At 38.4% G+C, this 144179-nt stretch overlaps 8 protein-coding genes, 1 long non-coding RNA gene and 1 other non-coding gene across 18 annotated transcripts; 3 read left to right on the top strand and 7 right to left on the bottom strand.

Moving 5' to 3' along the window:
• Positions 1-19558: 19558 nt before the first annotated feature.
• On the bottom strand, positions 19559-20642 carry LOC114824297 (uncharacterized). Its single transcript, XR_003772453.2, has 3 exons — positions 20340-20642; positions 20159-20256; positions 19559-19983 (listed from the first exon to the last, which is right to left on the bottom strand). It is a non-coding gene; the product is annotated as an uncharacterized lncRNA (long non-coding RNA).
• An 11474-nt stretch (positions 20643-32116) lies between these two features.
• Positions 32117-45307, bottom strand: LOC103448180 (protein transport protein SEC24 C-like). 2 transcript variants are annotated; one of them, XM_029091860.2, is made up of 25 exons: positions 44879-45307; positions 43799-44715; positions 42915-43112; positions 42613-42687; positions 42367-42465; positions 41397-41508; positions 40848-40975; positions 40606-40725; positions 39752-39832; positions 39366-39443; positions 39136-39228; positions 37745-37799; positions 37081-37157; positions 36124-36195; positions 35896-35979; positions 35498-35617; positions 35322-35390; positions 34910-34987; positions 34573-34711; positions 34086-34250; positions 33404-33552; positions 33149-33328; positions 32716-32804; positions 32590-32621; positions 32117-32496 (listed from the first exon to the last, which is right to left on the bottom strand). In XM_029091860.2, exons 2-25 carry the CDS (start codon positions 44699-44701, stop codon positions 32387-32389), a joined length of 3306 nt encoding a protein of 1101 aa, XP_028947693.1. In that variant the 5' UTR covers positions 44702-44715; positions 44879-45307; the 3' UTR covers positions 32117-32386. The 2 variants fall into 2 exon arrangements, with proteins under 2 accessions (XP_028947693.1, XP_028947689.1); XM_029091856.2 differs by having other exon boundaries at positions 42915-43148; positions 44879-45240.
• A 7953-nt stretch (positions 45308-53260) lies between these two features.
• Positions 53261-58716, top strand: LOC114820687 (uncharacterized). Its single transcript, XM_029091854.2, has 3 exons — positions 53261-53489; positions 54247-56071; positions 56571-58716. Exons 1-3 carry the CDS (start codon positions 53428-53430, stop codon positions 58680-58682), a joined length of 3999 nt encoding a protein of 1332 aa, XP_028947687.1. The 5' UTR covers positions 53261-53427; the 3' UTR covers positions 58683-58716.
• Positions 58717-86457: 27741 nt separating this feature from the next.
• LOC103402872 (uncharacterized) lies at positions 86458-90487 on the top strand. Its single transcript, XM_008341654.4, has 10 exons — positions 86458-86875; positions 87385-87492; positions 87609-87725; positions 87866-88402; positions 88483-88844; positions 88936-89035; positions 89202-89261; positions 89444-89527; positions 89670-89786; positions 89891-90487. Exons 1-10 carry the CDS (start codon positions 86804-86806, stop codon positions 90194-90196), a joined length of 1863 nt encoding a protein of 620 aa, XP_008339876.2. The 5' UTR covers positions 86458-86803; the 3' UTR covers positions 90197-90487.
• Positions 90488-92192: 1705 nt separating this feature from the next.
• Positions 92193-105606, bottom strand: LOC103402866 (uncharacterized). 2 transcript variants are annotated; one of them, XM_029091848.2, is made up of 25 exons: positions 105442-105606; positions 105143-105288; positions 104643-104752; positions 103529-103694; positions 103256-103356; positions 103044-103116; positions 102768-102903; positions 101970-102130; positions 101561-101685; positions 101376-101475; positions 100250-100346; positions 99524-99575; positions 99169-99270; positions 98944-99090; positions 98647-98809; positions 98321-98548; positions 98074-98228; positions 97388-97516; positions 97151-97268; positions 96866-97061; positions 96568-96679; positions 96336-96490; positions 93573-95010; positions 93287-93481; positions 92193-93032 (listed from the first exon to the last, which is right to left on the bottom strand). In XM_029091848.2, exons 2-25 carry the CDS (start codon positions 105273-105275, stop codon positions 92556-92558), a joined length of 4869 nt encoding a protein of 1622 aa, XP_028947681.1. In that variant the 5' UTR covers positions 105276-105288; positions 105442-105606; the 3' UTR covers positions 92193-92555. The 2 variants fall into 2 exon arrangements, with proteins under 2 accessions (XP_028947681.1, XP_008339863.3); XM_008341641.4 differs by having other exon boundaries at positions 105451-105602.
• A 3987-nt stretch (positions 105607-109593) lies between these two features.
• Positions 109594-109792, bottom strand: LOC114823795 (U2 spliceosomal RNA). The gene has a single exon (XR_003771742.1). It is a non-coding gene; the product is annotated as a U2 spliceosomal RNA (small nuclear RNA).
• Positions 109793-113784: 3992 nt separating this feature from the next.
• Positions 113785-115686, top strand: LOC139187449 (uncharacterized). The gene is made up of 3 exons (XM_070815776.1): positions 113785-114370; positions 114747-114840; positions 114956-115686. Exons 1-3 carry the CDS (start codon positions 113972-113974, stop codon positions 115252-115254), a joined length of 792 nt encoding a protein of 263 aa, XP_070671877.1. The 5' UTR covers positions 113785-113971; the 3' UTR covers positions 115255-115686.
• A 5718-nt stretch (positions 115687-121404) lies between these two features.
• Positions 121405-125868, bottom strand: LOC114820677 (zinc finger CCCH domain-containing protein 62-like). 6 transcript variants are annotated; one of them, XR_003768118.2, is made up of 10 exons: positions 125043-125868; positions 124705-124822; positions 124475-124536; positions 124335-124386; positions 124128-124233; positions 123799-123897; positions 123593-123707; positions 122889-123444; positions 122731-122807; positions 121405-121985 (listed from the first exon to the last, which is right to left on the bottom strand). XR_003768118.2 is itself a non-coding variant. In XM_029091834.2 (9 exons), the coding sequence occupies exons 1-9, from the start codon at positions 125338-125340 to the stop codon at positions 122792-122794; spliced, it is 1422 nt and encodes a 473-aa protein (XP_028947667.1). In that variant the 5' UTR covers positions 125341-125868; the 3' UTR covers positions 122560-122791. The 6 variants fall into 6 exon arrangements, 1 of the variants encoding a protein (XP_028947667.1); XR_003768119.2 differs by having other exon boundaries at positions 121735-122286; XR_003768121.2 differs by having other exon boundaries at positions 121735-121988.
• Positions 125869-126221: 353 nt separating this feature from the next.
• On the bottom strand, positions 126222-130515 carry LOC114820671 (CDPK-related kinase 5-like). Its single transcript, XM_029091822.2, has 11 exons — positions 129574-130515; positions 128966-129096; positions 128840-128881; positions 128609-128717; positions 128271-128349; positions 127869-128165; positions 127678-127790; positions 127387-127494; positions 127244-127306; positions 126981-127148; positions 126222-126777 (listed from the first exon to the last, which is right to left on the bottom strand). Exons 1-11 carry the CDS (start codon positions 130129-130131, stop codon positions 126637-126639), a joined length of 1809 nt encoding a protein of 602 aa, XP_028947655.2. The 5' UTR covers positions 130132-130515; the 3' UTR covers positions 126222-126636.
• An 8576-nt stretch (positions 130516-139091) lies between these two features.
• LOC103418345 (phosphoglycerate mutase-like protein 4) lies at positions 139092-142805 on the bottom strand. Of its 2 annotated transcripts, none has more exons than XM_008356473.4 (7): positions 142455-142805; positions 142307-142385; positions 141263-141313; positions 141043-141153; positions 140551-140682; positions 139863-139938; positions 139092-139505 (listed from the first exon to the last, which is right to left on the bottom strand). In XM_008356473.4, exons 1-7 carry the CDS (start codon positions 142577-142579, stop codon positions 139282-139284), a joined length of 798 nt encoding a protein of 265 aa, XP_008354695.2. In that variant the 5' UTR covers positions 142580-142805; the 3' UTR covers positions 139092-139281. The 2 variants fall into 2 exon arrangements, with proteins under 2 accessions (XP_008354695.2, XP_008354696.2); XM_008356474.4 differs by having other exon boundaries at positions 142560-142793.
• Positions 142806-144179: the final 1374 nt, after the last annotated feature.

Raw genomic sequence — 144179 nt, 5'->3', positions numbered from 1 at the left:
AAGGCAAAAGGAAAGATTTCCATCCTCACCAGTCCCATTTTAGTAAAAGGAGAAAGAGACAATATCGCAATAACCAAGGGTATCGCCACGATAATGCCCGTCCCCAAGCAGTCAACACAGTGGGCCAAGCACGTGTCAGGATAGGCCCTACCCCGAGGTATGAGACATACACGCCTTTGAACGCCACATGCGTGGCCATTTACCCCAACATAGCACACTTGATACTGAAGCCAATGCCGAGGTAGTCGGGTTATAAGCCCACGAAGAACACGGACACATTTTGCTGCTACCACGAGCATAACGACTACGATGGCGAGAAATGTATCACCCTTCGTGATCATATTGAAGCTTTGGCGCGTGAAGGAAAAATTGATCGATTCCTCCTTTACCCTTCAAGGGATAACCGTAACCAATGCCAAGTGAATGTGATATATTCCATAAGTAGCGGCACACCCATATCTGAATCTTCTAATAGGGCCATGAAAAACAGCGAACGAGCTTTAATGCCCAACCACCAAATGTTTCACGTGGAAGACATCAGGGGAGGCAAGTATCAAAAGCCTAACTGGGATCTAATATGTTTCTACCCTAGGGAAGAAAGAGGTATCATCTACCCTCACAATGACCCACTGATCATTGAGGCTCACATAGCCAACTTTAAAGTACGACGAATCCTGGTAGACACGGGGGCTTCGGTCAATATCATGTTTGCTGAAGCTTTCAGGGCACTTAATGTAGCTGAACACTTGCTCGATCGCTCGATTTCTCCTCTAATAAGCTTCTCTGGTGATATCGTGCAACCTATAGGGAGCATACATTTACCTTTCACCATTGGTACATGCTCTTACACAACTACTATTACCCCTAACTTCCTGGTAGTTGATTGCCCAACGGCATACAATGTCATCTTTGGAAGCACAGGCATCAATGATCTCAAGACCATGGTATCCACACGTATGTTGTTGATGAAATTTCCAACCCCCTACGGCAATGGTTACATCAAAGGAGATCAACTTAGTGCACGGTCATGTTACAACACTTCGATCAAGCAACAACACCTGCCTATACCCAAGGAAACCTTTTCTATACATAACCATGTCGTAAAGACCAACCCGGACGAAGCCAACTTAGATCTTCATGGTGGCAACAGTCAACCCGACGATCATCGAGATGACTCTTTCACCCAGCAAGCACAACCCACTGAAGAGTTGAAGAAGGTTTATATATCAAAAGATTATCCAGATTGCATGGTGAAGATTGGCACCACCTTGTCACCACTCATTCAGTTGGCATTGATCTCTTTTTTGCAAGACAACACCGAGGTCTTCGCCTAGTCATACGAGGACATGCCAGGCATCTCTCCCAATATCATATGTCATTGTTTGAGTATTGACCCCAAGACCAAGCCAGCGAAACAAAAGCGAATATCTTATGACGCTGAACAATACGAAGCAATGAAGGCAGAAGTTGAAAAACTCAAAGGCATAGGCTTCGTCCGCAAAGTCAATTACCCAACATGGGTAGCAAATGTGGTCCTTGTTAAGAACAATTCGACCAAAGAAAGTCTCTTGCTCCAAAAGGTCTTGTGGAGAATGTGTGTCGACTACACCGACCTAAACAAAGGATGCCAGAAGGAAAGCTTTCCTCTTCCTCTCATTGACAGACTTATAAACTCTACGGCAGGGTGTGAACTCCTGAGCTTCATAGATGTTTACTCAGGATACAACCAAATCCTCATGAACCCTCCAGACCAAGAACACACAACCTTCACTACTGATAGGGGACTATATGGCTATAAAGTCATGCCTTTCGGCCTAAAGAATGCAGGAGCGACTTATCAGAGACTAGTCAATTTAGTGTTCACCGAACAGATTGGGAAGAACATGGAAGTTTACGTTGATGATATGCTAGTCAAAAGCAAACGTGCTAACTAACACATCGCTAACCTATCTGAAACTTTCACTATTCTGAAAAGGTATCGAATGAGGTTAAACCCCAACAAATGTGCCTTCGGCGTAGGCTCTGGCAAATTCTTAGGCTTCATGATATGCCAACGAGGCATTAAGGCTAATCCCGAGAAGATCAAATCAATCATCGACATGAAGGAACCCATAACTTCAAAAGACATCCAGAGCCTTACTAGCAAGGTGGCAGCCTTAACTAGGTTCATCTTTAAGGCCACAGACAGATGTGCTCATTTCTTCAAGCACTTAAGAGAAGTAAGAAGTACATTACATGGACTGATGAATGTGCCGAGGCATTCAAGAACCTCAAAGACTACATGAGTAAAGCCCATCTGCTCTCCAAACCTGAGGTTGGTGACACTCTCATTATTTATCTGTCGGTATCGGCTTCAACAGTAAGTTCCGTTCTCATTCGAAAGGATGGTAATGTCGAATGACCTGTCTACTACGCTAGCAAGGCCTTACAAGATGCAGAGATACGATACTCCAACATTGAGAAATTAGCTCTAGCATTGGTCATGTCTGCTCGAAAACTTCGCCCTTACTTCCAAGCACACTCCATCATCATGCGTACCAATCATCATCTTCGACAAATACTCCAAAATCCTGACACTTCTGGGCGAATGATAAAATGGGTGATAGCATTGGGTGAGTTTGACATCTCCTACCAACCAAAACCAACTGAGAATGGCCAAGCAGTGGCAGACTTCATCGCCGACTTCACATATCTTGTTGACATTGTTTCTACGCCTAAAGAAGTGGTTTCATTACCCTTGGAATCTCAGAAAATATAACCAACAGCCCCAGCATGGAGTCTTTATGTTGATGGCTCGTCCAACCAACAGGGTTATGGAGCAGGACTAGTCTTTAAGACCCCTGACAAAATGGCGATGAAGTATACTCTTCGTTTCATATTCAAGGCGTCAAACAATAAGGCCGAATATGAAGCCCTCCTAGCAGGTTTACGTTTGGCCAAACACCTTGGGGTTAAACGAATTGATATCTTTAGTGACTCCTAATTGGTGGTTAACCAGGCCACCAACAACTTTGACGCTAAGGATAGCTCCATGGCAGCATATTTGGCACAAACACAATTGTTGCTCAAGCACTTCCACTACCAGATCACCCAAATTCCTTGAGCGACAAACAGTTATGTAGATGTTTTGGCTCGCCTCGCCTCAGTGGTGGAAGACAAGATTGGGAGAAAAATTCAGGTCGAATTGTTGGCAGCACCAAGCACCATGTCTGCGAAAGTGTGCAACTTACAACAGGGGGATAGTTGGATTACCCCGATTTATAGATTCCTTGCTCATGGCACCCTTCCAAATGACAAAGTACAAGCCAAGCAGATTCGATACAAGGCTACTCGTTACTTGATCATTAATGACCAACTTTACAAGCGGGGTTTTAACCTACCATACCCAAGATGCCTTATGCCCGCAGAGGCGGAAACTGTCCTTCGGGAAATACATGAAGGAGTCTGCGGAGATCATGCTGGATCTCGATCCCTATCACACAAGGCTTTTCACCAATGATATTACTAGCCAACACTCCACTAAGATGCCATCAGAATATCCCGCTCATGTGATAAGTGTCAACACTACGCAACTATTCCTTACTCCCCTCCCGAGCAGCTCACTCTTATGATCAGCCATTGGCCCTTCGTCCAATGAAGACTTGATTTGATCGGCCCAATGCCTGCAGGGAAGGGCAAGGTTCGCTATGCAATCGTTGCAGTTCACTACTTCATAAAGTGGGCTGAAGTAGAACCCTTAGCAACCATTACTGAGGCAAAAATAGAAGACTTCGTATGGAAGAACATCCTTTGCAGATTCGGCATTCCCAATGCGATAGTCACTGACAATGGGCGACAGTTCGACAACAATAAGTTCAGGATTTTCTACTCTAAGTTCAACATTAACTTATGTTTTACCTCCCCAGCTCATCCCTAGTCTAATGGACAAGTTGAAGCCATCAACAAAATAATCAAGCGAACTTTGAAAACCAGCTTGGACAAGGCTAAAGGTTGTTGCCCAGAATTTGTACCCCAAGTTCTTTGGTCATACCGCACTTCGTATCGGACATCAACAGGAGAAACTCCATTCTCACTTGCCTTTGGTACAGAGGCAGTTGTCCCAGTTGAGCTTGAACAAGCAACATTTCGAGTCCAGAACTACATGCAAAGCGAAAATGACAAATAATTTACCCTCAACTTAAATCTAATCGAGGAACACAGAAACCAGGCTCACTTGAGGAATGCCGCCTACAAGCAGCGCATCTCCAACTACTATGACTCAAGGGTCAAACCTCATTCTTTCAAAGTGGGGAACTGGGTATTGAATAAAAGATTACTCTGCGATAGAGTCCCGAGTGAAGAAACACTTAGTCCAAATTAGGATAGACCGTTTCAAGTTGTTGGCATCAGTCGCCCTGGCTTTTACAAGCTTAGAAGCTTCGATGGTAAGACCCTTGGCCATCCATAGAACACTAATCACTTGAAGTACTATTACAAGTAAACTCACATTGTACAAGTGTTAAGCTTCAGCTGTTCGGCATCCTATGTAACGAAGACTATTTGGCATAAATTCAATAAAGAGGTGATTTAGACAACTCGGTCATAATCCTCTTACATTCCTAGCAATGAAACACTCGGGTTCAAAGCTTCAACATAAATGCTTCCAACATGAAACAAAGTCTAAGTATATGTCAACAAGACTATACAAATAAATGAACAGCTTCACAGTATATTCGTTCAATCATACATTCCAACACATTCATACATAAGCCAACTGTGCTTCGAAAAGGTTCAACATACTTTGTGTCATTCGACACTTGCTACAATGTGCGTTGACACGTTGCCCTAATTCTCACAAACCAGGTGATGAAATGTACAACCCATACTCTCCTTCATGCCACCAATCAGGTGATGAAATGTACAACCCGTACTCTAATATCATTTGGCAACTTGCCACTCATGCCACTAACCAGGTGAAGAAGGAACTCATCTTCATGCCACCAACCAGGTGATGAAATGTACAACCCGTACTCTCCTTCATACCACCAATAATCAAAAACCCTCAAGCTTGACAACTCAACTAGGGAAGCACTTATGCCCAACAAGAGTTATAGTCACCAACAAAGTCTTATTGCAAGCCAACAACAACTTCAGTTCATGGCATACGAAGATCAAGCTATTCAGCCCTCTTATTGCAAGCCAACAACAACTTCAGTTCATGGCATACGAAGATCAAGCTATTCAGCCCTCTTGCATCTGCTTCAGACATTTCTCTTCTGTAACAATGCAAACACTACAACTCGTAGAAAGTTTCACACACTCTTGATCAAGATAGTGTGAAGCAAAACCAATTTATGGTGCCAACAAGAGCTTCGTCAAAGAAGTTCAACCACAATTCTCAAAAGCTTCACACAATCTTGATCAAGATAGTGTGAAGCAAAACCAATTTATGATGCCAACAAGAGCTTCATCAATAGAGGGCAACCACAATTCTCAAAAGCTTCACACACTCTTGATCAAGATAGTGTGAAGCAAAACCAATTTATGGTGCCAACAAGAGCTTCATCAAAGGAGTTCAACCACAATTTTCAAAAGCTTCACACATTCTTGATCAAGACAGTGTGAAGCAAAACCAATTTATAGTGCCAACAAAAGCTTCATCAATGAAGGGCAACTACAACTCGTAGAAAGCTTCACACACTCTTGATCAAGACTATTCGAAGCAAATTCAATTTATATAGTTCATCCAAACCTTCGACTACTACAAGGTGTGGCTTGCATCACAATCTCTTGCCCAACAGTGTGGAAGCAAAATTTGTATATGTTGTCTCTCCTACATTTTCAAATTTCTAGTTTCCCAAACAAACAAAAAAAAGGGAAATTGGGAAATTCAACAAATTTCTAGTTTTCCCAAAAAAAAAATGGGAAATTCAACAAAGCTTCATCAATGGAGGACAACTACAAATTCTTAAGTGTGAAGCAAAATCAATTCATGGTACCCAACAAAGCTTCACCACAAAAGCTTCATCAATGGAAGACAACTACAAATTCTCAAAAGCTTCACACTATCTTGATCAAGATAGTGTGAAGCAAAATCAATTCATGGTACCCAACAAAAGCTTCAACTCCAAAGCTTCACCTACAAAGCTTCAACTCCAAAGCTTCACCTACAAAAGCTTCAACACAAAAGCTTCACCTACAAAGCTTTACCCACAGTAGCTTCACCTATAAAAGCTTCACCCATAAAAGCTTCACCAACAAAAACTTCACCCACCACAAAAGCTTCACCAACAAAAGCTTCACCCACCACAAAAGCTTCACCCACAAAAGCTTCACCTACAAAGCTTCAACACAAAAGCTTCACACTATCTTGATCAAGATAGTGTGAAGCAAAATCAATTCATGATACCCAACAAAGCTTCAACCTCAAAACTTCACCTACAAAGCTTCAACACCGAAGCTTCACCTACAAAGCTTAAATATATATATATATATATTCGGAAATTCGAAAATTCGAAATGAAAAAAAAAAATTCGAAAAAAAAAATTGCCTAGGCCTCATCTTCTTTGGGCCTAACAACTTTCATAACAAATATATATGAATGAGGAGTTTTGGGCTACCAATTAGAAAGGAAAATGGTGAAGTTTTGTTACTTTGGAAACTTGGCTACTAGCAAGACACCTCCTTCATCAACTCCCTCGACCAGAGACTTGGGGGACTCCTACCATATGCTACTGCACCTTGATACTCAGAAGTCTCACGACCACTCAGTGACTTGGATTTTTCAAGTCTCCAAACGAGAAGTTTTCCTCACTCGGGAAATTAAGGGAGCACTACCTCAACATACATGTTTCACTCACAAAGCTTCAACATACAAGCTTCAACAAAAGAAAAAATTCAAAGAACTTAGTGAAGAAGGCCTTGGTGTATTTAACACAATACGTTAAAATGAAGCAAAGCTTGTTTATTGATATCTCCGATAAGTTACAAATATGTACATATACATGAATCAAAATAAACAAACAAGAGGGAGCTTTCACAAAGGTTGCTCAGGAGAAGTCTCAGCAGTCGGCAAATCCCCATAAAGAGGAGGCACCAGAGGGTGATCATTCGGAGCCTCAGTACTGGGCAGAACCCTAGAAGGAGAAGGCACCGAAGGTTAATCATTTGGAGCTTCAGTACGTGGTACAGCCCCAGAAGACGAAGGCAATAAATGCATTTGGAACAAACCCACAAACCTCTGATGATCAAGTAAAATCTGACCATCAAATTCCTGCAGTTGATCAAGCTTCCTCTTCATGTTTGTAGCATAGTCATGTGCAAGCCTGTGCAACTGTTTATTCTTATGCTTGAGCCCTCTGATCTCCTGTTTGAGACTTATCACTTCAGTCACCAATGATTCAACTTGGTGGGTTCGAGCAAATAGGCATTAGGCCATATTAGACACAGAACCTGCACATTGAACACTGAGAGCTAGAGAATCCTTAACAGCCAACTCATCGGACCGTTTGGACAGTAGTCTGTTATCTCTGGGAGTGAGAAGGTTCCTGGTCACCACCGCAGCGGTCATATTATTTTTTATCACAGAGTCCCCAATAGTAAAATGACCAATAGGGGATAAGAAGGATGGGCGCCATATGTTGTCTTGAGGAGACATGGTTACCTCTTCACCAAAGTTCAAATCAAAAGGACGGTTGGATGGGCCAGACATTTTCAGAAATGATGAAGGAGAAATGAGGTCCAATAAATCTCTGAAGTACAAAAACAAGGGAAAATTTCCTACTCTCTGAACGTACTTCTTCCACACAATTGGTGCCCCTATAAAAGAAAGGGCAGCATGGTCGTTTGTTCAAAAATCGAAGAGGCACCACTCTCCGGATTTCGAGAAGCAGATTTTCCTGAGTAAAATATGTCGACAATCCCCACACGCAACATCAGCTCCTCGGGTACCACAGATAACTTTGCCAAAGATCTCTAACAAAGTTTAGACACATAAATTTTGAAGGTCCAACTACCCTACTATTACCTACAAGGGTAAAGGAACAGCACCACTGCTTGATAACTGGAAAGTTCCTATGTGTGTCAACCTCTGTGCCCCGTGGCAAGGCAGACTGGCAAAAATACCTAACCTTTACTCACATTCGAGAAAACACTCCCAACAAGATTGCTTGCTCAAATATAGAAGAGGCACCGCTCTTCAAATCTAGAGAGCCAGACTCCCAACAGGATTACTTGCTCAAAAATCGAAGAGGCATCGCTTTCCGAATCTCGAGAGCCAGACTCCCAACAGGATTACTTGCTCAAAAATAAAAAATGCACCGCTCTCCGAATCTCGAGAGCAAGACTCCCAACAAGATTACTTTCTTAAAAATCGAAGAGGCACTGGTCTCCGAATCTCGAGAGTCAGATCCCTGACAGGATTGCTTGTTCGAAAACCGAAGAGGCACCGCTCTCCGAACTTTAAGAGCCAAATTGCCTTAGATAAAGCTTGTCTGCAATCTTCACACGCAACATCAACTTTCCAGATACCACAGACTACATTTTCAAAGTTTTCTGACAAAGTTAAAATACGTGAATCCTGCAGCTCCCACTACATTGCTATGACAGAGAAGGGTAAAGGAACAGTATTACCACTCGCTTTTGGGACAATTCCTATATATGTCGACCTTCATCCTCCACAGCCAGGTAGACCTGCAAATAAAAAAAAATGCTCAACTTTTCTTCACATCAGAGAGGGCACTTTCGGTAAAGTCTCTTGAAATACTCAGCTTCTTTTCCCCCCGATAATACCTCTACAAACAAGCCACACCAGAGCAAGAGTATCTCATATCATCAGGGTTAAAAGCAAGAGTATCCCACATCATGCTTTTTCCCTGTATTTTCCTTTGGCCTTGTTCTTAAATGCAAGACAAGGAGAAAAAGAGCAATCAGTTAACACTTAGAATCAAGCTTCCAGTCAGGAACTGACTGCCTAAAACCCCTTGCCTAATTACTTACATGGCATTGCTCTTGAGTACTCATCTTCAACATCTTATGCTTCTGTTTGTACCATACTTGACCAATCCCGAAACTACTGAGCACCGGTCAACGTTACACCGTCAAGGATCCAGAAGAGTTTCCCTTCAATCAGGAGGCCAATCACAGCACGACACGTGTCGACATCAGAAGCCAATCACAGCGCGACACGTGTCAACATCAGAAGCCAATCACAACGCGACACGTGTCAACATCAGAAGCCAATCACAACATGACACGTGTCAATGTCAGAACAAAACTAGAAACTCTCTTCAATAAATAGGGGTCATACTCCCACAATAATCTCTAATGTCATTTTGTACTAAACTATTCACTAGAACTCACTAAACCAGAGCTTGAACCTATGTATTTGTGTAAACCCTTCACAATTAATGAGAACTCCTCTACTCCGTGGACGTAGCCAATCTGGGTGAACCACGTACATCCTGTGTTTGCTTCTCTGTCTCTATTCATTTACGTACTTATCCTCATTAGTGACCGAAGCAACCAAGCGAAGGTCACAAAACCTGACACTTTCTGTTGTACCAAAGTCCTAGCTGATTTTGTGCATTAACATTTGGCGCCGTCTGTGGGAAAGACACTTACTCCCACTCTCTTCAGCTTTGTCAAGCTGGTTTCCACCGCTCGTACACTTTCTTTTGGCCAAGCATCTCTCTCCGACATGGGGAGCGAAAGAAGCCACAGCACACAGAATGACACCCCCGCTGGACCTAGTATGAAGCAGCGAAAACAGGAAGGAAATAGAGTTACTCTTCAAGCTAAAGTCGATGAGCTAGAGGTTCAGAACAACAAGATAGCAATGAAGAATGAAGTCCTCCAGGAACAATATGAAAAACTTTTCGAGATGCTTCACGAGGCTAGGCAGGCTCAAACACATAAGCTCGTCGCCCCTGTTGAGGTTAACAATCAACTGAATGCCCCCCAACACGGAGGGTCACCGATATCCGACACGGACATCCCTGATAGGGATCGAGCTACACATCAATGTGATAATCAACATGAGACTTCTCTCAACCCAGCTGCTTCAACCCGAAGCAGGAGAAGTAGAGGAAAACACCTCCTCACAGAGGGAGTGGAAGGATCAAAAGCTGTCTATCGCGATTGTCGAGACTTCCTAAAGCAACGTCGAGAGAATCCCATCCACATAAGCTCAAAGATCAATGACCCAAGAGTTTCTGAAAGACTCGGTCCTCTTCCACGACCCAGGCCAGCCGCCAATCTAGGGAATGGGCAGCAAGTCCCAGAAGAATATGAGGGTACTGGGGACTCGGAAACATTCCGACATACTCACTCTAGAAGTCAGTGTGGCGAGTCCAAAGAACGATCACGCTATCTTGATCAAACTTTCCTACTTCCAAGAGGCGATGAGAACTTAAAGAAGAAAACTTCGGTGGTGCACGACTCCGCTCAGGACCCCCTTGTCCTGCAGCTCCTTGAGGAAGTAAACAAGCTGAAGGCTGAACGTCAAGTCGAGATACCTGACTGGAACCAACCCAGGCCAGGCCCTCTCACAAGAAGGATCCTCAACACTCCCCTCCAAGCGAAAACAAAGCAGAAGCTTGACTTACAGCTCTATACTGGAAAGGAAGACCCGATTGAACACCTTAACCTCTTTGAGTCCACCATGGTATACCGGGGACACACCGACGAAGAACGGTGCCTTCTCTTCCCCTCCACCCTCTCTGGCGGAGCTTTAAACTGGTATTGTCGTCTTCCACCTGAGACAGTAGACTCATTTGAAGAGTTGAGGAAGCTGTTTGTCTCTCAACACATCTTCCAGACCGATCGCTTGCATTCCGCAGATGACTTGTACACTATTCGCCAGAAGCCGGACGAGTCATTACGAAAGTACGCTGGCCGCTTCAGCCATGAGTACTCTCGCTGCGCTGAGGCAGATGACAAGACCGCCCTCAAGGCTTTCACGGCAGGCTTACGTGACTGTTTCTTCAAGTACATGATCAATGCCAACACTTGGAAGACTTACTCTGAGGTGATGACACAAGCTTATAACCATGCCTCCGCCGAGGCAAGACATATCAAGGGAAACCCCCTACAATCACCCCCTATCAGCAAGAAGGAAGTGGAGGCCAGATCCAACCGAATGAAAAGACCTCAACCTTCCAAATGGTAGCAGCACACCCCCCTGCCTCATTTAATGCTTCGCCAAGTCAGCAGACATATCAATCTCAGGGCAAAAGGAAAGACTTCCATCCTCACCAATCTCATTTTAATAAAAAGAATAAGGGGCACTATCACGATAACTCAGGATATCGTCACAATAATGCCCGCCCCCAGACAGTCAACGCAGTGGGCCAATCACGTGTCAAGACAGGCCCTACCCCGAGGTATGAAACATACACCTCTTTGAATGCTACATGTGCTGCCATCTACCCCAGTATAGCTCACCTGATACCAAAGCCAAAGCCAAGACAGCCAGATTACAAGTCCACGAAGAACACGGGCATGTTTTGCTGCTACCACGAGTATAATGGCCATGATAGTGAGAAGTGCATTATCCTCCGTGACCATATTGAAACTTTGGCACGTGAAGGAAAAATTGATCAGTTCCTCCTTCACCCTCCAAGGGATAACCGTAACCAACGCCAGGTGAATGTGATATATTCCATAAGCGGCGGCACACCCATGTCTGAATCTTCCAATAGGGCCATGAAAAACAGTGAACGAACTTTGAGACCTGGCCATCAAGTGTTTCACGTGGAAGACATCAGAGGAGGTAAGTATCAAAAGCCTAACTGGGATCCAATATGTTTCTACCCTGAGGAAGAAAGAGGTATCATCTACCCTCACAATGACCCGCTGATCGTGGAAGCTCACATAGCAAATTTTGATGTGAAACGAATCCTGATAGACACAGGTGCTTCAGTCAATATCATGTTTGCTGAAGCTTTCAAGGCACTTAATGTAGCTGAACATTTGCTCGATCGCTCGATTTCTCCTCTAATAAGCTTCTCTGGCGATATCGTGCAACCTTTAGGGAGTATACACTTACCCTTCACCATTGGTACAGGCCCCTACACAGCTACTATTACCACTAACTTCTTAGTGGTCAATTGCCCGACGGCATACAATGTCATCTTTGGGCGCACATGCATCAATGATCTCAAGGCCATGGTATCCACACATATGTTGTTGATGAAGTTTCCAACCCCTTTCGGCAATGGGTACATCAGGGGAGATCAACTTAGTGCTCGATCATGTTACAACACTTCAGTCAAACAACAACACCTGTCTGTCCCCAAGGAGACTCTCTCTATACATAACCAGGTCGTAAAGACCAGTCCAGATGAATCCAACTCGGGTCTTCAGGATGGCAACAGTCAGCCCGACGACCCTCGAGATGACTCCTTCACCCAGCAAGCACAACCCGCTGAAGAGTTAGAGAAGGTCTCTATCTCCAAAGACCATCCAGACCGCATGGTGAAGATTGGCACTACTTTGTCACCACCCCTTCGGTTGTGGCTGATCTCCTTTTTGCAAGAGAACGCCGAGGTCTTCGCTTGGTCATATAAGGATATGCCGGGCATCTCTCCCGATATCATCTGTCACCACTTGAGTATTGATCCCAAGACCAAACCAGTAAAACAGAAGCGAAGATCTTATGATATTGAGCGATACGAGGCGATGAAAGCAGAAGTTGAAAAACTCAAGGACATAGGCTTCGTTCGTGAAGTCAATTACCCAACATGGGTAGCAAATGTTGTCCTTGTTAAGAAAAATCCGACCAAGGAAAGTCTCCTGCTTCAAAAGGTCTTGTGGAGAATGTGTGTCGACTACACCGACCTAAACAAAGGATGCCCGAAGGATAGTTTCCCTCTTCCTCTCATTGATAGACTTATAGACTCTACGGCAGGGTGTGAGCTCTTGAGCTTCATGGACGCTTATTCAGGATACAACCAAATCCTCATGAACCCCTCAGACCAAGAACACACGGCTTTCACTACTGATAGGGGACTGTATTGCTATAAAGTCATGCCTTTCGGCCTAAAGAATGCAGGAGCAACTTATCAGAGACTGGTCAATTCAATGTTCGCCGAACAGATTGGGAAGAGCATGGAAGTTTACGTTGATGATATGCTAGTCAAGAGCAAACATGCTGACCAACACATCACCAACCTATCTGAAACTTTCACCATTCTAAAGAGGTATCGAATGAGGTTGAACCCCAATAAATGTGCCTTCGGCGTGGGTTCTGGCAAATTCTTAGGCTTCATGATTAGCCAACGAGGTATTGAAGCTAACCCCGAAAAGATCAAAGCAATCCTCGACATGAAAGAGCCCGTAACTTCAAAGGATATCCAAAGCCTTACTGGCAAGGTGGCAGCCTTAACCAGATTCATCTCTAAGGCCACAGACAGATGTGCTCCTTTCTTCAAAGCACTCAAGGGCAATAAAAAGTACATTACATGGACGGAAGAATGTGCTAAGGCATTCAGGAACCTCAAAGAGTACATGAGTAAAGCCCCTCTGCTCTCCAAACCAGAAGTTGGTGACACTCTCATTATCTATCTATCGGTTTCGGCTTCAGCAGTCAGTTCTGTTCTTATTCGAAAGGACAGTGGGGTTGAAAGACCCGTCTACTACGCTAGCAAGGCTCTACAAGATGCAGAGACACGATACTCCAACATTGAGAAATTAGCTCTAGCATTGGTTATGTCTGCTCGAAAACTTCGCCCTTATTTCCAAGCACACGCCATCATTGTGCTTACCAATCACCCTCTTCGACAGATACTCCAGAGTCCTGACACGTCTGGGCGAATGATCAAATGGGCGATATCATTGGGTGAGTTTGACATCTCCTACCAACCAAAACCAGCCGAAAAAGGTCAGGCTATAGCAGATTTCATCGCCGACTTCACATATCCTGTTGACATTGCTTCCACACCTGAAGCAGTAGCTTTATTACCATCAGAAGCTCAAAAAGTAGAATCAATGACCCCAGCATGGAGTCTGTATGTTGATGGCTCATCCAACCAACAGGGCTGCGGAGCAGGATTAGTCCTCACTACCCCCGACAAAGTGGCGATGGAATACGCTCTTCGTTTCAAATTCAGGGCATCGAACAACGAGGCCGAATACGAAGCCCTTCTAGCAGGCTTGCGTTTGGCCAGACACCTTGGGGTTAAACGAATTGATATCTTCAGTGACTCTCAATTAGTGGTCAATCAAGTCACAAACAACTTTGATGCTAAGGATAGCTCCATGGCAGCATATCTTGCGCAAACGCGACTTTTGCTCAAGCACTTCCACTACCAGATCGCCCAAGTTCCTCGAGCGGCAAACAGTCATGCAGACGCTTTGGCTCGCCTCGCCTCGGCAGTGGAAGACAAGATTGGGAGAAAAATTCATGTCGAATTGTTGGCAGAACCAAGCATCATGGTTGCGGAGGTGTGCAATTTACAACAAGAAGATAGTTGGATCACCCCAATTTATAAATTCCTTGCTCATGACACCCTCCCAATTGACAAAGTCCAAGCTAAGCAGATTCGATACAAGTCTGCCCGCTACCTGATCATTAATGACCAACTCTACAAGCGCGGTTTCACCCTGCCATACCTAAGATGCCTTACACCTGCGGAGGCGGAAATTGTCCTTCGGGAAATACATGAAGGAGTCTGCGGAGATCATGCTGGGTCTCGATCCCTAGCACACAAGACTTTTCGCCAAGGATACTATTGGCCAACACTTCACTAAGATGCCATCAGAATATCTCGCTCCTGTGATAAGTGTCAACGCTACGCCACTATCCCTCACTCCCCTCCCGAGCAGCTCACTCCTATGATCAGCCCTTGGCCCTTCGCCCAATGGGGACTTGATTTGATCGGCCCAATGCCTGCAGGGAAGGGCAAAGTCCGTTATGCAATCGTTGCAGTTGACTACTTCACAAAGTGGGCTGAAGTAGAACCCTTGGCAACCATTACTGAGGGAAAAATAGAAGACTTCGTATGGAAGAACATCCTCTGCAGATTCGGCATTCCCAATGCGATAGTCACGGACAATGGGCGGCAGTTCGACAACAAGAAGTTCAAGATGTTCTGCTCTAAGTTCAACATCAACTTATGTTTTGCCTCTCCAGCCCATCCCCAGTCTAACGGACAAGTCGAGGCCGTTAACAAAATAATCAAGCGCACTCTGAAAACTAGCTTGGACAAAGCTAAAGGTTGTTGGCCAGAATTCGTACCCCAAGTTCTTTGGTCATACCGCACTTCATATCGGACTTCCACAGGAGAAACTCCGTTCTCACTTGCTTTTGGTACAGAAGCAATTGTCCCAGTTGAGCTTGAGCAAGCAACATACCGAATCCAGAACTACATACAGAGGGAGAACGACAAGCAACTCACCCTCAACCTGGATCTAGTCGAGGAACACAGAAATCAGGCTCACCTGAGGAATGTCGCCTACAAGCAGCGCATCTCCAACTACTATGACTCAAGGGTCAAACCTCGCTCTTTCAAAGTGGGAGACTGGGTACTGAAGAAAAGATTACTCTGTGATAGAGTCCCGAGTGAAGGAACACTCAGTCCTAACTGGGACGGACCGTTCGAGATCGTCGGCATCAGCCGCCCTGGCTCCTACAAGCTCAGAAGCTCCGACGGCAAGACCCTTGGCCATCCATGGAATGCTGACCACCTGAAGTACTATTACAAATAGACTCATATTGTACAAGTGTTAAGCTACAGCCGTTCGGCATCCTATGTAACAAAGACCATTTGGTATGAATTCAATAAAGAGGTGATTTAGCCAACTCGGCCCTAAACTCTTTTACATTCTGAGCAATGAAACACTCAAGTGTTGAAGCTTCAACGCACATGTTTCCAATACAAAATAAAATCTAAAGTATATGTCAACAAGACTATACAAAGGATCTATGCAAACATAGCCAAACATTCATCAATGATAGGGCAAACACTTGAAACTTGATAATACAAACACTTACTTGATAATGCAAACACTCATAAACATACAAAACAAAAAAAAAAACTCTCAGGCTTATAACATGGCACATGCCATACAAACAACAAACTAGTGCAGGTAGAGTACATGCAGAAAGTGAAAGCACTTCTAGTCATCTTCATCTGAGGTTGAACCCCTGATCATATCACTATGAGTCATACCGCCATTTTCTGCATTTCCAAACTCGTCATCACCCTGATGACTCTGCTCATCAGCACTAGCCTCATCACCAGACTCATCTGCACTGCTAGAATAAATGGCAAGTTTGAAGGTTTCGCCTTTTCGATGATGCTCATCTATTTCTTCATGGTATTTTCGAAGAACGCTTCCATCATCATAACGATCAAGGACAGCCATCCATTTCCTTTTTTCAAAGTGAACTTCTCGGGTACAGCGAGGTCTAAGGACATGGAGAAAGGCCGGGGAACCCAAGAATTCCTTCACAGCAGCTTCCTTCTCAGTCGGGATACTACTCTTCAGCTCAGAAACCTCAACCAAGGCACTATCCAACTCCCCTTTAGCCTTGGAAACTTCGAGCATAGTTGTCTCCAACTGTTTCTTAGTCGCCTCCAACTGTACTTTGAGTCTCAAGTTCTCACCATTCCGCCTCTTCAAACTCTCAAAATGTTGATCCCTGACTTCAATGGCCTCAGCTAAAGCTTTGCTCGTCTTCCTGGCATCATTCACAAGCTGCTTATTCTCTTTCAATTTCACCTTGCACCGTTCAGCCTCTCGCAGTCTGTCGTGATACTCAGCCATGACCTGCATGACAAGACGATCATCACCACTAAAATAATGCTAATAAAGATGAGAAAACAAGGGAATGACAAAGTAACACTCACATATGAAGACAGCTTCAACATCCGGTCGCAATCCGATTCATCTTTAGCTAAGGGCTCTCCGAGCTCATCGAAAGTGAATCGACGCCCTGCCAGGCAATTGTTGATATACCCAAAGTCCTTTGGCCGCATGGCAACCTTCAAATCCTTCCAAAGGACACTGCCAACCTCTTCCTTATCTTTACCCTTGCTGCTAGAACTAGGATCACCTTCCTGCCCAATGTGTTCCCTAACTGGAGGAAAGATGGGATTAATAGTAGGAAGAGGAGGCAACAATCGCCTATCTTCCCCGGCAACTATGGCAGCAGCACATCCAATGGCCTCAGCTTCAGCTTTCTTCGAGGCAGCAACCTTGAGGACTTCTTCTCGAGACTTAGTTTTAATGATTGGTCTCACTCGGTGCTTGCGAGCTTCCTTGTGAAACAGTATGTCTTCTGAAGGAACTAACATGGGCACTCTCCTTTTCTTGGTGCTAGTCTCCACTTTCTTGCCCACCTTCTCCACTGAACAAGGAAAATCAAAGTAAGGAATACCACATTATATATCTATATAAAAAAAAAAAAAAAGGGAAGAACAAGGATCAAGTAAGGGTACAACTTACTCGCTCGTCTCTGGCACTCTGAAACTAAGGGCTGGAAACCGTACTTCCGAAACAAGGGTCGTAGCTTACCCAAGTGTCTATCTTCTTTAGGCACCCTCAGCACTTTCTCTACATCAGCTAGCTCCTGTCCGGAGAGTTTGATGGTGCCTCGTGTCACTGCATGAAGAAAAATCTTAGAAGCAAGAGAAAATCACAACAATAGCAAATAATGAGAAAATGGATACATTACAACCTACAGTCTGGAAGTGAGTAGGAACACGTCGCTCAGGCGTGACACCCTTAGCATGCTCCCAATCATTATAAAGAAAGCACCAACGTTTCTTCCATGTGCAGTACGACTTTCTCTTATTAAAGACAACACGCTCTCTCTCGCTCCGACATGCACATTCAGCATAACCAGTACATGCTTTCACCGGGCGCATCTTATAACAGTAGCGCCACTGATGGAAGGAAGGCTCACCTAATCCACACTCCATCCAAATAATATAAAACCCGATCAGGGTATCCCAGAAACCAGGGTTGAGTTGCCCAGGTGCATAACCAATAAAAGCCAGCATTCGTTGCAACCACGGATGCAAAGGTAAATTTACCCCCAAGGTCACTAATGTCTGGGTATAGAACATAACATGACCCTTGGGCGGCTCCGAAGGCAATTCTTCACAACGCACCAAACGTATTCCTACACTACGGGGGATACTACATGATTGCCTTAGGGCCTCAAGCTGCTTTTCGCTATCTAACAAGTTATTTTCTAAATGGTCCGCTGTGAACTCAGAGCAAAATATGGGTATGGCATCACAAACAACCCCCTCACCCACTCGTATGGAGGAAGAACCAATCTCGGCTAAGGTTTGACAATTATGAGGATCAGAACGACATATGGGTATGGCGTCACAAACAACCCTCTCACCCACTAACATGGAGGAATAACCAATATTGGCTAAGGTTTGACAATTGTGAGGATCATCCATCGTTTCTTTTGTCCAAGACTCTAACAAAGGCCATGAAGACCCTGACATTGCAGGCTCAAACCTAGAGCCCGAGCTAGGGGAGCCCTCATCACTAAGACTTCCAGACTCCGACATCTACAACAAACAGAAACAAACTCTATTACTACATGAAGGATCAAAACATAAGGAAGCTCACAGGGCATGAAGAACAGCTCAACCAGTTCATTATGTTCGTCACAAAATACATGAACATTCCAACAATTCAACAAAAAGGAAAACATCCAATGTAGTGGAGAAGACTACCAACCTGAAGATGGTGCAGCAAAGCAATGCTAGAATCCCCCTCAAGTAAAAAGCACTTTGTCTTCAAAAATCACTACAAGATGAGCAAATGAAGGTAAGGTAAAGAATGGAAACTTATCCTTCTTATATATAGTTCAACATGGCTATTAACATTCAAAATTCAAATTCAAACCATGAGAAAGCCCCACATGGAGAATCTTCAAACTTCTAACATTAAGGAGTTTCAAATTTCAAATGTTTCAGTTCCCCCCTCCAAAAAAAAAAAAAAAAAAAAAAAAAAAAAAGGGAAGGGGAACACAGCAGCTTCATCAATGGGATTCAACTCCCAATCTCAAAAGCTTCGCACTATGTTCATCAAGATAGTGCGAAGCACAATCAATTTATGGTGCCAACAAAAGCTTCATCAATGAAGGACAAATATCAATCTCAAAAGCTTCGCACTATGTTCATCAAGATAGTGCGAAGCATAATCAATTTATGGTGCCAACAAAAGCTTCATCAATGAAGGACAAATATCAATCTCAAAAGCTTCGCACTATGTTCATCAAGATAGTGCGAAGCATAATCAATTTATGGTGCCAACAAAAGCTTCATCAATGGAGGATAAATATCAATCTCACAAGCTTCGCACTATGTTCATCAAGATAGTGCGAAGCACAATCAATTTATGATGTCAACATCAAAGCTTCACCTATAAAGCTTCACCACCAAAGCTTCACCTATAAAGCTTCACCTATAAAGCTTCAACACAAAAGCTTCACCTATAAAGCTTCACCACCAAAGCTTCACCTATAAAGCTTCAACACAAAAGCTTCACCTATAAAGCTTCAACACCAAAGCTTCACTAGTCAAGCTATCTACCCAAGCACAAATCTATAGTCAATAAACCTTACATATTAAACTATTTTCCAAACACAAAACCTTGTGGCAAATAAACAAATTTTGTTCACACAACCAAGATTCTCTTGAACTTGTACAACAACACATGAGTGCACACAAACTTTTTTGTTTTACATCCACAATATCCCTATCATAAACAGACATACAATTATATACAATCCAACCCAAGCAACCTTTTTTTCTCCCTCTCCCTCTTCCGCCTCTTTCCATCTATCAAATTTCTGCAACTCCTGCTCTTCTTCAGTAGAGCTGAATTTTGGACATCTTATAGTTCTTGAGCAGATGAACAACTTTCACGAAGGAAATGTTTCCATTTGAGCGACGGAAGTTAGAGTGATGAAGCTCCAACAAAACGACGGTCAGATTTCTGCAAGCTTCAACGCTGCTGCGGTGTTTCGAAGATCTGGACATATCCAACCGTTAGTTTATTCTGAATTTTTGATATGTTATGGAAGAGATGATGAGGAACAACTTTGTTGAAGAAAGTATGTTGATCTGAACACTTAAAAATGCAGTTTCGAAGCTCACAATAAGTCTGACGGATTAACAGCAAAATGATGCACAGTTACTCATCATACCTGAATATCTGGAGTTGTATTACTCCGATGAATCTCAAAATTGGATATGTTGTAGTTCACCAGCTAAGGAACAACTTTTTTGAAGAAAGTATGTTGATCTGAACAAGAAAAAATGAAGTTTCGAAGCTCACAATATGTCTGACGGATTAACAGCAAAATGATGAACACTTACTCAACATACCTGAATATCTGGAGTTGTACTACTCCGATGGCTCTCAAATTTGGATATGTTGTAGTTCACAAGCTAAGGAACAATTTTCATGAAGACAACCTTGCGAGTTGAGCTACATAACATGGTGTTATATTGCAGAGCTACCGCACCGTCTACGTTAACTCCTTCCTTCCCTTCCTTGGCTCCAACACCCACTTTCCTTCATCATGCCTTTGGACTCATTCAGATTTTTACGAGGACATGAAGACCTTTCCAGCAAAGAAAGGAAAAGGCAAGTCAAAAGAATAGCTAAAAGCCACCAAAAGTGACGGACAAAAGGAATAAGTGCACAGTGCCATATTGAACAAAGTCCGGGGAAATGGGGAAGAAGACACAGGCAAAGGGATGAGACTTTAAGTCTCATTGTTATTATTTATCTACCTCCCAATATGCAGCAAGAATACATTGGGCTTCACAAAAACTAAATAAAGGGGAGTGGGCACAAACATGTTCTCCTCTTTGGGCTTGCCACACAAATAACAAATGAACAAAGGCACTGGATCCCTTCTTTTCGTGGGCTTGCAAACAAATGAGCAGTTTTGGGCTACACAAAAATTTTGGGCCCTCCCACAGCTACACCTAGCTTGAAATATTTTTGGATAAGGCATATATGAAGGTGTGACATCAAAACAAGGCTTCGTTACTTTGACATATTAGTAGCAAGTAAGACACCTCATTCGGCAACTCTCCTCGCCTGAAGACTTGGGGGACTCCCACCATATGCTACTGCACCTTGATACTCGGAAGTCTCACAACCACTCAATGACTTGGATTTTTCAAGTCTCCAACCGAGAAGTTTTCCTCACTCAGGAAATTAAGGGAACACTACCTCAAACTACATGCTTCACTCACAAAGCTTCAACAATACCAGATTCGACAAAAGAAAAAATTCAGAGAACTTTCTGAAGAAGGCTTTGGTGTATTTAACACAATATGTTGAAATGGAGCAAAGCTTATTTATTAATATTTTCGATAAAGCCACAAATATGTACATATACATGAGACAAAATAAACAAACAAAAGGGAGCCTTCACAAAGGTTGTTTAGGGGAAGTCTCAGCAGTCGGTAGAGCCCCAGAAAGAGAAAGCACCAGAGGGTGGTTATCCGGAGCCTCAGTACTTGACAAAACCCCAGAAGGAGGAGGCATTGGAGGTTCATCATTTGAAACTTCATTACCAGGTACAGCCCCAGAAGACAAAGGCAATAAATGCCTTTGGAACAAACCCACAAACCGCTGATGATCAAGTAAAACCTTACCATCAGATTCCTTCATCTGGTCAAGCTTCCTCTTCATGTTTGTAGCATACTCATGGGCGAGCCGGTGCAACTGTTTATTCTCATGCTTGAGCCCTCTAATCTCCTGTTTGAGACTCATCACTTCAGCAGTCAATGATTCAACTTGGCGGGTTCTAGCAAATAGGCGTTGGGCCATATTAGACACAGAACCTGCACACTGAACACTAAGAGCCAGAGAGTCCTTAACAGCCAACTCATCAGACCGTTTGGAAAGTAGTCTGTTATCTTTGGGAGTGAGAAGGTTCCTGGCCACCACTGCAGCGGTCATATCATTCTTCATCACATAATCCCTAACGGTAAGAGGACCAGTAGGGGATATGAAGGATGGGCGCCATATGTTATCTGGAGAAGGCGTGGCTGTCTCTTCTCCAAGGTTCAAGTCAAAACGACGGTCGGAGGGTCCAGACATTTTCAAATGTGTTGAAGAGGGAAGAGGTCAGACAAATCAATATCTTAGAAGTGCAAAAAGGGAGCTTCTACTGGTAGAGATTCAAGTGTGCTGTGGAACTTAATGCCAGCCTTTATAAAAATCTGCACTCGATGGAGCTTCAGAAATCGAAGAGGCATTTGCTTTCTCAAAAGCTGGGCTGCTCAGAGACCACGAGGGCCGATCTCAGAAATCGAAGAAGCACCTGTTTTTTCAGCCTCGTTAGCACCTGTCACATGCACACTCAGCTTTGCGAAAATTACGGGCAATCTGTCGAAGATTTCTGGTGAAATAGAAAGCACGTGAATCTTACTGTTCAATCACCGCTCTCCACATGCACCATCAACTCCTCGGGTACCACATATAACTTTGTCAAAGATCTCTGACAAAGTTTAGGCACGAGAATTTCGAAGTTCCAGCTACCCTACTATTACCCACAAGGGTAAAGGAACAGCACCACTGCTTGACAACTGGAAAGTCCCTATGTGTGTCGACCTCCGTATTTTGCGGCAAGACAGGTTGGCAAGAACGTCCAACCTTTACTCACATTCGAGAAAAGACTCCCAACATAATTACTTTCTCAAAAACCGAAGTAGCACCGCTTTCCGAATCTCGAGAGTCAGATCCTTGACAGGATTGCTTGTTCGAAAACCGAAGAGGCACAACTCTCAGAACTTCGAGAGCCAGATTTCCTTAGATAAAGCTTGTCTGTAATCTTCACACGTAACATCAGCTTTCCAGATACCACATACCACTTTTTCAAAGTGCTCTGACAAAGTTAAAACACGTGAAGCTGGCAGCTCCCATTACATTGCTGTGACCAAGAAGGGTAAAGGAATAGCACTTCTACTTGTTATTGGGAAATCCCTATATACATCGACCTCCCTCCTCAACGGACAGGCAAACCTGCAAAAATGCTCAACCCTTTCTCGCATTCGAGAATGCACCCTCAACATAACCTCTCGAAATACTCAGCTTTATTTCCCCCCGATAATACCTCAGTAAATAAGCCACACCAAGAACAAGAGTATCTCATATCATCAGGGTCGAAAGCAAGAGTATCCCATATCATGCTTTCTCCCTGTCTTTGTCTTTGTCCTTGTCCACACCTGCAGGATAAGGAGAAAGAGAGCAGTCAGTCGGAACCTCCAATCTGGAACTGACTGCCTGGAACCTTTGCCTGGTTGCTTACTTAGCATTGCTCTCAAGTACTCATCCTCAACTGCTGTCAAGGTCACGAATTCCACCGGCAAATACCTCATGACAGTTGATCAGATATTGGCTCTTTACACTGAAGCTGCCAAGCGTGGATGAGTCACTATGAAGGAATGTTCTGAAGGACCATTTAAAGGCAAAGGTTGCACACCACTTCTGCCATGCAAAAGATTGAAGCAGAAGGTTCAACGGTGAGCTGAAACAGATCACTACAGCACGACACCTTTCCATACCACATTCATTATTCCGTCAACAGCAAAAGTATCCCATATCATCAAGGTCGAACGTACTCTAGATTTGATGGACTTGTTTTGACCCTCAAATTCTTGAGTCGGCCTTATACTCTGAAGGGAACCAGAAAACCCTCCAGCACAGTTCAAGAATAAGCCTGTGGAAAGTTACTTCTTCAAAAGCAAAAGTATCTCATATCATCTCTTCTCCATTTGCTTCTCCTTATCCTGGCAGCTGAATGAGAAACAAGGAGAAGGAGAACAATCAACCGGAAGCCGAAGTCGAACCTCTGATCCTGGGTTGCTTGCTTGGAAGCCTGACTGCTTACCTTGTCGGTTGCTTCCTTCGACAGATCTCCTAGCACGGCGACTTGGGGGACTTCTACTATAGGGTTTGTATCGCACTTGACCCAACCCGAAACTACAAGTAAGCTTCAAGTGAAATTGATACATTACCTTGTGCATCTCTACCGGTTGAGGACACCACCCCCGAATGGAGGAAGCGTACTTCTAGAGAAGATGTCACATCTACCTATGAGAAAGATAAAGCAAGTGAAGACAATACCACACCTCAGTACTTAGAAGTTTTGTGATTACTCAGCGGCTTGGATCTTGCAAGTCCCCAACCGAGGAGCTTCCCTCACTCGGGAACTTAGGGGAGCACTGTTTGTACCATACTTGACCAATCCCGAAACTACTGAGCACCGGTCAACGTTATACCGTCAAGGATCCAGAAGAGCTTCCCTTCAATCAGGAGGCCAATCACAGCGCGACACGTGTCGACATCAGAAGCCAATCACAGCGCGACACGTGTCAACATCAGAAGCCAATCACAGCGCGACACATGTCAACATCAGAAGCCAATCACAACATGACACGTGTCAATGTCAGAACAAAACTAGAAACTCTCTTCTATAAATAGGGGTCATACTCCCACAATAATCTCTAATGTCATTTTGTACTAAACTATTCACTAGAACTCACTAAACCAGAGCTTGAACCTATGTATTTGTGTAAACCCTTCACAATTAATGAGAACTCCTCTACTCCGTGGACGTAGCCAATCTGGGTGAACCACGTACATCCTGTGTTTGCTTCTCTGTCTCTATTCATTTACGTACTTATCCTCATTAGTGACCGAAGCAACCAAGCGAAGGTCACAAAACCTGACACTTTCTGTTGTACCAAAGTCCTAGCTGATTTTGTGCATCAACAGCTTCCAAAGAAGATACCACATCTGCCTGAGGAACAGATAGGCTAAGTGAGAAGGATACAAGGAACCATGTGGAGACAATCATAACAAAACACGTGCCGATACATCCACTACTTTGTCAACAGCAAAAGTATCTCATATCATTAGGGTCAAACGTACTCTAGATTTGATAGACTTGTTTTGACCCTCAAATTCTTGAGTTGGCCTTATACTCAGGATGAAACCAGAAAACCCTCTAACCCAGTTCAAGAATAAGCATGTGGAAAGTTACTTCTTCAAAAGCAAAAGTATCTCATATCATCTCTTCTCTTTTTTCTTCTTTTTATCCTTCTTGCTGCCTACAAGATAGGGAGAATGAGAACAATCAGCCGAAACTCGAAATCAAACTTCTGATCTGGGACTGATTGCTTGGAACTCTGATTGCTTACCTTGTATGTCACATTTTTCGGCAAATCTCCTATCTCGGCGACTTGGAGGACTCCTACTACATGGTTTGCATCGCGCTTGACCAAGCTTGAAACTATAAGTAAGCTTCAAGTCAAATTGATACATTACCTTGTACATCTCCACCGGTTAAAGATACCACCCCTGGATGGAGGAAAAGTACTTCCAGAGAAGATGCCACATCTACCTATGAGATAGATAAGGCAAGTGAAGATGATACCACACTTCAGTACTTAGAAGTTTCGTGATTACTCAGTGGCTTGGATCTTGTAAGTCCCCAACCGAGGAGCTTACCTTACTCGGGAACTTAGGGGAGCACTGTTTGTACCATACTTGACCAATCCCGAAACTACTGAGCACCAGTCAACGTTATACCGTCAAGGACCCATAAGAGTTTCCCTCCAACCAGGAGGCCAATCATAGCGCGACACATGTCGATATCAGAAGCCAATCATAGCGCGACACGTGTCAACATAAGAAGCCAATCACAACACGACACGTGTCAATGTCAAAACAAAGCTAGAAACTCTCTTCTATAAAAGGAGATCATTCTCTCACAATATTTCCTAATGTCATTTGTACTAAATCATTCACTAGTACTCACTAAAGGAGAGCTTGAACCTATGTACTTGTGTAAACCCTTCACAATTAATGAGAACTCCTCTACTCCGTGGACGTAGTCAATCTGGGTGAACCACGTACATCTTGTGTTTGCTTCCCTGTCCCTATCCATTTACATACTTATCCACACTAGTGACCGAAGCAATCTAGCGAAGGTCACAAACTTAACACTTTATGTTGTACCAAAGTCCTCACTGATTTTGTACATCAACACATTTCTACTATTAAAACATGCTTTTAAAGCGGTCCACTCACCGTACACTAATGGTGCAAAGCTGTGAAAAAAGGAATAACAAAATCACCGTTAATAATTGCACATATTCACATAAAGGAGTACCTGTAGTCAAAATCTATTCAAACGATTGAATTTGGGAAAACAAACCTCAAAAACGGGTCCAGGACGTTGAAATTAGCCTAGGAGAGGTCCCGGACCAAACCCCGAAAAATCAGTCCTAAAAGTCAACGTTGACTGTTGATCGATCAAAGTCAAAGTCAACGCTGACTGTTGACCAAGTCAACGGTCAGAGTCAATGGTCAACTGGGTCAAATGGGTCAAAGGTCAGACTGGGCTTGGATTTGGGTTGGGCCGATTAGGTCCTAAGGGTTTAGGGGGATGGGCTCAAGCCCTTTAACAGAAAAAGGCACAAAGGGCCCTAATTAAATAAAATAAAAATTAAACAAAACCTAAATAGGTTTTGGGTTGGGTCAATGGGCCACAGGCCCTAAATGACACGGCCCGAAGGCCTTTGGGTCTTAACACAATTTAAATAAAATTAAAAAGGAAATAGGTTAGGGTTTTGGGCTGAGTTCACCAAGGGCCTAAGGCCCGAATGCCTTAGAAACAGCTCGAAAGGCCTAGTGCACCGGAGACGAACGTCGGAGCTTTCCCAGCTCTGACCGACTGCAAACAACAATCCTAGACTCCGATCTAGGTACCAAAATGAAGCATAAGACGAGAAGAGCAATTTTATACCTTCCTTTTACCGTAGAACGGTCGGAGGTGACCGGAAATTCCCTCGACACCTACAGCCTCGCCGGAGCTGGGTGTGTCTTCCCCTGACCCGAATTCGTTCTAAAACCTCGACAACAACGCAATATACCCAATTAAAACACATTCACACATGATTCTAGTACGAAATAGCAAGAACTCGAGGCTTACCTAACCGGAGAAATAGGAACTCTCACCGGAGTTCGTTCTTGGGTCTCGTCCTCGCAGCACGGGAAAGAGAGAGAGAGAGAGAGCTGATGGGGGATTGGTGATGGTTGTGCCTTCTTCGAGCACGAGCGTGCCTCTGCGTGTGAGTGTGTGTTATCTCGGTAAAGAGAGGGAGAGAGATGAGGGATTCGAGAGGGAGAGAAAAGAGGGACAGAAAGAAGAAGAAGATGAAGATGAAGTCACGGGGAAGGGTAGTGGATAGAGAGAGAAGTGTGAGGATGGTTGGGGTGTTGCCACGTGGCAGCTTAAGAATGAAAAGGATCTAACTATTTAGATCCTGATTGGTAATAAAATTTGGACTAAAATGATAGATTAATAACATTTTTTGGGATAATTACATAATTATATTTTTGTAAATGAGGGTGGGTGTAACACTAACCATACATGGAAAATAATTTACCGACAATTTAAATAAATGTTATTTGGTTGGGTGTAGTATAAATTTTTTTAATAATTGAAAAAATTAAATATAACTAGGTGTAGTGTAATTTTTTTTTATATAATTAGAACAAATTAATTTACCTACCTACTATTTGAAATGTTCATTTCTAATGATGTAAAATGTTCATTACCTAACTACAAATTAATTTCCAATAATTTACCTACAACAATTATACCATGGGTGTAATGTAATATCTTTCTTTACAATAATACAAAATATTGTATGTACCAACAACAAAACGTGCCTAACATAAGTACTTGTACATGGAAAATAATCTACCTATAACAATTAATATAGGTAAAATTGCTACAAAATATATCACGAAAAAAAAAACTACTTTTCTAGTTTGACATGGATACGGTTAATGCAAACACTTTTTACATTTTATTTCACTTTTTATACTACTTTTAATTTGGCATAAATTTAGGAATTTGGAAAAGGGACCATAAAGTATGAGTGGTGTTGATGCACAAAATCAGTGGGGACTTTGGTACAATAGAAAGTGTTAAGTTTGTGACCTTCGCTAGATTGCTCTGATCACTAGTGTGGATAAGTATGCAAATGGATAAAGACAGGGAAGCAAACACAAGATGTATGTGGTTCACAGAGATTGGCTACGTCCACAGAGTAAATGAGTTCTCATTAATTGTGAAGGGCTTACACAAGTACATAGGTTCAAGCTCTCCTTTAGTGATACTAGTGAATGATTTAGTACAAATAATATTAGGAAATATTGTGGGAGAATGATCTCATTTTATAGAAGAGAGTTTCTAGCTTTGTTCTGACATTGACATGTGTCGTGTTGTGATTGGCTTCTAATGTTGACACGTGTCGCGCTATGATTGGCTTCTGATGTCGACACGTGTCACGATGTGATTGGCCTCTTGGTTAGAAGGAAACTCTTATGGGTCATTGACGATATAACATTGAACGGTGCTCAGTAATTCCGAAATTGGTCAAGTATGGTGCAAACAATGCTCCCCTAAGTTCCCGAGTGAGGGAATCTCCTCGGTTGGGGACTTGCAAGATCCAAGCCGCTGAGTAATCACAAAACTTCTAAGTACCGAAGTGTGGTATCGTTTTCACTTGCCTTATCTGTCTCATAGGTAGATGTGGCATCTTCTCTGAAAGTACTTTTCCTCCATCAAAGGGTGGTATCTTTAACCTGTGGAGATGCACAAGGTAATGTATCAATTTCACTTGAAGCTTACTTTTAGTTTCAGGCTTGGTCAAGTGCGATACAAACCATGTAGTAAGAGTCCCCCAAGTCACCAAGCTAGGAGATCCACCAAAAGATGTGACAGACAAGGTAAGCAATCAGACTCCCAGCAATCAGTCCCAGATCAGAAGTTTGATTTTGAGTTCCAGTTGATTGTTCTCATTCTCCCTATCTTGCAGGCAGTGGGAAGGATAAAGAGAAGAAAAAATGAGAAGAGATGATATGAGATACTTTTGCTTTTGAATAAGTAACTTTCCACAAGTTTATTCTTGAACTGGGCTGGAAGGTTTTCTGGTTTCCTCCAGAATATAAGGTCAACTCAAGAATTTGAGGGTCAAAACAAGTCCATCAAATCAAGAGTGCGTTCAACCTTGATGATATAGGATACTTTTGCTATTGACAAAGTAATAGATGAATCGGCAGGTGTTCTGTGGCGCTTGTCTCCACATGCTTTCTTGTATCCTTCTCACTTGCCCTTATCTATTCCTCAGGCAGATGTGGTATCTTTTCTGGAAGCATAAGATGTTGAAGATGAATACTCGAGAGCAATGCCAGGTAAGTAATCAGGCAAGGAGTTCCAGGTAGTCAGTTCCTGACTGGAAGCTTGATTCCAAATGCTGACTGATTGCTCTCTTTCTCCTTGTCTTGCAGGTAAGAACAAGGCCAAAGGAAAAGACAGGGAAGCAAACACAAGATGTACGTGGTTCACCCAGATTGGCTACGTCCATGGAGTAGAGGAGTTCTCATTAATTGTGAAGGGCTTACACATGTACATAGGTTCAAGCTCTCCTTTAGTGAGTACTAGTGAATGATTTAGTACAAATGACATTAGGAAATAGTGTGGGAGAATGATCTCCTTTTATAGAGGAGAGTTTCTAGTTTTGTTCTGACATTGACACGTGTCGTGTTATGATTGGCTTCTGATGTTGACACGTGTCATGCTATGATTGGCTTCTGATGTCGACACGTATCACACTGTGATTGGCCTCCTGGTTTGAGGGAAACTCTTCTAGGTCATTGACGGTATAACGTTGACCGGTGCTTAGTAGTTTCGGGATTGGTTAAGTACGGTACAAACAAGTGACATGCGTGTAAATAAATTGTATTAATAAGTTAATAGTGTTCCCATATGTTTGTAAATTTTAAATTTGGACTTAAACTGGATATTTAAAGATAGATGGGTTTTTATTTAGAAATATTGAGTTGTAAAAGCCAAAATCTAAAGCACCTAACTACTAGAGAGTTTATAGTTAATTTGGTACACTACATATAATGACAAATCATATAATTTTGTTATGTGGTGCCTAAATTGTAGGAAGATGTTTAATCAAAATTTTAAAAGACATGGATGTTTAATCTCAAAATTTCAAAAGCTATGCATCTGTATCAAAATGCCCTCAACTCGGGATGATAGTCGACTGTGTTTCGTAGTCTTTTTTTTTTATTTTTTTTACAATTTTCTTCAATATGTTTATGGTATGAATATGTCGAGTTCTATCTATTTGCGTTCACTCTGTATTTTTTTTTTCTTTAAAAAGGACCAGCTAGTGATTCGCCATAGCAATCCACTATATCGGAAGCCGGGAAGACTCACAGAGGCATTTCAGCCTCTTCTTGGCCACCATCTTACGATTCACTAGTGTCAAGATTTAAACCCAGAACATGCCATGTGAAATACGGACCTGGAATTCATCCCTAGCTACTGAAGCACCCCATGGTGGTTGTTCAATCTGTATTTTTGGCATATGTCATTTTTGTGGCATTTGTCTTTTGTCGTGTTATATGTATTTGCTTTTCATTTAAATGTTTATTGAATTGATCAGTTGAATAACTTTTCGTCGAAATTTCAAGTTGTAATGTTTGAGAATGGTGATGTTTTTCTTTCAATAATATATTACTTATTTTAAATAAATAAATAAAATATTGTCACTTAATATTACAATCTAGTGATATTTTTTTTTTTCATTTGTAAATAAGGTCTTAGGTTTGACTTTCATAGATCAAGTTTGATACAAATATTATTATGGCTATGTGCACTCTCGTAAATAGACTCTCGTAGATCAAGTTAGCTTATTCCAAATCTCTCAGCCCATAATATAAATAATATCATTGTATTAAAGCAAGTAATAAAAAATGTTAAATCTAGAGAACAATCATGCATGATCAATTATAGAACAAGAGCAGTGGCATGCATGAGTGAGTTGAGACTATTGAGGGGAGTGTGGATGGTTAAAGGGACAGGTTGATGTACAATATTAGAACTCTTATTATGTGGTTTTACAAAAACAATCTCATGTTGTAATTTGTACAGAAACAGAACTATTGGGATACGAAAAGACGAAGATGCACTTCACTTAGTTATTCCTTTAATTGTTGAAATGATCAATTTTTCAATATATTGTCGATATTTAATCAATATGTCGTGAATGTTTAATCAATATGTTGTCAATATTAAATCATCGTCAACCATATTGGTTGAAATTCAATTTGTTCATAAAGTAAAAACATTATTAATTTTAGTCCGTAATTATTATAGGAATTTTGACAAATGTTAGGGTAATTATACTAAATTATCTAAACTACGAAGATGGAGATTTAAACTTGGATACAAAAGGTGGAGCGTACTACTATAGTCAACTTAACTAAACTCATGTCTCTAAATTTGAACGATTACAGTGTAACCTTACCTTAGATCTTATATGCTAACATTATGTTGTAACATGATTAGATGTTGTGTAAGTTAATGTCGATACTGTAATAGTACATCATCGGTATAACAATAGGCGTTTTTTTTGTTATTCAATCATGTGGAAGCACAAAAACCCACCTTAACAATGTAATAGAACGTCCACAATGTAACTACCAACCTTGTTAGAGCGGTAATAACGTCATATCTTGTCATTTACTTGAATTTTATCATGGAGCATTGGAGTGTTTGGACCATCATAGGGTATCTTTAATTGTACCGAGATCTTATTAGAGATCTTATTTTTTTAATGAGTACCGTAGAATCTAGTCGCCAAAAATATAACTTGAACACCTCCCCCCCCCCCCCCCCCCAAAAAAAAAATTTAGCCTTAAATTACTGTAGTACAATTATTCATCCATGAGATTTAAGTCATTTCAAAAACCACAAGAGAGGATCTTCAGCATCAACAACGCCAATTTTAATCTTTCCATAGAACGACATATTTACATTAATAAGTAAGAGATTTGTTTTAAGCCGCAAATAGTACGTTAGTCATAATAATTTGATATCAAGCTTGCTCTCTAATGAAAATCAAACCAAAAACCTCATACTTAAAATTAATGCTAAGCAGATTGGAAAGTCGACCATGAGAACTGCAGGGTACACACAATCCCCTACTAGTACTAATTGCACAAGCCGAATTAGAGCATCTCCAGTAGAGATGTCAAAACAAAATTGTCAAATGTAAATTTGAAGGGTTATTCAATTAGTATTTATAGGAGCCCCCACTCTTCAAAACAAATCAATCAAAATGAATTTTCATACTCGATGATTGGTGCATTACTAAGACCCGCACAACAAAACATTTAAAAAAGTAAAAGACATCATATTTTCTCACATGTAAAAACAGTAGCAAGCTTTGTATATACTAGCCGTAGCGTCTATTTTTCCTCGAGTAGTCTAACTTGTCGTTCAATTTCAACCTGAAGAAGCAAAGCTAGTTACTTATGACGCCATTTTCATCTGTATTTGCCGATGGACATGTACCAGAAACTCAACATAGGAGGGGCCATTCGGACTCTGGTCTTCCACCAAGCATGACAAAAACAATGCTCCTGCAACAAAAGATAATTACGATACTTAATCAAACCAAATTCATAAGCTTTCTTTAATTTATTGCCGTTCTGGTGAATCAGATATATTCTCACCTGACGGATCTCCTTTCCGACACAATTTTAACCTGCAAATAAACGAGACGAAGTGGAAATCATTGCCTTAGATGAAACCATCAAAAAGTGAATGCAAGGAACCAGTAACAGAACATAATATCATACCGAAGGTAGGAACATCTCTGGCGCCGTATTTCATTTACCACATCATTCAGCTTCTTCGATAACGGATTATCATACTGCTGCAGCACAAACTGGGGGAAAGAACTTACGAGTTAAATAATGATACGTTGCACAGCGAGAAAGTGTCCGAGATAATGAAGTTATTTAACTCATGCACCCTCATTTATCATCAAAATCTTGACAATCATATAAATATAATTAAAAACATGACCACAACCAAAACAATGATAGAGAATGAATTAAGCCTCAGTAAAAAAATTAATTAAGCACCCAGCCCCGTCATTCTAGTGAACTGAAACAGGATCCAAGAAATCCAGTTCAAATACTGAATGCCTGTGGCTTGAGGCCAAAAGTGTATTTTACAATTTATATCAGGCAGAAGATGAGTAACCAAAGTGATAAATGATGGGGCTACCTGAGTAGGAAGTTCATTAGCAGAGGAGATTCCAAACAGTTGCTGCAAAATTCCAGGATCCACCGAATTCCCAATATATATTAAACAGTCGTCACCATTTTCAAGAAGATAAATTCCCGCATCACTCACGTGTTCGCTGGAAAGTGGAATCACCGGAGGAAATGGAGATTCATCACCCTCCTGTCAATTAACAAATGCCACCGGTGATATAAAATGCATATCCCAAAGGGTTGAATAAGAAGCTAAATGACACACCTTTTTGGATTCGAGATCATGAATGGCCACCATTCTGGGGTACACCAGTGGAACTGCCAAAGGAACAGAAAGGGAAGAAACATGGTTGATCCAGAAGGACCGCTCATCTATTTTTCCATCACTTCGTAGCCCTGTACTTTTGATTAATGCTGAAAAAGGAACACAAGATAAATATATTAATATACGTACCAACTCTTCTAAGAAGCTGACTGATAATTCTGTGCAACATGTTTCCACAATGGAAGAGGAATGTTTTTCTTTAACATTCTATCAATCAGAACAGAAATTCGTTTCTGGGTGATAAGCAGTCCATTTCTGAGCTACATGGAGAAGTCTAGTGTTCCTGCTAAGGTTTGTCTTTTAGCTTGGATCATATCTCACAGTCCATGGGAATAAGCTCTTGAAAAAAAGTCAGGTTCTGGGCATCATTATGGGCTTCTGTGTCTCCAGCCTTTAGGGATGTTTCATTTTGTGTAAATTGATTAGAGACATTAGGTTGGGGAGCTGCTGTAGGGTAGTTTTAGAGTTTTGACTTGTATCAAATTATCATCGACCTCTTTTTCCCTAAGTTTTTATACTATGCTCAAAATATCAGAACAGAAGAAACCAACTACGAAAAAAAATAAAAACATCATAAATTCATATAAACTAGTAATGGATACATTAGTAAATAATAATATACCAAGGGTGTATAGAGGCAGGAGCTTCAGTGCCTCCGGAAGAATAAGCTGTCCAGATGATGATACAGTAGCACAAAATTTACGATACGACAGAAGACTACTGATGCACAGATTTGTAACTTGTTCCCGTACACGCAAGAGAGCACTTGAAGGAATTTCATTTGCCGCTGTACACAAATATTAAAAAAGGACTTACAGTTAGAATTCGTCCAAGGGAAATTAGACAGAATGTCACAAGAAACTGCAATCCTAAGAAATAATAAATTGGCAAGATGCAGCAAGTGATTGAAAAGGAACGTCAAGAAAGAGAATTTATATCATCATTTCAATATATCAGAGGTGAATGATGAAAGTGTTTTTAAAGACGGTGATTTCATATATAAATTCACAGATTTAAATACAGGGTTTAACTGAGGAAAACAAGCATTACATAATGGGAAAATGAGGATAACAAAAAGAAACAACAACGAAGAGCATACAATAGCACACCTTGCTTCATGAAACACGCAAATTGAGTGTCCAAATCAGCAGCACGAAACAGATTACTTAGCATACTTGTGCATGGCAGAGACAAAGTTGTAACTCGAATTCTCCGTTGGCCATACACAGTTGTGTATAAAAGGGCACACTGGATAATGCAAAATATCAAAATATATTAATAATGAAATATATAAATATGACTAAAAATTGAAATGAACATTCAGTTGCAGAGATGGGGCGAAGTCGTAAAATCAGTAGTGACAGATACAAGAAAAGCTCACAAGATAGTATATCAAAATTATTGCATTAGAAACCTTAGGCAGAAAGCAGAGAAATTAAAATTTACCTGGAAACCACATTCTGAGCCATCCTGTAATTTATCATCATGTTTTAAGGTCACCATAATAGTTTTATCAGAGTCAATCTGCAGATAGAAGCGACCAGTTATGATTTCAACAAACAGTATAAGAGGCAGTATCACTCTTTCCAAGGCAAAACGAAAACGGAAAAAGGAGATGGAGAGAGAGAGAGGGAGAACGAGGAGAACGAAACCCACAAAACAGAAAATTAGATAAACGGGCTATGATTAAGCAACAAGAACTAAATTTTTCAAATTGCAAAATCTTGATTTTACTGTCATTGTCGGTCAACGCAATCAAGGGGGTAGGGGAAAATTTACTTCCATGGAAGATAAATGATAAGTAAGAAACATAGTCAGATGTACTAGTAATCAGGGATATTCAAGGATATGTACAAACCCCAGGTACGTCAACATCCGTAGGGATACGTTTGCAAAAGCTCCCATGGTACTCTTGAACTTGAATACCCTGCAAATGGTGAAAGCAAACTTATCTTACTATAATAATTAATTTAGAAAGTAAAAAAAAAATTCACAATCATTGTATAAAACAGAGAATGAGGCTCAAGAACTTGCCTGGCTGCATCGTACACGCATCACCCCCTCAAAACCTTGAGGTCTTGTGACATTCCATCTAAGATCATTGTAGAGCTTCGCAGGATCAGAGACAGCTGAGAAGGGGTAATAATAGTAAACCTGGGAGAGATTGAGGAAAACAGAATGTTAATACAAGGAAAAGAAGGTAACACAAATAGTTACTTCTATATGTGGAAATGATCCATAGTTACGAGTGGCAGATGCTTCTCAAATCTGATTTCACAGATTGATTTGAGATGGTGGATATGTGGATAAAGAAAAAAAAAACAAAAAGATGAATAAACTAGAAAAGTCAATTAGAGAAAACCCTAGACAAATCATAACAGAGAAATTTGATGCCCGAAGTATGGGTGGGGATAGAAGCAAATTCATTGTACCTGCCCTCCAGTTGTTCTTGGGATGACAGAGATTGAAGCAATGTCTATGTATGACTGGGTAGTGATAAATAAGTCGACACACACCTGGAACATTTCATGAAAAAAGAAAAATAGTTCAAATAATCACGAATTTGTCAATTACCACTATAAATCTAAGTCAGTATAGAATTCACACCAACATGTTAACTGATCGATCGTCTAGGGGGAAAAAATTAGTCAAAGGCTTACCTGAAATTCAGCCAATTCAATTGCCATTGCCTTTAAAGTTTTGTCTGCTGGTTGGAGTAATTTATGGGCCTCCTGAAATGCAGTTAAACAAAGAAAACATAATGCCAAGACTACAAGACGATCAATTGAACAGACTACTCAACAGATGTAAAGGGATGACAGTTATGGCCACATAGCATATGCAAATTGACTCTCCAAAGTTGGATGATATCACAGTTACAAAGACCCAATATGTCAATTTATTTTGTATTAACAATCCCAAGTCTATCTACACAGCCACCTAATTCGACAAATCTTCAAGTGGGCCAGAAATTCGAGAAAAGCTCTTTCAAAAGGTACGTAATTCATCTTAACTGAACATATGTAATTGAAAAGCAAGATCTTATAAGCAGGAACAGGGTCCAGAGAAAGTGAGGCCTAAGGCAAAAATATACATGAGGGCTTCCTAGTTTGATATGTTGACATAAATTACAAAAAATAAGTTGTTTCTTATTCTTCTCATCTTTTGTGATACAGTTTTAATAATTAAATTTCCAATTTAGATTATTGTAACATATGTTTTCAAAATGAGAGATAATGAAGCAAGAGTTTTGTTGTTCTTTGTCCAACATTAAACAATAAAGCAAAAGACCACCACTTTTTTTTTTGGCCTACAAATCCATTTTTTATTTCCTTCCAACCATTGTTGTTACTTTTCCACTCTTTAGAGTGGCCTTTGCCTTACAGCTTTATAGGAGCGTTTCAAATTTCACCAAAGAAATAACTCAGTTGAAAAGGAAAAGACCAGTAAGGTCTTCGATGGGAACGGACCATTTGGTTATTGGGACTTTCACAACGACAAGTTCCCATATAATTTCATGTTTGTGGCCTCAATCAAGGGTGTAAAGGGCTATTTGCTTAATAGCACTGCTATAAAGCACACAGATGGCATACAAGAACACATATAAAAGGTATTACCTTCTCAGCTGAAGATATATTAGCCCTTCCTTCAGCCTCTCTAGCAGAGAGGGCTCCAATTCCAGTTGAGGCCAGCACTGCAGACACATAAATCATTAGTATACTCTGAGATGCCAATAAACCATGTATAGAAAGGAGATGTCGAATGTAATAAATATGCATACAAATTCTTTTGGAAAATTGGTCTATAGAAGTATACAGGACCAATAATGATACCGGTGTAAACATCTCTGAACCATTTATATGTAATTCAAGTTGACTGATAGCAAGAATTGAATACTTTAGACATGACTACAAGGTAATGGTGAGAATTTAAAAATTCAGAATTCTAAACAGAGGGAAAACCATGATAACTGGAAACATCAGCAACTTTGAAATATTTGTTCTAGGTCGAGTTTTTTTCAGACTAGATAGGTTGTTTATCTAATTATCTTTGGACAATAAGAAAAGGTAATGTTAATGGCTGAAACAACACACAACAGATAAGCATTTCCAAATATTCTTCTTATAAAACTACTTATGTTCAATTCTCCACTCTCTTAAGACGTGCACCCCAAGCGTGTTGTTTTTCTTTCTTTGCTTGCAATGATATATAAACGTGTTTAAAGGAGGGGAGGGGGGAACATAAGGGAGCACATTAAGTAGATATGGGGTACAAGCTTGCCTGACTGAAACACCAAAAGTTTCCCTCCGGTACTCTTCATTGCCAAGAAAGCAGCCTAGGCAAGGAGGAAAAAAAAATGAGATAATGAATTACCCGCAATGAATTTACATATCAATCGTTTATAAAATAAAAATGTGCAAATCATATTTTAATGATTTTGTTGCTAGCCGCAACAGCAACAAATGGTCGTACCCAGTGCACAAGGCTCCCGCTTTACGCAGGGTCTGGGAGAGGTGAATGTCGGCTAGCCTTACCCCCAACAAATAAGAAGAGAAATACGTATCAACTAAATATACTCAATGAGATTGGATACAAAGTGCTCCTCACAGTAAAGCAAGTCTAAATCCAAAGATAGGGCTTAATTACTGGGCTGGTTGACCAACCGCAATACTGTTAGATGTTTTGATCATCTATACATTATTTTCATATATATATAAGTTCAGATATTATTGACAATTAGATCTATTTAAATTATAATACAATTCTATTATAAACAATTAAAAACATAAAGTACAAATACTATTATACAACTATGTTATAGGTTTGATAAATTTTAAAGTGGTAGCTAGAAGAGAAAAGCTGAGGGTTTGACTGTCTAGATGGAATGCAGGATGTAGATTAATGCCATAGCTCTAGTGTTCAAATACCACCAGAAACGAGGTTTATCATTTTCAACGCTAAGGGCTGGTTTAACAGCTCAAATAATGGGTTAACTCCACATTTTGGTTTGTCAACTAGTCAGCAGTCAAAGTGGGTTTGACTGAAATCAATCCCGACATGTTCAGACAGTAAGTAAAACCCAGTTGGCAGCCAAATAAGGCAGACATGATACACAAATATTGAGGCATGTCCACAGCCAAAAGGAGGAAAAATAAGAAAGTTGATCAGCATATTGGCAAGAACAAAACTCTGATCCAATCAGCTTTCAGGTGTAGGCAAGCATCTACAACAACAACAAAGCCTTATCCCATTAAGTGGGGGTCGGAAAATGAAATTATTCCAACAACAACAAAACTTTCGGGTGTATGCAAGCATCTACACATATAGGTTTTTCAATTTCTTGTATTTAATAAAATTATTCCAAAAATTTCTTAAACTTAACATGTCAGAGAATGACTTTAGCCCACCATTTTAATTCTTAAATGTTCTTTGCCTTAAGTTATTCAACTACCATTAAAGAACATAAGCATCAATTATCTTATTGCCCTTCTGATTATACTCTGCTCCGGACAAAAGAACCTAGACAGAATAGATGAACAAAAATGACATGCACAAGCATAACCAACTCATAGGAGTTATGACCTCCCGATATTCTGTATTTGGAAATGGAATACCAAACCACAAACACCACAAATATTTCAGTAAATAACAGTGTCAGGCTATACACATACCTTGATTGCTGCACCAAAGGCTGATTCAGCAGTTTTACTATTTTGAAACATGGTGGGAATACTTTCCAACAATTGCTCCAAATGTTGACGGCACTAAGAATCCATAAAAGAAAGTATTAATAAGAATCCGAATTTGATAATAAGATGACAGACTGACTTGTGAATGATTGTTGTTAAATCAATACTAGTACGCAATACATTTCATGAAGGGAAAAGTAGCAGCTACTGACCTCTGAGAGCTGAACAACCACATCAGTCTCCAGAGGAGTGTAAACATCTTGCACATCAGGAACAATAAGCATCAAAGGCTGAAAAGAAATATTGGACCTCGGTGAGAAACCATATCAAATAATTGTTTGGTAGAATAGAAGCCAAAGCCAAAAAAAAAAAGTTACTGGTTAAGAGAAGAAACTAGCTGCAAATTTGCTTGTCAGAAATGAAAAATTACCACAAATATTTGCTAATCAGAATAGAAGCCAAAACCATAAATACTACTGGTTCTATATATCACCGACGAAAAAGAATTCACACAATATTCATAAATGCAAAGACAACTATGCTCTTCAACTTTAATAATGAAGTTTTTTATTTCGGGAAAAAGAGAACTCATATTGACCTGCTGCAGTGCACGTTTCAAATTGTAAAAATGGATTGTTGCATCAAATGTTGCAACTCCCACCATTGTCCGAGGACCTTCCTGAAATAATAAATACATCAATACGTGAGTCAATTAAATTCTAACTGTCGTCGTCTCATTTAAATGTATGGCTAATGACTACAGGCTTTGGGAAAATGAACCGAGCAAATATGCATGCATACACATTCTCCTAAAAAAGGAAAAATATATACATACAAACGCACACGGTCACATACATAGAAACATATCTTGTTAAAACCAGGGCAGATCATAAGGAATGAAATATAGAAAAATAAAAATGTGCATACAAATGAGTACATAAGATAATTAACTCTTTCGACAAAACAAAAAAACAACCAAAAAAAAAAAAGCAAATGAACCCTAGCTAATATTTATTCACCATTAGAATTCTTGCCTTTTCCTTGATCTAATGAGATTGGTTTTCGAGATAATGCAGTACATTTACAACTCCAAGCTACATTTATCAATTTCATCTTTTATTCAACCAACCAAACCAAAGGGATTGAATGGGCCTCAAAGAAAATAACACTACAGTTAGCAAGGATTTAAGTTTTCCATCAGATTCAACGACGTTTTATCTGCTCAAGTTGTCCATCTATCACACACAAAAAAATAACAAAACTCTATTAAAAGAGGAGGGGGGCTAAAAAGGCAACTGCAAACGAAGTTCATTAGATTTATGTCTAAGCATAGCATTATGAACAATAAATGCTGAGAAACAGAACCGTCTGGACAATGTAACATTATGGACAGCACAATCACATTTTGTATAACAAAATAGGAACATTATGCATACAGACAAAATAACTCACAGGAAGGTCAGCAATAACTTGACTGATTGCACTGCAAGCTGCAGCAGTTGCACCAGTTTGAATGGCATTCATGGACACATCAATGAGAAAGAAGTACACAGCTGGCATGGGATCACGCACCTGAATTATAAAAGCCAAATAATAAAAATGAAATGATCAAGAGAAGACAGAAAAAAGATTTGTAAGTCTGGTGAACTATGCAAAATTAGTTCAGTTATAACTGCATCTCATAATCAACAAACCATGTATTCTTTTGAAGCAACAAATTCAACTGTTCCTCTACATAGCTCAGGCCTTTCATCAGCATCTCTACGTCTACCATCTGGACCAAGATTGCAGTGGTAGTCACGGGGAGTCTCATCAGTAAATCCTGCAGAAGAAATGTCATGCGTTGTAAGGTCACCTCTCTTGCATAAATAGAAACAGTGCATACTACACCCTTATCCAGAGTCCAAAGTAGAGACCTTAAAGATGCCAAGAGTAAAAATAGAATAGTAAACAACATACTCTCGATAAGGATTTAAACTTAACTAATGACCTTCTAAAATATTTGAAAAGATTGCTTAAGAAACTGAAATGTTGTCTCAGCACGTTTATGATATAGATAAAAGTTCAATAACCTTTCCAAGCCAAACAAAACAGTGCACACCTAGAAACAAACACAAAAAAAAAAAAAAGGAAAAAAAGAACATAGACATTGCTTTGAATAAGTTTCAGGACCGCAAATTCGTCCTGTTGCATAAACTGACAGATAACACAAACAACACAATACAGACAGAAATCTTCCTTACCACACAGGTTACAAATGAATTTCCTGCCCTGGTCAATGAACTTCATGAAAGGATTTATGTAGCCTTTGCAACGAGAGCATCGAACAGGACCACTTTCACCAAAATCCACAACCTATAACAAAATTATTCAGAAATAACATAGTAGTTCGATTAAAATGCTGATTGTTTAATTATTCAGAATTCAGTCATTTCCGAATCTTTTGTAACATTATTCATAGGGAAGCATCGTGAAAGTGTTGTGTGTTATCTTCTCTCTTCTTCTTTTTCTTCCAGGTAGAAAGAAATCACTTTTTGAAGTGAAGTTGGTGTTCTGGCTCTTTGAGAGCTCCCATTAAAGTGGTTGGTGTCCTGGCTGGTGGCTCAGGGGAAGGTGAAAACTTGTGATACGGTTCAAAGGAGACTGATGATCTGTTTATCCCCTCATCAGTGCATTTTGTGCAAGGAAGATTATGAATTGGTGGGTCAAACCGTCCTCCAAGGCCCTGTGATGATGGGTCTTTGGTTGAAGCTCTTTAAGAAGTCTGATATAAGCTGGTAATTCCAAGGGGCTGCTTCTCTTTTCTATGCAAGGCTAAAAAGGCTAAAGTTGTGTGGGGATAGATGGTTTTTGCTATATGCTCTGGGTGGTCGTGTTGAAAAGAAATTGAAAGGTATTTGAAGATTATGTTGGATCAGAGGTTGAGGACAGTTAAGGGACAAAATTCAGTTTTGGATGCTCTCTGGACTTCGGTCTCCACAGAGTTTAAACACACTTCTTTCTCAAGTATTGGGCTAGACTGGCAGGGTGGGGTGATTAAGTTCTGCTTGGGAGTTACATGTTTTTATTAGGCTTTTATTAGTTTTTTATTTCTTCTCTCTTCCCAGTGGCCTTCTTGGTCACTTATGTATTATTGTATAATTTCATTAAAATGGTCTCTTTCTCAAAATTTATATATATCTGCAAGGAACAGTAATGTTATAAACACATTACTTGGATTGGTTCTTCATCTGGATGAGGAAGGGCAAATGGTTCAACCAACAAAGCTAAGGGCATCCCTGATGTTGTCAAAAGATCAGCCGTGCATGGTATCTGGTAAATTGACAAAACATGATAACATTACTAGACTTTTATTAGAAAAGAAAACAACAAATCAAAACTGCTCCATTGAAATTGAGATATAAAAAAAATGTTTAATTACAGTAATAAGCACTCAATCCATGAAAGTTAGACCCCAACCTGATTGATGGTACACCTCATGTAACGTGGACTGCAATTCCCATTGTCTCTGACAATATAATCACTTGTAGCAGGCTTCAACATAATAAAAGCAATCAAAAGGATGTAAATGATAGACAATATCTAGCTTTTCACCATGCTTAACTGCACTTTGCAGCATGAATATGAGCAATGACAATTAAAGTGAAATTACACATGTAGAAAGAGTAGAGAGTAGGGAAGTCAAAAAGTATCAAGAAATATAGCTAAAGCAACTATTGAAATCATTTTTTTCCTCTTGAAATTTATGGATGAATAAATACCGGAGGTGGATTTGCCTGATTGCCCTGACGAGTTTCATGGATGAGCACCGACGAACCTGGTACAGGCCGAGGAATTTGATTCGGATCTATCTTCGATGACCCAGTAAAAGGAGATCCAGTTTGACCAACGGCAGGTGAGATAGTAGCCATGGACTGATTTGGTAGTGGTGGGGGTGGCATTCCAAACATTCTGGGTGACTGAACAGAACCAGTAAATTGGTAAGGTGGAGCCACCTAATTCAAGTCAGTATGTTTCAGAAACCAAATCTAAGTAGCAACCAAACGAATTCATGCTTTCATCCTGTTTCCCTCTATCAGAACACTATCATCTACCACTTTGCATAAGTGTAGGTGGAAACAAAAGAAATTGAAATCTAATAATTTAAATGACAAAGAAGAAGAAAAATAGTATTCAAGGTTATACGTTGCAACTCGTGATATTATGCTTAAATATGTGAAATCATGTATGAGAATAAATATTATAGGAAATAACTAACATTGATGCTTATAAGAATCAGCTCAAAAGGATTGTGATTATACTATTGTATTAAAGATGCTGCAGCAAAAACCTTGAAAGCATCCACTAGAAAGCGTGTTCTTCACTTAAACAGAGGGCGGATATTTTTTATTATACGTGAACTGAAGCAGGAAAAAATCTATCTGGTTCCAGTTAACTTATATTAGATTGTGTTGTCTTGCATAGAAACAAGTTTCAATCACTACATATAACAAATAGTAGTTGCCAGTACACCTGGGTAGTTTTTCCGTTTGATATACACCTTAGCTTTTTACATCACATGCCCACTTTGGATTATCTTAGTTGACTCAATAATATGAAATTTGGTATTATCCATAATACTCCAAAAACAATACAAGTCACTAACCTGCCCTTGTTGCATTGGCCATGTCTGTGAGCCATAGGGAGAAACCGGAGGTGCCTGCATGCTTGGTGGTGCCGCTGAAAATGGTGGTGCTGCTGAAAATGGTGGTGCCTGCTGAACAGGACCTGGTGAAGCACTAACTGCTGGAGTGCCTAGCATAGAGTGCATGGTTGGCATTCGAGGAGGACCTGTTGCCCTTGCCACTGTTGGTGGATGTCCAAAAGGTGGTTGAGGTGCATTTCCACTTGGAGGGAAACGAGGCCCACCCGACATAGCTCCAGAACCAAACACCGGTGGCCCATTACTCATCAATCTACCTGGTGCAGTCGTAGGAGGCATGCTCTGACCGCTACCCAAAGGAAAAGAACCAGGACCTGGGCGAGGACCTGATGCTGGTGGCGGTACTGAAACTGGACCGCTCGGTAAACCTGACGTATGAAAGGGACCAGGTGGTGGCCCAGAAGCTGGAGCTACCCCACCCACAAGGGGAAACGACCCAGGAGGCGGTCTAGACACAAAAGACGAAGGCTGGCCAACAGGAGGCCCAGTTGACCTTGCTGGGGTGGTGGCAGGGGATAATGTTGGTTGTAGGGATCCTGATCGAGGTGCCGCGGGTCTTGCAAGCGCAGCGGGGGAAGGGCCAGGCCGCGGAAAAGGGGGAGGTGCAACAGGAGCCCCAGCAGGAGGGACTGACGAATGAAAAGGCGGTGCTTGGCCAATAGGGGATGGTCTAGAGGCAGAATTAGGCATGGAAGGCTGCCTATTAAGATTCAAATTCTGCATATTTCCAGCTAACGAATCGGGATCCCTCTGAGCATTGTTAGGACTGTAATTAGGGGGTGGTGGGGCGTTAGTGTTACTATTATTGGGCCTAGGTGCCCCTGTGGGACGCACAAGAGCCGCCATTGATCACTGGAAGTCTGAAATCAAAAACCCAGATCACTTTTTCTTCAGAAAAATTCTTAATTTTATCAAATTCAACAACCCAAAATCCAAATCGACAACAGCAAAAACAAAATTCAATTTAACCAAAATTCAGAAACTCATAATTCAAATCAAAGTCGCACAGTTCGTCAGATTTACCTTCCCACCCGCGATCGAGATCCCACCAGAGGGTTCGCGAGATAGGTCACTGGAACGACCGAACCGGCTGCCGTCGCCGATCAGATCGTCAACTGCAAGCAAAACGAAACGAGTCGAACCCTGCTTCACAGCCCAATTGTTCGCCTACCCAACGGTTCAATTTTCCATGTCAGTGGCCAGTGATGATACTCGTAAGTTGCAGGCAGGTAGTGAAAGTCGTGATTTGGGTAATGTTTGTTCTCGTGATGGAGAAACGGAAGAGTGGAGAGAGAGAGAGAGAGAGAGAGAGAGAGAGAGAGGGGGGGGGGGGGGAGGGGGGGGGAAGAGACTTTGCGAGAATTGGCAAAAATGATAACAATCAAGGGTATCTTTGCAAATATTCATTAGTTATGGTTATTTCTGAATCCTATTTTGGCTTCAGTTCGTTTCGGGGATTTGTGTTTGTTCGTTTCCTTATACCCGCCAAAAACAGAAGTATATCTATATGTACTGTTGTTAAACAGTAATTATCAAAATCGTTTAGGCATGTCTTTTAGTCCCGTGATATACAGTTGGTGTTGGCTCTAATGAATAGAGCCCATTGAAGGATGGGAAGATCAAGATATTAGGCATGCAATTCACCAAGTAGTTCAGATCGCTGGCGGATCCATTAAGGGGCAAGGGGGGTCAGCTGACCCTCGAACTTCGATGAACGTCTATAGATATCTTAGGTGCTGACCCTCCGAACTTCGATAAATGTCTATGGATACTTTGAGTGTTGCCCTTTTGAAGATTAGAGTTGGCTTCATACTTGCCCTCCAGGCCTACCAAAACCTGATGAATGTCCATGAATACCTTGAATGATGCCCCTTGCATACATTAACATTTATGTAATATGCATTTTCAAATGACTTTAGGCCTACCGAAACTCGATAAAATGGCAATATGCATGTTATTTTTGGTATAAAAAAATTTGCGCATTGCGCGCGCTATTCTTACTGACCCCCCTAATATTATTTCTTGGATTCGTCACTTCAGATGACAGAATGCCACCACAAGAACGAAAGAAATTGTCATTAACGACCACTCATAATCCTAAATTGTCTACCGACAACAAAAGACGAGCTCAGAACTTAAAGAACTTTTTTATCGCTTGAGTCAGTTGGAAAACCTAATAACTTTCTAGCACGAAGCTGCAAAGACAGGTTTGTCCAAACGTCAACTCCCAGCCACGTGTTAGACACCAAAGAAGTCTATGAAGAGACGCAAAAGCACTTAGACTTAGCGCTCAGCTAAAGTATTGGATAATGGAGGAATAGCTTGTAAGTCATGTTGGAACTAAATTCGCGCACCGCCGTGAAGGGTGTAGATGCACAAACTTGAGTAACCTGTAAAAGAACACACAACCGTAAGTAGTCCAAGAATGGGGTATGCCGGTCAAAAGTTCTATGATGGTTAAGTTAGTAAACAGTATTATGAGACTCGAGTAGTCGGCAAGAGAACAAGTGAGTGTTAATTGTGCTACCAAAGATGAATACTAAAATGGTGTATTTATACTAGTCAAAGTATAGCCATATTAAACTGGGAGAATCTCATATGATACCTAGGAAGTAGATATTGCATTCTCTTAGGATTATGATTACTTGTGGCACACGCCAATCCTTAGATTTTAAATACTCCAAGAATATAAGAAACCTATTGATTCTTTGTTGGATTAGGTTTCCAGACTTTGCCTATTACTGTAGAGAAGGATGATGGTGGCTTCGCTGCTCCGTTTGTACAACTTCACTGAGAAGTTGTTGAGTTCATAACCGAACTTCTGAAGTATTCGTATTTTGATTCGTCTTACTTAAGCTCTGAAAAATATTGGTCCCACAATTTCCATTAACTATGAATCTAAAAATGACTTGTTCACCTTAAGGATGGATAATTATTAAAAAAACATGCCTTTTGGAGTAAACTGGAATACATACAGTTTCAAATCTTCTGTCACATGGCTATTCAACCTTATGAATGCTGCAAAACAATCAAGATGTTCTGGATTTGGGCGTGTTGTCTTGATAATCGTTCAATATCAAAATGCTGAAGATGTTTTATTTGCGTGTGCACGGAGAACGAAGGATTGTCCATTGCTTTCTAATTAACTCTAGCTGTCAAATTTGTTGATCTTGAGGTGAGACAATCTGAATCCCCTGGTGAGATGATTATGAAATATCTTCAGCTATCATTATTTGCCTTTTTCAAAAAATTTTTATTCTTTTGCTCAAGAAAGTTCAGAGTTTTTCCTTCTCTTTTCACATGAAGTTCCTAACGCCTGATGCTGCAACCACCTGTGCACCCACCATACAACTCGAAATTGCCAAACATTAAGGGACCAGATTGAAAAACTCATCGACCAGGGGCATTGCTGAGAATTCACCATGGGCCATTCGTCAAAGATGATCCCCTTTTGTAGAACTTATGTTGTATCATCTTTTAATTTGAACTACGTCAGTGATTTGATTCTCCTGCCTAGAGATATGCATGCAATCTTATCCAGATTTAATCACACCCTTTATCAAATTCTTCATTCTCCTATGATTAAAAACTTCAATGTTTAATTATGCAGTGACTTTCGTTTTACTTGTTTGTTCTTTTATTTTTGCGGTATTGGAGATACCCTAAAATCCCAAATAGCACTTTAAAACTTCGCATAATTGCAAGTCTAAAAGTTCAAAGTGACAGTGTCAAAAGAGTTTCATTTAGCCCACTCGTAGTGTTTAGTTAGCAGTTTAGGAGGTTCGAAGGCTACGAGCACGAGAACATGGTCCCCTGACCCGGAAGTTCAATGCACCATCCAGCCTTCTAAAAGTCTATGCAACCTAAAGGTTATGGGTCAAACATGGGCTTTACACCATTCGAGGGAATACTCAAAAAGACGATTCGGATATCATTCACATGGTGATTGATTTTCGACCTTGAGTAGGATTACTTAGATTACAGACTAGCAAATTAAATCAAGTACGTTATGGAACACCATGTGCTTAAGAAAGTCTTGAAGAGGCATCCAGGCTAAAAAGTTCTCAAGAGGAATTTTATTCCTAAGGAGCTCTGATACACGAAAGTGCCTTAGTCAAGTCAACTAAGCGTAATTTGATCAGAAGCAGTCAGATCCGACACATAAGGCTTGACAAAGAGATTCCAAAGGTGTTTCCAACCTATATCCAAGCGACTAAGTATCTAGCAAACTTTATACTAAGATTCACTAGGGACAGACATGTAATTTGAACTGGAAAGACATCCCCTTCTTAGTGACACGTTGCAATTTAAAAACTCCTCAAACCTGAAATTGGGTAAGGTGAACAAGCAACAAGCATGAGGCAATAACCGAGTCAGTACGAGAAAATACCTTGAAAACCTAGATGATGTTCTAGCTATGATTCGACGATTCTCATTCTTAGTCCAATCAATGCACAAAAACAAGTCTAAGACAAATGCTTTCTAATAGGTTTTGTACCTGGTGTCGGAGGATACTCATCAGTCTTGCAGCTGGAGGGAGACATCTTCAAAATTCCTACATAAAAGTTCAAACGAAATATTAAAAAGACTACTCAATAGGTATTTGAAAAATAAAATGTACAGTTAGAAAGAGGCAGGCACAAGGCCACACACCAGCATGCTATACCACGACCCAAAGTAGTAGCATATTAAGGCCCTGGTTGTAGGAACCCAGTGCCCTAGTATTAGGCCCCACATTCCATTTCTTTTATCTTGCACTAACTCACAGGCCTACAAAGGAGGAAGCCCAACGCTATATGCCAAGCTTTCATCCTTTTTCTCTCAGCCTACATAGTACGAGCCCAAGCCTCTCTATTCCTTTCTCTCGACCTAAGTCAACAAGAAACCCGCCTCCCACTTAGCTCAACAGCAAGTCAAGGTGCGACCTACTTTCTTTCTAATAAGTCCAATGACTTAAGCCAATACTTCTCTATACTTCCATGTATGTCCCGCACGAAATCTGGCCCCAAATTGGCTAAGCCCCAACTTGCTAGTTCCTGGCCCTGCTAACCGTGCATCTGGCCCTAACCAGCCACACGCCGAACTCGTTTGATCACGTTGCCGGCACCTTAACTTCAGTCGAAAGAGAGACATCTTGAAAATTCCTATGTAAAATTTCAAGAGAAGTATTAAAAAGACTACTCAATAGGTATATGAAAAATAAATCGTACTGTTGGAAAGGGGCATACACAAGGTCGCAGACCATCATGCCAAACCACAGCCCAAAGTAGTAGCTCACCAAGGCCCAAAGTAGCAGCACCTTATGCCAAGCTTTCCCTCCTCTCCTCTCAGCCCACAAAGTATAGGCCCAAGCCTCTCAATTCATTTCTCTAAGTCGACAAGAGGTCTGCCTCCTACTCATAGCAGCAGCAAGTCAGGCCGCGACTTACTTTCTTTCTAGTAAGTCTAGTGACCTAGGCCAATAACTCTCTACTTTAATGTATGGCCCGCACCAAATCTAAGCCCCAATCGGGCCGAGCCTCAGCTTGCCTAGTTCCTAGCCTTGCTAGCCGTGCATCTGGCCCTAGCCAGTTGTGCGCCAAGCTCGTGCAATATCATGTTGCCAGCACCTTAGCTTCAGCCGAGCTGATCCTTACCACACCACACCAGCTCCTAGGCTTCTCGCCGAACTAACCCACCACGATGCCAAGCCAACCATGGGTTCTAGAAGAAAAAAAAGGGAAATTTTTAAAGTTTTCCTTACCTTGGTGCGGCACAAAGAAGAAGGTAATGATGACGCTCAACTCTTCGCAAGGGCAAACAAAGAATTAAACTCGGGAAAGGGGTACAATTTCCTCTATTTTTTTTCTTTTTTGTTAGGATAAAAGTTGCTCTAGGAATTTATTTAAACCTCTACTTAAGGTAGACTTAAATAAGTTCTAGAAGGTAGTTGGTTTCCCTTTCCTATAAGACTTCAAATCCAAGTTAAAGCTCAGAATCTCAAGCAATTAGGAATCGACTTTTGACTTTCCCATTTGGACTTATACATTTTTTGCCCTTTTTCGTGTAACGGTGTGGGGGCGTATGTGGAGTGAAAAATAATCCAAAAAATCATAGAGCTGCCACATGGACTTTTTTCCAAAGAAGACAAGAATGCCCTCATTAAATGGCGGCCCACATTTAGTCCACTTGCAGTTCAGCCTTTTTAAAGATATGAGCAGCTGACTACAGCATCACCAAGCTCTTATGCCCATAGCAAGGAGAAAGGTCAAAGGAATTAAGAATATGATTAATTAATAAACTTCATCTTTAATATTCTCCTGATTGAAGATCAACTCAAACAAGTAAGGATTTCCAATCTCAAGTTATTATTCAATAATTAATATCTTTAGGATTATTCTTTTCTCATCTATCCTACGGATGACTCACCTTGGTTAATGAAAAACCTCCATGCATAGGGCAAAACCTATGGCTGGCTACCTCCGTAAAAATACTCCATCTACACCAATTTCTGGTAAGCTTTTGTATGCACTTAAGCCTTGAACTCTCTCTTTTCAAAAATTGACTTAGGCATTAGAGATCCATTGGCCAAACTCCCTTCCCCTTACTCTATGGGCATGTGTGTGCCTTTGGCCTTGATCAAATGTGATTTGTTTGGTAGGTACAATTTCATCAAGACTGAAGACGACATAAATTTACTACCACAACAGTTATCTCATAAACTATTTTCCTTCTTTTTCAAATGACAAAGGTCATGTGAAAATATAAAATCAATGAAGTCATCATCCCCTTCATTTAATTTAAGAATGAATCGGTATCAAACTTGTAATCAACGAAAGTCAAACTTAAAATCATCTATTTACAAATAAAGAGAAATATCATTAGACAATAGAGCTAATGCCAAAGTTTTATACTATTGATACACTTAGTATTTATAGATACGAATTGGGAGGGGGGGGGGTGGGGAGGGTTGGCAAATGACATGAAAAAAAGAGAGTAAATGGAAGGTTCATTAATTGCCCTTTAACCCACTACATAGGATAAACAAGACAAGCTTATCTTGCAATAGATTTTGATGCATGGCTTGGATTTTAGCAAGTAGCATTATGGGAGATGATATGATAAAAGGGAAACTAATCAACCGATAAACTAGCTTCTCTTGTAATGAATTAATTACACGCTTTAAACCAAACAAATTACAAACACTTGAAATAAGTTGCAACTAAAGGGCCTTCTAAAAGCACCAAAAGTGCTTCCTAAGAAGCACTAGTTATGTGATTCGTGCATAACGCACTTTAAATGTTTTTCCAAAATTAATTTGAATTTTTACTAAGAATTGGTTTTAAAACATTTTATCTAAAAGCATTTTTAGTCATTTAAAAGAACTTTCCAACACAAATCTTAACATTGTCGCGTTGCCTCCAAAAAGCTTTCATACAAACATTTTGCATGGTACAATGCTCAAACGTTAGTTTTTATTAATGTTGCGCCCATTTTGGGTAAATTAATTAATGTTTATATTTAACCGGGATAATCTTAAGAGAACGGTTTGCAAGACACAACACCGTTACATAATATTATGTGTCAATGAAGTAAAAATATTAAATAAACTACACGTATGTTTTTATTTCATTAACACAAAATGTCGCCAAAACACGAAGTGTTTTTGTTTGGAAATTGTTCAATTCAATTACGTCCGAATTGGTAATGAATGACATGCAAGGATGCACCGTGCACAAAAATAAGTGTGTCAATAGGACTCATGACCCCACTAAAACAAAGCCACCTGTATCAGTAACATCGTCTTCAAAGGAAAGGGATCATCTTCGAATCCTTTCCTCCTAATCCATCAAGTTCGGGAATTCGGACTATTGAAATTTGATCCAACGGCTAAAGTTATTATAACGTTTTAAAATGGATCCCTATTTGTAACCGTTAAATCAAATTTTAATGGCCCGAATCCCTGAATTTGATGAATTAGGTGGAAGGGAGATCCATTTCCCTAAAACAAAGCCACCTGTATCAGTAATATCATCTTCAGAGGCTGCAACCAATTAGGTCCCACACATAAACCCACCTGCCATATTCTGAATCTTGCCCGTCAATTCTATACCGTCCATATTTGATCCCCTACCCTGGCATGTCCTGTGCGGCATGACAAAGCTCATTGGGCCCCACGCTATGTGGATCCAACGACTCTGGAACGCCAATGTTGAAACAACATCACAAATTTGAAAACAATTTGAAGGGAATCTGAGGTGAGTGTGACACTGCTGCCAAGCTGTCCCGTGTTGCTTGATCTTTTCTGCTAGACGGCGTCCTCACGAGTAGTACAGGTGGGCATCACTGTCACTCGTTCCTTCAAACTTCCTTATGTGGAAATTAATACTCGCCCACGCGCAACTTGTCAATGGTCTTAGAGAGTGGGGTACAGAGATTGGGAAAGCGCATGAGGTAGACTTCGAAGGGACAACGTGCCTTGGTGATCCACTCATGGACCTAATATTTTATGTCATTATTTATTTTTAATATATGAGGTGTTTATTAAAAAATAAGATTCCTAAGCAAATATTATTAGATCCTCTCTGGATCCATGCATCCTAATCCTAGGGATCCACCAATTTGGATCATTGAAATTTGATTCAACAACTAAAATTATTATAACTTTTAAAGTGGACTCATGTTTATACTCGTTTGATTAAATTTTAATGACCCAAATTGATGAATCCCCAGAATTAGGATGTACGGATCCGGAGAGGATCCATGTCCCGCAAACATGCACAACAGCCCGCGTGCCGAAATTACATCACCCTCGCCCCACCAGAGTCTTCCAACTTCCATTCAACCCGTATCTTGATTTTCCATTAATACCCTCCAAGCCGTCTAATCATTAAACTTACCCACTGATCACAATATTCACAACATGAAAAATAATGAATATTTTTATACTCTCTTTTTAATTTTTAATTTTTTGATTTTTTAAAAGCTTGAACTTCTCTAACGTTGCCAAAAGAAAAAAAGCGAGTCGTGTAGGTAGAATTCCATTCCGAACCACCGCGTGAGATTATTCGTAACACTTAAGGTTTGAAGGGAGTGCAGATAATGTCGAATTTCTAATCATCTGTCACGTGTCATCTTACTTAATTTTCATATTAAATATTATTTTTCAATTTAAGATGATGCCTTATCCACCACACCACTTGCAACAAGTTTCAGTTTTCAAATTTTCAAGAAACAAAAAAAAATAAAAATAAAATAAAAACTTAAAATAAATGGTTAAGAAACGACCTCTTAATTTAACAGTAAATTATCCATATTTTGGGTCAAGAAATCATTTTTACCTTCCTTTTACTTCACAGTGGACCCACGAGGGTATTCTGGTAAATTCAGCCTTGGTCCAGCGCCTGATATCTGTGGTTTTGTTGGTGCTCTGTGACTCTGTCTCTGGCCTTTTTCCATTCGCTCATCTCAGGTGGTTTGGCGCTGCTATATGCATATACTCTCCTCCAAAAAAATCGAAAACCCAAAAAAAAGAAAAAAATTCTGCTCAAAATCCTTTGCATGTTCATCTTCTTCCTCTCTCCTGCTCATCCATGGAGTCCAAAACCCTAGCAGTCACAGCTCAGAGCCGCCAGCTCGCCGTCGTCAACTTCCGGTAAAAACACTCTTCCACCTTCTCTGTTCCCCCGTTTCCCTTCACTTTCGATGTTTGCAATAACCATTTTTGCAAAAGAATTAATTTTTATTTATTTTTTTGAGTTTTCTGCTTTACTTTCTTGTCATCGCCTATATATTTTCCTTCTCGGATTCTCGATCGTTAAAAAGTTCACTACTTTTTGGCGTTTTTGGAGCTCCGGTAGTCTGATAGATGACTCTCTGGTTTCCATTTCCGACTTCGTTTGGTTCCGATTGTTTTGTCGTCGTCTTCTTTCCTGTTAATTTTAATTTTTTATATTTGGAGCTGAGTAGTGGTTTCGGATGAGTTATCGGATTAAAATTTTTCCGTAAGTGGTTTTAGAGCGATGGCGGGTTTGCGGGTTTTCGCATGCGTTTGTTGTTGGTTTGGAAGTTTTAGCTATTGATGGTGAGGTTTAGAAATTTCCAAACTTGTTGGACCTACTTTCTATTTTCTTCTCATACTTTTCTGCTCTTGGTTTTGTGATTTGTTTAAAAAAAAAATAGAAAGATATTTGGCCCCAGCAGGTTTTGTATGACTTTTGACTCTGTTTGGCTGCTCAGAAAATATGTTTGTGTAACTTTGACTGCTGAGAAAATGTTGGTAATCAAGTGTTAAAAACGCACAGTAAATGAGGATTACTTGGCCCACCTGCATTTCGTAATTGTTCAGTGAATATTTTCTTACATGTTAAATTGTAATTTTATGATGTTATTTGTGTTGCTCAATTGTTCAGGGGATTGTCACATGCAACCAAAGCATTCCGTTTACTTGTGGTTTTAGCGTGCACCCTCGTTTACCTTACTACATGTGGGCAATGCTCTGGGGATGGGTTGCAGATGTTATCGAAATATGATGTTTGTGGATCATATGGAGATAATTTGGATGTGGCCTTGGCGGATAATTTTCTCGGTGACACCAGTTTGGACCGTGGATTTCCAAGAACCCACTTCAATATTGATAGGATTTGTACTAGCTCCCATTTATTCTGCTTTCCGTCAACATTACCTGGTTTCTTGGGGCATAAACTCAAAGTGGCTGATTTTGGAGTTTCGGGGAAACAGTCTGATGATATATCATCTATAGGATCAACTGAAGATAGCAAGTTGACAAATAACAAAAGTTGGTCATCGGACAATGGCGTGTTTAAGTTATTTAATGGAGGGATTGTTTCTTGTTCTTTGAACTCCAAAAAGGCTACTAATGAGTTTTCATCCATTCAAGCTGATAGATCCAATCAAAACTATCTTTCTTCGTGTAGAGGACCTTTACTTTATCAGAAGAGCACAAATTTTAGGCCAAACAAGAACATTGAGATGACCAAATTTAGTTCTTTCAATGGTTCACCCTCACCCCATGTAGAAATTAGCCCTGCTGTATTGGATTGGGGACAAAAGTATATGTATTTTCCGTCATTAGCTTTCTTAACTGTGGCAAATACATGCAATGACACCATTTTACATGTTTATGAGCCATTCAGTACTGACATGCAGTTCTATCCTTGCAACTTTAGTGGGACTACGTTAGGACCTGGTGAAACAGCTTCAATTTGTTATGTATATTTACCTAGATGGTTGGGCTTGTCCTCTGCTCACCTAATTTTGCAGACAAGCTCAGGTGGTTTCTTGGTTCAGGCGAAAGGTTTTGCCATAGAGTCTCCTTACGGGATTCATCCTTTATTAGGCCTGGATGTTTCTTCCAGGGGAAGGTGGAGTAAGAATTTGTCGTTGTTTAACTCATTTGATCAAATTTTCCATGTGGAGGAAGTAACAACATGGATATTAGTGTCTCAGGAGCATACCTCCCATCATGCAGAGGCAACATGTAGTACTGAAAAACTTCAAGGTTCTGATGAACTTGGGTTGCTGGGTGTTAATGAACGTCTGGTTGTTAGTTCTGGCCAAGTTGGTTTGCCTCTTCTGGCCATGAGGCCCCTTAGGAACTGGGAGATTGGTCCACACAGCAGTGAAACTATCATAGAAATAGACTTCTCAATTGAATCGAAGGGAAAAATTTTTGGTGCAATTTGTATGCAGTTGCTAAGGCCTTCTGAGGACAAGTCTGATACTATTATGCTTCCTTTTGAGGCTGAAGTGGATGGAACAGCAACGAATGATGATCTTGCAGGATCTATCTCAGCATATCTTCAGGTTTTGGTCCCCTATTCTGCCAATGAGACTTCTGCTGTTGCTATATCTCTGAAGAATTCTGCCCCTTACCTCTTGAGACTTCTTGAGATTACTGAAGTTGCGGATGGTAGAACTTTGCAGATTAAGTACACTGAAGGCTTGCTACTTTTCCCTGGCAGTGAAACATATGTTGCTGTTGTTGCTTGTACTGAGCCACATGTCGAATTAGATGGTCACTGTAAATTACTTATACAGACAAATGACTCAAGTAGCTCGCAGATTGAAATTCCTTGCCAGGATGTTATTCATATATGTTCAAAACATTGGAATGATTCCACCATTGAATATGAACATCAGTCTGAAAGTAGTGAATTGGGTGATATGCAGACAGAGTCCTCTGAAAGTGGCACGCGGTGGCCATCACCGATCAAGGTATGCAAATTTTACATCTTTCTATGTAGGTCTCTGTGTGTATGTATTCTCATTTGTGTTTGAAGCTGGATTAGCTTTTGAAGTTTGATTGCTGTATACTTCTTGCAGTGCCTTTGTTTGTTGTCTCTGTCTTTTGACTAAATGATCAAGTATATTACCTTTCATTTATTAGTATCAAGCATGCTCTTTAGTTATTTGTAAAAGTATCATGTTGTCAAGGTTGGAGTCGGCAGGTGTCCATTGATCAAATCACTTTAAAAGATATATATAAAAAGATAGCATGCTTGTCTCTTACAATTTTATTGACTTTTTAATGTACAATATGCTTGTTACTGTGACTGCATTTGTTCTGTATATTTCTGAATCAGTTTAACTCTTTTTTGTGTTGTTCGAGGTTATTTAGCCATGATGTAACCAATTATGTAATGTGATTTTTTTTTTACCCACAAACATCAACATCCATAGTAACCAAAATGTTATTGTGAACCTATACATGAAGGCAATGGAGGCAGCAGAAGCAGATGAACTGGTGCTACAAAACTGGAAATCTCAAGATACCAGAAGTGGCATGTCTGTGCTAACTGATCGTGAGGTATTCTTCCCAATGCTTCAGGTAGGAAGTCACAACTCTAAATGGATCACTGTAAAGAATCCTAGCCAAGAACCGGTAGTGATGCAGCTTATACTGAACTCAGGGGAGATTATTGATCGATGTAAGAGTCCAGATGGTCTTATACAGCCTCCTTCATCTGGTAGTGTGGTTTATAATGGATCCACTTCTCCAAGTAGGTATGGGTTCTCGATAGCAGAAAATGCACTAACAGAGGCTTATGTTCAACCCAATGGTAGAGCATCTCTTGGACCAGTATTGTTTCACCCTTCAAATCGATGTGAGTGGAGAAGTTCGGCCCTGATAAGAAACAATCTTTCTGGTGTGGAGTGGTTATCTCTGAGGGGAATTGGAGGGTCGCTATCCTTGCTTCTCCTTGAAGAGTCTGAGCCTGTTCAGAGTGTAGAATTCAACCTCAGTTTACAAATTCCTCTAAACTTTTCTCCTCCAGACAGGTTTCGCATGGAAGATGTCACTCATTCTTGTTTACAGCCATTATCAAGGCAGCTCTATGCGAAGAATACTGGAGACCTGCCTCTGGAGGTTAGAAGAATCACGGTGTCCGGAAAAGAGTGCCGGATGGATGGGTTTATGGTACAAACTTGCAAAGGTTTTGCTCTTGAACCTGGAGAATCAGCAAAACTTCTGATATCATACCACACTGATTTTTCTGCAGCCTTGGTACAGCGGGATCTTGAGCTGGTCTTGAATTCTGGTATTCTGGTGATACCCATGAAGGCAAGCATCCCTTTGCATATGATCAGTATATGCCAGAAATCAGTGGTCTGGATGCGCGTTAAAAAATACTCCTCAGTAGTATTTCTTGTTGTCTCCTTGGTGTTTCTAGTATTTTGGTATACATTGCCCCAGGTACCCGCCTTTTGTTCGGATGACTGTTTCTGCACAAGCAGAAAATGTTCCTTGGTTACTTCTAAAAGTAGTTCAGGAAAATCATCTCATGTGCATAACTATAGAGACAGTAGATTTTCTGTGTCTGGTGAGATAAACAGTTCGGTAAAATCAGTTCGAGAAGATAGAACCTCAATGCAGGCATCATCTGTTGGTAGGTATCCGGATGACCAGGCTGGGGCCTCAGAGCAGGAAAGATTTGCTCAACATGCAAATCAAATTCTTCAAGGTCATGAACAAACTAATTCTTTGTCAGATACAACAAAGAACAAAGCCACGGCCTTCTCATTGGTGTCTAAATCTGTGTCAGCTGGGAATCCCGATGAACTAGAAGCATCCCAACCTGGTAACCTCACAGTCAAAACTGGACAGGAAAAGGGTAGAAGGCGTAAGAAGAGAAAGGGTTCCGGTGCTAAGTTAACAGGACTTCTTGAAGTTTCAAGTAGTCAAAGTGGAAATTCTACACCTTCATCACCCTTGTCTCCAGTCACATCTGTAACACCAAAACAGACCTGGCCGCTATCAACTGATGTGAGCCAAGCTGTAGAGGCCAGGAATCCATTTACTCAAGTGGCTCAACAACACTTCCAGAAGAGTCATGTCTTTAAATCTGCTTCTAAGGCAAACTTATCACAGCCTGAGGTCTCTCTAAAATATTGCAATAACCATCCAACTTTTGCTTCTCAAGTGCAGCCACCAGAACCAAGAAAACCTCCGGCTAGACCTGTTTTGTTGCCTTCTGCCACCTTTCCTGGTTCCAGTAGGTCTGCATCTAATTTGGCATGCTCAACCTCTTTTCTGGCTTCAACCTCACCTATTTCTCCACATGCTAGAGCCCCTGGGTCCAAACTCTGTGATCGGAAAATTGCTGACGAAGAAAAGGCTCGGCTTGGGGATGAATATACATATGATATCTGGGGTGATCATTTTCCTAGGCTTAAGTTGAATGGTGGTAGGTCAAAGGATGTCACTTCTCTGACCTCCAGCACTACAGAGAGCGACTCTAATAGCTTCTTTGTAAAGGGTCCACAAGCCCTCATGGCAAAGTCTCCATCGAGATCTGTAAGTTTTTTCCATCAAGATGGTTATTGATAAAAAAAAAAAAATCCAAATAAGTTACCATGTTTCTCTGCTTCTGAATCTCGTTTAAGTCTGCTTGTCTATAGTTTTCTTCATTCATAAGAAACATGGTATCGATCACCATTGTCATCTGTTAATATGAAACTTAAAAAAGTAGCCCATGCTGTAAATGATGAATGGCTTAACATGGCCTAGGAATTACAATAAGAGCACCACTATTAGCTGTTATACTCTGAACTTATCAAAATGAAAGTAAAGATGAAAATAGACATTAAACACTACCGATGAGGTAAAGATGAAAGGAGGTCAACTGATCGTTCTTAACGATAAGCTGTTATACCCTGAACTTAACAAAATTCAGAACATTAAAATTCTTTAAAGAAAAGAACACCTGAATTTGATTGTCTTTGTCCAGGAAAGTTTAGTTAACAATAAGCCAACTGATGTGTGACACTATTATTTTCTAATGGCATGCATGAAGGGAGGGAAAAAAATCTTGACTATTAAAACTTACGGTTGTAGAATAGTAAATTAATAGTCATGGGTTTGCAGAAACTTTCTCGAGTTTGAAATTGCAGATCACTATGAATGAATGCTACATGGAAGTCCGACTCTTGAATTGTTTACTCTTTTTAACAATTTGGTAAATGACTAGTCGTTTATATGAGCTTGATTGTAATATTCTGAAAGATTAATGCATGGAGAATGTGAACTTCTGCGATAACAGCGCGTATCAGTTCTTAAAATTAGTAACGTTTAGTATACGGTTTGTGAAATATTCAGTGAATGCATAATCAGGTGACTTATGAAATCTTCAATAAATTGCATATACAGCAACAATTCGAGCCTCTCAGGAGCTTTTACCTGAGTTGAAAGGCAAGAGAGGTACGGTGGGAGAACAGATTAGTTGTCATCCATATGTATCTCAGATCACATTCTTACATTAATGTGTCACAAATACTTATTTAACGGGCTTCACTTCACTGAAATGGATGTGCTATTCCGAGATGAAGCGAAGCCCGTTAAATAAATATTTTCCATGGGGTGGAAATATTGCAATTTTGTGATGTTGGGCCTTGGATTCCATACTACTAAACAGAAATCTCAGCCCAAAATAAGATTTCATCTGAGCTCTGATATTGCAACATAGATTAAGTACTGGGGAGTTTGGATAGTGATGTCTCAGTGGTCGAAGTGATGTATCAAAGATGCTCTTGTTTTTTCGTTCGTTTTGCACACGGACAAGGATTGTCTGCCCTCCTTGTTTCCATGCCCTCCCATGCCCTCCTGTTTGTGTGGTCACGGTTAAGCCACGTCAACATTTTATATTACTATTCATTTTTGTCTTATTATCTATATAAAAAAACAATATAAAATGTTGAAGTGGCTTAACCATGACCACACAAAACAGGAGGGCACAGAAGGGTACCGAAACAAGGAGGGCAGACAATCCTTGTCCTTTGCACACACCCATAAAATAGGTAAAATGGAAATTCTGCTGTCCTTGCCTACCATTCTTGTGACATTGACAAACAGGTTTTTACCTTCTGTATATTCACACTGGAGTTTGCATTTTCCCGTCGAAGTCCTCGATTGAACGGTCCAGTCTAACGGCCTAGTCACTTGTCCATGCATGCCCCATACGCAGGCACAGGCATGTGGTTGCTTTGGCAGACATTTTGGTATGAAGATTGCAACTTCACATTCACAGTATTCATCACATCTCCTGCAACTACTTCTGTAAGATTGTAACTTTCACAGTATAGTGGCTGCCTAATCAGGGCGCTGCATTCAATTACTGTTCCTACATTGTAATTAAAATTAGAGGACGGACATGGATAAGATGGATTTCCAGTCCGTGAATGGACGTGATGGTGATGGTTGAGAAGGATGGCTCGTGCGCGCCTGCCAGCAACGGAGGAAGATAACCCCACAAAATTGATAAGTTTGCAGAAACTGATCCATGGAAAAGGACTTTTTGGGGACCATATTTGGTCGCGGAGCTGGCATCGTAGTAATTAGTGTATTTGTCGTTAGAGCTGCCATAACTACATGCACCTAAACAGTGACCTTGCTGATCAGTTGCTAAGCCAACAAAATCTTCAACATGCCCGGCGGTAAAGTGAGGATGGGCGTAAAATCGTCCTAGTTTACTTAACATGCAACAATTTGCAAGTGATTGCGCAAATCCTTAATATGACATTTTGTCTAATGAGAGATCACTTTCTAGATGGGTTAAGAGCGGCTTATGAGCTATGACAGCCAAAAGTGCTTCTGATTGCAATTGATAGAAAAACTTAGAAGCGTTTTTTATTTATAGCACTTTCTGGAAAAACGTCAATCAAAGACTTCTTCAAGCAGCGCATAAGCACTTGGATTTTTAATAAGAAATTTCATCATGTACATAATAAAGCACTTTGAACATAAGTGATGATGAACATAAGTGCTTTCTGGATAAGCAATCCCGTACATGAGAATGTTTCTAACTATATGCTATTGAAGCTAATTGATGAAATGGGGATCAGATGCTCTACCACAATGCTAAAGCTATGCATTTATACATTCATTCATTCTTCTAGTTGGTTTTGGCAGAAGGGTAGTGAACATAAGTGGTCCACTATTGGACCATGTCTGATCTACAACCAAGAGGACCAACACTGTCCCTCTGTCTCTTTGGGTTTTAACCTTTGTGACCTCTTTCTGATAGCCTAACGAATCATATGGATTCTTAAGTAGGTTGACTTTTAACATGCTTATGCTAACACACATGGGAAGATGAACTCCCAACTTGAGTTGGAATCAAATTTACACTAGTTGTAATTTCTTTTCACCAATTAATGTCTTTTTGACAAAGTGCTTTTCTGGATTAACATGTTATACTATCATGGCTAACTAGAGTAAAGCTTGTATCTAAGAATATATGTTATGTTGTTAGACAATGAATATTGATTGTAAGAATTCACCTCCTATACATTTAAAAAAACAAAGATAGAAATAAAAGAACCGATTTTTGCACATTATTTTTTGCAATCCCCTTCTTAATCACGGTCCTTGATTGTTTTTTATTTTTATTTTTAACAAACAATATTATCATCTACACTAAGAGGGAGGGGGATGAATTTAGCCTCACAATGGGCTAGCAATAGTGTGGTTCAATATTGCATTTGGTGAGAATCGAAACCAAGAGCTCTCACATATAAGTGAAGAAGAATATCACTAAACCGTAGTACTAAGTGGCTGGTCCTTGATTGTTTTGACTTGTTTACTTGAGTGGTAAAAAAAAGTGTGTGCAAAAAATGAAAAAGGATGTCGAAAATAATTTCCTGATTAATAATATTTATCTTAGTGAAATGACGCGTGCATAAATCGTTTCAAGCTAAATTTTCTTTTAAACAAAATAAAGCGAGAATAAGGTTTTTGTTGTAGTCATATTTAGAATATGAATGTGATTGTGTAAATCCTAGTGTATCTAGGGATATCTTTGAATATTCCATTTGGTAGTTAATATCCTATTAGAGTTGTAATCCTAAAAGGGTAAAGATTTAATCTATCATACTACTATAAATAAAAGCACAAAAGGGTGATACAACACACACCTCACAATTAAATCTCTTTCCTTTATCTCTTGTTGCCGCCGGCCTCCCCTCTCTATTCCGTTATAATAGTTCAGTCAAATAGGCCTACAATGCGTTATCAACACACTCTTACCAGAAGCTAAGAAGCTGAAGGATCATAGGAGGAGGCTTTCTTCTACAAAATTCAAAGGCTTTTGTTTGTTTTCTGCCAATCAAGTACACTTAAAATAGAGTAAGGTATTTGAAACGTCCATGAAGCATGAAAACATTCCCCATGATGCATGAACCCCCTATATTTATATTTTCCTTCCGATATATAAATTGTATATGTATATATATATATATATATATATATATATATATATATATATATATATATATGTTTATGCATTACGCAATTATATTGCTATGTGGAATTTGTGAGTCAAAGCATATAGATAAATTAGAAATAATTTATGGTTTTTCAAACCCTAAAGATGTCAAAAAAAAAAAAAATATGGGAATTATGCGGCACGGCCAGCACCGATTGGGTTGCCTTGGCTTGCAGCCCAACACCGTGGCGCAAATTATGGAATGGCGTCGTTTGATGCCTTGGACCATATGGCAGCAATCTTTTGGGCTTTGCTACGTCTACTCGAACACACCAAGTCTTCGGCCTGATAGGGTTACACGGGTCTGAAGCCCCCAACCCAAACTTAGAAAGCCTACAACTCTTCTTGGCCCTGTCCAGCGCGTCCGTGGCCTAACTCTTGCAGCCCAGAATTGTTGGGCCTTTATTGACCCATACCCAGGCCTACTCGTAGCAGCCCATTGCTTGCAGGGCTTTGTTCCAGCATTTTGCCTACTCGCCCGCAACTTTTACTGCTGGGCTTAACTTGCCCCAACCCAAAACCCGACCCCAGCTTTGGCTGGGGTTCGCGAGCGCTAACCTGTAAGCCAACCTTTGGTTGGGCCTGCTCTCGCGCCCCGTTTTGGGCCTGCTCCCGCGCCTCGTTTTGGGCCTAAACCAGTAGCTTTTGCTGCTGGGCTTACCTAGACCTTACGGTCCGAGGTCCAATAGCCTGCAGCCAAACTGTAGAGCCTATCTCCGCGTTGTTAGCAGCCCATTTTTGGCTGGCCGCATTATTTTTTCAACCCAATGCCAATTTTTTGGCATTCATGCGTTATAAATCATGCCAAAATATTTTTTTTTTGGGTACTTTGGTTTACGCTAAGTAATTCTAATTTAATTATCATTTGGTTTATCACCAACCGAAGCCTATATGACCCGTATGTCATTATTTTTCTTCCACGATCGACCATGTTTGGTCCTGATCTATTGAATTAATTAAAAGTGACATGCAATCCATTAATCTGATAATTAATCCAAAAGTATTAACCTGAAGATCACTTTTGGACATTAACGATTCAATAATTTATTTCTATACTTTGAACCGTAGACATCATTTCGTAGTCTCGAAACTCTCACACTTGAGTTCCCGAAGCAACTCAAATCCACTACACTTAAATCAGCTATTGCATTTTGTGTTCTTGCAGGAACCTTTCCTTTATGAACTAATCATTCATAAAACTAAATTGAACCTGTAGTTTCATATTTAGTGTCTTTGAACCCCGAAGTTTTCATTCAAAACTTACCACATGAAACCTGTAGCTTTCATGCTTAAATTAAACCAATACATATCTATAGAACTCGAATGTTCTATGATGTATGTCTATGGATTACCATATGACTAACCACGTTTTGTTGTATCCTCCATATTAGGGATATGTCAAATTTAAACAAGCTCGATTTAGCCGTTCTGGAAGTATTTGGAAGAAACTACCTGAAGTGAGTTCAAGAAGTGAAACTTCATCTTACTACAAAGGGTATTAAAGCCACCATCGAGGCACCTATCGATGACAAATCCGTCGATGAAGCTCCGAAAGCTACTGTAATGATCTTCATTTGAAGACACATCCATGATGCACTGCAAACCGAGTACCTTGCTGAGGAGGACCCACACACCCTCTAGCTTACTCTGGCCGACCGTTTCGATCACCAGAAAGACATTTACTTGCCTGAAGCAAGACACGACTAGCAACATCTACGCTTCCAAGACTTTAAGTCCGTGAATGAATACAACTCTGAAGTTTGTCAAATCCAATCACTACTTAAGTTCTGTAAAGTGGACTTAACAGAAGCAGATCTTCTGAAGAAGACCTATTCGACCTTCCAAGCCATTAATATTGTCTTGCAGCAACAATATAGGGCACATAAGTTCACCAAATTTTCGGATTTGATCTCTGTTTTACTTCTCACTGAAAAGAAAAACCAGCTTTTGATGAAAAATTATCAAACTCGACCCAATAGCTTGAACGTCGCACCCGAAGCGCATACGACCAATTATAACAGCCACAAATGACAAAAAAATCATCGTGGCCATGGTAATGGGCAGCAAGCCCAACCACGAGCCCAAGGCCTACCTAAGGGAGGAAATTTGACCTAAAAGTGTCAACCCCTTACCCCTAAGGCCCTAAACTTCAAGAACAAGGGAAAAGCTACCGTTCAATGGGTTTCCACTGAAATGAACATGCGCTACTACAGTGGATCAAAGGATCATTGGTCACGCGTATGCAAAGCTACCCCCAAGACCATTGCCAAATATCATTCCCCGTCGTGAGTCTAACTTTGCCTATGTGGAACATCCCGAAGATGCTATTACATTCATGGAGATATCAGATTTTCAGGAGGCATCAACTCCTAGGACGAATAAGTTTTACTCTTCTAGACATGTTTTTAGTGTGTTTTTTTTTTACCCCTAGTGGCCGGACCCTCCCTAATTTTTAGGTTTATGGTTTAGTTTTTGGACAATTTTTCTAATTATTTGGAATAATTTGTTTGATTTTGGTTTGTTTTGAATTATGGATAATTATTTTATGGATATTATTTCTTGAATTGATTAATTGAATGAATGTAATTATATATATGCATGTGACAAATTCAATCAATTTATTTCTAGGTATATCTAGTGGGGAAGTTAGTTGTCTGGCTGATAGTGCTACCACGCACACCATATTACGCGAGTGACACTATTTTACTAACTTCGTACCTAAGAAAGCACCTCTGACAACTCTCTCAGACTCATCCAACCTAATTGAAGGATATGGAAAGGACCGTATCATGTTGTCTAATGGTACTGTCTTAACCATTAAAGAGGCCCTCTATTTTCCACGTTCTGGAAGAACGTATATGAGTTTTAGAGATATTCGAGATAATCAATATCATATTGAAACCACTGAAGATAATGGATATGAATTTTTTTGTATCACTTCTTATGAGTATGGCCAGAAGCATCTTTATGAGAACATGGAACTTTTCCAGAGTGGATTGTACATCACAATTATTCGCGGTATATAAGCCCATCATGTGGCCGACCCTATGCTTGAGTTTCAGAGCACTTTGCTGCTTTGACATGACAATATAGGACATTCTAAACGTGACATGATGCGCCGTATCCTTAAATCATCACATGGGCATCACTTACCTCCCTACGTTGGATTTCCACCATGCAAAGCGTGTTCTTTAGGGAAGTGGAATACTCAACTCTCAATTACAAATATTATTCACAACTTTCCTTAGTTTCTTTAGAGGATTCAAGGGAATATTTGTAGACTTATCCAACCAATATACGGACCATTTAGATACTTTATGGTGTTGGTTGATGCATCAACACGATGGTCACATGTTTTCTTATTGTCCACACACAACGCTGCATTTGCAAAACTCATAGCACAAATTATTAAGCTTAGGGCTCACCACCCGGATTATCCGATCAAGTCGATTTGACTGAATAATGCTGGAGAGTTTACGTCACAAACTTTTGACAACTATTGCATGTCAGTTAGGATTCAAGTCGAACATCTTGTACCCCATGTTCACATCCAAAATGGGCTAGCAGAAGCTTTCAATTGATAGCTCGGACTTTGGTTATGCGAACCAAACTACCGGTATCTACCTGGGGCTATGCAATATTGCACACAACTATGTTTGTTCGCTTGAGGCCCACCGCTACCTAACCTCATTCACCGTTACAATTGGTTATTGGATATGAGCTTGACGTCTCATATTTATATGTGTTTGGGTGCACAGTTTATATGCCAATAGCCCCGCCACTACATACCAAAATGGGTCCTGAGAGAAAAATGGGAATCTATGTCTGTTATGATTCACCATCAATTATTCACTATTTAGAGCCCTTGACAAGAGATCTCTTTACCGTACGTTTTGCAGATTGTCACTTTGAGACAGTTTTCCTGTCGTTAGGGGAGATAAGCATGCTAACGTTCTTGGAGAACGCCGCGAATTGTCGTGGTATGTTCCTACTATGTCTCATTTAGATCTCGCAATGCCCAGTCTGAAACTGAGGTGCGACGAATTATAGATTTTCAGAGCATTGCTCAAAGCATGCCAGATGTTTTTACTGATCTAGCTAAGTGACAAGATCACATATACCTGTTGCAAACTCACCTACAAGGATATACGTACCTCAAGTATGCTGTAATATTGCCTGGGAAAGACGAACCATCCCCGAAGATGGGGAGGCTGCCTCTTCCACATAACCTGGTACATTAGCGGCTAGCCAATCATCTGCTTCGACCCTAAAGCGTGGTAGACCCATTGGTTCAAAGGATTCATAACCTCGAAAGAGAAAAACGGCACAAACTAGTGACCTTAGTTTGAATCTGACAATCACTCACTCATCTGTTCCAAAGCATGAGGTTATTCTAGATTACGGTGATGTCTTAGATGAGACAACTCGATCTCCAGAGAATCGTGAGATTTCGGACCACTACACAGTATTGGATGAGGTTTGGAATCGGAATAAGATGATCGTTAACAATGCATTTGCGTACACAGTAGCTACTGACATCATGCTTAGCGATGACATTGAACCATGTTCTATTGATGAATGCTGATGTAGAACAAATTGGTCAAACTAGAAACAAGCAATCCAGGTCGAGCTCGATTCACTTGCGAAATGTAAGGTGTTTGGACCTATAGCTCATACTCTACCACATGTAAAGCCTATGGGCTACAAGTGGGTTTTCATATGTAATGAGAAAAATAAAATAGTGTGATACAAAGCACGCCTCGTAGTGCAAGGCTTCTCGTAGTGCCCTGGGATTGATTACGAGGATATGTATTCCCTCGTAATGGACGTCATAATGTTCTGCTACCTTATCAGTTTGGTGGTTTTTGAAAAACTGAATATGCAGCTTATGGACGTGGTAACCGCTTATCTCTATGGGGGGATCTAGATACATAAATCTACATGAAAGTTCTAGAAGGACTTCCATTGACTGGTTTAAATAGTTCTAGACCACGAAACACTTTCTCTATTAGATTGAGGAGATCACTCTATGGATGGAAACATTCCGGGCGGATGTGGTATAACCGTCTGAGTAAGTATTTGACAAGTCAGGGTTAAGTGAACAATGAATTATGCCCATGCGTGTTTATAAAGAAATCACATTTCATATTTACAATCATTGCAGTATATGTTGACAACATGAACCTCATCGGAACTCCCGCAGAGCTTGAAGAAATTGCCGTTCACTTGAAATCGGAATTTGAGATGAAAGATTTTGGGATAAATCTATATTGTCTCGACCTGGAGATCGAGCATTGTTATGATGGAATCCTAGTACATCAATTGAACTACTCCCAAAATGTGTTGCGATGTTTTAATGAAGATAAAGTGAAGCCTTTGAGTTCTCCTATAGTCATTCAGACTCTAGATGCTAAACAAGATCCCTTCCATCCCAAGGAGGATGAGGAAGAGATTTTGGAGCCTGGAGTTCCATACCTAAGTGCAATTGAGGTTTTATTGTATTTGGCTCAATGCACTAGACTTGACATCTCATTCGCTATTAATCTTTTGGCTAGATACAACAATGCGCCCACATGCAGACAATGGAATGGTGTTAAAGAAATTTTCCGCTACCTTAAGGGAACGACAGATTTGGGCCTGTTCTACCCTCACGAATCCTTAAGATGAGCCACCGCCCCCCTCGGTTCTTGGGTTGATTCCCGCCTTGTTGGTTACGCAGATGCTGGATATCTGTCTGACCCACATAAGGCATGTTCACAAATGGGCTATGTCTTTACCGTTGGAGACACCGTTATATCTTGGAAGTTTACCAAGCAAATGCTAGTTGTGACTTCTTCAAACCATGCTGAGATCTTCGCCCTGCATGAAGCATCGTGTGAGTACTTTTGGTTGAGAGCAATCATGGAACATATTCGAAGCACTGGTGGTCTTACTTCCATCGTTGACCTTCCTACGATGATCTTTGAAGACAATGCAGCATGTATCGAGCAATTAAAAAAAGGATGCATCAAGGGAGACAACACCAAGCACATAGCGCCGAAGTTCTTTTCTCACCAACAACAACAACATCAAAACATTGAAGTCAAGTAAATCTGTTCCCAGGACAACCTGGTTGATCTCTTTACCAAGTCATTGCCTAAGTCTACTTTTCAGAAGCTCGTCCAAGGAATCGGTATGCTTAAATTATCTGAGTTGAATTGCTTGTAGTTATTTTATTTGGAAGTTATGTCTAACTTAGGGGGAGTATCCTGAAGCATACTCACTTGATCTTAATGTACTCTTTTTCCTATGATTAGGAGCATTTTTCCCACTGGGTTTTTGCCACCTAACGAAGTTTTGATGAGGCACCCATCCTGGAATGATCATACTCTGTTGAGTTCATTACTTTCGTCATGTTTGACGTTTGTTTTAGACATTATGCATACTTCTCACTTTTCTCCTTAGTCTATGGGTTTTCACCTGCCTTAGGTTTTACCATAGCGAGGTTTTGTGAGTTTTACTACCAATGCATACTTTCTTTAAATTTGAGACTCGTATTCGCCCGTTGTGCCGCCGGTTTCATCAACTGTTCTACCTTATTTGCTGAAGATCTGATGCGATGTTTTGTTTGAGTATTTACACACTCACGGGGGAGTGTTACAGTCATATTTAGAATATGAATGTAATTGTGTAAATCCTAGTGTATCTAGGGATATCTTTGAATATTCCCTTTTAGTGGTTAATATCCTATTAGAGTTGTAATCCTAAAATGATAAGGATTTAACTTATCCTACTACTATAAATAAAGGCACAATGGGGTGATACAATACATACCTCACAATTAAATCTCTCTCATCGCTCTCTTATTGCCATTGGCCTCCCCTTCTCTATTCTCTTAGAATAGTTCAGTCAAATAAACCTACAATGATTTTTTTATTTTTTATTTTTGTAACACTCAAATTATAAGATGAATCACTTGAAAACAAATATGCCACACAGACAGAGAAACAAAATTTTATATTATCGTAATTTTACTTCAGCAAAATGATTATTTATTCTTGAAGTGGTAGGTTCACTACTAAAAGTCTAAAACCAAACCATTAAAAAAAATTGAACGATGAACGCCGTGGGGATTATAATTTCTATAAAAGATTAAACCAAAACAGAAAAAGGTGTAAAATGTAGGGTAAGAGATGTGAGAACTGCTGTGAATGCTGTCCTCCCACGGTCCCACTAGAAAGTGGTTGAGCCACTGAGCTCAAATGAGATCAAATGAGATGGTGTCCTTAATTGGTATATATGCACTTTAAATGGTGGATAAGCAAGTTAAGGCCTCAAGAGTCAAAACCAATATCAATATCTTCCACATATTCTCAGCTACCAAAAGGTTGGTTTTTCAATATCTGCACTCAAATTAATCTTACTTTAGCTCATGATAGCGCATACCCTTAGGGTTAGCCAAATTAAGCGGCCAATGATGTTAAATAATGAGTTATGATTATGATAAGTTCTAAATTCGATTCTTTTCAATATAATCGTAAAATGTTTTTAAATGGCACGTAACCATAATCAATAGCGCCGAACGAGGGTTAGGACCACTATTACTGAGAGAAAATAAAATTTAGTTTCTTTTGATGTATATGATGTTGTAATACTATAAAATCAAAGCTTTCCTAACTAAGCCCCACAAAAGAAGTATTAGTTGTCACAAAAATGGGATATTGGTTTAGATGAGCTTCCATGAATAGTCAATTTCTTATTTGGATCGGTCTTCCTTGCCTAATGACCCTTTAGTAACAAGTGACACTGTGACAACAACCAAAATCAACACAAATCTTTTAATTTGACAAGGTTTCATTTTTTTTCTTTTGCGATTTCCACTCTAGCGCTCTAAATAAAAATCCATTTGCATAGTTAAATGATCGTCTTATACATAGAGGATAGCATTTTGATACGTTAACTGCATTCATGAAACTAGGGTATAAGAGGATAATGCTTTCTTGTAAGCTGTCATATAAATAGAATATGTTGCTGGTTAGACAATGAATTTGGGTCGATCGCATGCACGAGATCCTATATATATAGCTATGTCAATATGTAAAACTAATTCCCTTCAAAATTTTCACCACCTGCGTATGGAATATTATCTAAAAAAATCTAAAAGGGATGACCATTTTGTGGTTTTTTCTCATCCTACATATATATTTTCAAGTTGCTTGATCAATCCACTAAATCAAAAAGTTGGGTTCTTTCATTTTCTTTTCTTTTATGAATTGTCTATACATACATACATACATACTCAGTACCGGTGAGTGGTGAGTGGTGAGATTCAATTATACATACATACATACATATATGTATGTATGTATGTATGTATGTTATATATATGTATGTATGTATGTATGTTATATATATTTATGTATGTATATACAGCTTCGCAGTCAGTGTGTTCCTAGACCAAATCTATAATTGAATCTCACCACTCACCGGTACTGAGTGGTGGAGAAGGGATTAGATAAAGTTTACTTGCATGTGCTGCATGCTTTTTCCCTTCTTTTTTTCCCTCAGTCTGCATCAACATCTTCATCAGCAAATGTTACAGTTCTTTTTTCTTTTTATGTTTTTGCTTTCGACCTCACCTCTCAATCTTCAGTATCTTTCACAGTTACACTACTGCTACATACTGATGAGCTCAAAATTTTATGGTGGGTCTCGGCCATCTTGCTCCCTGTATAAATTTGGGACCGCTACCTTGCTCCTCAGATCAACCTCAAATACAAAAGAAGGGCCACGTTATATAGGACCATCTCGTGATTTTTTTGCGGGTTTTGGATTTAGACTTTGGAGTAAGAATTGTACAATGTGAGTTCCGAGTTCTTTTTCTGTCACAGAGGCTTAGTCAAATTGGTTTTAACAATGACCTCGTCTTCATCAATTTGAATTCCTTTTTTCGTTGTTTAGATTCATTTAGCATAAAAGAATCCTAATCCTTGTAGACGAAGGCTTGTGATGTATATGTAAAGGAGATTACCCAATACATGGAAATCAACCAATTCAATTCAATATTTCTATAGTATTGTCGCGTGTTACAAAAGACAAACCCTAAGTAACCATAAAGAAACCCTAAAACCTCCTAGATGATGTTTGAATTCAAACATCATTTAGACATAAAGTTGATCTGTTTTGTAAGTTATAAAATGCTGAGGACATGCATGAAAAGTAAAGTAAATCTAACAAGTATTTAAATGTGGGGAGCGGAGAGTATTAATGCTTCGATTAAGAAAATGATTTGTTGGTTAAGTTAAGACGAGAAGTTTCATGAGAGAGCTTTTGCTTTTCGCCCGACCAAAAAGTTAAGGAATGATCATGTTGAATAATTAGTTGGTAGATCGATCGATTCGAGCTGGCGCATGAGACTGATGACTGAGAGAGACTGATAAGTCACTGAGTGAGGGCATGCTCTTGCTTGCTTTGCTTCCACAGTTGAACCATGCACGCACATGTATAAATGTACACATGAATGAATGAAGCGCACGCTCACGTGCTTCTGCAAATAAAAAAAGGGAAAAATGCAGATTAATCATTGAGACCATGTACCTAATCTTGTTCTTTTTTACTATGTCCTATTATCATGCATGCTTATTATACTCTATATATATATATATATATATGCATATTGTTTATGCAACAATGCATTGGGAAGGTCTCTCAAAGTTTACTTCTAATGTAACTCTTGTGATGGTATCACTTAAGAATGGTGGCTATCTTTTAATGTTCTCTTTAATTTCATGTTGTTCATCCAGATTGAGAATGCCAATGGTTATATATTTGGGTTCTGAGTTTTGTTTGTAATTTTTCTTTCTTTTTTGAAGTTTATATAAATTTAAAGGAAGTGGTTTACTGCCTGTTTGGACTTTGGAGTTGAGTTTTTGGAACAGCTTCTACTCTCTTTTTTTGTAACTTTTCATTGCTACAGTGTTTGGTAAGGTGTGGTGTGAGAAAGTTGTGGTGACAAAAAATTAGTTTGAAGCTAAACTTCAAAAGCAACTATATTGCTTTCGTTGCTTTTATTTTTTATTGGGTAATGAGAGAGAGATTACATATTTAAAGTTTAAAACATATTTTGATATTTTGTAAAAATATGACCTATTAAAAATGATTGGATTATTAATTAAGTAATAAATTTTATATTGGTGACACATCACATAATTTACAAATTATTTATTTTTATTTTGCAAATATCGAGGACATGCTAAGCATTTTAATGAATGCTTAAATATCATTCATGAACATTACAAGTAAATGCTTTGATACAATGTTGTGAAGTGACTGATAACTTTTGGTTACTTTACAATTAGCAATTGATAGCCATATTTCATTAATGAATAAGAACAATTATAGGAGGTATCATATGGGTACATCTCTTTAATTAAGCAATATAATATATTGATCTGTAGATAAGCTGCACAAACAAATATATAGAGTAAAAACCTAACATGACTACCACAAGCACAAATACCACTAGTATCAATCTGCCGCAAAAATAAGACGTAACAAACCTATAATGGAGCTCACATAAAGCGATTTTAACCAGCGAGACCAAATTAAAAGACTATTTGTTTAATTAAAATTATAGTCAAACAACAAAGCCTTTTCCCACTAAGTGAGGTTGGCTATATGAATCTTAGAACGTCATTACGCTCGGTTCTGTGTCACGTCTTCGTTAGATCCAAGTACTTTAAGTATTTTCTTAAAGTCTCTTTCAAAGTCCTTCTAGGTCTTCCTTTACCCCTTCAGCCCTAAACCTCTGTCTCATAATCGCATCTTATAACCAGAGCGTTAGTAGACCTTCGTTTCATATGTCTAAACCACCATAACCGATTTTCTCTCATCTTTCCTTCAATTGCGGCTACTCCTACTTTACCTCGGATATCCTCATTCTTAATCTTATCCTTTCTCGTGTGCCCACACATTCAATGAAGCATTCTCATCTCCGCTACACTCAATTTATGTATCACCTCCCAAAATTCTGTGCCATAAAGCATTGATGGTCTTATTGTCGTCTTATAAAAATTTTCCTTGAGCTTCAGTGGCATATGACGGTTACACAACACGCCGGATGCACTCTTCCACTTCATCCATCCAGCTTGTATTATATGGTTGAGGTCTCCATTCAACTCTCTATTCTTTTGCAAGATAGATACTAGGTAGCAAAAGTGGTCACTTTTTGGTACTTCCTGATCTCTAATCCTAATCCCTAACTCATTTGAGACTCTGTTTGCCCTGAAATTGCACTCCATATACTTTGTCTTTAACCGATTTAGGTGAAGACATTTAGATTCCAACATTTCTCTCCAAAGGTTAAGCTTTGCATTTACTCATTCCCGAGTTTCATCTATCAACACTATATCGTCTGTGAAAAGCATACACCAAGGAATACCATCTTGAATATGTCCCGTTAACGCATCCATTACCAATGCAAAAGGGTAAAAGATGAGCCTTGATGTAACCCTACATTTATGGGGAAGCTTTTGGTTTGTCCTTCATGAGTTTTTATAGCAATCTTTGCGCCATCATACATATCCTTTATAGCTTGGATATATGCTACTCATACTCCTTTCTACTCTAAAATCCTCCAAAGAATGTCTCTTGGGACACTATCATACGCTTTTTCCAAATCTGTAAAGACCATGTGCAAATCCTTTTTCATATCTCTATATCTTTCCATCAATCTTCATAAGAGATAGATTGCCTTTATGGTTGAGTGCCCTTCCTGGCATGAATCCGAATTAGTTGTCTGAGACTTATGTCTCTTGCCTCAGTCTATGCTCAATTACTCTCTCCCAAAGCTTCATTGTATGGCTCATTAACTTAATACCCCTATAGTTCATGCAATTTTGTATGTTGCCCTTATTCTTGTAGATAGGCACCAAAGTGCTCTTTCGCCACTCATTTGGCATCTTCTTCATTTTCAAAATCCTATTGAAAAGGTTTGTGAGTCATGCTATACATGTCTCTCCCAAGACTTGCCACACTTCAATTTGTATATCATCTGGGCCCACTGCTTTTGTATGCTTCATCTTTTTCAAAGTTACAACCACTTATTCCTTCCTAATTCGGCGGTAAAAGGAATAGTTTCTACAATCTTCTGAGTTACTCAACTCCCCCCAAAGAAGTACTCTTTTCATGTCCTTCATTGTAAATATTATGAAAATAACCTCTCCATTTGTCTTTGACCGCATTCTCTGTAGCAAGAACTTTTCCATTCTCATCCGTGATTCACCTCACTTGGTTTAGATCCCTTGTCTTTTTTTCCCTTGCTCTAGCTAGTTTACAAATATCCAACTCTCCTTCTTTGGTATCTAGTTGCTTATACATATCGTCAAAAGCCGCTAGCTTAGCTTCTCTCACAGCTTTCTTCACCTCCTTCTTCACTATTTTATACCTTTCACCGTTTTCTTCGATCCTATCCTTGTATAAGGCTTTACAACATTCCTTCTTAGCCTTAACCTTTGTCTGTACCTCCTCCTTCCACCACCAAGATTCCTTTTGGTATGGAGCAAAGCCCTTGGACTTTCCTAATACCCCTTTTGCTACTTTTCAAATACTACTAGCCATGGAAACCCACATTTGGCTAGCTTCCCCCTCTCTATCCCAAACGCATTAGGTGATTTAATTAAAACTATAGTCACACATTTTAATTGATATGTCAATTTCTTCTATAAATAAGGGTCTAAGAGACCAACTATTTTCTTCCATCTCGACCTAAAAAACCATCTTCTTGTATCCTATTCGTATACTTACACAATGAATTACTTTTCTTTATCTCTCTCTTTCTTTCTTTCTTTCTTTTTCTTTTTTTTAATTAAGAAAATGATGATAATGAATCAAGCGGGTTGAGCTACATATAGGCTCAGTCACTGGTCTATCAAAAGTAGCCTTACTCTCTAAATCTACACAAGATAGTTAGAAAGAACCAAAACCCTAGGATTTAGTCATTAACTACAAAATAGTCTACTTCATTTCCAGCGATTAGAAAGGTTAACTCCTTGATAGAACGACCCCTTGTCCCTTTTCTCCGAATGTTATTAAATAAAAATGAGCGATAACAAAAAATACAAGCGAGGGACGAAGCCAGTACCTGCAAAGTGAAAGTGGTGTTTATCACCTGGATGATCAACTCCATAATTAGCTAATAACACCCCCACAAGTTGTAGGACCAAGATTTCATTAACACAAACCATCTGTATTAAGTTTAATCCAAGGATACCAAGGAGGAGACCATAACACGAGAAGAATAGAAAGGGCCTTGCGAGAAATAGGCCGAATCCCTAGAGAAGAAATGATACAAGTATCTAAACCTTAAGAGTGTCAAGGAATAAACTTCCTACCATGAATGAATCCATAAATGATAGACATACAAAGATGATGAAAAAAAGATGAAAAGATTCTGAAAATAAACTTGTTTCGAGCTTTTCAAATAGCCGCAATAATAAAAGACCAACAAAGATCAAAAAATTGTGTACTAACAGAAAAAAATCTTGTGGACAAAAGTTAAGGAATGTAGTGTAAAAGATTCAATTTGTAATAAACCCTAGAATTAGTTAATATGTTTTGCATAGCTGTATTAGGGTTGTTAAATTAGTTGAGAGTGTTGCAATAGGTGGCAAGTTAGTTAGAAGGATAGAGTTATGTGTAAGTATGGAAGGATGTATATAAGCAACACAATTGTAATCTATTCAGTCAAGTAAATGAAAAGTCATTTTTTTCACCATGGTATCTCGAGCCAACTGTCTAACAACTTGACTAACGACTTGATCCTTGATTCCCGCTCTCTCTCCCAGTTCTTCGCTAAGCTTTCTTCCTCCCTAAGATTTCTTATTCCCTAAGCTTCCTCGCTAAGCTTTCTTCTTCTCTCTTCCATGACGACCTAGGCTACTCCTTCTTCTGAGACAGCCACAGCGATCAATCTTGATCATATCTCAGGTTTAAGCTATATATCTTCCATCACAATCCAGAACATAGGATCCATGGTGCTGATCAAGTTGACTACAACCAACTACCTTACCTGGAGTGCGCTCTTTGCTCTAATTTTCCATCGCTATAATCTCACTGGAATTCTTGACGGATCAGTGCCTTCTCCATCATAATTCATCCCAATGCTGTTAGAAATCAAGTCCTCAATCCAGCATAGGTTTCTTGGTTCGAAAACGATCAGAATATCCTAATCTAGATAAATTCCACACTTTCTGAATCGATCATTCCCTATGTTGTTGGTGTCACAAACTCCAGGGAACTTTGGGCAAAGTTGGAGTCAAGACTCGCTGCAGCTTCTCAATCGCACATCCACGTGCTTCGATCACGTCTTCGTAGCATCTCGAAAGGCGATTCCACAGCTGCTCAATACCTTCAACAAATTGAAGAGATCGCCAATGCGCTTGCCAGTGCCAGAACTCCAGTTAAAGATTCTGAGCTCATTGTTGTTACGCTTCATGATTTATCACCATAATATGACTCATTTGTTGATGCAATCCAATTCCAGCTAGGCTCCACCACACTTGATGAATTGCATGGTCTTCTTCTTAACAAAGAGATTCAGTTAGAAAATAAGAAGAAAACTGCTTCAAATGTGCAAATTCAGGCCTATAATTCCACTGTAGGCATTATTCCTACTCTAATTCCTCAAGATTTTGTTGCTTAAGGTCATGGCAGTGATCGAAACTTCTCTCAAGGTCATGGTGGGGATCGAAACTTCTCAACTTCAAAAAAATTTCAAGACCGAGGTAACTTCAGATCTAACAATTTTCGTACAAATTCTTCTCGTAACAACTATCAACGCTACAATCATGGTGGTAGATCTAATTTTAACTTTTCTGGAAGAAAGAATCCATGCCAAATCTGTCGACAATTTGAGCATGATGCCCTTGACTGCTCTCAGCACATGAATCCACATTACTCCAGTGCTCCCTCTCATTCTGTTATGGTTGCAAGTACATAGTCTACTCAACCTACTTGGATTGTTGATTCTGGTGCAAGCACTCATATGACAAACTTCTACAACAATCTTCAAAATTCGAAGCCCCACTCTGGACCTGAGAAAGTCTACATTGGAAATGGAAAAGGTTTGCCCATTCTCCACTCTGGTTCTTCTACATTACTTACTCCTCATCATAATTTTCAGCTTAGAAATGTGCTACATGTACTTGATTTGAAACAAAATCTACTTTCTGCAAACCAGTTTATTGTTGACAATTGGTGTTCTATGCATCTTTATCTCATTCCGCTGTGAAGGATATTTCTTCGGGAAATATGCTCTTTAAAGGTCCTATAAAAGATGGCTTTTATCCATTACAATCACAGTCTTCCAGTTCAGTAATCAAGACTCACAATGCTCTTGCTGCATCAACTCGTGCTTCTCGAGATATATGGCATTACAGGCTTGGTCATCATTCTCTAAAGATACAAAATAAGTTGGTTGGTAAGTCTTGTATTTTTATGTCTAGTAGTTTGAATAATTCATTTTGTAATGGATGTGCTTTAAGCAAGGATTTCGGACTACCATTTGCTTTTGTACAGTGTCACACAAGTAACCCTTTAGAGCTACTTTATACAGATGTTTGGGGGCCAACATCTATTGCTTCTATGAATCAATTCAGATATTATGTCATATTTGTATATGATTTTACCAAATATTGTTGGTTTTATCCCTTGCAATGCAAATCAGATATGTTTCCTACCTTTGTTAAGTTCAAAAATCTTGTCGAGAACTTGTTGCATACCAAAATTGTTGCTCTCAAATCAGATTCTAGTGGGGAATATATCAGCACTCCATTCTCCAACTTTCTTGTTGCAAATGGTATTAGTCATCAACTTAATTGTCCTCACACTCCACAACAAAATGGTTGTGCTGAGCGTAAGCACAGACACATAGTTGAGATTGCTCGAACATTGTTAATAGTTTCAAAGGTACCTCATGGTTATTAGGATCATGTTTTTTCCACTACTATGTTTCTCATTAATAGGTTGCCCACTACATCTAGACTATCTCCATGGGAACGTTTATTTCACATATCACCTACTTATGCTACATTAAAAGTTTTTGGGTGCAGTTGCTTTCCATGGTTGCAACCTTATTCTTCTTCCCAAAAGTAAGCATTGTGTGTTCCTTAGTTATAGTCTCAATCATAAGGGTTACAAATGTCTGGATCCTACCACAAACAAGATATATATCTCCAGAAATGTCATTTTTTATTAGGGTAGCTTTCCCTTCCACAACACTGCAACCTCACACTGCTCTTCTCTTTCAACAGCATCCATATCTCACAGCAACATACCCAATCACCTTACATTCACTCAACCAATCATCAGATCTTCAATTCCACATATAGAGTCACCTCTACCACAACATAACTCCTCTCCACCAGTTCTTGTACCTTCTCCACCACTTTCATCCCAAAATAGATCATGCTCAGTCCTATGTAATACTCATTCCATGCAAACCAGGTCCAAATGTGGCATTCATAAGCCAAGAGCCTTTTTTGCAACAAAACACCCTATCTCTTCTCATCTCTCTCTTGACTATGTTCCTACCACTTATCTCCAAGCTTCAAAATATCCTTATTGGGTTCAAGCAATGAAAGAAGAGTTTAATGCTTTGCAACAAACTAGCATTTGGTCCTTAGTACCCAAAACTAGTCAACAAAACATTGTAAGGGGTGTAAGTGGGTTTTCAGAATTAAAAGAAAACCTGATGGTACCATAGATAGGTACAAAGCTCGATTAGTTGCTAAAAGTTTTCATCAACAGGAAGGACTGGACTATACTGAAACCTATAGTCCAGTGGCAAAACCTGTGACAATTCGAATCTAACTCACTCTTGCTGCACAGTTCAATTAGAGTCTCAGTCAATGCATTCCTATATAGAACCTTGTCTGAATTTGTGTTTATACAATAGCCTCATGGATTAGAGGATATTACTCACCTCAATCATGTGTGTCAATTACACTAGTCATTATATGGCATTAAACATGCTTCTCGAGCCTAGTAGAAGAAACTACATGGTGCATTAAGAGCTCTTGGCTTTACTGGCTCTCAATCAGATCACTCATTGTTTGGCAAAAAGGATCCCATGGTGTTTGTTTTGGTCTATGTTGATGACATTATTGCCACATGGCCATCTACTTCAGCATGCAAACATGTCATCTCTCAACTCAGTTCACTATTTCCCATCAAAGACCTTGGTGCACTTCACTACTTTCTGGGTATTGAGGTTCATAGATCATCCAAATGCATTTTTATTTCATAAACCAAATACATCCTCGATCTACTAAAGAAGGCTAACATGGATGGATCAAAATCATGTGTCACTCCTCTCAGTACAGCAAAGCTGGATCATTCATCTCCATTACTAGAAAATCCTGCAGAATATCGATCATTAGTAGGAGTTCTACAATACCTCACTTGGACTCGACCTAACTTATCGTTTGTAGTAAACCTTGTATGTCAGTTCATGCATAGCCCAAGACAATCCCATTTTCAAGCTATCAAACGGATTCTACGATATCTTAGGGGTACCATTGATATTGGTCATTGGTTCTCAAAATCACCCTATGTACCATGTCTAAAAGCTTTCTTTGATGCTGATTGGGCTGGATGTACACTTAATTGTCGATCAACTGGTGGATACTGCATATTTTTTGGATTATCCATCATTAGTTGGAGTGATAAGAAGCAACCAACCGTTGCTAGATCTTCGACAGAGGTAGAATATCGACCACTAGCCAACACTGTGGCTGAGATTACATGGATATGTCAGTTGCTTACTGATATCGGCTTCGCTCTTCCTTCCTCTCCTCAACTCTGGTGTGACAATCAATCAGGCATCTTTCTTACTAAAAAAACCATTGTTCCATGCACGTACAAAGCATGTTGAAATCAACTATCACTACATTTGAGAAAATGTGTTATCGAAAGCCATTTTAGTTCACTTTGTCTACACTCAAGACCAACTTGCAGATATTTGCACCAAATATCTCTCCAAGGACAGGTTTTTGTTCTTACGATCCAAACTGTCCCTTCGTACTCCTCAGTTCAATTTGAGGGGGGATGTTAAGGAATGTAGTGTAAAAGATTCAATTTGTAATAAACCCTAGAATTAGTTAATTTGTTTTGCATGGCTGTATTAGGGTTGTTAAATTAGTTGAGAGTGTTGCAATAGGTGGCAAGTTAGTTAGAAGGATAGAGTTATGTGTAAGTATGGAAGGATGTATATAAGCAACACAATTGTAATCTATTTAATCAATTAAATGAAAATTCATTTTTCTCAACAAAAAGCATCTGAAAAATCAGCCAAAGAAAAACACAATGAATTACTTGAATTTGAAGCAAGGAAGATTAATTTTATAACAATATTTGGATTGCCGTCTATTAAATCGTCCAAATTTGTCCTGAAACTAGACATGCCGGGTAACTTAACGCATGTTTGTGGAGTACGTTGATGGTTATGTTTGATCCTTTGTCTAAACGTTCCCGATGCCTCAAACAATCATTTGGATATTTAACAACATTAATTGGACCCATTTTTTTAAGGTGATAATATTATTATTTTTTGGTAAAAAATAGTGATAATATATATATATATATATGTATATATAATCCGTGTACATACATAATCATCTTATATATATAATGCATAAAGATATGGAGGTGAATATTCAAGTTATAAAGGTGACTCTATTGACACGCAAGCTCTCTGCAATCTCAAATATTTTAATTAATAATTTATAATTATTTGAATCAAATTAAAAATTATGAAAGAATATAAAAATCCAAATAATCACAAAGTAAATGAATTTTCCTGAACAAGAAAGTTTCAGGATGTAACATATATGTTGGTTAAGCTGGTTGGTCATTGTATTGTTTCAATTGTCTTGCATTAAAATTTAAATTATCTTCTCATAGACTACAATAGTTTGTAAATCATCTTTACAAAGATGTAGTAGAATGGAGTTTTTCTACTATATACGCATCAATGTTTGCAATACATTGAACAAAGTTCATGTTCCTCCATAAAACCAATTTGGTAATATGGGGAGCATCTCAATCTCTTATAAACACATGTAATGTCTCTTTTTTTTTATTTATTTTTTTATGTGGAATTCATTCTCAACATACATTTAAAAAAGGAGTAATTAGGTTTTCATCCTTATTTTTACTACTCTATTGATTAAAACCTTATTACTTTTCAATTTTTGATCAAGGTCCTTTGTATTAATAATATCATTAATTATTTCAATAATAAAATATTTTTTATTTATAAATATATTCATTTAATATTAAAAATGTTACAATTAGTATATTTATATTTATGGCTAAATTTTTTATCATATATTTTTATTTTTAGTTTGTACCCATTTTTAATTTGCAACCCTTTTTTAATTTGTACCAATTTTCCTTTCAATTTTAATTTGTACCCATATATTAATTTCTTTTTGTGCCCATATTTTTTAAAGTTTTATTTGTATTGTACCCATATTTTTTAATTTATTTGTACCCATTTTTATTTTTGCTAAATGTACCCATGTTTTGATACAATAATTTTTTGGTTATTTTTTATGAATGTACCCATGTTTACACACACACACACAATAGTATATTTATATTTTAATATTTTTAATCCCACAAATTATGTTTTTTATTTAAAATCTCATTAATATAAACAACTATAAATTTTAATTTTTAATTTAAAAAATATAGTAACGTACATAGAAATAAATTATCAATTAATTTTAGGGACTTGGATCAAAAATTGAAAACCAACAAAGTTTCAGTCAAAGATTGTTCATAACTAGGGACCGCATCCAAAGTCTCCCTTTAAAAAATGTACAGCTAAGCTCAAATGTTCTAGATAAAACTATCATATCTAGTGATTTAAGGAATGTCAAACCATAGTGTATACAACATATTGAACTACTACAAAATTTCAAACTTGAAAATTTTGCCACTTAGAATTGCGGTTTAGTGATATTTCTTTGTATTTATAAGTAGGAGGTCTTAAATTTAACTCTTAAAAATAACGAGTTTGTATAACTTAACCCAAATCTCTTACCCTAGTAAATATGTCGATTGTAAGAGACTCTAATTACCTAAGACTCTTGCACGATGGAGAAGATAACAACTGGCTTTCTCCATCAGTAATTTGCAAGTTGGTTTTTGCTTTGCTTGAAAAGCATTTCGTTAAAAGCCAATTTATTGTGCAATATCAATAAATCTTTCATATATAAACCAAAACAATTAATCAATAAATCTTTGAGCATCCGAGAGATATATTACAGCACTAAATATGGGCCAAGCCAAGTACATCAACAACTTTATTAATGATAATGATAAGATGAGTTGTCTATTGTCCCCATAGCTGCTGGTAACTTGGCTCTTACACTTGCAGATGTTTAGTACGTTGTAGTTGTCTCACAATGTAGACAACTTCCTAATATATATTTGTCTACGATTTAGACACAAAATTATTGTGTGATACTGAAACACTACAACGTAGTATAAATAATTCACTTATGTTATGACATGTGACTTGGTTATTAATATTATACCCTAAGGTAAAGACTTGTCGTCTATTCATAAATTTACATGTGAGTTGGTAGCGATTAGTGGCGGAGCTAGAATTTTCAAATAATGGGGTCATTTTCAACCAAAAAAAAAAACTTCATTGGACCATTTCGTTGAGAACTTGATGCGAACAATTGATTCTTGCCAACATTTACTAAAGGTTTATGCCAATATACGTCAACAACTACTATGGTATACAGACGCTTGTCAAGGGTGGCTATAGGAAACTTTAGAGTAATGTTAAAGACGACTTTTCAACTAAGACATTTCATCAATCACTTGGTGATCACAATAGAGCTGCACATAAGAAGAGAGAAGAGAAAGACATGGATGATAAAAAAATAGAAGAAGTAGAAGGATGTTGTAATTATGGATGATAACAAAATAGAAGAAGTAGAAGGAAGTTGTGATTTAATTTGCCCAAGCTGTTTATAGGGACAATACACTACACATACAAATATAAATAGAGTTTTTGAAGTTGTTTAGATCATGAACAATCAATGACTCTATGCTAGCTTCGGCACTGATAACAACTATATTCTAGTATACCATATACCATACATTTTGAGATTATCATTATTACCTTAATGAACCGAATAGTAATATGCATCTTTTTATCTTAGAAGTGTTTGCTACCATATTCTACCTCCAAAATGCAAGTGCCTTTTTTATAACCATAATTATTTTCAAATGATCATGGTTTATTGGAACAATATCATTCATGCATGAATTATCCTAGTAGGACACGTGTCTTGGAAGGACAATTAGTTGCCAATTAAATAATTAAAACAAAACCAGTGCAGTTGATTAAAGAATTGAGTTCATGAAAGGAATCCAAAGACAGAAGATGAAAAAAATAAAAGGAAAAAAGAAGGGGATGGTTGGTCATGAATTATAGTTAGTAGGAATAAAAAAGATAAGAGTGGGAGAGTGCTTTGTGCATGTTAATCCATCATCATAGATTCACACAAACAAAAGCTAAAAGTTGCAAGTAGCACGACTCAAATCACATTCTTGTTCCTCTCACTTTCCCACACACATACAACTCAAATCACATTCTTGTTCCTCTCACTTTCCGCCATGAATCTCTTTTTTTTTTGTACAATTTTTACACTAACATTATAAAATATCGTGCAAAAAATATAAAGTGGTGGAAAATTTATGAAGAGTCTTACTTTAAAAGAGTTTCCTTAACATTTTTCATAAAAAAAAAAGGCTAAAAATTTAAGGGAGAGGAGGGAGTGTGTGTTTTTTAGTGCTTGTCTCTATCTCTCTCTAACTTTCATGTTTCTTAATTTAATGTTATTTAAAGAAAGAGAGGGAAAGAAACCTACATTTTATAACCTTTTTTTTTTTTAGACAAATTACATTTTATAACCTAATAATATAAACATTGCTTGCCAATTTAAACTTCAAAAATTTTCCCATAAACCAAAGCATGACATGCACCATAACAAATATAAGATCTAATAATTAAGGATATTGATAAGATCTAACAATTAAGGATATAAGATTGCACATTTCATTTTCTAAATGTGAGATAAAAAATCTAACGAACAAAATGTGTGATAAAAAATATAATGAACAAAACTCTAACTGCTAAGAATTGTGATGTATATTATAAATCGATACATATTGAAAAACCTCTAAACTTTGGCATACTAAGGTATGGTTTGAGGTTGAGGTGATTTTAAAAAAAGCTGGTATAAAAAAAAGTTAGGGGCATTTTTGTGTTTGGTAAACTTCTAACTTCAGCTTTTTTGCACAGTTTTGGGTGAAAAAAAACCAAAAAACAGAAGCAACAAAAGGCAGCTTTAAAAAACTGGTTTTTCAGCTTCTGCGTAAACCTCTAAAACATGGGTGAATAGTGACCCTTTAATGAAAGTTTCTGGCAATCCTACCCTCCCTTCATCTATATCATCCCCTTTCTGCTCCTCCCAGCTTCATCTCTACCAAAGATCTTTGAAGATTTGTGTCTCCCCCACTGTGAATCTACCTCGTCCCTCCCCGTGAAGATCTGAATCGTCACCACCCACTATGAATCTACCTCGTCCCTCCCACTATGAATCTACCTCGTGCTTCCTCGTGAAGATCTTTGAAGGTTTTTGGGTTGCGGGGAGCAGAGTGAGGGAGGAGTGGAATTGGGTTTCTGGGTTTTTGGGTTGCGGGGAGCAGAGTGAGGGAGGAGCGGAATCGAGTTTCTGGGTTTTCTTCTTCCTGGTCTTCTTTGGGGTCCCATGGATAAACTTGGTTTTGGGGAACGAAGAAAAGAAATATGATAGAGAAGCAGTGGGGGAAACGAAGAGGGAAAGGAAGACACGAGGATAAGGGAAAGTGCAGAGAGAGAGCTGAGTGTGGGGTTGTCTCGATGGATGAGAGAGTGCAGAGAGAGAGAGCTGAGAGTTTTCGAGATAGTTCTGCAGTGTAGAGGGAAAAGAAGACACATGGATAAGAAAAATGGGGTGTAGGCCCAACGGCCACACAAGATCCTCACATAGAAATAGTAATATTAAATAAAATATCATAATAATAATATAGTATTATACCTTTTTTAGTCATTTCACAGAGTCACAACTGTTTTACATAAAAGTTTATTAAACACTATCATACTGTTTTTTTTTTTTCAAAAGCACTTTTACAAAAAAAGTTTACCAAACATTCTGTTGTTTTATTTTACAGCTACGTATTCTAACAACACAGTAAAAACAATTTTTCTTTTCAAAACACAACAATACCAAACCAAGCAAACCGTATAAACTTTTGACAAAAAAAAAAAAAAAAAAACCTATAAACTTTAGCTTCGATTGTTTGTTTGAAATCGATTTAGAAAAAAATAGATTTGTTTGTATGAAATAATATTATATATGATAATGGCAGTAGGCTTGTTGTCCATCTTATACGGATTTGGATCCTCCTGAGTCTAAGGAGGATCCTCTAATCAAAGACTGTGGACCGTTGGATTTTTATCCAACGACTATAAATAGGAGGGTTCTTTTAAGCTTATAATAATCATAGGATTTGAATCCTCTCCTAATCCCAATGAGAGGATCCTTCTGATTAAGAATTGTGGGCCGTTGGATTTTCATCAAACGATTATTATAACTTTAAAAAGATCTTCCTGTTTGTAACCGATAGATAAAAATCTAACGGTTCATCACAATCCTTGGTCAGGAGGATCCTTTCCTTGGGCTGAGGAGAGGATCCAAATCCATATTATACGCTTTTCTTGGACGACGCTTTATCAAATTCAAAGGTCTAAAACCTCGTCGTTTTCTGCTGTTTCCTTCAGAACCCTGTCATCTGTGTTCTTTTGCTGCTTTCTTTTACTTCACTCTGTTTGAGGAGAGAGAGAGAGAGAGAGAGAGAGAGAGAGAGAGAGAGAGAGAACCAACAAACAACTAACACCAAAGGCAAATGCAGCCATTTCTTTTTCTGAGTCTTAACCACTTCAACTTTCCCGCTCTCTTAACCATATATGAAATATAATCTCTCTCTCTCTCTAGTTGTCATCCCTCTGTTCATCTTTTCAGGATGCATTAAATTTGCATCATAGTTTGTTTATCTCATTTTTTTTCCAGAAAGAAAAAAAATGAATACCAGAGTACGCACTAATCTTCAGACCATGAAAGCTGCTGCTGCTATGAACCATGATATTAATAAAGTAAGTTGCTTTTCTTTTTTCATTTTTGCGTTGTAATTCTTCTTCTTTCTTTAAAGCTGAGAGGTCGTATCATTGACAAATTTCGAGGCCAGTGTGTTTGTTTCTCGAGAAAAAAGTAAGAAGAAAATTCTGGGTTCTCTTCTTCTAGCCTTCTAGACCTTGAAACCTTTCTGAAAATGGAGTTTTTGGATATGGGCAATAGGCATCTGAATTGGGTTTTAAAATTTATTTGAAAAAGTAAAGGCTTTTAAATTTTCTTTTCCATTTTTTGCATTTAATTTCATAACGAAAGAGATATTAAATATTCTTTACTTCCAAAAAATTCTTTCCATTTTTGTTTAATCTCCTACTGATCTGTGAAAAGTGAGGCACTTTTGATCCAAAAATTCTTTTACTTCTCAAGAAAAGAATAGTGTTGTTTCTCCCTTTGGAGTCCTTTTTTCTCAGACACACTGATCCCATTTTTTTGCTCATAACATTGATATTGTTTTGGTGTTGGATTTGTAAAGAAGGAGAAGAAGATGGAGACTCAGAAGAGCAGAGCAATGGGAATTGATAGAACTGCAATCAATCGGCGTAAATCGAACCGAGAACGAAAAATGGCATTGCAGAAAGATGTAATCTTCCAACATTTCAATTGGGTTTCTTAATATCTACAAAATAGTTCTTCTTTTAATGTTGTTGTTATTTGATATGTGTTCGTTGACTTATCGGTTTGGTTTGGAATATGCAGGTTGATAAGCTGAAGAAGAAGCTCAGACATGAAGAGAATGTACACAGAGCATTGGAAAGGGCTTTTACAAGACCATTGGGAGCTCTGCCTCGTCTTCCTCCTTATCTCCCTCCACATGTTTGTACAATTATCTCTCTCTCTCTCTCTCTCTCTCTCTCTCTCTCTGAAAACCCAGAAGAACCCTTTTCCAAGATTAGAAATTGATGAAGAATGCACTTCATTTGGATTGATGCAAATTGCGATGCTTTTTGTTTCAGACATTAGAACTTCTGGCTGAAGTAGCTGTTTTGGAAGAGGAGGTTGTTCGGCTCGAAGAACAGGTTGTTAATTTTCGACAAGGCCTGTATCAGCAGGCTGTGTATCTGTCCTCCAAGAGTAGTGTCGAAACTTTGAATGATTCGATTGAGCGGACACCAATTCGAGGCTCTAAACATCAGAGGTCAAAATCTTTGTCACACAATGAGTTCAAATCAGTAGCAGCAGCCAGCAGGCTTCAACCTTCTCTTGCTCGCTGTGCTTCGAGCAGAAGGATGATGTCCACTGATCATATCGTCTATGATCGAACGGGGAATTGTTCTACTAGGCAAGTCAATGGAAAACAAACTCCCAGGAAACCCAATTCCTTCACACCTATTGCAGAAGATGGTAGAGGAAATGAGAATCGATTATGTCCTAATGCAGCGAAGGATAAGCAGTCTCCTGACAAGAAAACCGCTAAAATTGTAACCCCAGTGAAAAAATCTCCTATGAAACATGAATCCATGGCAAAATCTTCGGACGCTTTGAAGTTAGAGGTATGTAGTACTGTAAAAGTTGTAATTAGACTCAATCTGTAACACATTGTGGTTATTTATTTGTGCCTGTAATTGTTCAGCTAGAGTGCAGATTAGTAGACCAGGAAAGAACACATGAGAGTTCATCTAGTTCTTCGGATGATAGGGTTCTGGAAGCTGATAACACTCCTAACAAAGTGTCTGAGGACATTGTCAAGTGTTTGTCCAGCATTTTTGTGAGGATGAGCAGTTTGAAGGACAAGGTAGAGGAATTGGGAAGTTCTAGATCAGCATTATCTGCTCATGCAGCAAATGGAGAGACAGGGTTTCGAGATCCTTATGGTATTTGTTTGGAATTCAGAGACATGGACGTTGGCCCCTATAAACACCTCCATTCGATTGATATTTGTTCGATTGATCTCAACAGAACAACAAGCGCGTTGATTCTGATGCACAGATTAAAGTGAGTTTTTAGTCTGTCTAATCTTGGTCCTCCAATAATCAAACTGCTTGCAATTGTGTTTAATTGATTTGTCTTTTATAAAAATCAACAGGTTCCTACTTGGAAAGCTTGCCACAGTGAGTCTAGAAGGTCTTAACCATCAGCAAAAGCTTGCATTTTGGATCAATACTTATAATTCCTGCATGATGAAGGTAATACTGCATCTCTCTATCCAAAATACCGAAAACCAAATATTTATGATGTCCCAACTGCAAGTTTGATCAATCATTTTTTCAATACATTGAGAGATTGTATCTTTGACCTTTACCTGGTATATCTAAAACGAAAACAACATACTCGAAACTGATTGTATTGTAGGCATTTTTAGAGCATGGGATACCTGAGACTCCTGAAATGGTTGTAGCACTAATGCAAAAGGTAAGATCAATCCATCTCTACCGATTTCATTGGACACGCACGCACACACATTGGATTCCTTAACTTTATATGCCCACAGCATCATGCACAGCACTTCGTTATGTGATGTTCTGTTTCTGTTAGTGTCAACTGCTATTGTATAATAATTTTTCGTAAATTGACATTGGCTGTGCTTGCATCAGGCAACAATAGGTGTCGGGGGGCACCCACTGAATGCAATTACAATCGAGCATTTCATTTTAAGACTGCCTTATCACTTGAAATTTGTAAGTATATTCACCTTAAATTCATTATCCTTTTAGGTTATGGTCTACTGACTTTTGTTGAGTGACTCAAGTTACTCTCATCTAATGCATATTGCCTACAAAATGCAAATTAAGTTTCACAATCTTCCTACTCTTACAACAGACATGTCCAAAAGCTGCGAAAAATGATGAGATGAAAGCTCGCAGCATTTTCGGATTAGAGTGGTCTGAACCCTTGGTTACATTTGCACTTTCGTGCGGAAGCTGGTCCTCCCCTGCAGTAAGTTAACCTCAAACTTAATTCAGATTTGAAACTTGTGCAATATCGTCTGTATAAACCTATTCGGTTCGTTCTGATATGCTAAAATTCTTGTGAAACAAAAGGTTAGAGTGTACTCAGCAGCTCATGTGGAAGAAGAGTTGGAAGCAGCAAAAAGGGAGTATATACAGGCAGCAGTTGGCATTTCAAGGACAAACAAACTGATCATCCCCAAGCTTTTGGATTGGTATTTACTCGATTTCGCAAAGGATTTGGAATCATTGGTGGACTGGATTTGCATGCAGCTACCAAATGAACTGAGAAATGAGGCAGTTCAATGCCTTGAAAGGAGGGGAAGAGACGAACCCTTTTCACAGTTGGTGCAAATAATGCCATACAATTTCACCTTCAGGCTGCTCTTACAGAAATGACAGACAAGTTTTTTTTTTTTTTTTTTTTTTTAAATTTTTTGTTCCAATTCTTTAGTATGCATAGTTTTTGTGAACAGTTGTTATGGTGGTGGGTTTGATGAGGGAAACTTGATAGGGTCCGGTAGCTCTCACATCGGGTAGGACCAGTATACTGGTCGAGTGTGACCAAAATACAAAAGGTTCGTGCTTTCCTGAGTGTTGCCCTAACACGAGTTTTTCTCGGGTTTGTATATTGGTATAGTAAACAAGGTATTGAAGTACATATAAAATTGGGTTTGGGAAAGAGGGCAATATTTTTGAGTCAATTTTATGTATCTTTGCAAGATGGTGAAGCGAAAACTATGAGGATTAATGCATGAATGCGGACACGAATACTTGTGGCTCGTGTTTATCCAGACATCAAATTTTGATTTGTCGGGAAGAAGGAATGACTCCTAGCATGTAAAAGAGGCAAGCATTTCTGGTATGCTAATAAGCTAAACCAACCCCGCATGACCTGACCAAGATGTCTTTTTGTTTGATTTTTGTACAATAATTTTGCATCTCTAAAATGATATTTTTGGGTGAAAATTAATTGTCAGCGTATCTTATTTTTACCTTTCATATATCTTTATTATTTTTTGTCCATTGATCTTCAATTCATTTGATCCGACGTCTAAAAATTGATAAGGACGTGAGAGATAAAATTGGATGTGTGGATAGCACTACCTAACAAAATAATTCAATCCATTGAAAAAATGGACCTCTAGGGCTCTAGCCTTTAACTCTGGTTGAGAAAACAAAAATGCACCTGTGTGACAAATTGGCAGTGCATTTTAGCTTCCAAAGGAGAAATAAAAAGTAGGTAGAGAACTGTTTCGGAGAGTAATGTACACGGAATGTGTTTACTGTCATGTGATTGTATAATGTAGTGTTAGGTGGAGAGGAACTCACACACAACATTGTATTATTAGTTTGAAACGTCACGATGACAGTGAAATTGTAACATCCCACATCGTTCAGGAGAGTAGATCATGTAAGCCTTATATGTATATTCTCATCTCTACCTAGCACGAGACATTTTGAGAGCTCATTGGCTTCGAATTCCGTAGGAATTCCGAAGTTAAGCGAGAATGGGTCAAAACATTCACAGGATGGGTGATTCATTGGGAAGTTCTGCTCGCGTGAGTTCCGAAAAACAAAACCATGAGGGCGTGGTCGGGGCCCAAAGAGGACAATATCGTGCTACAGCGGAGGCTCGAAACCATTTATATTTTAGGTCCTCATTCAAATTGTTTGGTCATCTAAGACATGCAACAACCAAAAACACAATTTGGTAGATAAAGCAGAAATGAAATTCCGATAATCAAATGGCTAAACAATTACTAATTCAGCCAATTTTTGACATTCGAAATGAACGGTTCCGATTGTTGAATTACACCTCGGAATAATTGAATGGAAAATAGTAGTGTTGTAAAGGGATTCCCGCTTGCCAAATTATGAAGCAGGTGAAGTGAAACGGTTGGAATCTTGCTTTGCAAAAGGAAAAAATCTAGATACGTTGCAAGATATGGACAAGGCTTTGACTGAAGCAAAGCAACAAAATTGCTGAGGCCCCACTTGTTTGCTTTTCATACTTCAATTATTTACTTTGAACCAAAATGTACAATACATACACATACATACACACACCTCCTCCCACCCGAAATTTGTATTATTTTGCTAAAAGTCATCACTTGTGGGTTGTCACTCGTCAGCTGCCGAAGACATGTTACTCTCTAACAACTTGGTACAGAAATTGGATCAATAGAACGAAATATCAAAACGCGTGAACTAGGAGATATCCTTACATGTAACTGGGTTTATATACCTCTGCCTTTTTCCTCACTTGTGTCACGTGAGGACAGAGAGAGAGGCATAGGATACACGCTGCTATGTCATGTGTTAGGTGAGGAGAGAGACAGACACAAATTCACGCATCGCATGTAAATTTTAGAGCCAAATGATGAAAGCATCATTATTCACACAGAGCAACTGAATTTTGGATTTCATAGGATCCAGTTCTTTACAAAGTCAGAGGGAAAGTAATCACAAAACTGGGAATATCAATGATTTGGATAATGACAGATAAAAAATGGGAGTAAACGCACAAAAGAAAAATTAAGGCATGGCAACAAACTCAAACTCGATTACAAGAAAAAGTAAACATAATACGTTATATACCTAACGGGAAGTGGTATGATCTCTGCGGTGTGGGTGAAGCCTCCTCCGAACGATATTCAATGGCAGCAACTACATTGAAGTGAAAAGTACTCAGTGTTTTGGGGCTACTTCCCTCAAAGTTGAGCCCGTATGGGAACACATTGCGGAAATTTAGACCTCAACCAAACGGTGAAGGAACAGGCCCTGGCCCTGTGAGTGCATCTGATCTTTTAATGCTTCCCATACCGCATATAATGCAACCGGGTGATGAGAGAGCAGAAAATTTGGCCCCACAAAGATCACAAACGTCATATCCAATAGTTGACAGACGACTAAGTGTGGCGGCACAGAACTGGGAAGGATCTTCAAGTGGATCAATGGATTTATTGGACAGACCCCTTTGCACACACATATCAACTAAGCTCCTCAATTCTTCCTGCTTACTTGGAGGTGCTTTGGATAGCAGGAGTTCAAGCATCTGCTTCGAATAAGCATAATTCTGCACCTCCATGTTCCGCTTAATTGCAGTTCGGATACAATTTATCCTGTGCTTTGCCAGAAGAGGCAAAGAACCCAGGTGGCGTGAGAGTCTGGCCATCTCGTCTTTTGCACTGATTGCACTAGGACCTTGAACTCTTTGCAGCCGCCCAATTTCCTGCAAATGAAAACCAAATTAGAGATAAGTTATGTGCGACTATTCGCAACACAAGGTTTCAGATCAGTTTTTTTTATGGGATCTTTGATGACCAATAGAAATCAATCCCGCAAGTGTTTTTAGTCCCATAGTGTTAATATATTGGCGAAGGGTTTTATTATCCATTCACTCAGCCTCAAAATAAGAGCACATCCATCTTTCTTTCTTTTTCCTCATTTTTTTTTTGTTGAACTCTAGAAGAATGAATAAAATACCCGAAGAAGAGTGACTGCTATTTTGTATTGAGCACAGATGGTCCCTTGTGCTTTAATATCAGCTCCACGAGACTGATCCTTAGCCAGTGCAAGAAAAGCTTCATCAAAGCAAGACAACGCATCTGAAAGTTGATTCTGCTCAAGGTGGGCAACTCCAGTCTTAAAACATACAGAAGCAGCAGCCCCACGGGGTACCTGTTACGAGGAAAGCCAGGAAATAAAAAAGGATTGCGGGAATTCGAGAAATAGTTATGCAAACTTGTGTACATGTACATGTATGTATTACCTGTCCAGGACGCACAGAAGATGGTGGAGAAGAAGGCTGCGCTGAAGGTTTTCCAGAGTCAGCAGAAGTTGGAACCCCAAGGACACTCAGATCAAGAGGTTGAGTAGAAACTGGGAACTGAGTTGATTGAATATGAGATTGATGCTGCGCGGCAACCTGGCCTGAGGATGGTGGGACACCACCATCAGGAAGTCCAACGGGCTCGAATGGAGCAGCAGCCGGCTGACTAGCTTGAGGGGGAACACCAGCATCAGGAAGACGAACATTGGCATTGGATGCATTGGCTTGGTTAAATGCTTCCTTGTTGCTTTCAAACCCTTGAGAAGCTTGATCCATTTTTGAAAGATAGGTCCCTGGAGGGGGCAGTGCGGCCGCAACCTGAAGAGATGGTATCGTATTCTGGAAAAAGTCCTCTGGAATCGGCGCAGGACCAACCCCCTTACCTGTTGAGGTAGGAGCTTGATGTGATACTGTTGCAGGTTGTGTAAACGAGTCCATACCAAATAGATCACCAGGGGCAGAGCCTACACGAGGAGCCACTGACCCACCGTTAGCTGGAGGAGGAGGTTGGGATAACATCTGGCTAAGGTCCTGGGATCCAATAGTCAATGACTTGGTCCTGGTCATGGGTGGACCCAACCCTTCACCGAGTTTGAGCTGCTTTGTGGCTTCTTTGATTTTATCAACGTCCACTGCAGTAGAAGCAATTGGCTTGTCTCTTATTCGAATGTGTAACTTTTTAGCTTTTGAAGTTCCCTCTTCATCACTGCTGCTACCATCAGCTGCCCCGTACATTGTTTTCTTGAATTCTTCTTCAGCTTTAGCCTGTTCATCTGCTGCAGAGGAACTGGCAAATTGTTTGTTGTTAAGTGTTTCCAGACCCATTAGCGAATCACCAGCAGGCACTCCCTTGAACATATTAGATGTGGATGTAGACAACGGAAGACCATTTGGCTTGTTGCCACCACCTGCTGATTTAAAAGCTTTGACCAAGCTATCTTCCCTTACTTCTACAATGTTGCCTCTTCCTTTGATTGATCCCAAGTAAACACCAATATGATCAGCGATAATGGATGGAATGGTGCCATCGTCAGTCTTCATGTACGGCATCACCTCTGCAGCCAGTTCCCACTGAGGTATAGCCTTCATGTTTGTTGGGGTTTTGATTTCCCAGTTCCCACCACCCCATTCAGGACCTTTAGGGACCATACTCTCAGCGGCAAAGTTGGCAAAAATTCCTTGAGTCCATCCAGTAGAACGGGCTCTTAAAATCCTTTCACAGTATCGTCTTAATTCTGAATCTGTGCCATCTTCTTCCAGTTTTTGAGCAAGACGCCGCATGGCACTGGGGTTTAGGTGGCATATAAAGAGGTCGAGCATACTTTCATAATCACCTATAACTTCAAAGGTTTCTTTTGCACTATCAAACTGCCCAAACCTGCCAGTTTATCTTAAGTTATAAAACAAAAGTTGCTTCAACAAAAACTAAGTAACTGAGAACTATTTTTTCACAGAAAGTAACATGAAAACCATCAATCCATCAGTTCTTCAGCAATAAGCTGGAACCGTGGATGGAGCAATTTAAATAAACAACAAAAAAGAGAAACCTTCAATGCCGCTTGACAAGCATAACTCATGAAAAGGGATGTCAAATATAAGCTCAATACAAATTCAAGTACATAAGCATGCGCTTGAAAACGAATTTTGATCTACCAGAACAACTTTTGTCAAGCATTTTCACAGATTGAATAATTCCTCCAAGCATAGGCAGACCAACAATCCTTCATGCACAAGGTAAAGATACTACCGATTCCTATTTTACCCACCACAACAGAGTCAATCCCCTATAAAGTAGCAGGTTTTCGAGAGCTTTTGCGTTTCTTTTATTATTTATCTCCTGCTAGGTTCAGGGACAGATCCAGGATCTATATCTGGGGTGGGCTGAACTTTGAAGCCAAAAATCCAAGAACAAAATTTAATGCCGTTGTTTAGGGGAATTGACCATTTAATGGACTCAATGGTGTAACTAAATTTGGGCAAAAACAAGTGAGAAAAGAGAGACATAAAAAGATTGATTTCAGGGTCTTTTCTAGTGCTTTTCAATAAACTGCAGCCATGAATTTTTATGGGTTAGAAGTTAGAATTTAGAAGAGAAGAGCATGTATAATTAAGAGGAGGAGAGAGAGTGAAAGCCTGAAAGGGGTAAGTAAAGAGAAAAGCTGATGTCTTTAATCTAATATTTTTTAGGCTGAATGGCTTGGTTTAGTAGAACTCAGGTGGGCTAGATTGGCTAATGTACCTAGGTTATTTCTCTTGGGCTCAGATTCGGTTGGGCTACAGCCCACCTCAGCCAGCCCTAGGTCCGTCTCTGGCTGTGTTCCACATATTCATTTCATAATCTTGTACAACATGCAAAGTTCAGAAAACTCTCACAAGTTAATTTTCTCTTTTCTGATACCACTATTGGACATCATTTACTCATCCGTCTCTGGCTGTGTTCCACATATTCATTTCATAATCTTACGTACTATTAGATATGTGAGAGTATGATATCAGGAAATTTAAAATTGAGCGGCAATCATCAAAGAAAAAGAGACCTAATAAGTTCGTTGAATAAAACTGTTAGAAACATATAGAAATAGACAACAACAACAACAAAGCCTTTTCCCACTAAGTGGGGTCGGCTAGAAACATATAGAAATAGAAAGAAAAATAAAATATATGGAATAAAAATAAAAAGAACACTTTGTCATATCTACATACTTGATACATGCATAACCCAACTGGTGGAACCGGTGGAACAAATGAGAGGTTGGAGGACATCTTGGATAATCTCTGGAGCGCAGAAATTCGTCTTTTAAGACAGACAAAGCAGTCGAAAAACGGAGAGCTTTGATGGCATAGACACCCCTCAACACCTAAGTTATTTCACACGTTCAGTAACAAAATGGACAACTACCAAAATTTATTAAACACCACATTGTTTTTAACTCACCTGGGTAAACTGGGGTCCAGCTTGAGATAGTGAGACAGAAAGATCTCCACAAACAGGAGAGCCTCTAGCAAGAATATCAAGAGACCTTGGAGTGATACGCAGGCTGTCAAACCTTCATTTACAGAGTGTCATCAGCAATTATTCAAGGAACCACATTTATTAAGGTTCAGAAAAGAAGCAACTGACAGTACAATCCATATAATGTTATACTGCTTTATGATGTAAAAAGCATAAAAATACTTTTGAAAACAGATAGCATGTGTATAAGATGAGATAGATCACTGGAGAGAAAAGAAACCTTGATGTTATTTGATATAATATCTCTGGAAGGTCAAGTTTCTGCTCAAATCTCTCTTGCATTGTGGCAAATCCAATAAGAAGAGGTTCAAGGAGCCCAACAAGACAGCTCTTAATCTCAACTCCCTTCCTTTGTCTGGGGTTTATTTCTGTTGGGGTAGCAAGCAACAACCGATCATTCAGCGCACCAACCAAAACTGCAAAGAAATACATCAATACGAGTCAGAAGGATAACAGCAGAGAGATACATTCCTGTATCAGCATAAGCAGCCACAGAGATACGTACCTGCATAAGGCATACTGATAGAGAGAATAGCCCTTACTTTCCCGTCCCAGCCAAGCACGCTAATTGCAGTGGTAGTAGAAAAGAGAAGTGCAGGCCCAACCCATAAAAGTGATCTAAAGTGAATAGAGGTCAAGTGCTCAAACAAGTTGTAACAACCTCAATAACTCAGTCAGATGAATGATTAGCAAACAAAAAAAAAATGTAAAAATTTTTACACCAAAATGTTGTAAAGGATATCGAAGGAAGTCCTTTATCAAATTTTGCGGAACCGCCTGCCAGTATATCTAGATCTGCCGAAACTATAAGCACCCTGTGCGTTGTTAGTATTCCAGCTACATAGCCCCTAAGAGTTTCTTGCCAGTGAACCTGTCAAATTATAGCAGCTGGAGCTTTGAAGGGGCAGATTAAAAATGTTTTGCACATTAAAAAAAATTAAAGTCCACACAAGTGCAGTCTATCAAGAATACAGTTCCAGAAGAATATAGTTGCATGTCTTGTGACGAAGATGTTTCTTATTTAATAAGTAGTCGACTATGCATGAATGGATATACATACAGAAGAAATATGGAAGGCTATGTGTCAGATGCAACCATAGCAAACAACAATAAAGTTCTCTATTTTAGGAACACAAAGAAAATTTGCTCTATTTTTATCTTATCCACGGGAAAACTATAGTCTGCATGTAAAATACACAAACTTGAGACTTCATTGGCTTGAAACTGAAATTTTCTTATGCAATGTGAGAGAGGCAAAAGGGAGTGGAAAGTTTTTACCCTCCCCACCATATGTTCTTCTTGAATGGTAGTTTCAAGTTTCAAATGAGGAAGTGTAAAGGGGCAGAATAGTTATGCACTAAGCAGCACACCCTAATTACTTTCTATTGTTCAACAATAAGTATTAAACCATAACGGTTATATGATCACCTGAAGTACAATCTCATTTAGTTTCAACTTAATTGTGTTTTTCCCTTCACCCTTTGTTGCTATATAATGACCACCAGAATTGGAAAGCCGGTATCCCTGGATCAACTTTGCCAAGCCAATCTGACTCCCATGAGAAGCAAACATCAATGTTGACTCTACAATCACAGAATACTATGATTAGCACATACTATTGATGAAAACTTTTTTACAAATTGAACATGATAAAAAAAATTCTTCCCTCAAATACCTATTGGAGTCGAAAAAATTCGATCCACTTCACTTTCAAACATAAATTGCATTGGACCCTTGGGACCAGCGTCAGTATCCACAGGTTGGCTTTCCTCAGCCAATAGATTCTTCTCATTAGCTTCAGGAGAAGCCTTTTTAGGCAGAATATACAAAACCAGTCCAGTCTTATCATCATCAAGAATTGCAAACTGATTTTCATTAGGTCCAATAAATGCTGCATCACGACCTACAAAACTCAAAGATGAAATTTGTGAATGATTACTAGATCTCTTGCATGCACAGTAACATTTCAGGGGAATAAAAGCATCCAATGGACAGACAAACCTTTTATTGTGGTACACTTGCTGTTTGCTGCCTGAGTATTGGTATTTTCAAAATAAAGCACCACTTCATTTGTAGCACCACTAAATTCATAGACAACAAGAAATAGACCCTGTTTTTTACCGTAGGCCATGTACTTTGGATGATATTCCACATTTCCAGGAACCTATCAAAGAGAGGTGAAAAGGATTATTTCACTATCATTAGCACCACCAAACGGGAATCATCATAAAAGCTAACGAGAAAGTTACAAAGACGTCACACTAATTCAAATGATAGCATATCAAGTCAAAACATTACCGTTGTGTAAAGTTTTTTGTAAATGCTATCTGCTCCAGAACAAATGTTATATGCCATAAGGTGTAATCCATCAACATAAAAGGCCCTGACAGGATAATGAAGAACCCGGTTCTCTTTATTGAAGAAATTTAACTCCAGGTGAAATGGCTGCAAGTGAACCAAAGTTTTTACAAATTAAGGAAAAGTAACACAAGACACAATCAATCTTTTGCTGAGACAACTTACCTGAAATACAGGAAAGTCCTTCAGATGATGCTTAGTGTCTATAATAGTAATGAGGGGCAGCCGAGATATTGGGGCACTTTTGGCATGACCTTCCATAAAATGCTATAACAATAATGCAAGGAACTGAGTCAACAATAAACTGAATTATAACAACTTAGGAAGTCAGATTAGATCAGACGGGAAGTTCCCCAGAAGTGTTCTAATATAAAGGAGTGGGACAGGACAAAATAAACTAGACTATGTTTTACGGCCTGATTACATAAAAACCTATCCACAGTCTCATAACATTACAAGCCAAATTAAAAAATAAAATAAAAAAATTATACACCGCATATTTAAGATAAAAGTGACATACACTGTGGAGAAAAGCCTTCCGAGCAATGTCTGATATTGTAAGCTGACTGCGGCTGCAATAAATGAAAAATTATTATAATACTAATAAAGTTCAACATCGTACAAAGCAGCAAACAGATTCAACTCGACAAAGCCTTTAATCCAAATGATTAATTTATGAGTGCAAGTCTAAACTTGAACCAAGAAAAGCAGTAATATGACACACACACATGTACACAAAACAAAATTTAACTCAACAAAGCCCTTAATCCCAAAGAAAATTTTATGAGTGGAAGTCCTTTTTTTCTTTTTCTTTTGTTGAAAATGATTGAAAGTCTTAAGATTTGAAGAAAAGCAGTAAAATGATTAACCAAAAATTAAGTTAAGAACTGCAGCTGTGCCATCAGTAGCAACCCAAAAGAAGAAAAAGGTTAAAAAAAACTTATTCCACCAGTAATTTCCAAAAAAAAGAAGTACAACTAAGCCTAGTGTAAGTATCTCAAATTTGACATCTGTTTTTTTTTTTTTTTTTTTTTGGTGATGAACAAAAAGCTGAAAACTGTAAATGGGGAAACTCTTTACAAATGTAAAGCATCTGAGGTCAAGACAGCTGACAAAAGATCCTGAAAACAACCTAACAACATTGTAGGAATAATCACCATATAATTTTTATGTTCTCTAAATTTAAAATCAAACTTCCGCTGATAGCCAGGTCAAAAAATTGGGTTTACAAAAATTCTGATCTCACCCTTTCGAATGATGTTCTTGCAGTTGAGCTTGAAGTTGATGTTCGGCTAATATTCCAGATGAACCCAAAGCTGAAAGCTTTTCTTTCAAAACAGATGCTGCAAAATACCACGACAATTAGCATATCTGGTCAATAAGCGCAGCAGCAACACAAGAACTGTACGAAGGTTCTATTCATAACATTACAAATTTCAAAAAAAATTGCTATCTTAAAAACCAAAATATCAAAAGGAAAAAAGGTACGATATTAATGTAAAAGTAGCAAAACTATTCAGGAGAAAACAAACCATGAAATGCTACTTCAATTATGTTTCTCATCAGAGACACCACGATACATATACAGAGTTACAGAACGTGTAACTGTAAAAGTCAAAGATTAGCAAGCTTACAACCTAAAGTTGTCTACAGATTGACCAAGAAAATGCTGTCATTGGCACGTAAAAGGAAATAATCGTCAACTTTGTATCTTAAGAAGTACATAATAAACATGAAAATTGAAGATTTTATTTCCTTGTCAGAATTGTCAATGTCACTAGAGAAGATAAAATACAAGAAAGACGGGCAAAAATATTTAAGCATGCAACAGAGTAAGGTGCCACTAATGATCTTTGGTGTACTATACGCTACTCAACACGCACTTAATTAGTAAACCTTCCACTCCCAGATGGATCTGAATCCTGTGCTTGTCTTGTTCCACTCTCAGGCAATGCCAAGACAAGTATACAGTCCATTCCAATTTAAATAACCAAAATAAGAAGCACAGTAGAAAAATAGAAAATTGTCAGATCATGATAACTTCTTCATGGTATGTGAAGACCACCTACTAATACATATGATCAAGATATTATGAATTTCCAACATGAAGTGTATTATCTACCACCAGAACCTTGATGAAATAATTTATTTGTGGAAATTACTGAAAACATTTTTCTTAATGATGTGAAAATTTAGATATGATATCATTTTGATATAATTATCTTTAGACCAAATTATAGGTAGATTCCTTAGATTCCTTAATCAAAGGCATTAGTAAGTAGCATTTCCCTCAGGATGCTGTGGAGTTAACAGGGAAAACTCGGGTGGATAAGACCAATAAATACACTATATTGTGCAAATTTTATTTTCACCTGAAGATCCTCTTGCACCTTGCAAAACTGCAAACAGTTGTTTCCTTCCTTCCCTAGTGTATGCAGCCCGATTTTTCACATTGTCTCCACCTGTCATATTCTACAACAAAAATATAACATTAAAAATAAGCACTTTTTGATATGGGTGCTGTAAAACATGTGTTATGTAAGTGATTGTGCTTAACTGCAAACAGAAGTGCTGCTAAATTTAATTTCGAGTGAACTTCTAGAGTTTTAATTCGCGGTAAAGGGTAAGCTGCTTCTCCACCCTGCTGAGAAAGGATGCGAGGGATATCAAGTGATTCAATTGCTGCATGACAAAAGGAAAACACGGAAGTCAGTGCAAGCTAGGAATATATCAAGTCTTGGTCAAAACAAAGATGACCCCATTGGCGTCTATGCAAGCACAGCATGCCAGGTACAATAATTTATAAATATTGCTCTATATTATAAGCAAACATCATATACATATTGCTAGTTTCCTTGTGGTGGTTTTTTTAACACTATTACAATAAAGAAATGATGCCAATATGTTCAGCAGAAACATATCCTTAACATGGTAAAGCAAAAGAGTAAACAATAATAATAACTAACCAGCAGGCTCAAAGAAATTTGCTTGCATTGGAGGTCTATTAGGATTAATTATAACCCGTGTTTTCCACACTTGAAGAGTTCCATCCTTGGACACAGTTACCAGTAACCGCAACATTGGGAGCCAGGAAACTGAAGCTATTGGTTGGGAACCCACTTGTGTACTGAATTGCAACCAAAGGTCAAACTTAATATATTAATTAACGCCAGCATGAGATTGACAAAAACAAGCAAATTTCAAACAAGAGTAGATCATATAGGCAAGTAAATATGACATGCCCATAAGATCATATTGACAGCAACTTAGACATGCCTCTTGTATCTGAAAATATGAAAAACAATCTATTTCAAGCAATCCTATTCTACAAAACCAGAATCTATTGGCCATTACAGCCACTGACAGTATTCCATGGGAAGTGTAATCGCTATTGGCTTGAGGGCAACAATTTTTTTTTATTCCACTTTACATTCTTTCTAGTATTACTACCATAAATACTTAACATTCCAATCATGCTAGGTCTCTCAGTTCTTCATAAAATTTACTATAACCTTAAATCCATTTCTCTAAAGATAAGTAAATAAATTTTGGAAATCTAAACTCAAGAAAATGAAACAAGAATGAATGAATGAGTAATAGAGAAAGGAACATGAGGAATGAATGAATGTGTAATAGAGAAAGGAACATGAGGCATTAATTCATTAGTTTCCAAGGGGAAATGTAATCTCCATTGGCTTGTGTTCAACAATTTTTTTTTATTCCACTTTACAATCTTTCTAGTATTACTACCATAAATGACTTACATGCCAATCATGCTAGGTCTCTCAGTTGACACATCCCATGCAAGCAGCGTACCCCGTCTATCACCAACAAATATCCACTCCAATGTTGGGTGAAAACCAAATGCACCAGCACCAATAAGCTTTATGGTGTTATCGACTGAATGACAAGAACAAAAGATGATGACACACGTGAACCATTTAAAGGAGACTAATTTATTACTCTCATTGTCTCAAACACTCAACAACAAAGAATCGGGTTGCTCAAAATAATAACAATAATAATCGGTCTCATCTTACTTTGTAAGGTGTAATGAACCGCATATGTGTGAATGTTGTAGGCTCGAATCAGACCATCAGCATAAGCCACATACTGAAATAGGGAAAAAGAAAAAGATGATTGTGATATCAGAAAACAAAAGGACTACGCATGTTACACATTTATCCAAAAGCCACAAATGTATTCTGACTACAAGGACAATAGGAAGAAATTCAACAAAACAACTATATACCAGGACAGGGAGGCGAGGGTGGCAGGCAAGATTGACAATCGGTTTCTTCAAGTCTGTCTTTATTTTTGTCGGCGCTCTTCCTCCTTCAACGGTTCCAACAACTTCATGCATAATGAAGCAGTTCCAAGAATTAGAGAAGCAGTATCAAGAATTAGAAAAGTCGGCATGATTGAACATGCACTGTCATGTCACTGCATTGTGTGTGTGTGGGTGTTTTTTTTGGGGTGGGGAGGGGTGGTTGTAAGGCAGTTAACAACTGAAATTAAAAAAAACCTGTGACACTCATTTTCTTGTGGAAACCGAAAAATACTACAGGCTGGAGAGACGTCAAAGCTAGATGAACTTCTGTATCAGAAGAAATTTGTTCTGTCTTCTTCTCAGGTGAATGCAAGACGCATGTTTGCTCAGCATCAAAATCACAAGAGCGAATGGTACAGTCCTACAAAAATGGGGGGATAAAGATAAATACCAAATCAAATGTAATACTACATAAAGAAACAAAAACTTAACACAAATTGAATAAAGTAGCAAGGAAACCCACAAAATACATTAACCAAACAAAGAGACTACAAATCTGCTCAAACTATATGTTGTGCTTTGACTAATCTCTTCAAGACTCGTGTATTGGAATAAAATGATAAATGAAGTTGCACTGGTTCATGCTACAGCACATATCTTTTAACTAATAACCACTGTAATGCATAGATCTATCTGAAAAGTAACCATGTGGAGTTTCTAACAACATGAATATACATAATATTTGTCCCAATGATCAAGACAGTAAGTCACATATCTTCTATCAGTCTCGCAATCAATGAGCACAATCTATTATAGTGACCAAAATATGTTGTGAACATACCTATAAGCACACTTAATGAACGAAAAATACACAAATAAACCCAATGTTGAAACATTGAAATTAGATTTTAGAGCTTTTGATTGGAAAATTGAATGGTGCATGGAAAAAAAAAGCCCTTCTTTGCAGCTATAATGTTACAAAAAAATGATTTAGTAAGTTTGTTGGTTTACCATTGGTGGTCCCAATAGCTTAAGCTACTATGAGACAAACCTACAATCATGAGAACAAAAACCTGGAATTCAACATAAACCAGATAGATGTAGTGAAAGGATTTTTGTCCAAGAGTTAAGATATGATGTAGTGAAAGGATTTTTGTCCAAGAGCTAAGATATCTTTCTATGATACAATGGTAAGTATAATGTTGATTTAACTTTGTTTCGAAAATACTTGCTGTTAGAATTTGGGCCAACAATTAGTCATAACATATTCTAAAACTAAAACTCGCATATTAACATTAAGATGAGATCCAAGAAGAAATTATCTATATCTATAAATGTCCAAACAGACAAGGGCTTATAGGGAACCAACCTCAAGGATCGCCACCACAGAATGCCCACTTGTGGGGCTATAAGACATGCGGACAATGGGTGTACCAATATCAATAGATGAAATCTTGCTTCCTGTCAACGCATCCATTTCTGTAAAAACAAAAACATTATGAATTGAAAATCACCGAAGTGCAAAAGGAGCCAAAACGGCATAAGGACAAACATGTATGTATGGCATATACACGAGGGCACATTCAATCTATTAACTTTGATGCGGTAATTAGGTTTCATGGAGTTACTGAGTACATCCATGTGGTCATTCCTAAAAAGAAACTAAAGGTTTCCCAAGAAAGATAACCCGGTATCACGAACATTACATAAAGCCTCACGATTTATCGAAGTTTATAACTTTAAACTAATGATTGATTAAGTATGTCAAATGCACTAGTTACATCATATACATGTATAACATATTCAAAGTAGAAAATCACAAGCTTTAGGTATAATTACAAACAAAAAGAGGGGAAGGAATGGTGTTACCAATGATGTAGTTTCCAATGGCGACGGCAACGAGGGCCTGATGGGGATGAAAGGCAGCAGCATGAGGCTGCAACGGTTTTGAGCTGCGTCCGACATGTCGTAGATCCAGGTGCTGCACCGTCGTCCACTCCATCTTAGAGTTTCACCTGCAACTCTCTCATCAGAAACCTATAGATACACACACATATATACATATATATTGCCCCAGAAATCTCAAATTTTGTTCCGAATTTGGTAGTTGTGATGAAACGAGTAGATCGATGGAGAGAGAATATAGAGATAGAGGATTTGGATCTTACTTCAATTACCTGATCAGTCGGAGATTCAGAGAATCAAGTGAAATGGGAGCTCATCGATTTGACGAGGAAGAAGAAGAAGATGGAGGACTGGGCTGATGAAAAATGAGAAAAATACAGACAGGGAACGCAGCAGAGAGAGACAGAGAGCGCGCTTTTGCAACGACCGAATCACAAGGCCGAAGTAGCAAGCCACTTTCTTGCTTTGGGCTAAGATGGGCCAGGACCCCCAATGTTTAATTTTTATTGGGCCTCTTTTATGAGATTGGGGATTCCATGGACCCAACTATTCGTTACAACTGCAGGTCCGTTTACGACTTATTCTATGAAAAGCAATTCTACTCACAAGTGCTTTTATTAAAAACACATTTAGAGAAAATGACTGAAAGTGCTTTTAAAGAAAATATTTTTGAGCTCTAAAAACACTTGAAGTGCTCTATACAAGAAACACCAGTTATGTGCTTCTTTCAGGAAGCACTTTGAGCATTTTTCCAAGATTTACTAGCATTTTTACTAAGGACTGTATACAAACGTGCTTTAAATTTTTTTTTTTAAATGTGCTTTTCCAAAAGCCGCTTCTATTATTTCCTAAATTTTTATGCCAAGAATAGTAAGAAGAATGCATATGATTGTCAAAAAGCAACTTTTAACACTTCAATAAGTAGTCTTAAACAACCCTTAATTGAACTAGAAGTATAACCTTCCTTGAACATTTTAAACCCACCTTGAATCGTCGTCACCCAAGCACCATCAAACATTTTGATATGTTATCATCCCAGAGCAGTCACACTGCTCATATAGAGAATAATACATCGGCAAAGTCTATCAAAATTCGCATAATCATTCTAAAAGGTCACATACTCACAGTTGTGACTTATGACTCAAGAAATCTTCTCATAATTCTTAATTTTAGCCTTTGAAGGGCCACCTTTGATTCGCCAGAATAATGCCATGACTATATTATTCTAATTCGATGTCGTGTTTGTTTCATAGTATGCACCAGATAGTTGGTCTAATTTAAAATAAAACACAAAAGTTCTTATTTTACGTTTAACATGTCGAGGTGGGTGCTATTAAATGGTAACAAGGTGTTAATTTAGAAATACATCTCTTTTTAATGTTGAAAGCGATTCCAAGTTTGAATCTCTCTACCCACTAATGAGAAAAGGCACAATATATATATCAAGTGAAAACATAACTGTAGACCATAGTAAATTGTACAAATAGTGCCATTTGATTCCTAGCCGTATATGTCACCATATATATATATATATATATGGAAGTGGTCCTTAATTTGGATCAGTTGACGGAAAAAAAGCATAAATAAGAAGAGAGGAATAAAATAGGAGAAATTAAAAGCTACATTGCTACGACCCAATAAGAACTCAAGTACTGGAAATTATCTAGTTGCTGCTAATTAGCGGGTGGAAAAAGTCTAGTATTATTTGAACTCCTATAAACCATTGTAAAGATGGCTTTTATAAGCTCGTTTCAACTCGTTATATTAAAGTGATGATTAAGTGTAAGTAATAGGTTGAGGGAGCGAATAAGAGGAGCTAGAGTATGGCTGAAGAAGGAGTTTAGTTGAAGACGATGAAACTATGGTGGTTCAAACCAATTACCTAGTTTTGGAATTACAAAATAATAGTTACCTAGTTTTCTCTAAAATAAATAACACATTATATTCAAGTTATACTGAAAGCAAAAGCAAACGATTTTTCATTCTTACGTGATTAATTAGACATGACACAAAATGTGCCCTTCTAATCCTAACATTTGAAGGGGACTAGAACTACAAATTAATAACAGTGAATTTTGAGAAATCCAATCCAATTCTAATTGCCAAAAAGTCCTGAAAGTGATATATCTCCACCATTAAGTCATTACATATATCTCCACCATCACTGCCACCCAACAAGATCAGTGGCGACTCAAATATCCACCAGCTCCGCCACCGCCATATCTGCCACTGCCACTAAACATGTGAGCTCATTTAAGATAGTAGACCAGCTTGCTTCCTTTCCTCCGATCCAAATTTATCCACAAACCAAAGTATTATCTGACAGGAGCCATACAATATATACACCTCGAATTAGAGCTATAAATTTATTAAAACTCTGCTTTGTCTTCATCTATCATACTCCAATGAGAATATTGATACTTGATAGAATGTGAAGAAAATGACAATACGTGCACTGATATTATTTTGTTCGTAAATTTACCCTATGGAGTATGAAAGTGACAATTTGCCTGCATATATATCTTGATGCTAATTTGCTTAAAGCATGTGCTTCAACAGGAAGCAGCTGAAGCAATATTGGGAAGCTCAGTGCAAATGGGTAACAAAGGCAGGGTTAGGGTTAGGGTTAGGGTTAGGGTTAGGATTTAGAGGAACATATATATATAGCAGTGCAAATGGGTACCAAAGGCAGGGTTAGGGTTAGGGTTAGGTTTTAGAGGAACATATACATATATATACATATATCTTCTGCCAAAGAATTCACCCATGGAATGCTAATACTATTTAATAAAATATTTCTCTTTAAGTTTACAATTCTAGGCCATTAATTAACCTGTACCCATAAAACACAAGCCATTATAACATAACCAGACATATATTGATACATAGATATATATAATTGGTATAAAGGTTGAAGATGATCCGATAAGCTTTCTCTAAGCTCAATATTCAACTGGAAGGAAGATCTAAACCACATATATGAGATCAGATAAGTTAGCTAGAATAGTGTGTTTCGAATGTACCAAAGTTTAAATTCCTCTTCTTATAGTTTAAATGAATTTGATGTAAGTGCCCTATCAGTCCAGCACCAAAGATATATACGAACAGATTCTAATAATTAGTAGGGTCTTTTCCTCGTACGATCCCCCCAATTCATGATTGAAATTTAAAATGGTACATTCATATATACACATTTTTCTCTTCACATCAAAGATAAAGAGTAGCTGGAGTCCTTATCTTGAAATCAAGTTTTCTTTGTTTTTCTCCCTCCTTGCGTGAAGAGCTGGGATTACTAGCTAGAGTACCCTTTGGGTATGCGAAGGTTGTATACAGGTATGCATGGGAAGTCTCAGTTAAAAGGGTGCTGGGTTCAGATTAGGGCTCTTTTTTATGAAATTAGGGTTCCATCATAAAATCAATTAGTTATATAGAGAGTAGTCAAAGGCCATATATGTCCTTAGCTAGCTAGCCTTATTCCTCACCGATGTGGGACAAACTATCCACACATATTCAACTCTCTCAAAACTTCCCCGTACGTGTGGCCAATTTTGAAGCATGCACATAGAAGTAGGTTTAGTTTCTTTATTAGAAGGATAAGCACAGTTATTGCTCTTTGTCCCAACATTCCGCCGGGGTAGGCTACTAACTTGCTCGTTAGAAGTAGGTGATACGTGAGCACATGTGACCCATAATAAAATTGAGGTTCACCATAAAGTCAATTGACTAGCTCAAGACCATATAAGTTCTTAGCTAGCCTTGTTCCTCACCGGTATGGGACAAAATGTCCACACATATTCAACTCTCAACACTTTGAGTGTAGGAAACTTGATGCTTGACTTCAATTGAGGTTGTGCCTCTTTTAATCAAGAACAATTTACATGCACCGTAATATTCCAATTAAATAATTCATTGTCATGTGTAATGCATTAATGAATCGTAACGCTTCACGATGGTTAACACGCTAAGTCTTTCTTCTTGCAATCACCATAGTTAAAATCCTAATTAATTACATCTACATAAACATAACTTACTAATTTATCATTTTTACCTTCACTAAAAAAAAATCTCACAATTGTCTACTTTAGTTTAATCTATTATCTATCTTTAGAACATGTATATCAATTGGTAGAGTAGATATAAAATACAAGTAATCGATATGCACAAATGGATTTGTGAAGGTGCAAATAAACCGCACGCACTAAATGCCCAATCTCGGTCCAAATCAAATTTATCAAAACTAACATGACGACAAATTTACTTATTATGAATGAGAATTCAAGGTATCTTTATCTTTTTATTTTAAAATTTTATTATTTTAAGAGGAAGGAGAGGGTTCGAAATTATTACAATAATTTAGGAAATGGAGAGTTTCGAACCTGGAACTCATATGTGGAAACCCAACACCATATTCATTAAGACATTGGACTACATGCTTTTGTAGTGCAACTTCTGGACAACTCACGAGAACTCCAATAGCAAGCTATTGTAATGTGCTCTTCCCCTAAATTAAAAAATTAATTTAATATTATGTGAACCATTAGTCCACATATCAAATATTAAACTGATAAAAACAGATACTACACTTGATCTAAGCCAAAAAGCCAAAAAAGGTATATGTATCCTTATCATTTTTAATATATCTTTCGTTTGTGTTCATTTACCAAAATTAAAAAAAGGTATCCATGCCAAGGAGGTCCATATATGATTCTCCCATGCATAAACAGTTAGATATGAGTTCCACATTATCTCATATCATTTCCGTCCCAAAAATGTAATTAAACATCCCAATGTTCACCTTTTTTAAAAGCGTGAATTTAGCTTAGATCAACTTATCTTGACTGAACAAGTCAAGATTGGGCCAGCAAAATTGGTCTTAAATGTAAAAGTACCATAATTTGAAATTGCTCACAAAATTTATGACTTGAGCACTAAAGTCTAAGTGTCGAGGGTTAGATAGACATCAATTTCTTCATTCAATATACGCTCAATTTAGTAACCATCCAACTTAATTTTGTCTTACAACCAGGTGATTTTTTTTTTTTTTGAATAAACAGTATTATCTACGCTAAGAAGGAGATGATGGGCTTAGCGTCGCAATGTGCTAAAAATAATGTGGTTCAAATGTATCTTTGACGATAATCAAACCTAAGACATTTAATTTACAAGTGAAAAAGAATATTATTAAACCATTGTACTAAGTGGCACAATTGAGATGATCGTAAGCTCGACTCTTTTTGTTCATGGATCTCAATCTTAAGCTCGACATGGTTTAATCATTGAGTTTAATGTTTTGCTTGAACTTTTAGGTTTTCCACAGTAGGTTGGAAAATTCTGTGATTCTAATAATTTAGGAATCAAATTCCTACAATGGATTGAAAAATCTAAGTATTGGAAGAGTGATTCTTATTTTTTAATTCAATATATTAAAATCATGTATGTGATTCCTATACAATATATGACAAAAAAAAGAAGATAAATAACTAATTATATAATATAAGAAAAAGAAAAAACTGACGAATCCCACATTTAATTATATTTATCTTCTTTCGGCGAAAAACCCTAGTTCACACCGGAAAAACCCTCCTTTCGAGGGACTATCGAGAGATTAAATTTGGGAGGGCGGACAATCTATCTCCCACTTGAATACCTAGAAGTAGCAGGGACAGATGTACCAAAGTCACTGGTGTGCTGACACCGGATGAGTAATGGAAGCAAGCTTTGTACAGCTAGAACTAGCTCAGTCATAAACGTGGCATACATGCCCAACTCTAAAACCCTTTGCCATCCCAATTAATGATGTGTACGCCACAAAGTTTTCTCAATGGAACCAGGATTTTTTCCTGAGCATTTTTCTAGGGATCCTAGATATTCTTTAATCTTGTTCGTTCATTTTATATCGTGCAATCAGTTTTTGTTAGGTACTATTCATATTTGAATTTTAAAATTTAAAATTTAAATGATTTCTGACCGCACGATACACAATGAACGGACATGATTGCGGGATCCCTAAGATCCCTAGGGAATGCTTAGGAGAGAATCCTGGTTCTTCTCAATGTGTCCAGAACATCAGAAAGAACATTATATATTATTATACAATTGGAGATTTTTTTTTGAAGTGTTTCTTTAAGTATATAATAACACGTGATGTTTTAATATATGTTTCAGACAACTAAAAATCTCTCTGCAAAATAAGCACAGGTCATAAAATGGGGGTAAGGCTAGCCGACATTCACCTCTCCCAAACCCTGCGTAAAGCGAGAGCCTTGTGCACTGGGTACGATCTTTTTATTGTATAAGCTTGGTAATGTAAAGTGAATTTTAAGTTTATTTCACTCTCTTTTTCATGCACACCCTTTTCATTTGGGCTTATGTTTATTTCAAGGGAAATTTGACATATTACCAATTATAAATTTTTATTGGATGAACTTATTCTAAAAAATAGAAAAAAGTTAATGTAAAGTGAATTTAAAGTTTTAAAAAGTAAAGTGGCAAGTTTCGAGTTTGAAGAAGTAAAGTGAGATCATGGGATCAAAATCGAGTACTAAGGAATGAAATGGCGATTCCTAAGTTTCAAGGGGTAAAATAAGATAAAAATCGAGTTCAAGGAATTAAAGTGGTGACTTTTGAGTTTTAAGGAATAAAGTGAGCTTGAAATCGAGTTTCAGAAAACGTAGCTAAAAATAAGCCTTTCATTTATGATCTTTGATTCAAGCAAAGAGCTACATATACATTTGGAGGTTGTTATGATCTTCCAATCTCCACGATTTACCGTTAGTATGGCATTTCGATTTCTACACAATATCATGTAGAAAACAAAATTTACCCTTAACAATGCGTTAGTAGATTAGATCAGTACCACTTTACAGTGTAAGTAGTACTCAAGTACATTACTTACAAAATTTTGAACTTTCATGTGAATATACTAGAAAATGGTTATAAATGTGTGATTAATAATAAGAAACTTTAACGAAAAGCACCCAGTACTGTTCACTTTAACGAAAAACCATATTTTTACACTAAAAAGTCAATCCTGGTACTATTCACTTTACCCTTTATTTTGTCCTTATCATTAAAACTCAAAGTTTTCAAACCATTTTCATTAGTTTTCCTTTAATATTATCCCTCTTCTCAGTTTCTTTAAGTCAACTTAGACACTGTTTGAATTGACTTAAGTATAGGAAGATTAAAAGACAAATAGAATAAGATATGCAAAAAGAAAAAATGATATGGATAAATAAATTTGCAATATAATTGATACTTTTGTTTAGAGAATTAATTAGCGTCATTGAGTTTTTCAGAATGTCAACAATGACTTTTAAAATATTTTATTATCCTTAGTTTTGGTACAAGTCACCAATTATGTAATTATATTAAAGTTTTATAACCAAAATAGTCTCTGAGATTTGCATAACACATCATTTTGGTTCCTCTTTAGTTCCTGAGATTAAAAATCAATAGAAATTGTCTCTGAGATTGTCCACCATCTATTATTTTGGTAACTCTATTAAAAACTATGTTAAGTATCCCAGAGCTCTTAGCCGAAAGTTTGGCCAATTTTCAAAACTTCGTAACTCAATCGTTTCTTAACCAAATTCGACCCATAATATATCAAAATGAATACAGGAAAGTATAGAACAAGATTAAACCTATTTGGAAGCCCAATAGTAGTTGTAGGCGTCTACCTTTCTTCTGGGTTTTGGATCTATTTTTTATAACCCCCAGCCTTCCTGCCTAAGCATTAGAAAAATAGCCTGAAAGGTAACTGGTCCGGGAGAAAACTGGAAAACTCCTCGGAAACTGGGTAAACTTTAAACGTTTCTAACTTCTTCAATACTCAACGAAATCGAGTGATTCAAAAATGAAAATCATATTTCTCGATAAGATGAAGAGAATGTTACATTTGTTACATTTCTTGATGGCTAACTCTTCGCAGTTTGGCCAAAAAACGGCTCGAAAGTGGTTGTCTTGGTCTCGAGTTAGCAACCATTGGGCTTCCAAATAGGTATAATCTTGTTCTACACTCTCCTATCTTCATTTTGATATATTATGGGTCGCATTTGGTTAAGAAACGATTGAGTTACGAAGCTTTGAAAATTGCCCAAACTTTAGGCCAAAAGCTCCAGGACACCTAACGGAGTTTTTAACGGAATGATCAAAATAATGGATGGTGGACAATCTCATAGACCATTTCTATTGATTTTCAATCTCAGGGACTAAAGTGATGTGTTATGCAAATCTCATAGATCATTTTGGCTAAAAATCCTTATATTAATTTTGTACATATAACTTATTCATACACTTATTTTTACTTTTTATATACTCTCGTTATTTTCGCTTGTTGTCATTTTTCAATTTATTCGATTCGACAAGCAAAAATTAAGAAGTCTGAGAAGTAAAAATAAATTTATGGATAACACCACATATAACCTTAACATGCTTGGGAGTTTTAACGAAACACACCTGAAACGGTTGACTTTTAACAAAAATGATATTTTTCATTTAAAAAGTTACTTATAATCCTATTTACTTACAATAGTTTTTTGTTCTTTTGATTAAAACTTAAAGTTTTCAAGTTATTTTTATTAGTTTTTCCGATGCTTTTAGGCAGGAGGGCTGGGTTATAAAAAACAGATCCAAAACCCAGAAGCAAGGCAGACGCCTACAGCTACAAGGCCGAAGAAGAAAAATGCTATGCCTCTCACAAAGGAGGCAAGGACGGACTCATGACCTAGCAGATCATAGCCCAGCCAACCCACAACCCCTCCTCATATTTCACCACCTACACCGTGAAAAATGAAGAGCATGGCAAGCTCAGCTCCTCAGCGAGGTATAGCCGCCATCGTGGGCGTCGGGCCGAAGCTGGGCCGCTCCATAGCCCGCAAGTTCGTCCACGAAGGCTATACCGTCGCTATTCTCGCCCGCGATCTCGGGAGGCTCTCGAAATTCGCAGACGAAATCGCGAGGGAAGAGAAGGCCCAGGTTTTTGCCATTAGGATAGACTGCTCCGAGTCTAGAAGCGTGAGGGAGGCATTTGAAGGGGTTTTGTCTTTGGGTTTTGTGGAGGTGCTGGTCTACAATGCGTACCAGCAGCCGCCCAATTGGCACCCCACCAACTTCACTGACATCCGCCTCGACTCGTTTGAGAAGTCCCTTGCCGTTTCTTCCGTCGGAGCCTTTCACTGCGCTCAACAGGTAAGACCGAGGAACTCTAATCAATGGTTCAGATTCACAGTCAGGACAATATAATTTTACAGTTTGAAAAATAGATAGCTAGATTCATAGTTTACAATACAAATATATGCACCTAAATATAGTTAAGAACAAGTTAAGTTCAGATCAACAGTTTAATAATATATATTGTACGGACCACGGATACATGCTACTTACTGTGTTCGTAGTACATAAAATTATAGTATGTTAAACATGGTATTAGTTCGAGGTAAGAACAAGTTTAATTAGTGGTTCAGATTAACAATTTGATAATATATTTTGCATAGCAATAAGCGTCTTAATGCGTGTTTGATGTACTTCAAATTTATATTAATGTTAAATATGGTATTAATTTAAGGTGCTTCCGGGAATGGTGGAAAGAGGAAGGGGAACAATTTTGTTTACGGGGTGTTCCGGTTCACTCAAGGGCATTGCTGGCCGTTCTGAACTCTGTAAGTACAAGTTCTAGTTTTGACATTGATTTTCTAGGTATATTTATTACTGCACCGTCTTAAGGTGAAAAGAGTTTTTTGCGTGACGGTAACACTCATGTGACATTATGACCAGGTTGCGGAAAATTCGCATTGAGAGCGTTATCACAATGTTTGTCAATGGAGTTTCAACCGCAGGGGATACACATAGCTCACGTGATCATTGACGGTGTGATTGGCCCACCTCGAGAGGGCCAATCATCATCGAGTGCTTCACAGAGGACGACGACGTTAGGTACAACGCGGTTAGGGGTTGACGTGATAATGGATCCCGACGCGGTGGCTCAAACCTACTGGCAGTTGCACGTCCAAGACCGGAGTGCTTGGACCCAAGAAATCGACCTCCGTCCATCTAACCCCCCCAAATTCTGTTAGCCAATTAATGTCAATTATTAAAGGGGTCTACATAATCATGTGATCATAATTACTTAATCATGATTATGTTATAATTCTTCTTATTTCCTCAGCCTACTCTAAGAAGAAAGAGTTATGAAGCCAGTTTCCAGGAGCCACTTGACCTAGCAAGTAGCAAGGGACATGCTGGAGAGGGAGGTCCTAATCTATCTTCCAAGTGGCCCGGAAACTGTAGGGTCCAGCTTAAAGATGAGAGTGGGGTCCTTCAAGTTTCTCTACCGTTCCTCCCCTCTCCTTTCATAACCAAACCCTAAATCCAGTATAAGAAAAGCGTGAATAAGACTATTTTCTGAGCCCGTGGTGTTTGGAATTGAATTGCTTTCGTTGTGTACAGAGTGTGATAATTTTGTAATAATTACATTTGTGTTAATGTGATTTATGAGATTATACGTCTGTGATTTTCATTCTGTTACTGAAAAATGATTGAGGAGACCCCGATCATGTTCCTATATTTCTAGTGTTGTTCCTTATCAATTCCCACACCTAAGCACAAAATAAGGAAGTGTAAAGGAGGCTACTTTCTTAGGTGATGTTTGGTGTTTATGATTGAATTGGTTGCATTTTGTATAGAAAGTTATCCTTTTCTTTTTTTGTTCGTAATGGACTGCAATGATCATTCTCTAAATATCAATTCTTGGATTAGTCAAAATCGAATGCAGACAAGACATCTAATCCAACATCAAATACAAACAAGATATCGATTGCAAAGAGGAGGAGGAGGAGGAGGAGGAGGAGGGGGCCTCTTTGATGTATCCGTGGAAGGAATTCTCCACGATATTCGCACATATTGGCCTCTCAATCCAGTTATATTTTGAAAAAAAAATTAAGAGCATTTCCAAGAACCTTACTTTTATGAGGAGTGCTAAGGGAATTCTCTAAAGAGTGAGACAATTAGAGTTTAAAACATTGAAAGACATTATAAAACATAAAAATTTTGATCTCTCTAGTTTGTTAAACATAAAAAATTAATAATTAGATAGAGAATTTAAACATTATTTGTTAAAATAAAGAGTGTTGTTGGAAATACTAAGTTAAATTGGATAGCTAAAATAGTTTTTAGACACTATTAACTAGCAAAACTAACAAAATTTAAAGTAATTGCTGACGATGCTCTAAGATTTGTAAATTGATCATTTTAGTTAATTTTCTTATTATTTGGAGTTGATGTAACCAACGGTGTAGCTCACTGCCTTGCCCGTCTCGGTCATTCTCTTGGCCATTGTGTAATCATAGATTTACCTTTTGAGGATACCTTATCGCCTTAGTTGGCTCTTCGTACTTTGATCCATTGTAACAACTTTGATCCGAATCCACAATCGTTTCTTTAAAAAAGAAAATGTCTGGGTAGTGCTATTCACACATCTATTTTTACTTCTCACACACTCATTTTAATTTTCAGTCGTCGAATATAATGAATTAAAAAAAATCAATGATCAAAAGTTAACCAAAATGTATGACAGATAAAAACGAGCATGTGAATAACATCATCTTTAATGTAATTGAAGAGAGTAGATATGTGTGATTGTCATTCTATAATTGAAAGGACGGTTTTATTTTTGGTACAAATGAAATGATGTTTACGATTGAAAGATTGAAAGATTGAAAGTGAATCTGTTGTCGGCTTGATGCAGAATTTTGCATTTTGTATGTGCGGCAAGGATATGAAGGATCCAGTTGGAAAGGCTCGGAATTGGAAAAGGTTGGGGGAGTGGCGTACTAGGCTAGGGACACTGGTTCCATGGACAATATTACGACTTCGTGTCCCAACTAAGGACACACATATTCATGGATTTCCTTTTCCCTAAAGTTTCTGAAATACTACTTGACAAAAAAAAAATTAATAAGTATCTGAATCTATATATTTTGAACCGTACCACCGGATTTGATGGGGTGAAATACATTATTGAAAATAAAAGATGTTAAATACAAGAGCCTAAGAGGTAAATAAATAAAGGGTAAATAGCCAAAATGGTCATTAAGATTTGCATAATTTAACACTTTGGTCCCTAACATTTCAAATCAATCAAAGTGGTCGCTGAAATTGTCTACCATCCATCATTTTGGTCATTCCGTTAAAAACTCCGTTAAGTGTCCCCGAACTTTTGGCTCGAAAGTGACTGTCCATGACCACTTTCGAGCCGTTTTTCGGCCAAACCACGGCGATTTAGCCATAAAAAAGATACAGTTATCTTCGTCTCGTTGAGAAGTATCATTTTAGTTTTTGAATCACTTGATTTCGTTTAGTATTGAAGAAGTTATGAACGTTTAAAGTTTACTCAGGGTCCCAAAGTTTTTCAGTTTTCCCTCGAACCAGTCAACTTTGAGGCTATTTTCCGGCTATCTCCGGCAACCATTGGGCTTCCAAATAAGTGTAATCTTATTTTACACTTTTCTATCTTCATTTTTATATATTATGAGTCGAATTTGGTTAAGAAACAATTGAGTTACGAAGCTTTGAAAATTGCCCAAACTTCAGGCCAAGAGATATGGGACACTTAACGGAGTTTTTAATGGAAAGACCAAAATGATGGATGATGGACAATCTCAGGGACCACTTTGATTGATTTGAAATATTAGGGACCAAAGTGATGGATAAGTTATGCAAATCTCAAGGATCATTTTGGCTATTTAGCCAAAAATATATTTTTTAGCTAAAATGGTACATGAAATTATATAACTTTTCATTTTGGTTCTTAAGATTTGAAATCAATAGAAATGGTTTCTGATTTTGTCTATTATCCATAATTTTTGTCATTCCGTGAAAAATCTCCTTTAAATAAGACCAAAATGATAAAAATACCTTAAAATTTTGTCAAATCATTTTAGCTCATTGTTTATTAATTTGAGGGTACTTTTGTTGTTTTCGTTATGCTTAACATAGATTTTTCATGAAATGACAAAAATGATTGATGGTGGACAAACTTGAGGACTTCATCTATCGATTTTAAATCTCAGGAACCAAAGATAGAAGTTAGGTCAATCTCATAAACTATTTTGGCTAAAATGCCAAATGAATATTGGAAGTGGAGGAGTAACCAAATTTGGCCTAACCGCCGCTCTTGTCAACTGAACACAATCTCTTTGAGTGAGATTTTTTCTCTCCTACTGAGAGTCTTTCTCACCTTCTGGTGAGAGTCTTCAAAAATCAAGAAAATCTGGTGGCGCCGACCCTAGCAGCGACTGGGGTCGGTCGCTGTTTCCTATTTTCTCTATTTATCTCATCTGCTCTTTGTTTCTACTACTCTACCCCCCTACTTTTAACCCAGATCTATTATATCCCTCTTGCCCAGTTGGTGTCCCTCTTCTTAGTTCATCATTATTCCGGTTTTCAACCATGAATATCGTGGAGATCGTGTGTAAAGCTCCGGCATTTTCACTGGCTCGGGTGTTTCCAATACCACCACCTTTTCCTGATTAATTACCTTTACCAACAATGTTGTTCGTGGGCTTCCACGGACTTCATCCTAATAGCTGGCTTTCGTTGTGCTGTTGTTGGCTATCCATTTTTATGGCTGTGCTCGTGAAGCAGATCAGGGTTGGATGCTGCATTTGAAGAGGAGATACTCGGTTGTGGATGAGGAATTGGACGGATCGAGGTTGTTGTAGCGGCAACGATTGTAGTGAATGCTTCTAGAGTTTGTAAATCCGTTTGTGTTTGGGCTGCAGCAGTTGGTTGGCCCTATTGTACTTTATTTTGTCTTGGCCCACTTTTTACTTGTCCATGTGTTAGCTTTGGGCCTTTAGTTGTATTTTTGTTTGCTTTTGGTTAGTAATAAAAGTAGCACTTTGCCCAAAAAAAAAAAAGGTACAATGTGAGTCAGTTGCAGTGGGTGGTGGTGGCGACATTGCATTGGAGATGTTAGTTGTAACGGGTGGCGACGACATTGTATGAGAGATCGGATCTTAAACTCTAGTCGACTAATCGATAATATGTGTTGAGAAACTTACACATGTCATTGGTTAATCCGAAAAAAATGTTACAATGATGATAAACACGTTTCATATCAGTCTTTCTCGTCAAGAAAAGAGAAAGAAAAAAAGTGCAAATGATACTGATTTCTGACTATTGATGCACATAAAGCTCCTATAACATACTTTGTCATATTTGGCCATACACGTTGTGTCACATCCCAGTCTCGAGCTCCATCACAACTTGGGCTCGACTTCACCGTAGCACGATATTGTCCGCTTAGGTCTCAAACCACGCCCTCACGGTTTTGTTTCTGTGAATTCACACGAGAACTTCCCAGTGGGTCACCCATCATGGGATTGCTCTCATGCGAACTCGCTTAACTTCGAAGTTCCGATGGAACCCGAAACTAGTGAGCTCTCAAAAGGCCTCGTGTTATAGGATGTGGGCATGTACATATAAGGCATATCACTCCTTCCAGGTTGGTCGATGTGGGATGTTACAATACACCCCTTTTAGGGGTCCAACATCCTCGTCGGCACATTCGCACCACATGGTAGAGTGGCTTTGATATCATTCTATCACATCACAGTCTCGACTCCACTATAGTACAATATTGTCTGCTTTGGGCCCTGGCCATGTCTTATGATTTTGTTTCTGGGAACTTAGACGAGAACTTCCCAGTAGGTCACCCATCCTAAGATTGCTCTTGCCTGAACTCGCTTAACTTTGAAGTTCCGATGGAATTCGAAGCCAGTGAGTTCCCAAAAAGCCTCGTGCTATAGAAGGTGGGCATGTACATATAAGGCATATCACCCCCTCTCGGTTAGTCGATATGGGATGTTATATGTTGAACCACCCCACCTCTCCCGTATACAAGTGAACATGAATTATGTTACGAGCAATTTGATTCTAATTACTAATGCACTCAGCGCCTGCAATACATTTACATTCATGATTCGTAACTACTGATGCATGTGAAGTATGCAATACATTAACTATCATAATTCATCCATGGGTTGTTACTCATATTATTAGAAGATAGTAAGATCAACAAAAACATATAATTCTTAGAATAGCCGTCATTTAGGGGGACCCACGAGCAATTAAAGTTAGAAACATTAAAACATTTCAATTTTATACATTTCCTTATCATTTTATTTCAATTTCGTACATTCGTTAGAAAATCTGTAAAGTGATGACGAAACAAATATGGGATCCACATTTGTGTTGTCGTGGCTGCCAAATTTGTGCCACGTGGCAAAAAAAAGTTTCTTTGCATTTAAAAAATAATAATTTAATCAGAATATTAAATACTAAAATAATTAATTAAAGAAAAGTTATATATATATATATATACCCTAAAAAAGCCCATTTCTGGGACGAAGGTGAAGGCAAGACAAAGCCCATCACCTCCTCCTCTCCTCCAGCTGCAACATCTCTCCCTCCAGTAACCTGCTCGTACGCCGCCACTTGTCTCACCCCTTCCGACGTCCAAAACTCCTGCTCTATCAACAACTCCAACGTCCTCGCCGACTCCATCATTGAGATCCTCGACACCTGGCTCAATACCCCCATCAAATTTCATGTCCGACCTTCGATTCCAAACTTTGGCCGCCTGAAATCGAGTCCCTCCGCGACAACTCGATCCAATACCCAAAATTGGGGCTAATAAAATTTTGGGGATTAGGGTTGGGTGCAGGTTGATCTGGGGAGAGTAATGGGAGGGGAGGTGAAAAGAGTGGAGGAGAAGGAGAAGGTTGGTTGGGGAGGTGAAGAGGGATGAGTGCGTCTCTGGGGAAAAAGAAAGGAGGGGAGGTGAAGAAAGTGGAGGAGAGAGAGGTGGGTTGGGGAGGTGAAGAGGGAGGAGTGGGCTGGGGAAGACATGGGTTTTAGGTTTTTTTTTTTTTTTTTTTTTAACTTTTCTTTAATTAATTATTATTTTAGTATTTAATATTCTGATTAAATTATTATTTTTTAAATGCAAATATTTTTTTTTTCCACATGGCACAAATTTAACAAACACGTCAGGACAAATATGGATCTCATATTTGTCATATCATCACTTAACGGTTTACTTAACAAATTTTTTAACGGATGTATAAAATTGAAATAAAATGATAAATAAATGTATAAAATTGAAATGTTTTAAAAATGTTGTATGAGATTGCAATTGACCCCAAACCTGAAAGGGTAAAATATAATTTAACCATTCTTTATTGTCATTAATTCATCACATGACAAACATTATTTGGACAAAAATTTCACTTTTTGAACAAAAAACAAATATCTATTGAACAAGTATGCCAATAAGATGTTGCATTGGTTACAAAACAATTTATTCCCTGACGCAACTCTCACAAGGGGCGAGACCTGCATGTGGATTCCATACCCACGGTCAACATTCAAAGGTCCCGCCCCTATGTGAGGTTGCCACATACGGCAGCTCCCCTTATGAAGTTCTCTTTGGGAGAGTGGTTGGGGGGTGGGGGGTGGGGGGGGGGGGGGGGTGTTGTTGAAAGAGACCTAACTACCTTTGGAAAGCATCAGGCATTTATATTGGAGCCACCAGGAATGCGAGGCTTAATTATACCAAAGCTACGATTCTCAACTTACACCCATCACCAATTGCCATAGAAAAGAAAGAAAACTGATACAGTCGCCACCTTGTAAAGTCCACATACCGCCACTCTAGTGATCTTTAGTTTCGTGCACCTCATCTCATGGTTGCACCGGGCATGCCTTCACAGTCAAAACCCTCCTCTCGTCTCACTGTCGTCGCCTGCTATTTCATATTCAGTGAAAGATGAAAATCTGGCAGTGTAATACAATGCTTTATTGATGCTTCTCTAGCAACAGGCAAAATAGCAACTTAGCAACTACAATTGTAAAGACTACTACTTTCAATCTACCAATAGTAACTCGCACAATTATAATGAAGAAAAATTTTGTTCAACCGCGAAGCTAAATCAACGTATAAGGAAACACTCGTAAACTTCAACTCCTTACGCTCACACAGCAATCCCAGATTTTATCATGCCATGGTTCACTCTACAAACATTAGAATGTTGATTTTAAGGAACCTGCAACATGAAGGAAACATAAAACTGAGGAATATCTGAGTCAAGTGTATGGAATACAAGAGGCCTGTACTGACAAGATATAATTCGGAACTGAAAAGAAAAGGAGAACAAAAGAGAACCCTTTCTTCTTTTTTTCTTAAAACGTTAACAAGGAAAGGTTTTGGAGTTTGAGTGTGGTGGCGAAGGCAGTACTTTTGGTTCAAGTTAAAAATGAGCGCAGATAGGTAGTAGGTACATACATTCAGGGCACACATGAAACATACATCAATGAAATAACAGTCTAACAGTTGTTTATATGAAAACAATTATAGGTTGAAGCTTGGGAAACAATCCCGACATGTAAAATAGTGATACATAATTATTGTATCCACACAAGGATGCAATTGTAGTTTCAACTTGCAGAGTTATCATGAACAGATCATCATCAAAAGGAAAAGGAGGTACCGAATGAAACGCTGCGAGTTGAAACTAATTCCAACAGTTGAGAATGTAATAGGTGCATAAATCATCTGTGCCCTGTCCTGTAGTAACCCGAGGAGAAGGAGTCAGCATACAGAGCTTCAGTAATAACATCCTATTGTAGACTAGAGCAAACCCTGTACCTCCATTCCCCATATGTCTCAGCTCCTGAAATATACGGCTGAAATGGCCTGCCGACATTCACGCCAGATAAGTGATTCCGATTCGGGATATTGTGTCCAGGATCTATGTAACCATGGTGGCTACAATTGCTGTTATTGAGCCTATGAAATTGTGAGTCAGGTACAATAAATGTATCAAAATTAGTTGTCACAGGATATCTCAACATGGTTGAAGTGGAGCCCATGACATGACCGAAAGACTGGAAAGGTGCACTCCTGTGTTGAAATTCCAGTTGAGATTGGTGAGGAATGCGAGGGACAGACTGAGAATGAAGAGCGGGGACTCTATCAATATTTGGGCGTGCTGATTTCTGATGCCTCCTAAAAGGTTGAGAGGCTTTACTCCTCATCTGTTTTGATGGTAGGGCTGCTTGATGTTGAGAGAAACTATTATGCTTTGTAGATCCACGGGATGTCCGTCTTTGGAGTCTATCAAAATGCTTCCCCTTTTCTGATTCATTATTCTTTCTAATTTGATTTGGTCTGGTAGAATGCGATTGTTTCCGACGCTTCCCACCTGATCATATAAGACATAATCATGACATAAAAACCCCCATCTAAAACAAAGAAATACATAAACAATCGTTCACAGCTGGAGCAGGAGAAAGATTGATGATGTAAAAGAAGTAACATGCAAGTAAACTTCCTCATTTTCTTCCTAATACCTCCATTTTCAGTCCATTTCCTTGATTTTTTAATCGCTCTAACATGCCTTGCTGCTTCACCTCGTCGGTGCTTCTCAGCAAGCACTTTTGATCTTTCAGCTTCATTACTCCAACGCTAAACGGTGGTCAAGAAAACATGCAAGCAACCAATACCTTAATACTTTAATGCTAAAAGAATAAATAAAAGACACAATATTCACAGCTACCTGTCTAAATGTTCTCAATTTGTAGAGATTACGACCCTTCACAAGCAAAGGAAATAGTGGACACAGCTTCTTTATTCCCCTGCTCCATATCACTTCAACCTTGCACATCAGGAACAGTGGTTGGTTAAAAGAGTCACAAACAACTACACAGTACACTACGAGTCTACGATACAAAACAACAGGTTACTTAAACGCAAATCTTCATTTCTTATTGACCCTACTCTCTTAACTTTTATATATGAACCTAGAATATTGCCAACTTCCAACATGTATACCCAAAATAAACTTAAATTTACAGCCAGAAGACAACCTTCAGCCTCAAGCCTCACCGTAAAAGTATGTTGCTGTTTGGCTGCACCATAGCTTTCTTTAACAACCCTGCCAGCAACAGTTCTCTTCCCTAGAACCCTTCCATGCCTTGTCACTTTGTCAAACCTGTTTGAAATCAAATGCTTGAATTACACTACCAAAATAATTGAAGAACGAGCATCACATGACAAAACTATGAGATTAAAAGAACCGGAATAAGTGGATACTTCTCATAAACTTTCTGGGTGAAGAGCACAACATCTCCCTTACAGACATCACCTGCAATGAACTGCAAAATTTCAGCAAAAAATGGTGCATAGATGGAGGACTAATGATACAAATTACGAAAGTAAAGAAACATATTAACCTGTACAATTAATTACGAAGGATGATCTCGGATACAGTGCTTCCCCATTTCCATCCTTCAACCTAAAATGATAAGAAGCAATCATTCAATAACAAAATCAATATGGAATCAGTACCATTCCTACTCCAATTCCCGATCGTTTAGCAAAATAACTTCCGATTACAGATTAGCAAACATGCCATGAAAGTAACAAAGAGTTGAATAATGACTCGAAACTCGAAAGAACTCACCTCCAATGCTCTTCAATTCTCTGAATACAAACCGCTTTGGTTCCGGAGATTCTGAGGCCGTGCCTCCGCAAATACGCCTTGCACTCTTTGAGATTTAAAGAAACCAAATCAATCCCTTCTGCCAAACACAATAATTCAAACCAAATTTATCACACGCAATGCGTTAATCAGGGTTTAGGGTTCTTAATCAACATTCAATCAAACAAACTAAACTCAGATACTCAATTTATGAAATCAAAATCAAACATTTCGAACATCGGCAGCTGAAAAAAAGCATCGAGACAGAGAAACGCTTGTGGAAATAGAAAATTCGAAAAATTTCTCAACGAAAAACGAACCTTGGAGAGAGCGGATTACGCTGTTGCAGAGAGCCTCGTCATCGCCCTCCTCAATTTTCTCATCGCCGTCGTCGTCGTCGTCGTCGTCGTCCTCATCATCATAATCGCCGTCATCACCGTCACCGTCTTCATCGTCGTCCTCATCATCATAATCGCCGTCGTCACCGTCACCGCCTTCATCGTCGTCATCTTCTTCTTCTCCAAAGTCGCCGTCTTCCTTTCCGTCGTCGTCTTCTTCTTCGGAAGACGAAGAGATACAAATAAAAGCGCGCTTACCTTCCCTCCCTGCCATTTCCATTCAACTCAAAAACTAACAAATATTTCAAACACCGTTTCAGAAATTCAGATACCAATTTATTTATTTATTTATCTTTATTTTTAGGGAGGGATAAAATGGGAAATTTAATAATAACTGCTGGGGGCCCATAGGAAGCGCCTTGCTACAGTAACCACAAATACCGTTACTTTTAACTTAAGCCGCTCAACGGGTTGTGGGCCTTGCAGCCCAATACTCTGAATTTTAGCGGGAAGCTCCTTAAGCACAAGCACTTTTCTAGTCAAATATTTCTTTTTCTTTTTGTTCTTTTAAGAAAGTTAAAAGTGGGTTTCACCAAAAAAAAAAAAAAAAAAAAGAAAGTTGAAAATTGGAAGCTCTCTGTGCCTTCTTCGAGTTGTTTATGGTTGGAACTTTGGTGATCCAGAGCTAAATCATAATCGAGTATGTTTATATTAGAGAAATGCTAAGTATAACTATCTATATAATTGGTTAACAGCCGTTGATGCATGCAACATGAATCTTGCACTACAACACATTAGAAATTGACCATCACCCGCACATGCATAGCTGATTGTCACCACTTAGTCCATCTTATTGATGTTAGTCTTGTTTGAAAGTGCTATTAGAATGATTTAAAACGCTTCCAAATCACCAAACTCTTCTAATCATGTTTGACAAAAAAAAAAAATTAGAAAGTGCTTTTTGAAGGAAGCACTTCAAATGCTATATGGGAAGCACTTGAATGCTTATTAAAATTTTCAATCTGCTTCTAATAAAAACACTTTTACTAAAAGTGCTTTTGTCATTTCAAACATAAATACTTTTTTGAAGAAGCAGTTTCAAACGAGCCGTTGTGTCAAATTTTGGCTAGGAGAAAGAAATAGGCAAGTTACACAAAGATATGATGCTGATCAAATAGTAGTATTACGATAGGAGGGATGGTACAACCCAATTGTGGGCATGTCCCACCCCTCTAATGTCAGAAACATGGAAGTGTGATCGTTTAGAAACAAGTAGAGAACTACTCTAATCTGCAACTAAACGCACTAAACTAATACTACAAATTTACAGTGGAAAAAACACGACTGATAGCTTCATCTCGCGCATGCAGAGGGGTCATATCTCTCCGGTCCCAAGTGTACACACAATGCCGAAGCTTCATCAAATGATGATTCGCTCGGTTATAAATTGCAGCTGCTGTGAAAATATAGAGTATTTGCATTCAGGAAACTTAATCACTTCCAAGACCACGGTTTTATCGGTCACGAGTCAGGACCACATGGGCAAATCTACACTCCGTGGATCTTATCAAAACTTTTATTGAGCTTTTGGCACAGCCCGGCTAGATACTCCATGCAACAATTTGACAAATCCAAGGAAACTTAGCTTTCCATCAGTGTGCCTAATCCAATCATGAAGAACGGCATGAACTGGGACGGAAGGGCTGAGGCCAAGTTCCTGGAATACGTTCACATAATGCCGCATATCAGTGGACAGAAAATTTTATACTACTACGAAGAATTTAATGCTCTTTCCAAGTGCATAACTACTACGAGGAAGGGGAGAAGTGAATTAGTGGATACAGAAAGCAATTGGATGGTAGGAGCAATCAGTCAACTAAAGATGAAAGGAAGGCACAATTATCATGCATCCACACATACCGAAGCCAGTTCCTCAATCATAATAGCCCTGTTGCCATCCTTCTCAAAAATTTCATAGGCATAACGAGCATGTTGCTCCCATTGATCAACAGCCTCAAGTTGGTGCACACTCAGTGCAGCTGTACAAAATTCCTCAAAATCCATCCTTCTGTATTGCAATGCATTAAGCTGCCAAAGGGATGAAAAATAACGTTCTAATAAGAATTAATAACATACCAAATAAAATAACCTTCCACACCCATTGCAAGAGTCAAGGCACATACCGATGCTAGAAAATCAGCAATTCGCGCCTCCTTCATTGCATCAGTTGCATTTTTCATCAATGCCTGATAACATTAAAAAGTTCAGAAACATGGCTAACCGTAGATCGAGTTTAAAAGGTAAATAAATTTTGAAGGAAACACACCGTTTTAATATTTTCTAAGCTTATTGTGCCATTTTTGTTAGGTTCCAACAACGCAAACTGCTCCTTCAAATAAGAAAGCTCGTCCACAGTCAATGTCTTGGAAAGAGCCTGCCAAAATGCCAATGTTGAGAGAACCAAATAAGCTACTAGAAATTACTAAACACAAAACAAACAAGCAAACTGATGCACAGAAAAGGGCGGCAAGACAGAATTTGAAGGAATAATACCCTCTACTAGTCACCACAAACATATAAGTATATAGTTTCAACTGAAAATGGATCATATACACACCCTTAAAGCAGCTTTTCGGAGAGGTGATGAACGCATATAGACCTTCATGAGTTTGAAAATTAATATATCCAGAGGCACTTTAATATCATTAGAATTTTTAAGCCATGGATGACCTGCAATAGAAAGTAGTGAGTGGAAATTTGATAATAGAACCATGACCTCACAATTTTTAGAGTGAATAAGGCACTCACAGAGGGCTTGAGCAGCAGTCATTCTTTTCCGTGGGTCTTTATTCAATAGTCGCTTGACAAAATCTCTTGCTTCTGTGGACAGAGATGGCCAAGGTGGTTCGTCAAAACTTGGATCAGCTTTTAGCACAACCCGAAAAATGCCAGACTCAGTTCGAGCCCAAAATGGACGGCTGCCACACAAAAGAATGTATGCAATCACGCCTACACTCCAGACATCGGCCTCTGTAGCATAAGACCTATGTAGAACTTCGGGGGCTACATAGTACGCACTACCAACAATATCATTAAGCCTCTCATCTGCAAGGACAATTCAACCATATGAAACTATTGGCCAAAGTTTTAGAACTATTACAAAAGCAAGTATTATAGTACAGACTATGTACTGAAGAACTGTCAACCAACCTGGTTTGACAAAATCTGACAATCCAAAGTCTATAGCCTTCAACTGTGAATCTTCATCCTTTGACGTAAACAGAAAATTCTGATCCAGAAATTAAGTGCTTAGATAAGTATACAAAAATGAAAAGAAAGCAAAGCTACAGCACCCAAAGGCTGGAAGAGAAGAAAATGCAGTTATTCTTCTTACTAGACAACAAAGGAGATAAAAGAAACAAAAGGGAGGCAATTGCATGCAATGATATATTCTCCCTTTTAAAAAATGTAAACATCTACCACATATTAGTGACTTTTAGTGTATCGCATCAAGTTTAATTCAATCCAGACGAAAACATATATCCTACCTCAGGTTTAAGATCCCGATGCACCACGCCTTGGAGGTGGCAAAACGCAACCACATTTAATATCTGTGTCATAACAGTCCTTGCATCATCTTCTGTGTATTTCCCGCCCCTGCAAAAGGAATAGGAATATACAAGTTGCTATCAAACCACTTCCCAGTTCATCAAGAACAACGAAAACATAACACATTCAAGATACTCGCCCTGAACTCTAACAGGCACCAAAAGAAGTACCTGGCAAGTATCCTATCCAAGAGCTCCCCTCCTTCACATAATCTGGAAAGCACAGACAATTGAACAACAGAATCCGTAAGAAAGAAGGTTAAGTAAACAGAAGAACATGCAGCGATCAGGACTTACTCCATTACAATGTAGACCTTTTCCTGGTCTTCATACGCATCATAAAATTTCACTAGATTGTCATGTCCACTTAAAGCTCTCAATATCTTCACTTCCCTTCTCACATCCTCAATTGCAATGGCAGTAGTCATCTACCAACAAAAGCATAAAACAGAATCAGAAAATACGACGAGTAATACAATCCAAATATACAAATCCAGAAAACAAAGTATAGAAAGGTACTAGAACAAAACCAACTGCCAAAACAACAGAAGTTGCTTCCCGATGAAGGTAAAACTAGTAAATCTAGAGACAAACTAAATCATTTCACCAATTCATAGTCAGACCGTGGACAACATTATCAGGACTAAATTTCAACCTACTCATCCACCAAAAACTATTCTTGCAAATCAATATGCATCTCTATTGTATAGAGAGTATAAAATTACGCATCCGAATCGCTTTTTTCTTTCCTTTGCAGATCCAATTCAAACGATGTAATCGAAAACTCGAGAAGCATGAAGGACTCATATCAATCACAGAGGTCACTCATCATCAAAACCCATACAACCCACTAAAATTCCAGCTAAATTGGTCAGTCAATCCATTCAAACTAAGAAATTGCAAACCTTGGCTTTGGGGATGACTTTGACGGCGGCCTGCTGGCCCTTGAGCTCACCCTTCTTGAACGTAGCTTTGCAAGTGTACCCAAAATGCCCACGCCCAACCTCTTCTCCCATCTCATACTTGTTCCCAATATGCTTGGAAAACCCGAAGCTCTTATCCAAGCCAGTGGGGCCCTCCACCTCGCCGCCCTCCGGTATCGCAGCCTGGTTCGGCTTCACAGACCCGTGCCTCCTCGCCAAAACCGCCCTTATATGCTTCGCCGGGGACGGCGGCGGGAACGGCCGCTTGAAGAACCGCTTCGGCGTCGAGTTCGAGCTCACATTCGCCGGAGATCTCGCCGGAGACTTCTTGGAGAAGAAGTAGTGCGCCGGGCTGGGGCTATAGAACGGGAAAAACGGAGACTTCTTGACGTTCTCCTCCTCAGCCTTCTCACCTCTAGGGTCTTCCCCATTTCCGGCGGCGTTCGGCAGCGGAACGGAGCTCTCCTTGGTTATTGGGGAACCGGATTGCGGCGAGTAAGTACGAGAGTTTGGGGAGGGTTTGGAGGTGCAGAGACCCATTTGGTAATCGGCGATTCCTCCCCAAACAGACCGTGTCGGGGGATTTCAACTCCCGATTCCGGAGGTCAGAGCATCGCGTTTGGGTATCGGATTCCCGGATCAAAATTTTCAAAACCCCAGACACTTTACAAAACTCTCAAGATTTTAAAAGCAAAAAAAAAAAATCGTTTTCTTCTTTCGGATTTTTAAATTTGAATTTCCGGGAGTTGGGATTTGTCTCCGGCAATTGGGAAGAAGAAGAGAGGGTGGGTAGAAATCCACAGACAAAGCGATAAAAAGGAAAACGACGACGCGTTAGCTTTTTTTAATTATTTATTGAGCAACTAAAACTAATTAATTTAATTTAATTTTGATTACGGATTAAGTAAGCTTCGAGTTCGTATTAACTTTTTGTTAGCTTCTGTTGGATCAGAAAGCAGGTAGTGTGGTCCAGCCTGTACGTATGGACGTACCACGTGGCGTGCGCCGGGAGGTTTGTTAGGATTTGTAATTAAATATTTGATTAGTTTAATTAATTAGGATTTTGCGGTGCCGTTTATTTAGGGTGTTACGATAGAAATGAGTGCGAAGTTTCTCGATTTTCGCTTGCAAAAGACAAGGATGAAATGGACGTTTTGATCCGGTGGGCGCTTTTTCGCGGTCCGAAATAGAGGAAAAAGCGGATCCTTTTACTAAGGGCTGGTTTGGTATTGCTGTGCTTTGAAAAAAAACTGCTGTGAGAATAAGCGGCTGTGCTGTGAGAATAAGCGGCTGTAAAATAAATCAGCAGAGCGTTTGGTAAACTTTTTTGTAAAAAAGCTTTTGGAAAAAAAAGTAGTCTGATAGTGGGTCTTTTCATTAAAGGAGCACTGTAGCTCCGTGTGCTTTGAAAAAAAGCCAGTTTTCCAAAGCTACAAATAGCAGCTTCAGCTTTTTCCTTTTATTTCAGCTTATTCTCACAGCAGCTTCCAAAATAAGCCCTTTTTTTTCAGTTTACCAAACACCTAAAACCCTCACAGCTTTTTTTCATAGGTGTTTTTTTTTTAAGCACCTCCCTCCCAAACTAGGTCTAAGGATTATGAGAATTTTGTAATAATGTCCATTCATATATATCGTACAATTAGAAATTATTTTAAAAATTAACTATAGGATATACGATAAATAAATTTGATTACAAGATCCTTGGGATCCTTAGAAAAATGATCTGGCAGGATCCTTTCGCCAAATCCTTTTCCTAAGGATTCTAGAGATCTCGTGATCGTGATCGTTCATCATCGTACAATCAAAAATTATTTTAAAATTTTAAAATTTTAAAATTAAATATAAACAATACCTAACGAAAACTGATTGCATGATATACGATAAACAGTCATGATCACGAAATCCATAGGATCCCAGAAAAAAGGATCCGGAAATAGAAACGCCCACAAAAGTCAAAACTGCGTCGTTTCTGGCTGCCTTTCTTCTTGGACAAGATACCTTTTTGTATTGGTCAAATATTCACTCCCCATTTGTGAACCATAGTTTGGTTTTTTTTTTAATTTTATTTTATTTTCCTCTCAAAAGAAAAGAGTAAGCAAATACGCACTGAATTTTATTTAATGTTTTTAAGGAAAACAGACTTTCAACCAAAGCGTACAAGAAAAATACGATACATGATAGTTTAGGAAATTAGAAATAGTCCATGTGTTATGCATTTTTTAATAAATAATAGCGTTAGTGGATTAAACTGTTAAATGTTAAGGGGGAGGAAACCAATAAAGATTGAACCTGCACCAGAGTGTATATGCAATATTTCTTTTCGTCATTGCGATAAAGCATCATCTACAGGTGTTGTGTATGTTTACAATAGAAAACGTTTTGGTTTACAATAGAAAACGTTTTTACCAAAACTTTTATTAATTTTGTACAAAAGTTAATGTTTTTTTGGTATAAAAAATTGTATTTTATATATAGAAAAAAAGGAACAAATAGTGATTGTCAATTCGAATCATTAGTATATAATTATGTCTAAATATGTAATTCTAATTAACGATTATCTATCAACTAACCCCTCAATGGTTCTCGGATTAAAGGTTATCCAATGATATGTATGAAGATATTACACAACATATTTATCTACATGTGTTGTGCATGTTTACAATCGAACGGTTTTACAATAATTTTTATTATTTTATACGTTAATGTTTTTCTTGTAAAAAATTTTGGTATTTCATTAATCAAATAACGAGAAACATCCTCAACCTGAAATACAACTAATTTAAAAGGCTAGTTGGTGTATTAATCTGCTCTTATCATGTCGTGTCATGTTGTTAGAAGAATTAAAAGTTTTGGCATTTATGACAACTTTCATAAAATGTAGTCTCGTAAGGACATTGTAGACTTACTAAAAAGAGAAATGTTAAGGAGACTTTTAAAATGTAACTCTTAACTAACTTTCTGACACCTTATAGTTTAACATTAATTATCGTGCTAACATTATAAAACATGACTTTATTGGATTATAGTCTCTGTGGTGATATGGTAGTCGGAAAATAGTCCTTGTCAAAAATTAGGATTTAAGTCCCTGTAGTGAAGTCTGTTAGGATTTAAACCCGAAATTGAAAAATTTGTCAAGTCTCCGTTAATTGTTAGCACATGAAACTCACATGTGAGGTTAAAAATATAAAATTAACCTCACGTGCTAACAATTTACAAAGAGTGTTGTTTTAGCCTCCTATGTATGGGCGCTTCGATGTTAATAATTAACGGAGAGTTGATGAAATTTTTAATTTTGGGTCTAAATCTTAACAGACTTCATCACAAGAGCTTAAATCCTAATTTGTTTGTATCATATGGGCGCTTCCGACTATCCTATCACCACGGGGACTTATAACCTAATTAGGCCTATAAAATATTGTGCCAAAAACATTAGGTGACAGAGAATCTATGGAGAATCCCACTTTCAAGTGATTATCTTTACCATTTCTCAACCAAAAATTGTGGTAGGTATCTAATAACAACGAATATAACAAAGTAATTTAGGTTGACAAATTATTGTTAGGATTCAAATGTTTGACTAGCTGCACAAACTTAGGTATATGGATTGTTCATCACCAACTCCCTTGTTTACTAATAAGGGAAAAATGAATTGGAATAGGATGGTCATATTTCATTGTCTTTTTGGTTTCAAATTTGTATCACCTTTATTTGTAAATGGTATAACAAGCTAGGGTGCATGCGTGATAGTCCTAACTTTTTTTTTTATTTTTTATTTTTTATGTTAGTCCTAATTTTTATTAGATGATGCATGAATTTACAAAATGACTTCATAAATTGATCCTAAATGTGCACCTAATTACCAGTTTACCATGAAATGCGTGATCACTTACTATTAAATTTAATATCAAGAGCGACAATGAATAAAATGTGCTTTTAGTGTTTTGATCTCAAACCATGATGTCAAATTTAGGTTTGGGTTTTCCAATTCACATGAAATCGGTAGCAATGTTATATATGATCACTTTCAATGAAAGATGAAATATTCTACACTAAATTTATGTAAATTATAGGGAGGGAGATTCGAACACCGAACTTTGAATGCAAAGACGAGTGCTCTTAACCAACTAAACTACAAACCATTTGCCAAATTTAATATTCATAAGAAAATAAATTTGTAAAACACATAGGGGGCAATTGCCCCCCACTTACAATGCCAAACTTAATTCCAAAATCTGACATCATTCATTATCCATCATCTTGTTGCGCACCAAACACCATGGTCTCATGATTCAGCCACCCACTTAGAACATTGTATATAAACATCATCCAAATATTTGATACATCGTTATCAGTTTAACCTTTGTCCAAATTTACATATATTTGCTTACCACGATTCGCTTCTTTTGTTGATGCACGAAGCTTTGACCAATGAATAATGGATGAGGTTGACTTCAATGTATTCAGCAGGTGCATGTGGAGATGCTAGGTAGGGAAAAAAAATAAAGTAATGCTATGCCGATCAAAATTTTAAACTAAATTGTGTTAATTAAATGATGTGATAGTTGATGGTTGAATTATTAATCAAGTATCGATTAACGTGCTTATTACCTATTGATGACACGTCATTTAGTTTGCAAATTTAGTTTAAAATTTTAATTTTCCTATCTTTACCGATATATTATTGGCCGAAGAACCTCTGACGCTTAGCAAACGGTGATTAAGATGTCATGTAGACATTAACAATATTCAGAGTAGCGAATGGTTAATTGCTTAAAAGAAGGTAAGAGTGACTGCCCTTCTATAAAATTAGGGTTGGAGATTTTTTAGACTTGGCCAAGAGATTCATGAGGTTTGTGTGCCGTTGACACTTGCCTGGTTGTCATCGGTCTTCAGCTTAGAGAAAGATCTCCCATTAGTCATACGTATAATATTTAATAGATGCAGGCATGACAATTTTTTACACAGCTCGTTAATCCGACACAAAACGATACGAAAATAACAGGTTTCAAGTCAACTATTAAGGCCATCTCTAACCGAGGGCTGGCCAGAGGGCTGGTTTTAGCCCTCTGGCCCTCCAAGATTCCCCAAGATATTAATATTTTAATGAACAGTACAGGGCCATATTGGCCTCCGTCTCCAATCGAGGGCCAAAGGGCCAGAGGGCTCGTTTTAGCCCTGTCACAAAAACCGTCTCCAACCGAGGGCCAAAGGGCCATAGGGCCAAACATAATTTGTATGTTGTTAAATGTTTTTAAAAATGTTGTTTAAGTTTCATGTTGTTAAATGTTTTTTTATGTTGTATAATTTGTATGTTGGTTAATGTTATTTAATGTTGTTTCATATTGTTTAATGTTGTTTCATGTTACTTAATTTAATTTAATGTTGTATAAATGGCCTAGGAAGTTATAGGAAAAAAATAGAATTGAAAAAAAATATGAAACAAATTTTGTGAAATAGAAGTTATAGGAAAAAAATGGAATTTAAAAAAATATGAAACAAATTTTGTAAAATAGAAGTTATATGAAAAAAATATGAAACAAATTTTGTAAAATAAAAGTTATATGAAAAAAAATATGAATCAAATTTTGTAAAATAGAAGTTATAGGAAAAAAATAAAATTTAAAAAAAAATTGAAACAAATTTTGTGAAATAAAAGTTATAGGAAAAAAATGGAATTTAAAAAAAAAATATGAAACAAATTTTGTAAAATAGAATTGAAAAAAAATATGAAACAAAATTTGATTCATATGAAAAGGAAAAAAAAAGGGAAAAAAAGAAGTTTAAATTCATAAAAAAAAAAAAAGTTAATACAATGGCTACTAGCCGTTATATTAAAAAAAATTCAAACTATTAGTGTCGGTTATAACCGACACTAATAGTAATTAAAAATAAAAATTTTGCTTTTGAATAACTATTACTGTCGGTTATAACTGACAGTATTAAAAAATTCTTCTTTAATGCTGTCGGTTATAACCGACAGCAATAGGAAAACATTAAAAAAAAAAAATAGCCAGCCCGGGGCTGGCTGGCTGGCCGAAAGCAGCCAGCCCTCCAGCCCTCTCTGATCCCGTGGGGCCCTCATAGATTCCAGAGCCCTCTGGCCTAGCCCTCGGTTGGAGACGGTTTTAGGGCTATTTTCGGCCCTCTGGACCCTTCGGTTAGAGATGACCTAATGTATTGGGTCATTATCAAATAACCCGTTAACGTGTCGGGTCGTTATTAGGTCACCTATTAAGAACTTGATAAAATATTGTTTGCCAAATCTAGACAATATTTCAATTTCAAAAAAAAAAAAATCTAGACAATATTGATGATGATTTCTTGCATGCCTGTTAACCTGACACAAAAGAACATGACCCCTTAACAAATCAGGCAACTTAGGTCAACTGTTAAGAACTCGTTAAGATAACATGATTAACACAATATAACCCGTTAAGATAACGCACATGACATAAAAACGACAAAAACATAACAAATACAATCCATTTACCAATCCTAAATATAGATGGTTGTCATATGTCGTGACTCCCACAGTCTCACTTGTGTGGGGTTGATCTATGTGTTTTGACCGGAGTGCTTCAATTGATTCATGAGATTGGTGTTTTAGCATCTTTCCAAGGCATAGTACTTTAGCAGGTAGCAATTATTCAATAATTTTGGAGTCGATCACATACAATGATAACATCTTTTATTTGTTGATCGAATTAACATTGCAACAGAACAAGTCAAACACAGAACTTCGAATGAAACTAAAAACTCTCGTATATTCATCCCACCACCTCCCTTTCTCAAATTTTCCTTATTTCTCCAGCAATAAGAGCATCTAAATGTGTAGAAATATGAGTAGGACTTTACGAAGCACTTGTGCAACCTCAACGCCTCTCATTGGATTGGCACCAAATGAAGGGGGGTGGCTAGCTCATGCATGCATTGACTTCTACAAGGGCATGTACATACAGCATACAATGTACCATGTTTTAGGCTGCCGATAATAATATCAATTTTGCTGGTTTAAGTTCAGCATGTGGATGTGGTGGTGGGCGGTGCCGCACTCGTTGAACGAAAATAAATAAAATAAGGAAAAATAAATAAAATAGAAAGAAAAAAAAAAAACCTGAGTACATGATGCATGAAAATTATTTTAGGGTTGACCATGAGAATGTATCATCATTCATAGAATCAAAGATGTTGGCATTATAAAATAGTTCCATCATTTTTTTGGTCTAGTCAGAAAGGCATCTTAGAGGTTATGCAGAAGTAAAAAACGATCGATATCTCAGCGGAAAGTGAAAGAGATAACAGAAATAAACAGATGGGTGTACGAGAAAAACCTTTAACGTTAAGCTATAAAAAAAAAAAAAAAAAAGGACTTGAAAACTTTGAGTTTTAACGATAAGGATAAAATAAAGGGTAAAATGAATAGTACAAGGTTTGACTTTTTAGTGTAAAAATGTGGTTTTTCGTTAAAGTGAACAGTACCGCGGGCTTTTCGTTAAAACTCTCTAAAAAAAATAGTAAAATAAAATATCCTGCTCATTTTTAAAGCAATGATTTTTCCACAACAATTTTTAAAAGTAGCATGTAGATTACTTTTGAAAATTGTTTTTATAAAAAGTTGAGTCGAATTTTTAATGAATATTTTTAATTCATGTAATATGCTATTCATATTTAATTTTAAATAAAAGTACTTAAAATAATTTCTGACTATACGATGTATAATGAACGAACATGATTTGAGGATCCTAAAATCCCTACGAAGAGGATCTAGTGGACAAAATTCAAAGAGTTGTCCACGTTTGGATAACTTCCTGAGTATTTTGTAATTACGTACATGATGAGCAACCCCCACGCAACCCATGACGCGCATGCTTACGAAATTATATGAGAAAACATAGAAAAAGTGAATAGCATATATCATTGCTATTGAATCATTATCCATCAATCTTTTTACAAGGTCAATTTGTTCCATGATGATGCTTTTATATTCGGATGTTCTTTTGCTTTTATTTGTTTAGCGAGATTATGTTTACGGTCAAAATCATGGTGTTTTTGGAATCTATTTGTTAAAAATATAAATCTCACGTTCGAAAGTTATAGTTTTGCATAAGACTTTTTAACCAAAATGATTCATGAGATTTGCATAACTCATCACTTTAGTCCTTGAGATTTGAAATCAATAGAAGTAGTACCTGAGTTTGTCCACCATCAATCATTTTGATCATTCTATAAAAAATCTCCACTAAATAAGGGTAAAATGACAAAAATACCCTCACTTTTTATCAAATCATTTGGCCCATTGTTTATTAAATTGAGGGTATTTTTGTTATTTTAGTCCTTATTCAATATAATTTTTCATTGAAGGATTAAAATGATTGATAATGGACAAACTCAAGGACCACTTTTATTGATTTCAAATCTCATGGACCAAAATGATGAGTTATGTAAATTTCAAGAACCATTTTGACTAAAAAACCTTTACTTAATATTGAACATATCCTTTCTATTGCCAATTAACATCTCTTGTTTATAGTTGACATATGTAGAATATCGCTTGTACAACATCTCTTGTGTAAATATCAAATTTTATGATAGGGAAAAACAAATTGGACACCTTAGGACTCATTTGATAACCACTTAGCTTTTTATTTTTAGGTCCATTGCCTTTTTTTTTTTAACAAACAATATTATCTACACTAAAGGGGAGGTGAGGGATTTAGCCTCACAATGGGCTAGCAATAATGTGGTTCAAATTCGCCTTTGATAAGAATTGAATCTAAAACCTCTCATTTACAAGTAAAGAGGAATACTACTAAACTGTAGACCCAACAACCTATAATCATATGTTTTGCAGATTCCGAAGGTTTGATGGTAACTTCAGGTCCACTGCCCATTTTAAGTTGTACCCAGCAACCTTTACCCGGGTCCTCAATATTTCGATGGACATGGAGGCTTGCATGACTGTTCTAAACGGTCGGTCAGAAAACGTTGTAAATGATCTACTTGACAACCACCTTGCACCAACTTCACAATTCCATAAACCCAGCAATAAATGACGAAAAACCAAAAGCCAAAAGCCAAAAGCCGAAAGCCGAAAACAAACCATAATCAGAGCTACAGCCTACAACCGCTTCCATTCTAATAAACATAAGCATCCTAAGGAATTTTTCATCTCAGAACAACTCCATTCCAATTAGAGAAACAATTTTCTATGGTACTCCAAAGTATTCAATACTCCGGATCTTTCAACCGTTAAATTTTTGGTACTTCATAGATTATATGAAGTACAATCTCAGAGTCATATCTTATGCTTGGACTTCCTCCAATCCAAGAAAGGTGGTGCTCGGTGGTAGGTGCTGGGTCGCTGGGTCAGCATTGTCCAACTTGTGTTTTTTAGGGTTGCATGTGGATGTGGTACGTCCGGTGAGGATTCTACAACTTGCATTCGGCTTGTGATTTGTGAAAGTGGGCAACTTAAATGCAGATGCAAGCAATGTGCAACATAGCCAAGAATCATATCGATCAATACAACATATTGTTATTGTTCGATTGTAAAAACATATGGCCGGCATTAATCTAGGCCGCCTTATTGCAATAATTCAGCATCAGCTAAATGAAATTAGTACTGAATAGTGCAGGTAGTTCCAGCATTCAATTGATTACTATAAACTGCGAGAGCACCCCAAACACGAACTAACCAGAATTTTCATCCCCACCGAAAGCTGATTCCAGATAATCTGTTTGGTTGAGATGACTAACATCACCTGAGGATTTCACGGTCCATTTTCCGTCATCGTACAAGCGAAATATGTGGATCGATGTATTGCCTACTTTGCCTACAGACTTGCCATTTGGGTAACCCTTCTTGAGGAGTGTTCTGATGACCCCCCCATGAGCGACTGCAACTACTCGCTCTCCTGCAATTGAAACAAACCAGGATATAAGCATTCAAGTTGTAATTTGTGATCTAAAATTGGCAATTGTTATTGCAGCTTAGTTAGATTTGAGAGGCAAAAAGGGTCTCGACAGCATTAGAATAGTTTATACAAAAACAGTATCAACAGTCGAAATTGAACTCAAAATAGTGATTCCATTCTATGACCTGAGCTACATTCAACAAGGAACTTATTAGTTTTGCTCAAGGACTCATGTGATCTTAAAATGAAAAGCATATTGGAACATTCTGTTCACGAACTAACTTAAACTTGATTAAAGATTTTACAGCTTCCATAGCAGTAAAGATACAAATGACACCTTCCCCCGTGATACCATACCCTTGTGTTTACTGCCAATTCGCTGCAATGAAGACGTGCAGCGTTGATGAAGTTGATCAAGACTTTCTCCACCACCCTGCACGTGTAGAATAGCCATAGTGGAATAAACATAAATATGTATTGTGATGTCCAAAGAAAATTAATGCCCCTGAGAAGAATGATTTAGGGTACTCATTATCATAATTACTTATTGGTAGAATTTTCACTCTTTCAACCATGATATAACATGCCATGTGACGCTACCCATTACTACGAAAAAACAGCAGAGTCCATAGATAACGGTCATCAACTAGACATCTATTGCATGATTAGGCAAGAAAGAACAATACTAATAAAACAATCTTAGATGTTATGAGTCCTCTCTCTTCTCCAAGCCAAACCAGAGACTGGAACATCAACCTCTATTGGATGCAAAGACAGGTAGTACCAAGATTTCAGAAAGACAGTCCAAATCTAGACCTCCAGCTGCAATAGACTAGTTGTGGTGGGCAGGAGGTACCCTGTTTATACCTACATAGGATGAGCTAGGCTACAAGCCAAGCTGACAATTATAAGGCCTAATTGAGCCAAATTAAGGCACACAGACCTATTCCGTAAAATTTCTCATTGGAGTACTATTTTACTTACAGAATTCAAAGAAGTACCAACTGTTTTAAGCTTGGGCCCAAAGTACAAGAAGATTGCTTACTGGGATTTCTTGAAATGTCTCACGAGATACAAAGGCCTGGTAAGCCTGAGGTTTAACTTTGGCAAGTTCACGGTGTACAAGTCCTTGAAGATCACCTAAATGCCTTTCGCGTAAATCAGGATCTGTTTCAACCTGAAATTTAACCCAACAGTCTTTACATGTGATATAACAAATAAAAACATTCTCTTGACCAAATTATGCATTTGGCTTCATATTAAAAAATTGATTTATCCAATTCCAATTTTCGGTGACATGTATTTAGATGAGGTGATTACCAAGATTTTGACTCCATAATTTTACTTTATTTATTGCCAAACCACAGTAAATTTATATCATGCAGCTTCCAATTTCATGTCCGTCTGTTTTTCTAGTTAGAGCATCAAGAAAACACTTGGCGCTCTATATTACATTATTTGTTACTGCAATGAAACCCGCTACTTTATGGAATCTGCTTTGGTAGATGCAACAGGGAGGTACAAAAAGATTACCTACCTTTAGCCCACCACACCTGGCTGCAATTATCTGTGCAGTCTCATAAGCTCGACTCAGATCAGAAGAATATACAAGGGAGATTTTGGTATCCTTTGATAATCTATTACCCACCTTCAGGGTGTAAACAAAAACTTTGTCAAAGATTAACAAGCAAAGCATAAGTTTAAAACTGTCATATGTATTCCTAAAATAGAGTGTACATATATAGTTTGTAACTTACTGCCGCTGCTTGCTGCCTCCCAGCATCATTTAATTCAACATCCAAATGCCCCTGCACAACATGAATTTAGTTTATAGATAAGAAGAGTAAATTGCACTACTGATCCAGGAAATTTACTCATGTCTCACTTTGCTCGTCCAATTCAGTTCACATTAGCCCTGAATTCGTTTAATGTTGTCAAATGATTCTTGGCATAATTTTTGTTATTTTTCCCATTAGAAATGAAAACGTACTAGGCACCTGGCCTTGTTCATGGGGTATTTCTTTTGTCCACAGGAACCACAAGAAAAAAATAATAATGAGGTTCTTAGGATGGCCAGCCACTCTTTCTATAGGATTTCTTTTAGTTACAATAGCAACCCAAGCTTGGAAGCTGCCATGGAAACCAATGCCAAACTTGGCATTGCACCAATCGATACACACTTGATTTTGTTTCTCTTATTAAAATGAAAATGAGAAATGTAGTGTGTTCTACAGGCAGCCGTCTAAAGCACCTCATTCTCTTTTCTCATGCGGTTCCTTTGCAGTGACAGAAGCGCCTCTAAGAACGGGTGGCGCGTGTGATGCATAGCCTTTTTTTACAGGAAAGATAACGGATGTCATGCCAAGGGACGCTTGAAACCATTTAACTGAAGTTCAGGGGGGTAAAGTGACCCATTTCGAAATTTAGGAGAACTAAACAAAAATACGGGTCAAAGTTCAGAGGAAAATGTTCATTAACCGCCAATGCCAATGACAAAGCCACGTACTAGCAGAAAATTTCCGTTGGGGATAAAAAACAACATCATCATCCCATAACAATTTCTGATAGAATATCTACACACTGCGTCACCTGTAGTCTTGCATACCATTTTTATTCTCTTAATGACTATTTGCTTAACAAGTTCAATATTATCGCAGATTCGCAAAGTAAAGAAGCTGCGGAATTTAGAATTATGAACATCACATTTTAGATTGTGCATGAGCCTACGAGCTAACCTAAATCATGCACCTCGACCCATCAAACAACTAACAAAACGACGCAGTTTAAGAGAAAAAGAGAACCTGGATTCTATGCTCAGCGTTCCAGGCCGTTTCGCCATGACGAACTACGATGATCTCCGCGTAATCCGAAGTCACACAGCTACATCAAATCCACAAGATTAAAAATAAATAAAACTGAATCCAGAGCTATCACTTTTCAATTTCTTACTTTTCCAGCATCGAAGGCTTGATATACAAAACCCTAATTGACGAAGTATACGACTGGAGGGAAACGGAGGATAGAGGTGCAAGGAGAATGGGAGGGAGATCGGACCTGGAATCGGCCTCTGCCATGGATGAATTAGAGAAACAATTTGAGCTACATGATAGTGTCCTAATTGATGTTGTAATGTATAAAACGCGGGATTAATACCAGGCTCATCCTATACACTGTATAGAGATTTTTTGGCCGTTTAGAAATCCAATGACTAAGACCTAATGGCCACAAATTTTTGTTGTATAGGATACTCCACAGCATAGTAAAATGTTCAAACATTCTGCATTTGTTGTATGATAAATTATCTTATGCTTGAACTTATTCCAATCCAAGAACCATTATCTTATGGATAAACCCTTCAAGAACTTTTGTTAAGGTTGTGGGAGAAACTAATAAAAATTGACTTAGAGGAAAATTATTTAATTAAACAAAATTCTTTGTTTTATTATAATAAAATGGTTAGGGCAAATGACTTTGGTTATGATTTTTTGTTCTCATATTGGCTCTTTTTATTAGCACCGCACATAATGTTAGATACACCTCATGTTAAAATTTAATATTAAATGACTTATATACTCTAATATGAAACGACAATTTCGACTTCATAAGGTTCAAAAAATAAAAATCAAAATACACCCCAAATTACTTTTATTGTGTATCTCCCAAGATTATTTATCTTCTTTAACTCTCAAAATCACTCTCACCCTCCAACGTAAAACAAAACTCTAACCAATATACGAATATAAGAATATTTATTGTGTATCTCCCGAGATTAAGGCATGTTGGCCGTCACGTGAGGGTGACGTAGCCATGTGCACAATGCGGAATCGATTTAGATAAGAAATATACGAATATTTAAAAACTGAAACTACTAGAGTGCACTAGAAAAGAGGAAGTGTTAGGAGTCAATTACAAAAGTAAATACTCCTAATCAGAGCATAATAAGTCTAGGTGCAGTCTAGTAGGACAAATACTAGTTATACAGTACCAGGAATGTCGTACTATTATTTAGATATGTCATAACCGCCAAAGTCCTCAAACCCATCAACAACAAGCTTATCTAAAACCTGGAGAGGCGCAAAACAAAAAACATGAGTGGGCGAAAACAAAGGTTTTACAAAACCATTTCATTTATCACATATCTAACATCTCACTGTAAAACATGTAGAATTTTTCCCAAAATCAAGATAAAAGCATATACATAAATATATATGTAAATATATCAATTCAAATCATGCTTCCCATAATTATATTCATATGTATGTCATGCCAAGATATAACAGAGTAAGCAATTCAGGTAAAAATAATTTCATAGAAATATAACATGTTAACCGGAACCCCTGTGATAATCTGTATGGTTGAATTCATAGCTCAAAAATCAATCTAGCCGGAGTCACTACAATGACCTATACGACACTATACTGCACAAGAGTCGGAACCAAATGAAAAGGTCTGTATGACAATAATGGGTGTAATATAATCATGCTCAATACAACTCTCACATAATAATTGGGTGATAAATTGCTAGTCACCTACAAGTCATAACCCTAATGAAGGTTTGTACGACAAGACTGTGCACCTAAATTGGATCCAATATGAGCATATGGTGCGTGAGGTGACATAATAAACATGACTGTGCCATATCTCTGGCTAAAATCACAATCACCCTACATGCAG

This window comes from Malus domestica, chromosome 02 (genome assembly GCF_042453785.1).
Source record: "Malus domestica chromosome 02, GDT2T_hap1".
Lineage (NCBI taxonomy): Eukaryota > Viridiplantae > Streptophyta > Magnoliopsida > Rosales > Rosaceae > Malus > Malus domestica.
Note: the sequence above shows the minus strand (reverse complement) of the source record. Positions and strands in the feature narration are given on the sequence as shown.

What these genes read in the sequence shown, in the direction of transcription:
- LOC114820677 (XM_029091834.2), bottom strand. Translation starts at nt 125,340, where the DNA reads ATGGAAATGGCAGGGAGGGAAGGTAAGCGCGCTTTTATTTGTATCTCT. An exon ending in AACAGCAACATACTTTTACG is followed by an intron (nt 123,898 to 124,127) that starts GTGAGGCTTGAG and finishes CTGATGTGCAAG; the next exon opens with GTTGAAGTGATATGGAGCAG. An exon ending in GAAATGGACTGAAAATGGAG is followed by an intron (nt 123,445 to 123,592) that starts GTATTAGGAAGA and finishes TTATATGATCAG; the next exon opens with GTGGGAAGCGTCGGAAACAA.
- LOC103402872 (XM_008341654.4), top strand. Translation starts at nt 86,804, where the DNA reads ATGAATACCAGAGTACGCACTAATCTTCAGACCATGAAAGCTGCTGCT. An exon ending in TTGTAGCACTAATGCAAAAG is followed by an intron (nt 89,262 to 89,443) that starts GTAAGATCAATC and finishes TGCTTGCATCAG; the next exon opens with GCAACAATAGGTGTCGGGGG. An exon ending in GAAGCTGGTCCTCCCCTGCA is followed by an intron (nt 89,787 to 89,890) that starts GTAAGTTAACCT and finishes GTGAAACAAAAG; the next exon opens with GTTAGAGTGTACTCAGCAGC.
- LOC103448180 (XM_029091856.2), bottom strand. Translation starts at nt 44,701, where the DNA reads ATGGCGGCTCTTGTGCGTCCCACAGGGGCACCTAGGCCCAATAATAGT. An exon ending in GCTCAGAATGTGGTTTCCAG is followed by an intron (nt 34,712 to 34,909) that starts GTAAATTTTAAT and finishes TGCATTATCCAG; the next exon opens with TGTGCCCTTTTATACACAAC. An exon ending in ATGATCTCGAATCCAAAAAG is followed by an intron (nt 33,329 to 33,403) that starts GTGTGTCATTTA and finishes GTTAATTGACAG; the next exon opens with GAGGGTGATGAATCTCCATT.
- LOC139187449 (XM_070815776.1), top strand. Translation starts at nt 113,972, where the DNA reads ATGAAGAGCATGGCAAGCTCAGCTCCTCAGCGAGGTATAGCCGCCATC. An exon ending in CCTTTCACTGCGCTCAACAG is followed by an intron (nt 114,371 to 114,746) that starts GTAAGACCGAGG and finishes TATTAATTTAAG; the next exon opens with GTGCTTCCGGGAATGGTGGA. An exon ending in TGCTGGCCGTTCTGAACTCT is followed by an intron (nt 114,841 to 114,955) that starts GTAAGTACAAGT and finishes CATTATGACCAG; the next exon opens with GTTGCGGAAAATTCGCATTG.
- LOC114820687 (XM_029091854.2), top strand. Translation starts at nt 53,428, where the DNA reads ATGGAGTCCAAAACCCTAGCAGTCACAGCTCAGAGCCGCCAGCTCGCC. An exon ending in CTCGCCGTCGTCAACTTCCG is followed by an intron (nt 53,490 to 54,246) that starts GTAAAAACACTC and finishes TCAATTGTTCAG; the next exon opens with GGGATTGTCACATGCAACCA. An exon ending in GGTGGCCATCACCGATCAAG is followed by an intron (nt 56,072 to 56,570) that starts GTATGCAAATTT and finishes CTATACATGAAG; the next exon opens with GCAATGGAGGCAGCAGAAGC.
- LOC103418345 (XM_008356473.4), bottom strand. Translation starts at nt 142,579, where the DNA reads ATGGCAGAGGCCGATTCCAGGTCCGATCTCCCTCCCATTCTCCTTGCA. An exon ending in CCAGGTGTGGTGGGCTAAAG is followed by an intron (nt 140,683 to 141,042) that starts GTAGGTAATCTT and finishes GTTAAATTTCAG; the next exon opens with GTTGAAACAGATCCTGATTT. An exon ending in AATTGGCAGTAAACACAAGG is followed by an intron (nt 139,506 to 139,862) that starts GTATGGTATCAC and finishes TTTCAATTGCAG; the next exon opens with GAGAGCGAGTAGTTGCAGTC.
- LOC103402866 (XM_029091848.2), bottom strand. Translation starts at nt 105,275, where the DNA reads ATGGAGTGGACGACGGTGCAGCACCTGGATCTACGACATGTCGGACGC. An exon ending in TATCAGTATGCCTTATGCAG is followed by an intron (nt 97,062 to 97,150) that starts GTACGTATCTCT and finishes ATTTCTTTGCAG; the next exon opens with TTTTGGTTGGTGCGCTGAAT. An exon ending in TTGGGTTATGCATGTATCAA is followed by an intron (nt 95,011 to 96,335) that starts GTATGTAGATAT and finishes ATAAACTGGCAG; the next exon opens with GTTTGGGCAGTTTGATAGTG.
- LOC114820671 (XM_029091822.2), bottom strand. Translation starts at nt 130,131, where the DNA reads ATGGGTCTCTGCACCTCCAAACCCTCCCCAAACTCTCGTACTTACTCG. An exon ending in AAGTCATCCCCAAAGCCAAG is followed by an intron (nt 129,097 to 129,573) that starts GTTTGCAATTTC and finishes TTTTGTTGGTAG; the next exon opens with ATGACTACTGCCATTGCAAT. An exon ending in GCTTAGAAAATATTAAAACG is followed by an intron (nt 127,307 to 127,386) that starts GTGTGTTTCCTT and finishes TAATGTTATCAG; the next exon opens with GCATTGATGAAAAATGCAAC.